General features: G+C 39.5%; 1 protein-coding gene across 3 annotated transcripts; it reads left to right on the top strand.

Moving 5' to 3' along the window:
- The first annotated feature begins 32,268 nt into the window (after window positions 1-32,268).
- On the top strand, window positions 32,269-111,705 carry Egfl6 (EGF like domain multiple 6). 3 transcript variants are annotated; one of them, XM_074064391.1, is made up of 12 exons: window positions 32,269-32,538; window positions 66,775-66,887; window positions 73,447-73,539; window positions 77,263-77,382; window positions 80,029-80,148; window positions 82,722-82,856; window positions 84,611-84,733; window positions 92,246-92,572; window positions 93,971-94,048; window positions 100,256-100,357; window positions 102,279-102,544; window positions 111,172-111,705. In XM_074064391.1, exons 1-12 carry the CDS (start codon window positions 32,465-32,467, stop codon window positions 111,280-111,282), a joined length of 1,662 nt encoding a protein of 553 aa, XP_073920492.1. In that variant the 5' UTR covers window positions 32,269-32,464; the 3' UTR covers window positions 111,283-111,705. The 3 variants fall into 3 exon arrangements, with proteins under 3 accessions (XP_073920492.1, XP_073920491.1, XP_073920493.1); XM_074064390.1 differs by having other exon boundaries at window positions 100,253-100,357; XM_074064392.1 differs by lacking the exon at window positions 102,279-102,544 and having other exon boundaries at window positions 100,253-100,357; window positions 111,172-111,285.
- Window positions 111,706-112,477: the final 772 nt, after the last annotated feature.

The following is a 112,477-nucleotide window of genomic DNA, read 5'->3' as shown; positions in this document are numbered from 1 at the left end:
ATCCCCACTTTCTCCCACAGGGATTCCTTCCAGTACAATCCTTACACCTTTAACACCATCTTGGAGAACACTTCATGGAAGACCAAGATTAACCCACAGTCCCAGAACTGATTGTGGACCTTGGGCTCTTCTTGTCACATGTACCACATTATTTTACATCCCTGGTCTTACTGGGATGAAAAGTTTCTTATATCTGGATGCTTTGTCCCAATTACAAATAAATCTTAGTCTTTTCTCTGTGGTTTCTGTTCACAGAGTGCACAGACTTTGTCTCTTGTGTTTTTAGGATTTAAAGTTTACTGTCCCTAATTGTTACATAGCATAGATTTAAGAAATTCCAGAAAGTTCTATCTCTCCCTCTTTGTTACAATCTGGAAAATGCGGACTACCATTCCCTGTTAACTCAGATATGTCTTTCGATTCTCTCAAGGCTGCATAATTAGGAGACACTCTGGGCTTTGTCTTTCTAAGATGCACTGAAGTTGCTAAAGGGTGTTATAGTGGCAGGATTTGGAGTGAAGTAAAGCAACAGCAACATACAGATCAAAAACAACTCAAAAAAGGTTCTTCTTGTCATAGATGTCACTAACTCAATAATCCAAATGCCTCCAATTCAAACATACCCACTATCTGTTTCACTACTTAACTTATTTATAGTCACAAATAAGGTCATATCTCACCTCAGTTCATTGCAGATTATTTTGTTGGGGTGCAATTTTGTTACATCAAATATTTGAATAATATCAGTGAAAAATGGTTTGAGGGCAAGATTCATGTTTACTTTTGAAAATGAATCATTTGTACATAGGAAACTGGTAATGATAAAGTCTCAAAGAAGGGATGTTGAGTGCCTAAGGACATTGGCAAAAGGAAGCTTGGCTTTGAAACTTTTTAACATGATATTAAGGATATATTGTTTTAAGTTTTTAAACAACAAAAAATATGTTAGCACATGACAAGCAACCAAACAATGGAAATGTCATTTTCCTTGGATAATTTAAACATCTAGCTTTACCTAGTTGACTTAATGCCATACTTGGCCTTCTGCAATCAAAGCTGGTGGTGGCTCTAACTCAGCATAGAGCTCTTGCTAAGTGTACTTGAGGTCCTGGTTTCAAACCCCAGCACTACAAAAAACCAAAACAGCTAGGGGGTGAAGATCTTGATGCCTTCATTTGTTGGTTTCTAGGAAGGGGAGTTGAATTAACAATTTTTGTCTCCAATGGTTGTCAGTTTTCATTTAAAGATAGCAAAGTCTTTAAAAAGTCTCTCTCTCCTTTCTCTCTTTCTCTCTCTCTCTCTCTCTCTCTCTCTCTCTCTCTCTCACACACACACACACACACACAAATATATATACGTATATATATATATATGTATATCAAAGAGAAAATAACTCTGTAACATTATAGTGTTCTTTCCACTTAAAAAGTAAAATATCCCTGAATGCCTTTAAAATCTGATGACTTTCTAAAGGGACAAAAAGAGGTAGGATATTTCTAAGGCAACATATGGAAAGTATTTTAGACCAAGGGGTGAAAGAGTACTGAATTACATCCAGGAGATCACCCTGGTTGTAATTATAAACACATAAGAAATGAAGGACTAAATTACCAATGTATAAATGCAGCAATATGAAGTCTTCATTCTTGGCCAGAAATGAGCAAAGATATTTTTTCATTCTAAGGCCAGTGATTTATAATTATAATACTTCCAGATGAAACTAGCTTTCTCATCACATTTATTCATGAAAATGATAAATGGTCCATTTCCTGATGAATGAAAAGACTTCCTGCCACTCAATGGAAAATAAAGCACAAGAGGAAAAATGTCACTCAGCAAAATATACATGTTAGACTTTTCTTTTTCTTTCTGAACTAACTACCAAAAATGGCATGAAAAGTATCTCATTTCTAGGCTCCTGAGTGAAGGGTCATAGGAACAGACAGCAAAGGTAAGAGTCACCGAGCCACAATATTTAACTTTCTACATCTGACAGAGCAAGCCCCGTGGGGAGAGAATGAAGATGGTCTGGAATAATAATTCTAGATCTTGGATCTAGCACATAGGAGGTAGTGCCTATGAGGATGCCAGTCTATAGTGATATGATGTGAACTGCTGCTATCTGAACCTAGGGATTAGCAGAAAGCATAAATCAGCTGCTCTTTTAGACTTACAAACTGAATTTCCAATTGGTCCTGGTAAAATTACAAGCCTACAGTGTCTCATCTTTTATTTCCCAAAGTATTCACAATTCTGTTCCTCAGACAATTCTCCATTCTCTTTAACAAGTTTTCATTCTCCCTCACAATTCCAAGATCCTCTGACAATTCTCTATTTTCCTAAATAGTTCTATATTGTCTCCCACAGTTCTCTCTTTTCCACAACAACCTGTCTCTCCCACAATTCTATGTCGCTCTGACAACTCACCATTCTCTTCCACAATTCACCATTTCCCATAATTTCAACTGGCTACAATTCTCCACTCTTCATTCTCCCTCACAGCTATCTATGTTTTTTAAAATCCTTCATTCTTTTTTACCCTCCATTCTTTCAATTATCTGTTCTCTCCTACAATTTTCCATTCTCTTCTACAATTCTCTGTCTCCCCAATTCTCATTCTTTCCCACAATTTCCTAGCTGTTACAAAATCTTCCATTATTTCCCATTGTCCCTGTTCTTTTCCACAATTCCCTGTTTCCCACAATTCTCCATTCTTTTTCACAATTCTATGACATTACCACAATTCCATGTAGCTCCCATAACCCTTCATTCTCTGCCACAATACCCATTCTTTCCCATAATTCTCTATGCTCTACCCACAATTCCTTACCCTTTCCAAGATTCTCTATTTCATCTACAATACTTTGCGTTCTCAGTATTCCCCCATTCTCCCATACAGTTCTCCATTATTTCATAATTGTATATTTTCTCTCAAAATTCTACAATGTTTCACACACCTACCATTCCTTTCCACAATTCTGTTTCCTATAATTCATATTTCCCAAAATTACCTAAATTTCCACAATTCCATGTTGAATCCTCTATGTTCTCCACAACTTTCATTCTTTCCCAAAATTCTCTATTATTTCCCACAATCCCACGTGACCCACTGGAGGGAGCTTTCTCTCACTCCGTTCTTCCTGACCTAACCAGGGGTGACTGGAGATGCAGAAAGGACAAATGATACAATACAGACATGCAGAAAGTTGGGGTTAGGTGTGTTGGGCGCTTGGATGGAGATGAACAACAGCCTCATTGCTTCTTTTCTCTAATAACTCTTCTTTTACTTTGTTTCTTTTTTCTTATTCTTTAAAACCTTACTTCTAAAGTCTTCTTTCCTATTCTTTAAAGTCTCTTTCCATATACTCACACTGTCCCATGTTTTCTTTATTCTCTCTTAAACTCTTTGCCCTCAGACTTGCAGACAAACAACAGCAGCCATGTCTAAAAACTGCATTAGCATAACTCTTAAAGTCTTGGTCCTTAGAATTGCACTGTCCCATGTTCTCTTTAGCTTTTCTTTAGCTTAGCTTTTCTAAAGCCTAGGTATAAAATTCTTGGTACAGAAAGCTGCTCTGGTGGAGACACAGCAGCATCAGTAGCAGCCAATCAAAAATCCCCATCAAAAATCCTCCCATCAAAAAACCCCAAGACCTCCTTCAGCAAGTCTTTTATATCCAGTAGTAAACAAGGAAGTAGAGCAACAGTTCTTGGGGATGGGTATGACATTGTAACAAGAGAAACCTGCGTTCCTACATGTCTGAACATAAACAACTTAGGTAAAGCAGCTGTGCTACATTTTACACCCTTCTGTGGCTGGGGCTGTGCCGAACTCAGCCTGCCGATTATTGGGCACAGCTGTGCTTATGTCAAGTTCTCATAGGCTACTCATAATCCACTCCCCACAGCCCACATAATTCTTCATTCCTCTCTCCCACAATTCCTTGCTTTCCCTACAATTTCTTATTTCTCTCACAATCTTTTGTATGTATTTTAAATCTCCCATGCTGTTCTACTCTTTGACAATTCTACATTTTCTCTCAAATTTTTAATTCTTTCTCACAGCTCTCAATAATAATTTTTCATTTATTTCATAGTTCTCCATTGTCTCTCACAATTCTCATCTTTCTCATGATTTACCAAAGTATTCCATTCCCTCCCACAATTCTGTGATATTCTCACAATTCCACATTGCTCCCATAATCTTTCACTTTCTCTTTTAATTACATCCCTTTCCCATAATTCTCATTGTCTCCCACAATACTTGGTTGTCTCCCACATTTCTCTATTATAGCATTTCATGCAAAATTTTGTAATTATGCCTTTAAACATTTTCCTTTCACTTGCATATGACTTTTCTAAAGTTAGAAAATATATCTTAACTTTATATCTTCTATTAGTGTTACAGTACCATCTGCCCAGGGGTGTTAGTTCACATGCCATTAACAGTGTATGAGGAGATAAGGAGCCTATGCCAAAGCAACGCATTGCTTCCTTCATCAAGAAATCTTACTATGAAAAAGAATGTCATCCTAGTTAAACACTGAACATAGTGACATAGCAGATTTACATTCTAGCACAAGCTTCTTATCTCAGTTTGGAGCAGCAACTAGCAGTTCCTGGACTAGCACTTGAGTATCACTGCCCAATTATTATAGTCTATTTCTGTATAAAGGAACAGTCAGAGGAGCAATTAGTAGTCAGGAATTGAAGGGATAAGTGAATCAACAAATCTTGAATAACATCATTCATTTAACACTATTTGTGGAGCCAGGTACCATAGTAAGTGCTGGAAATGGGCAGAGCCCCAGCTCTTGTGGAATTTACCTACTAGTAAACAGAACAACCAAGCTGACCAGGTGAGCTTCGTGGTACCACGGTACTCCCACAGACAAGCCTGGGCCAGAGCAGCATACTCCCCTGGACAGACTGACCTCCACCCGGGGAAAAAAGAGAAACTGAGTAATAAGCAATAAGAACAATAAAGACACATAGGAAAGAGGGTGGGGTACCCTGAGCACTGAAGATTTGGGGAAAGGAATCCTTCCCGGAACTGTAAATAAACAAGCCGGACAGGCCGGAGAGCCTCTGGCGGGAGCGGGGGCTCATGCCCAGCAACCAGGAGTGGGAAAGCTTGTGAGAGTGGCAGAGGGAGGAAAACTCCACAGGAGAGGAAGGAAGAGCCACTTCCCATGTGAGCTGTAAACAAACATGGCGGCTGGCAAGAGCAGCAGCACCACCCAGTAATCAGGAGCGGGAAAGCTTGTGAGAGTGGCAGAGGGAGGAAAACTCCACAGGAGAGGGGGGAAGACCCACCTCCCACATGAACTGTAAATAAACACGCAGGCCTGACAACGTGGGTGCAGTGTCACCTTTCCCAGTGCTTGGAAAGGGGAAAGCCTGTAGCAGAGGCTCCTGCACAGGAGAACTCTGAACAAACAAAGCCTGCAGGGCCAGGTGAGTGCTAAGCTCACCCCTGAGACCTGCATAAATAATGCCTCCAGAAACAGCAGGCTGACAGCAGCAGGCAGGCAAGCCACAGCTGCAGATACCATTCTCAGAACTGTCTCCAGACTCTTTTTTTTCTTTTTCTCCCTACCCTTGATGAGAGAACAACGAATTACACCTGCATGCTGAAAAACTTACTGAAACTGTATTGCATTTGAACTTGGGAGACTTGGTGGGGTTTTTGTGTGTGTGTGTGTGTGTGTGTAGTTTTGTTCTACGTTATGTGTCCCCTTTGATGAGACAACTACAGAACAACATCTGATCTCCAGAAATGGAGACTGAGATGGACACCCAAATTATTAAGACTGAAACTTCATTGCATTTGAACTTGGAAGTTTTTTTGGTTTTTTGGTTTTTTTTTTAATTTTCTATTTTTCACCTTATTTTAATTCATTTTTACATACAAATATTTCTTTCATTTACTTATTTTTTATTTTTATTCTTTTCTTTTTTTTTATTTTTGATTTTCAATCCTCTATCTGTCTCTCTAATGTCTGTTCAGCTTACTGTCAATTAGGACACTAACACTCCCTGTTTATACCTTTGAAGCTTTCTTGTCTTATACCTTGTTCTGCTTTCTCCTTCTTGTCTGTGTATTTGTTTTCCCACTTTCTTCAACTTCTTGCTTTCCATCTCAGCTCACCCTTCCATTCTAAATACTACCATTGTTATTATTACAAGCTAGAAAATACTTAATTGCACACAGTACAGGGACAGTAACAACACCAAAGACAATGACGGGAAGACAGAAAAAACAGGGAAACCAGTTTCCCCACAGCAAAAAATTAGTACAGGAACCAGAGGGGATTGAAGAAAACAGATACTCAGATCCAGACTCCAACAAAATGAAGATAAACTATGCCAAAGGACCCAATGAAGCCCACAAGAATAATTTAAAAGAAGACATACTACAGGTACTCAATGAGAATTTTATAGAGATAATACTGGATAGATACAACCAAAATGTACAGGAGACACTCAAGAAATTCCAAGACAATAAAAATAGAGAATTTGAAAAAGCAAAAGAAGAAATAAAGGAAACCATAGAAGCACTGTATAAACACCAATGTGAAACAGAGAACATGATGAATAAACGGATAAATGAACTCAGGACAAAAATAGATAACATTAAAGAGGAAACCACCCAAGATATGGAAAACCTCAAAAAAAGAGTGAAACAGAACTGCAAAACAAAACGGAAGGCCAATCCAGCAGAATAGAACAAACAGAAGACAGAATCTCAGAACTTGAAGATGAAATGGTAATTAAAGGAAAAACTGAAGAACTATTAATTAAACAACTCAAGACCTGTGAAAAGAAAATGCAAGAACTCACCAACTCCATCAAAAGACCAAACCTGAGAACCATGGGCATCGAAGAAGGAGAAGAGGTGCAAGCGAAGGGAATGCGTAATATATTCAACAAAATAATAACGGAAAATTTCCCAAATCTAGAGAAAGATATTCCCATACAGATGCAAGAGGCCTCCAGGACACCAAACAGACCAGATCAAAATAGAACTACCCCATGACATATCATCATTAAAACAACAAGTTCAGAAACTAAGGAAAGAATGTTGAAGGCTGTAAGAGAGAAAAAACAAGTAACATACAAAGGTAAACCTATCAAAATCACAGCAGACTTCTCAACAGAAACATTAAAAGCAAGAAGAACATGGGGTGACATCTTCCAGACACTGAATGAAAATAACTTCAACCCCAGGATACTCTACCCAGCAAAACTATCATTCAAAATAGATGGAGCAATAAAAGTCTTCCATGATAAGCAGAAACTAAAACAATATGTGACCACAAATCCACCATTACAAAAGATTCTGCAAGGGATTCTGCACACAGAAAGTGAAACCCAACTTAACCATGAAAAAACAGGCAGCACCAAACCACAGGAAAAGAAAAAGCAAGACAGTAGAGAGTAACATCAACTTAGGTACACACAATCAAACCTTCAAATAACTGAGACAACTAAATGACAGGAATCACCACAAACCTATCAGTACTAACACTTAATGTTAACAGACTTAATTCACCCATGAAAAGACACCGTTTGACAAAATGGATTAAAAAGGAAGTCTCAACAATTTGTTGCTTACAGGAGACCCATCTCACTGACAGAAATAAGCATAGGCTTAAGATGAAAGGCTGGAAGATTTACCAAGCCAATGGCCCCGAAAACAGGCAGGAGGAGCAATACTTATCTCTGACAAAGTAGACTTCAAACCTACATTGATCAAACAAGATAAAGAAGGACATTCCATACTAATAAAAGGGGAAATAGACCAAAAGGAAATAATAATTATCAACCTGTATGCACCCAATGTCAACACACCCAATTTCATCAAACATACCCTGAAAGACCTAAAAGCATAAATAAACGCCAACCCAGTGGTTGTGGGAGACTTTAACACCCCATTATCATCAATAGATAGGTCATCCAAACAAAAAATCAATAAAGAAATCTTAGATCTAAAATATACCATAGATCAAATGGACCTAGTAGATGTCTACAGAACATTTCATCCAACCTCTACACAATATACATTCTTCTCAGCACCCATGGAACCTTCTCCAAAATAGATCATATCCTAGGGCACAAAGCAAGTCTCAGCAAATATAGGAAAATAGAAATTATACCGTGCATACTATCTGATCACAATGCAGTAAAACTAGAACTCAGCAATAAAAGTAAAGACAAAAAACATGCAAACAGCTGGATACTAAATAACTCATTACTTAATGAAGAATGGATCATCGATGAAATAAAAGAGGAAATTAAAAAGTTCCTGGAAGTCAATGAAAATGAAAACACAACCTACCAGAACCTATGGGACACAGTTAAGGCAGTCTTGAGAGGAAAGTTTATAGCCATGAGTGCATATATTAAAAAGACTGAAAGATCCCAGATCAATGACCTAATGATACATCTCAAACTCCTAGAAAAGCAAGAACAAGCAAATCCCAAAACAAATAGAAGGAGAGAAATAATAAAAATGAGAGCTGAAATCAACGAAATAGAAACCAAAAAAACCATACAAAGAACTAATGAAACAAAAAGTTGGTTCTTTGAAAAAATAAACAAGATCGATAGACCCCTGGTAAACCTGACTAAAATGAGGAGAGAATAAAACCCAAATTAGTAGAATCAGGAATGCAAAAGGGGAGAGAACAACAAACACCATGGAAGTCCAGGAAATCATCAGAGACTACTTTGACAACCTATATTCAAATAAATTTGAAAATCTTGAAGAAATGGACAGATTTCTAGATACATATGATCATCCAAAACTGAACCAAGAGGAAATTAATCACCTGAATAGACCTATAACACAAAATGAAATTGAAGCAGCAATCAAGAGTCTCCCCAAAAATAAAAGTCCAGGACCTAATGGATTCTCTGCTGAATTCTATCAGACCTTTAAAGATGAACTGATACCAATTCTCTTTAAACTGTTCCATAAAATAGAAAGGGAAGGAAAACTGCTGAACACATTTTATGAAGCCAGTATTACACTTATCCCAAAACCAGGCAAAGACACCTCCAAAAAGGAGAACTATAGGCCAATCTCCTTAATGAACATTGATGCAAAAATCCTCAACAAAATAATGGCAAACCGAATTCAACAACACATCAAAAAGATCATTCACTACGACCAAGTCGGCTTCATCCCAGGAATGCAGGGGTGGTTCAACATATGAAAATCAATAAACATAATAAACCACATTAACAGAAGCAAAGACAAAAACCACTTGATCATCTCAATAGATGCAGAAAAAGCCTTTGATAAGATCCAACACCACTTCATGATAAAAGCTCTAAGAAAACTAGGAATAGAAGGAAAGTTCCTCAACATTATAAAAGCTATATATGACAAACCTATAGCCAGCATTATACTTAACAGACAAAAACTGAAACCATTCCCTCTAAAATCAGGAACCAGACAAGGATGCCCACTATCTCCACTCCTATTCAACACAGTACTGGAATTCCTAGCCAGAGCAATTAGGCAAGAAGAAGGAATAAAAGGAATACAAATAGGTAAAGAAACTGTCAAAATATCCCTATTCACAGATGACATGATCCTATACCTTAACGACCCAAAAAACTCTACTCAGAAGCTTCTAGACATCACCAATAGCTATAGCAAGGTAGCAGGATATAAAATCAACATAGAAAAATCATTAGCATTTCTATACACTAACAATGAGCAAACCGAAAAAGAATGTATGAAAACAATTCCATTTACAATAGCCTCAAAAAAAATCAAATACCCAGGTGTAAATCTAACAAAAGATGTGAAAGACCTCTACAAGGAAAACTGTACACTTCTGAAGAAAGAGATTGAGGAAGACTATAGAAAGTGGAGAGATCTCCCATGCTCATGGATTGGTAGAATCAACATAGTAAAAATGTCTATACTCCCAAAAGTAATCTACATGTTTAATGAAATTCCCATCAAAATTCCAATGACATTCATTAAAGAGATTGAAAAATCTACCATTACATTTATATGGAAACACAAGAGGCCACGAATAGCCAAGGCAATACTCAGTCAAAAGAACAATGCTGGACGTATCACAATACCTGACTTCAAACTATATTACAAAGCAATAACAATAAAAACAGCATGGTACTGGCACAAAAACAGACATGAAGACCAGTGGAACAGAATAGAGGACCCAGATATGAAGCCACACAACTATAACCAACTTGTCTTTGACAAAGGAGCTAAAAATATACGATGGAGAAATAGCAGCCTCTTCAGCAAAAACTGCTGGGAAAACTGGTTAGCAGTCTACAAAAAACAGAAACTGGATCCATGTATATCACCCTATACCAATATTAACTCAAAATGGATCAGGGATCTTAATATCAGACCACAAACTCTAAAGTTGATACAGGAAAGAGTAGGAAATACTCTGGAGTTAGTAGGTATAGGTAAGAACTTTTTCAACGAAACCCCAGCAGCACAGCAACTAAGAAATAGCATAGATAAATGGGACTTCATAAAACTAAAAAGCTTCTGTTCATCAAAAGAAATGGTCTCTAAACTGAAGAGAACACCCACAGAGTGGGAGAAAATATTTGCCAACTATACATCAGACAAAGGACTGATGACCAGAATATATAGGGAACTTAAAAAACTAAATTCTCCGAAAACTAATGAACCAATAAAGAAATGGGCAAGTGCACTGAACAGAACTTTCTCAAAAGAAGAAATTCAAATGGCCAAAAAACACATGAAAAAATGCTCACCATCTCTAGCAATAAAGGAAATGCAAATTAAAACCACACTAAGATTCCACCTCACCCCTGTTAGAATAGCCATCATTAGAAACATCACCAACAATAGGTGTTGGCGAGGACGTGGGGAAAAAGGAACCCTCTTACACTGTTGGTGGGAATGTAAACTAATACAACCACTCTGGAAAACAATTTGGAGGCTACTTAAAAAGGTAAACATTGATCTACCATTTGATCCAGCAATACCACTCTTGGGGATAAACCCAAAAGACTGTGACTCAGGTTACTCCAGAGGCACCTGCACACCATGTTTATTGCGGCATTATTCACAATAGACAAGTTATGGAAACAGCCAAGATGCCTCACCACCGATGAATGGATTAAGAAAATGTGGTATCTACACACAATGGAATTTTATGCAGCCATGAAGAAGAACGAAATGTTATCATTTGCTGGTAAATGGATGGAATTGGAGAACATCATTCTGAGTGAGGTTAGCCTGGCCCAAAAGACCAAAAATCGTATGTTCTCCCTCACGTGCGGACATTAGATCAAGGGCAAACACAACAAGGGGATTGGACTTTGAGCACATGATAAAAGCGAGAGCACACAAGGGAGGGGTGAGGATAGGTAAGACACCTAAAAAACTAGCTAGCATTTGTTGCCCTTAACGCAGAGAAACTAAAGCAGATACCTTAAAGCAACTGAGGCCAATAGGAAAAGGGGACCAGGAACTAGAGAAAAGGTGAGATCAAAAAGAATTAACCTAGAAGGTAACACCCACGCACAGGAAATCAATGTGAGTCAATGTCCTGTATAGCTATCCTTATCTCAACCAGCAAAAACCCTTGGTCCTTCCTATTATAGCTTATACTCTCTCTACAACAAAATTAGAAATAAGGGCAAAATAGTTTCTGCCGGGTATTGAGGGGATGGGGGGGAGGGGGATGGGGGGGAGTGGGTGGTGAGGGAGGGGGTGGGGGCAGGGGGGAGAAGTGACCCAAGCCTTGTATACACATATGAATAATAAATAAAATAAATAAATAAAAACCCAAAGCGATACAGTCATGCATTACTGTGTATATGCTCTGAGAAATTCATCAATAGGTGATTTTGTCATTGTGCAAGCATCATGACATGCACTTACATAAGCCTAGATTGCATAAGTCAATCACTTGTCATGTCCTCTTGGTGCAATCAAGAGACACAGTAAACACAAGATGTATAAGGCTGCTGCCAGTGTAACACAGCACACTGTTTTACAGTAAACATTTTTATATAAGTAGAAGGAGTACACTCTCAAAATACAACTAAAAAAGCATAGTATAATAAATGGATAAACCAGCATCATCACTTATTGCCATTATAAAGTATTATGTAGTACATAATTATGTTTTTATGTTTTTATATGACTGGCAGTACAGAGACTTGTTTACACCAGCATCACCAAAATCACATGAGTGATATACTATACTGTACTATGATATTACCATGGCTACAATGTTACCAGGTGGTGAGAAATTTTCAGCTCCATTGAAAACTTACAGAACCACCACTGCATGTTGTATCATTGACCAAAACACCATTGTGTGGTGCATTTCAAGTTGTGGGGAACATCATGAAGAAAATTAAAGAGGTAACATAACAGAGGTTGAGAAGTGATGCTGCCACCCATCACAGACATCAGGTGTGCATCACCTGAGAGTTCATCAGAAATACAGAATCTCAGACTCTGCCTTAGAACCACTAAAAGTTAAACTCTTAAAGTTTAAAGAGGTGACATTTTTGCTGAGAAATGAATGATGCAAATGACTTAGCCAAATAAAGATCAAGGCAGAATGATCCAGACAAGGACACAGCCATGGAAAGCATTCTGAAATCAGAATGAACAGGAAAGACTAGTGTAGCCTGCACAGAGTGAGTCGGGGGCAGGTGGTAGGAGGTGATGTCAGAACTGGATCATAACATAAACATGGGGAGGAGTTTTTACTTTCTTTGAAGTGAAATGTAAAGCCATATAAAGATTTGTAAAAGGTATTTTCTCTGACAAGAGCGAGGACATGTGTTTCTCAACTTTGTTCTTCACCACAGTCCAGTTGTGCCTGGAGACCTTCACTTGTCAATACTGTCCATGAATTCCCCTGTGTTTGCTAAGGTATGAAGGAAGGAAGGCAAGTTCCTAAGACACAGACATGGGACCCTTTAAAGCTTGGTATTCTACAAGGTCTTCCTGGATTCTCTAGACCACCACATCTATATTCAAAGAGACCATGCCTATATCAAGAGCCACTCTTTGAAATAAATGCCACTTTTTTTTCAGTTCTGGGGATGGAACCCAGGGCATCGTGTATGCTGAGCAAACAACCACTGAGCTACATTCCCAGCCGCAGAAAATGCCGCTTTTCTTCAAGGAGATTTGCTGTCAGATTATAGATTGCCAATGACTATTATTCTGTTTAATATTTTTATGTCATTATAATAACTCCAGAGGATATAGTATTGCTAATTAATGTCCCAATTGTTCTTACTTTTTAATAATAGTCCACAGTCTCCTGACATAAACTTCTAAAAAAATAAACAGTTTTCATTCACTTTGCTATTCAAAGAATGCTCTTTGATTGCACATAACTATTTTTAACATGGATCAGCCCCAACCCCTTATCTGAATCCCAGTGTCCGGTCTCTGGATGCACACAGGGCATTGCTCTTTGAATGTTTCTCTAATTTATAGTTGAACCCATTCAAAACTAAACTCTTCATGTTTTTCCTGCACATATGATGACTTTTCTAACTACTTGCTTTCTATTAGTGGAAAACTACTAAATGAATCTTATCTTTCACATTTTTCATTATTTTATCATAATATCAATTTATTATCAAATCTTATCTTTTTTCTCCTTGGACTTTTTCCCCTCAAGCCCTCCTTCCAAAACTCAAAAGCCTGAGTTTTTCCCAGTGAATTCAGACTCTCCATAACTATGTACCACAGTCCCTCAACTCTAGCTCTAGGAATGAATGGGACACTTCCATGCTGTCTTCCTAAGACCATTATCATCTCTTGGACTTCAGGGTGAAATGGTCTGGTTTCTCCAGTAATACATGCACAAAAACATCCTCAACTCTACAGCTCTAAACTCAAAATAGCATCTTTACAACACATAAAGTATGGGCTGCTGTCAAAACAAATACTGTCCTGTCTTAGTCAATGCCAAACTCCCTTTAAAAAGAAAAACTTTTAAACTCCCTAAAGTCTAGAAACATAACCTTGACACTATATTTCTCTTCAGACATATTGTTTTTCTGGCAACATAGACACCAGGGGCTTCTGTGAACTACTTTCAACTGTTTAACCAATGGATCTTGAATATCAACATTTGTAATACCAGAGGCTGACATTTGCAAAATCTGTAACTGTACTTTTTGGTGCTCCATTTCTTGTTAAAAATGCCTTTTCCACTGTACAAACAGAATAGGTGACTGGCATTTTACTAAGCTCTCTGTCTTTGGTATATAAGAAAAAACAAAGGGTTGGCGGAGTGGCTCAAGTGGTAGAGTGCCTGCCTAGCAAGCGTGAGGCCCTGAGTTCAAATCCCAGGGCCACCAAAAAAAAAGAGTACAAGAAAAAAAAGATATACTAAAAGGTATATTAAAATGACTCTGTATTTCATTGAAACGATGCTTATAACCCTATGAAGTCCTAGCACCCAAAATGTTTAACACCCACTTTGGATCAACTACTCTTTCTTGTCTTCTAGGGCTTTTCACAGATAAATGTTAAATGGTTTTAGTATTTCCCATATCCTCTTCTTTTCTGTAAAACTCAAACCATTCAGTTAAGGTTAGATTTCTAGAATATTTTTGTGTACTGTTCAAATTGGGGGAAAATATGTACATTTTGAATGGTTCATTAAGCTCTTGGAAATATCTTACTTCAGTTTAAATTTAATTTTTTAATTTACAATTCCACCAAACAGTACCCAACTTGGTCTCACAATTTAATCTTCAAGGGAAGTGTGGATCTCTACCACAAAAAAGAAATTCATCATGATTAAGGATGAAATGGGGTCTTCGGATTGCACATCAAGGCTGGCCTGCTAGGATGTAAAAATGCACAATAGAAGAAATATGAAGTGTGTGGATATAAGTGGGTAAGGTAGAGTGAAATGACACAAACATTGTATGTACATATGAATAAATGAAAAAAATATAAGTGGGTGAGGTTACTGCTCTTCTCTATATATCAAAGATCAGCAGAATATGATCCCAAGAACCAATTCTGCATACAGCTTGTTTTTGTACAGTCTGGGAGCAAAGAACGGTTTTTACAATTTTAATGGTTAAATAATAATCAAAAGAGAACAATATGAGCTGTGTGTGATGGCACATGCCTATAATGCCAGCACTTGGGAGGCAGAGGCAGGAGGATAATGAGTTCCAGGCTAGCCTGGGCTACATAGTGAGACTTTGTCTACAGCATACACAAGACCCTGGGTTTGATCTTCAGCACTGCAAAAAAAATTGCATAAAATTGAAATCTCAGAGTCCATAAATAACATTTTATTGGAACACAGACACACCTATTCATTTAAGCATCATCTGTGACAGCTTTTGCTCAGTCTGTAACAGCAGAGTTCAGTAGTTTTGACAAACCAAATGGCCCCAAAAGCCTAAAATATTACTCTCTTGCCCTTTACAGAACAAGTTTGCCAACCCTACATCATAGAATCCTTTCAATTACTTTTTCCTCTCTTTTAATTCCAGGGTCACATCCTGGTGGTTCTCCCACTCAGAAGATACCAAAAGCATGTTTACTTTAGGAGGTTAAATTGTATAGGTCTGCATCAGTAAAGGGCTTGAGCAAAAAGAGTTCTTGAGGATGATATGTAGCATAGACCAGAGTAGGAACTAGCCCTAGCTAGGGATAGAGAGATAAAGCACGGGCATTTGTCTCAGATGCTTTGGGCAGGCTATGATGGAAAATAAAGGATTTGGAGATTTGGTGAGTCTGTTAGCTGTTTAGACACAGTAAATAGCCTAGTTGAGCCCATGGGCAATCTAGAGAACCTCTCTGGGAAAATGGACATCCCCAAAGGGTCTCCTCCCTAGCATGCAAAGGCCACGTGCACAAAAAGTTGTGCAACAGGATTTTCCTTCAACATCCAAAGAACAAGCTCCCAAGCCCCTTGAATGTCAAGGAGTTCATTCTCTTTCATTCAGGGAGCACGCTTGAGGGGCTCAGCTCAGCTGTCACTTTTCCATTCTGACTTTCAGATCCCCCTGAAGCTATTGCCCTCCACACAACTCTCTGTCCCCATCATGGAAAAGTCTTTGTCTTTCTTCTTCACAACAGCAGCTGCTGGAAGTGCTTCACCACAAAGGCCCTTGGTGACTTCCAGGATGACTTCCCTCTCAATAGCCAGCACCAAGGTCTATTTGAGGGTTGACCAGCCTGAATCCACTCCATGCTCATATGAAATATTTATGCTTTCACCCCAAACAACCCTCAATCCAAGACGGATGAGTGAGGAGAACTTATCTTAGAGGCTTATGTTAGAGACTGCTATGGGGACCCGATCTTAGTTATACCCTCCAGAAGTGCAATCACCCTCAGGAGTCAGACGATAAGACTAGGGAAGACAAGACTAGACAAGATAATTGACAGGATAAAATGATAAGAATAATTGAGATGTGGAAGAAAGATTGTTCACATATTAAGTAGAAACAGGCCTGGCATGGTGGTACATGCCTATAATCCAGCACTCGGGAGGCTGAGGCAGGAGTTCCAGTAAGTTCCAGGCCAACTTGAGCTACATAGGAAGTTCTAGGTAAGCCTGGGCTACATAATAAAACACATTCTCAAAATGAAAGGAAGGAGGAAGGGAGGGGGGAAGAGAAAGAAAGAGAGAGAGAGAAAGGAATGAAGGAAGGAAGAAAGAACAAGAGAGAAAGAAAAATGGTCCTCATTACACAGACATTTATTCTGTCAAATCTCTCCAATTCTTCTTGAAACTTTTTATCATGACATTTTAACTTTCATTAATCTATTTTAGAAAAGAAATTAGATGTACAAAGATATTTGTCCTCCATAAGAAAAATAGCACTTCAAACTTACTGATAAATGACAACTGCCCTCAGCCTGAGTGTTGGGGAAATGAGAGAGGCAATGTCCATGGTAAAGACGGAGCTATGGCAAACATGTGCCCAGTCTAAAGATGCAGGCTCTATTCAGCCCCAGTCAAATGGAAAGCTTGACTGAAAGATTGGAGATCACTGAAGGAAATGAAAATAAACAAACGAACAAACAGAAAAACAGAAGGTGACTTTTGCTTTTATCACTACTGGGGTTGGAACTAAGGGCCTCACACTTGCTAGGCAGGCGCTATACCACTTAAGCCACTCCACCAGCCCAAAAGGTGACATTCTTAAATGAATGACTTACATGGGGTTGCTTCTGGGATCCAGCTTCCCTGGGCCTGTCTCCTTCCTTCACCCTAGTCAGACACAATGGTATAGGGTCAGCTCAACCCTGCCAAGGCCTATGACTATTCCCCACTGAGAAGGGGAATAGACTCCCCTGTCCCCTCAGGAGCCTCCGGGAATTCTCACTCGATCAGCTACAGGCCTCCCAGCCAACATAGCCATGTTCTCCGGAGAGGCCACTGGGCTCCTCCCAAGACAACAAGAGAAGATGTGGCGAACAGCACATTAGTTACAAGGTTCAAACGTCTTCCTACACAGAATGCAAATGATACAATAGACTTGGGACACATTGTCTTTCCTCTTAAATAAATATGGTGAAAATGTGGCCTGCCTTAAAGTAACATTCTCCTCTCTCAATCTCTCTCTCTCTGGCTCTCTCTCTAGCTCTCTCTCTCTCATTTATTATAGAAACTACGTAACTATTTCCATAGCATTTGTATTCAGTATTATAAGTCATTTAGGTTTAAAGTAACAAAGGATATAAATATTGTACCATTTTACATAAGGGGCTTGAGCATTGGAGGATTTTGGTTTCCTCAGAGGGTCCCAGAACCAATCTCATGCAGATATCAAGGGACCACTATACTTCCTATTGCCTCCTAGGAGGGGACTATGATGTCTGCTTGCCCCACTTTCAATGATATTCATATTGAGGTGCAGGCTCCAGTGTTGTCAGCCTTTCCCCTCCAAGGTAAACTCTCCATCAGTTGCTCATCAATGGTCTTAGCATCTATTGCTAATAAATGCCTGGATCCATTTTTTCATTAGGGGTTGCACAATGGCAATTGTCTAACTCATTGAGCCCTGAATTTATTAGCTGTGATTTTTCTCTAAGCAATCCCTAGTCTACCATTTGGTAATGCTGCAATACATTCTATACAGGAAATGCTTATATAGATTAAAAGAAACTTAAGATGCAGAGCAGCCAAAGGAAATATGTGGTTCTTGTTGGAAGCCAACCACAAAAGACATTTTTGAGACAACTGGGGAAAATTAAACACAGATTGATAAATGCAATGAAGAATGATTATTAATTCTGTTGGCTCTAATAATTGGATTATTTTAAAGGCTTCTTCTGCTAGAAAAGAATGCATACTGAACTATTTAGTGGAGAAAGTGTATGATACCTTAGATTTGCCTTAAAATTTTCCAGTTTAAAAAAAAAGTGGGGCAGAGAGGCTAACGGAAAAATGGCATTCCTGGTTGAACTGGGTAATGGGTTCATTTGGGTTCAGTGTACTGCTCTGTCTTTGCAAATGGTTCAAAATTTCCCAAATATAAATTAAAATAGAACAATATTCCTGCTTTGTGCTGTTGAGTTTTCAGAGACAGAGTGGTCCTCTTTCAAAGCATTCCATTAAATGTTCCTTAATAATACTTTCTATTCGCTCTGCTATGGTCCAAACACAGGCATATTGAAGACCTGGTGCCAACTAGCTATTCCAGGGTCTACACAAGTGTGAGTTTGTCCAGACTCCCTTAAAAAAAATCCCAGGCTGCTGAAACCCAGGGCATCTCTGACACAAGGGCTGCATGATTTGAATAATATATGCAGACCAATCCAAAGATACAGCTTTATAAAAGGTCTCCCTAAGACCTCTAGCCACTGGCCTTTTTCTTATCTCCCTTGATCTCATTGGATCCAATGACATGGTTGGGCACTGTTTTTTAGTTCAAGAAAAGCTCATTTTTATTAAGATTATATTAAATTTATTAATCACCTTAGGGAAAATCGACATCTTTATGGTATTGAGTCATCCACCCAAGAACACAAAACTCCTTTCCATTTGTTCAAAGCTACTTTTGTGCCTTTCAAGAGCATTTGAAAGTATTTTATGCATCTTTTCTACTTCTTATTCAGTTCATTCCTAAGCATCTTAACTCACCTTCTATGCTGTAGTAAATGAGGTTTTACCCTCGACTGTAGCCCCTGTAACTGTTACTGTTTGGGATAGGAATGCAATTGATTTCTGTATGTTAATTTCATATCTCATTACATTTCTGAACATTTATTGTTTCCATCAGTTTGATGTTTGATTGATTGGTTCACTAGTATTTGCCAGGTATTCTATCGTCTCTTCTAGAAACTAATATAGTTTAGCACCTTATTTTGCAACTCTACTGTCTCTGGCTGATCTCTCTTGCTTAATTGCATCTCCAATATCTTCACTGCAATGTGGGGAACAAATAGATGTACTGAATGTCTTTGTTTTTCCCACTCTGAGGTTGGCCACTTTCTTGCTTATGTTCTCTCCCTTTCTGCTCTTTCTAATTCAGTCTCCCTTACTGTTCCTCTTCTTCTCCTATCCTCCTAGATGTAGCTTCTCTGTGACAATCACCCCACATCCTGGATCATAATAGCTCTGTCCTTTCTTGTGAGTCATGGCATGCATTTGTAGCCACATGTTAAGCTCCCAGAGGTCCCTCCAATTTGAGTCAGCCCCCTTCTTCTGACCAGAACCTGATTCTGCCATATATTAGTAATGACACTTTGGGCCAGTCACTTAACTTCTTTGTACCTTGGTTCCCTCATCTGCAACATAGGGTTAAACAACAGTTATCTATTTCTTTAAGATTGCTATGAGAAGTGAGGATTACAGTAGCTAAATGAGGTAAAGCACTTGGGCCAGTAAGCAGCCCACAGTCCTCCACAAGTGTGAACTGCTACTGCCGTTGTGTTATCTTCATCATTGGTGCTAGACATTTCACAACTCCCTACACTGCCTGCCCCAGCACCTCCAGCATTATTTGCAACTTCATCAGGAATGGAGGGAGGAAATACCTCTCTGAAACTTTGAATGGGGTGTGAACATCTTTGGAGTCCATGCAATAATTTTCACAACTACCTTGGGAATCAAGTAGTATCATCCTCATTAACCTGAGCATCAGAGAGGGTCAGTAATTTCTCCAAGGCCACAAAAGTTGTTAAAAAAAAAAAAACACAGGGCCAGCATTTGATCCTGAGTCAGATTCTGAAGCCCATGTCCTTTCTACTATAATATGAAATTGATTGAAAACTTAACACGATTATATCAATGTCATTAGCCTTTTTTGGTAATTCAAATCTAGGGCAACAAACCATCCCAGTTTGCCCCAGACTGAGGGCTTTTCTAGGATATAGAACTTTTAGTACTAAACCAACAAGTCCTGGGTAAAATGGAATGAGTTGGTGCCTTATATAATGGAATCCAAGCCCTCCTACACATCTCCAAAGAAAGTCACCTTGGTCTCAACTACCTACAAAATTGCCTTTATTTTGTTCACAGGGCCATAAAACGGTAGTAAGAATAATTGCTAGCCATATCTCACTAGTCGTGTCTAGCTTCTTTAATGAGAAGTCAATTTACTCCTGTCATTGCCATTTAATTTTTAATAGCCCTCCTCTGTCAACATGGGTGGTCCTGGTATTTTTATTTTAAAATTAAATTTTATTTCTATTTGAATAAAACTAGGTGGGAGAGATGTTTTGTTTTGTTCAAATTTAAAAACCCTATCAGAGATAAGCGGAAATAAATTGTGGAGGGGAAAAGAGTTTGGAAACCCAGATTAAAGAAAGAAATACAGACTAGAGCAACAACAGCTGGGAATGTTTTAGGGATTAGACCAGTGTCCCACAAATAAGGAAAAATTCTATTTTAAAAGTATGTTTTGTATTGTATGTATTTTTATTATATATTTTAAACTTTTAAACCACATATCTGCTCTGTTTTTTTACTGTTAAAGGATAAATTTCAAAAATGGCAAAATCATGGCTCATAAAGATACAAGATGAACATGCTAAAGATTTTATTTAATTCATTATTCAGGGAATTAGTAAAATATTCCAACTAGTTCAAAGGAGAACTCAAAGAACAGACATGAATATAGATCAGGAATATTTAAATGAATATGCAAACTAGGGTAAAATTGGCCTCTTCCACAGTAGGAGAAGGAAGTCACTTGAAATTCAACAGGACAGGAGATATACATATAATAATTATTATATGTGTAAATGATAATTATATAGATAAATGATTTTGAGTTGCTACTAATCACCTACAACTTAAACAGTTGTAAAATAGTTCCAAAACAACAAAAGGATGGAACCGGGAAGGGTGTGATCTAAACAGTCCATTGCTTTTTATTAAAGCACAAGTTGTTCCCTACAGAATACCCACAATTCAACATTTTTGATTGAATTTTCCTATTGGCATGGCTGTGTTGAGGATCTTACCAGCTGTGAAATGAAGCTTTAGAGATTTATTATAGAAAACAGGAGGCTAACAACATGTCTTTTTAAAAAAACTTTTTTATGTTAGAAAGCATTAATAGAATTCTTGCAATAAACACTGGTTTTATATTTGTCCTTATGCAGAAAATTAGGCCTTCTAAAATGCATATTTCTTTGGTATGATTATCAGTAATACAACTAGGAGATTAACTTCTACTTGACCTCCAAATTCCAAAACCAATGCTGGTTTTGATGGTGGGTTATAGTGCAGTGTTTTGAAAACAACTTTGGACTGAGAGTCTACAGCCCTGGTTACCATTCTAATTCCACTGTTTGCATAAAAATAATCCCACCCCCCATGACATCTAATGTGTACCAACTGCCATTCTAAAGTTTGGGAAGATACTGGCTTATTTAACTTCACAATAACCCTGGAAGTTACCCGCGTCCTACCACCCAGCTGAGTGAGTAGCAGAAATTTAATCCAACATATGTAAGACAGCTAGTAAGAGACTGGACTTTATCTCAGTTCACATTTATGAAAATGAACCAGATCACTCACAAGGTCCTACCTAGCACTGAAACTTTATGTCATAAAACAAAGAAAGTCAAGACAAAGATGGAAGACACCAGATAGAATGAGATCTACTTCTCTAAAAGCTTGTTTTCCAAAACTTGTCTTATAATTCATAATTTCTCATAATTCATATCCTTTATGATTATGAATGGAAAACAGTTCTTAGTTGGCCCTGAATAAATTTGAACTGGACAGAAAGGAAAGATGCCAGAAGGGAATCACTTCTGCCTTCTTCACAGGCAGCAGAGTTTGACTCACCTCCTTCAAAGATGGTGCTGAGAATTTATTTTTGCTTATACTCAAAACAGAACATAACCTTTCTAAATGCCTTCCATGCCAAAATTATTCTCATTAATCTTCTGAGCCTGATAAAGAAATGCATCATGCAATAATTCACCCTTACCAAGAATTGGTAGCAGTTTCAGATAAATCATTTGGTTTCTGAGTCTTCGAAGGTCAGCTATATTTGATCTCATAAATACATGCTTAGGACTCTCTCATCACAGGAAGAGATCATATGAAATTCAGGGCAAAGCGGTTGGAACTGGCCTGCACTTCAATAGTATCATTGATATCCTGGTGATAATCACCAACAGGTTTGGGTCAGGTCTCTGGTTCAATTCATTAAGAATAACAGGTAATAAGACATTCTTAGCGCCCCCAAACTGGAAGCAAAATTCAACAATTCAGCACAGTTATTATAAAAGTATTTTTCCTCCTTTGATGAGTAGAATATCTCATGTCATTTTATTGCCTAAGTTCACACTTGCATTATTTTTCCACATTTCCTGGTGTTGAATGATCCCTTGATCATTCCAGATTTAGTAATATTAGACTTTGGACAGCTGTTTTGCATAAGCTCCAATGTCACATTTGCAAGACACACATGTAGTAATTAATACCCCTCCTAATTTAGTCAAAAGAGACCAAGTGAATGTTTCACTATTAAAAAAAACTTTGTAAAATGTTGCTTTGAAATATGCATTAGAAAGCAGATGTGGTTTAAATAAATGATGTATAAAGCCAGACATGGACCAGCAACTTCACTAAAATCTCCAATTGTGTTTTTCTGTGACTATAACGCCAAATTAGGAAAAATGAGTATCATATACAGCAGAATGTCCAACTTGTTTTTTAAAATTATTTTACAACTAAAGGCATAAGATACATTGCTTATATATTTGTTCATTGTCTGTCTTCCCTCAGTATAAAGAAGCTCTCTTACAGCAGGAATTTTCTCTTGTCTCTTGTTCTTTCCCCTGGCGTTCAGCAGGCAATGGGCATTGATTAAACCTTTATTGAATGAAAGAGCAAACAAAATCAACTTTTAACTATTAGCTTCAAGCATCAGCTTTCCATCAGATCTCTGTTGTATTATTAATACATCTAAGTCATCTAAAATGTTTTAGATGTTAATAGAACCCAGTAGTAAACATGAGGTATTTTATTTTCATAAGCCAAAGACTATTTAACATCAACAAAATACTATAAAGTGTTCTTTTTCTGTTTGACAAAGATAACAGCATCTAGGAAACATGTAATTATTATCCTATTGTTTCTACCATAGATTCCCAGTTACATAAATTTTGTGCCTGCCATCAAAATGGTTCAATGCATTTGACAAAAGAAGGAAGTTCTAGAATTTACATACACCATAAATCTGTCATTTGGTGAATTTATAGTGTTCTTTGTTGAACTGAGAATAAAATGTAAAAGATGTGTTTCCTTCCTTTTTTGTACCATACAAAAACACCATAGGTTTACAAGTTTAATAAAATTAAAAGTGGGGGCCTAAGCAACGTCTTGGTTACATTCAGTGTAGGATAAACGGATATGTCATACTGAAATAGTCAGTTATCCATCTAAATAAGAGAAAAATACCCCACTGCTCTTAATTTGACCATGAGGAACCTCAGAGCTAACACAGTTAGAATGTAGGAAGAATGGACTTAAAGGGGAGTTCACTTCCCAACTTGCTATAAGATGCAATTCAATGGTCAGATGGAAATTATTTCTAGTAATATATACAGGTGACTTGCTTGAGATTTCTCCAGCAGCAAGGAGGCAAGTACCAGTAGGTTCTTTGGAAAGTGATATCAGAAAATAAAAGAAGGGGAGGAAGCCAATAAAAGGTAAATTATCTTGCAAGTTTCCCGCTGGGAAACTCTGGGAGCCAAATTAGAACACTCTTCCAAGTTCTCCCCACCTGAGGTGAGGTGGCTAGAGTGTTCAGTCACCAAATTCCTGTTCTCCTTTGGTTTAGGGCTGCCATCAGAGGCTAAAATTCCCTCAGACAAGGTTGCAAGTGTTCAAGGTAAACACTTGGCAATCAGTAGAGAATTCCAGAAAAATATGGGTGAGGCACTGATAGCATCTACTGCAATAGACATAAAGTCCACAGTGTGAAACTGTGCATTTCATTTTCCTGATGAACATAATTGGGGTGTCAGGAAGAACACTGATCAGGTGACCTCGTTCTACCCCCATTTTCATATCTTACTGTCTCTAACATTTAAAGGCCAATTCCGGGCTGTAACATTTCTCACCTATAAAATGTGAGGCCTAGATCACATGATCTTGACATTTTTTCCCATTGTAAAATTCTAGGTGTGCTGTGAATGAGCCTCTTCCTTCCTTTAAATGGTCAGTGCAGGCTTGCCAGCCTATGCAAAAAGGAAGGAGTCACAGTGGAACAGTGTTTTAGTTAGGATGCCTGTGGAGGTAGGAAACAAATTCACTTAAAGTAACTCATATTCAAAGGAAGTATACTAAAAGAGTTCAAGGACACTCACATAGATGGAAGACAACAAGTAGATTCAAGCCTTAATGGAAAAGAAGAATTAAAACTAACTTGAGATAGAGAAATACTGATAGATATTGTGCTGGACATAGACTGATAGAGAGACAGATACAGTTATAGATGTATAGATGTAGTTATGGCTACAGAAATAGAAACTATACATATACAAGTATAGATACAGTGATACTATTACAGGTATATAGAAAATTAGAGATAGAATTATACATATAGTGATATAGGTATTGATAGAGGTAGAATTATAGACATGTGGATGCATATAGATATAGTGATAGAGACTCAGAAAAGAGACAGGGATACAGTAATATAGTTATAAAGAAATGTAATTATGCACACATATAGTGATGATATATAGAGCTGTAGAGATATGGATAGAGTGACAGCTATATTTATAGATATTTATACAGATATATAATTCTATGTCGATAGTTATCAATGTAGATAGATATATATGTAGATACAAATATAGATATAATTATATCACCACCCAGTCCCTGAATATTTGCTCCCTTCTTACACATTGGCCTTGCTCCTCCTGCTTCCCCATCAGTTCCCAGTCCTGACTTGAGCTTGGACATACCTTTGACTTCTCCCATCACAACTCTCCAACCCCCCCCCACACCCACACACACACACTGACAGACTGTAGTCCTTAGTGTCCAAATTCCACATTCCTGGAGGGGAACAATATGGCCAGTATATCCACCCTGGTTCCATCAACTGTAGCCTAGGATGGGTGAGTCATAGGATACAAACTACAATGGAAACCGCCACTTAAGGAGAATTGTAGGAACTAGTTATCAAAATGGAAGCACATGTCATTCATTCATTGGATATTCTTTGCTGAAATTAACTGTCAAGCCCACCATTTTGGCCAATGGTGCTAGAGTGGGTCTGGTAGAAAACAGAAAAGCACACAGGACAGAGGCAATTGCATGTATATGTGGCTTTATTGCAAGCAACCCTACAGCAGACTGCAGAAGGGAAAGAGACAGAGCCAGGCAAAACCTGCCATCCCTGCCTCTTAAAGAAGAACAGCAGTTGCCCAAAGCCAGTTACAAAGAAGCCTGGGCTCATAAACACACACAGTGTTATATAAGTATACTTTGGCATCCAGCAGGGGCCTGATGGTGAAGGTTTCATTCCCATGGCTACACTTTCAAGACTGTGCTGCTACCAAGACAGCATTCCCAGGGCTGCACCCCCCACCAAGGCTATACCTGCATGACTGAGAATATGGTCTCCATATTAACCAAACTTTAAAATTTCAAATACAGTCTTTTGGGTCCATTGTTGATTTTTCCCACCTTTCTGTCAAAAAAAAAAAGATATAAGAATCACAGAAGATATTAGAGGAAGTTTCTTAAGGATCCAGAAAACTTCACAAATACATGTAGCAAGACACAGGCAAAGTGAGGCTCAAAAAGGTGAACTGGCCTGTCAGAGTTGAAAATGGGTGACAGATCCCTGAACTAAACTACGATTGTCCTAATTTTCAGTTCTACACAAGAGTAATAGAACTTCTATGTATCAGGATAATGTGTTTGCAGCAAGTTAGTATCTGAGAGAATGCAATTTTCAAGATTTCCTCTTTTCATACTTTCTAAAAATCTTGCCATCTAGAAGTCATTCTATAAAGCAATTCAAGAAAGTAAGGCTTAAAACAGAAACAAACATTTATATGTAGAGACACAAAGCATTGAACTTCTCCCTTGTTCCCAAGGCACCCTGAAGTACTTCTGTTAACACTTATGTCCTTAATTCTAATAATATGTTTGCATTTCTGTTACCCAGGGCAAAGGATTATGTCTCGTTCATCTCTATATCCCAACCAAACATAGTGTCCAGCACCTAATTGACAAGGGACAATAAATGTTGGTTAAAGGAATGAACAAGCCTGTAACCCATATATGAGAAATTTCTGAAAATAGAGATATAGTTTTTAAAAAGAAGAAAAATTTTATTTTAGCAAATTTTGCCTTTTCTTCTTGTAAAGAAGAGAGCTCAACAATGCAGTTTCAATTTTATAGTCCACAGAATATTCTCAAGCAAACTTTTCCAAATCAAGTTGGTATAACTTTGGTGAGTGTCTTCACTTCTAAGGCTTGTCTAAACTGGGTTGCCTGAGTTTAGTTCTCACATGTCATTATATAGGATTCATGTAGGAAAAAATAAAGAGAAGTCTTGCAGCAATGTGCCAAGTTATTATTACACTCAATTGTGAGTAGAAAAATGGCAAAGGACATTTAAACACAAGCCAGGAAGGAAACATGCAGGATGGACTCCTGGCTGTAACTGCACCCCCTTCCAACTTTCCAAGACATAAAGAAATGCCCTGCCACTGAAGCCTTCAGCTGGAAATGAGAAATGTACAAAGTGAGGCCCAAAAAGGTGAACTGGCCTGTCAACTGACAAAACCAGTCGAAAGTCAAGGAAGCTAACATCCAGGCAGTTCAATTTCATTCATAGGCAAGGAAGTTTTTCTATTTAGTAATGGCCTTTAAATGGTCATACTCCCCACCCCCTTGAATACCAGATGAAAGCTATGTTGTCCCTCACCACAGCATATCCCCCTTACACATACCATCCACTATTTCTGATGGTGAATTGATCCCACTCCATCATCAGCAAGTTACAGATTCCTGCTATGAAGAATGAACTTTGGTGGCAAATTTCATCTCCAGTGAGATCTGAGTTCAAAACTCATGTTCTTTCCATCCATTGCTAGGTAATCTTAGCCAAAATATTCAGCTGCTCTAAACCTATCTTCCTCATTCTGTAAAATGGGATATACAAGTGTTTTCCACATTAAATAATTACTGTCTACAAAATATCTAGCATATAGTAATCACTCCACAAATATCAGCCTCCTTCTCTTTCTCAATTACCAAGTAGAGTGTTCTAAGAAAGAGCTAGGAAATTTTGAGGGGGAAATTTAGCAAGGTGTGATACTTCTTTTAATCTTGCCTTAGTTTCTTTTTTCTTCTCTGAAAGGTAAGAATCATATTGCTAAAGAAAACCAAACATTCTATAAGCTACGTGTTATGTTGTCCTGCCCACTTCACCAGGTCCACAAAGTGATCTCCACTTTTTTAGTGATCTCCTAGCACTTAATAGGACTCCAATAACTATTTGAACAACCAAAGAAAGATCATAGTGATGGGGGAGGGGGAGAAGAGAGGTGGAACAAAGGAAGGGAAGGAAGACAAAATGACTGGGAGTTTTCTTCTACCATAGAGACAGGATGAGGAAAACCAGTGTATACTTTAAGACATACCTTCCCACACAGAAGTTAGGAGGGTCTTTGCTGAGAGTCATACACTCCTTCATTGACTCCTCTCATTAAGAGGTGGAAAGACACAAACTGGGAAAACACACCAAACACACATGGTGCTGAGCTAAAATTAACATAGAAAATTAAGAATTAAGAGGTACCATTTTGTCTTTAATAGAAATGGTGATCAAGAAAACATGATGAAGTACGAGGGGGAGGACTATGTGGTAGAAACACAGGGTCATTAAATCATGGTGAGTGAGAGCTCAGGCAAGTTGCTTCACATGCTGGCGCTGAGTTTTCCCAGCTGCAAAATGTGGGTGTTGCTTCATCTTAGTGATTCTCACCATTGGCTGCCCATAAGAATCACCTGGGGACTTTCTGTAAGTTTCATGCCCAGTCATAGCCCAGATAGTAGAATCTCTGGAGGTAAGGCCCAGGCATCTGTAGTGTCAAAGCTTTCCAGGTGATCGCAATGTGCAGCTACTGGGGCCAACTCCTGGTCCAAGTGACCCTCACTACCCTAAGTGTAGTCCGTAGGCAAGCGGCATAAGCATCACTTGGGAACTCTTTAGTAATCAAGACTCTTGGGCCTGACCCTAGACCTACAAACAGAATTTGCATTTTAACAAGATTACAAGGTCATTTGCACTGGCCTAGACACTCTTCCACCAGCTTTCTTTTAGTGCCATTTCAACAATTTTTGGATCTCAGTTCCAGACACAGTGTGTTAAAAAGCTGTGTGTGTGTGTGTGTGTGTGTGCATTCAAAAAGCACAATAATATTCATCCTACCTGTTTCACACAGGGGGCTAAGTGGAAACTGGAAAAAAATGTAGCCCTGTACAAGGCACAGACAATTTTATGAGATTCGGATCAAAGATTATTTTTCCTTTGTAGAAGGCAGAGGAACCCCCTAAAGAACAGTTACCAGGTTCCTCTTCAAAGTCAGCGGCATCAGCGTGGTTATTAAAAACACCTGCCTCCAGGTGGCAATTTGTGTCTGACATCTCACCTGGCAACACATCATTTCCAGGTTCCTTCTCTGTTCCTCATCCTACCCGACAACCCTTTGTCCACAGCTCCCTCCGTTCCTTCCCCTCTCCCCCTCCTCACCGAGAAATAATAGGTGGGTTTGCTGAAGAGTGTTTGACCTTCCCCAAAGTTATCTGTTACAATGTTCATCACATCCTTAAGCCCATATAAGAGAATTTGACTCTGAAAACCAAAAGCAGAAACAGCCTCAAACTGCTAGAAACCAACACACATTAATGTAAGATGCTATTCTGACCATAGGATGATATGAAGGCAGGATGAGCCCCACATTTTAGGTTAATCATATTTAATTAGGACTTTTTTGAAGAATAGTTTGATAGAGGGAGTGATTTGTACCTAATGTTTAGGCAGGGGCAAAAATTCACACTTTTCAATTCGATTCAATTTTCAGATATTAGGTAGCAGCCAATGTGGTACCTTTCTCATGGTCCCTCGGGCTTCACCTTCCAGTAGAACTTTCACCAGGCAGTATCTACAGCCCCATTCTGCATAGAAGGCAGAAGTCCTAGGTAGAAGCCATCAGGCAATGACCCACTGGAAGTGGTGTATAGATACTCCAGCTCCCTAGCTTTGTGGTACGATCATTTGAAGAAGCATGTCTTGGCTGGCTCTGAGATCCCCAGCAGCACAAAGCTGTATTTGCACACAATAACTTGACACATGCCTGATACTGTCTTCTCCCCCAACTGGTTCCCTCACACTCACCCCGAAACCAGTGTTCTCTGCACTGAATAGACTATTTCCACTCAAATCCTTGCCTAAGGTTCTGCTTGTGGGGAAACCCACACCAAGAAAAAATTTACATTCTATTTTCTTTAACATATTTGCATGTATAATTCACAATACCCAAGCTATGGAAATAGCCAAGATGCCCCACTACCAATGAATGGATTTTAAAAATGGGGTATTTATACACAAAGGAATTTTATTCAGCCACAAAGAAGAATGAAATTTTCTTTTGCAGGTAAATGGATGGAGCTGGAGAACATCATCTTAAGCGAAGTTAGGCTCAGAAGGCCAAAATTTGTTTTTCTCCCTCATATGCAGATTATAGACCCAAAAACTGCAGTAATATTGTTGTTCCAAAATAAGGGGAGAATGCGCACAAGAGGGATAGGGAAAGGGAAGGAAACCAAAAACTTAAATGTGGTTGATGTGCTCACTGTAGAGGAGTGAATATAGTAATCTTAAACTGGCAGAGGCCACTATGGGAAGGAGATTGGGGAGTAGTGAAGAGGTCTGTAGCGATGAACCAATTTGAGTTGTAATACACATATGCATGGACACAACACAAGGAATCTCCCTATATAGCTGTCTTTATCTCAAAGTAGCAAAAATGCTGTGTTTTTCTTATTATCTTTTATGTTTTTTCTTCTACAAAATCAGAGAACAAGAGGGCGGAACAGGTTCTGCCCGGAGTGGGGGGGTGGCCCAAACAATGTATACACATGTAAGTAAATGTAAAAACGATAAAATAAATTTTTCTTAAAAGATATTTGCAGGCATAGGGTTCATATATTATATTCCTCCCTTTCAATTTTAATACTCCCAGTAAATAAAATAAATAATGGTATGAAGAGTTCAAAGGGGTTTGATAAGAGCCTTGAAGAGAACATCTTATTACCTTTCTCATGAAACTTATTGCACATGTGAAGCTCTAAAAAATAAAAAGGCAAACAAAAAATCCATATAACTGCAGCAAAGCCTAGTGGGAAAGAACCATGTTTTCTCGTCCTGATTGTATATTTGTTAGCTGTATGACCTTGGGCTAGACACTTATCCTCTCTGACTCTCAGTCTTTTGACACTTCCAAAATATGGGAAGTAATGGTCCCACTAAGAGTTGTGGGTATTCAATCAGATAATGTATGTAAAGTGTTTAGGACAATGACTGTCACTATTATTTACGAATAGCTCAATGGTCTAGCAGAGGATACTGAATCCATGTGGATCCCTTCAATGGTAAAACAGAAGATCCAACTAAACATTGTCTGTGCCAATAAGAATGTCTATTATGGCGTAAAGGACCTGCATCCTTCTCCTACTTCTCACGTTCCACTGGCTGGAATTAAGGCTAATGCCCATAAAACTACTCAATTTTACAATCAAGACAAACTTTCTCTTTCTCCATGTTCTTCTTCATTGTGTTGCTAGCACCAGGCCACAGGTGTGTTGGAGAGCTACTGCTGTGAAAGATACAATCACACAAAGCCTCAGTAGCTTGGCTGCTGCTCCTCAGATCATTTATGGCTCTGAGGGTTGGATGGTATCCACTAGGCTCTACCTGTAGCACTGCTTCAAGCTTGAGGTCTGCAAGTAAACCAGGTACCTCTGTTCCATCTATGCCTGATCCTCCTTGGGCCACCAAGATAATTGCTTGACTGTGAGATCTCATGGCTGTGACAGAGGCTCGAGTGTCTTAAGGCCTGGGCTTGGAACTGGCATGCTGCAACTTCTGCACTTACGCCATCAGTCAAAGCAAGTCACACCACCAAGTCCTCCAAAGGCAAGGTGTGGGGTCATAGGCTGTAGTCACCATGATGCCAAAGGGTGTGAACGTGGGGAGAAGAAGGAGGGACCAATCATTCCTTCAGAACAAAGGATATGTCGGTACCCAGATGAGTTATCTGAACTCAGAGCATCCCAGTTTCTGCCATTAGTTTCTGCCATCACTGATTACCATATCATAATATTATCTGGGGTCCTTGTAAGTAAGCTGTTGCAAATGACCGGATCGTGCCAGACTTGTTGATCTTCCAGCACTAGCATCCCATGATTATAGTTTGTGGAAGAAAACCTGGCCAAATATGAAAGCCTAAACAGAAGTGAGATGGCATGTCATTAACAACCTCCACCCTTGGTCCTGTTTTGACTTCTTGATTAATTTCTTAATCCCTGCAGCCCAGGTATCACAAAAACACCTGAACACCATAGCAATAGGTGGTGCCTCTGTCAAGCCTGACGTGAACTGAGGCTGGGAAGAGTTTCTTGGGGAAGCAGAGAGCAGGGAGGACGCGGGTCGCGCTGGAGGCGGGGTCGCAGGGAGATGTGCACTGCCGCCCCGCCCTCCCGCGCTCTCCGGGGCCCTTCGCCCGCAGAGGAGCCACGGCTTGCCTCGCCAGGGCGCCCCTAGCCACTCGGAGCCGCAAGCACACCCCGGAGCTGCGGGGAAAGTCGAGGCCCGACCGGCGGAGGAGAGAGGAGGAGTTGGCCACGCGGTGTCCCAAGTCCGGGCAGGCGCCCTCCCTAGGAGCGCAGGACCAGGAGGGAGGCTCCACGCCAACATGCCGCCGCCCTGGGGCCTCGCGCTCCCGCTGCTGCTGCCCTGGGTGGCAGGTGGATTAGGGACCGCGGCCAGGTGAGTGTTCCCCGGCCTGAACTCTGCCTTTGGAGCCCCTTCTCTTGGACCCCTGGCCCTCCAGGCACCACCGCGTGTGGTCGTGCGCCTCTGCGCGCTGAGACGCGCTTCCACCAACATGCCAGGGGCGCCCACGCGCTTTCTTCCCCGCGCCCCTGGGATCCGGCTTTGCATCCAGTTGCCTTCGCATCAGCTGCGCCCCACCTGGCTGCGTGTGCCTCGGGGTTGCAGGAGGACGGCTGTGCGCGCACACCCGAGGGTGCGTGCGGGCTTGGTGTTCTGCAGGCGGGTGTGCGAGGGTCCCTCTGTGTGCGGGCGGTGGGTTCTGCCTGTGCAGGTTGGTGTTTTCCATCGTCTCCCAAGGGCGCCACTGGCTGTCCCGCGCTAGTTTTGCTGGGGAAGGAAGGAAGAAAGTGAGAAGGGAGGAGGGTACCTTTACTGTTCTGCGGAGCCAGCAGAATGCTGGGCTCCTTTCCTCCTTGACTTCTGATGAAGGTGGATTGGTGAACTGCAAAGAAAGGACGTGGTTGTCTCACTCTTGCTGTGCCGCTTCCTTACGAGCTCATAAGCTTTGCTGAGTCCTGAAATTTTTCCAGAAAATTTTCCAGATTTTTCCAGAAATCTGCAAAGTCACTAACTAAACACACTTACACCGTGCTCCCTGCAGCCCAGGCACCCTTCTAAGCACTTTAATACTTTAGGACCTACCAAAGGAAGGTACTGCTATTATCATCCCTGTGCTGCAGAGGAAAAAAGTGAGGCCCACAGAGGTCAAGAGCCAACAAGTGATGGCATAGCCAATAAGTGATGGAGCCGGGATCAAACTCAAGCAGTGTGGCCCAGCTTTCACCAGTGTAGTGAGGCAACCTTTTGGGAAAGAGCCACTGGAAAGCACTTTCTGGTTCTCTGGCTGTGATGGCTTGGTTTCCCCGTAGGTGCCTCCTACAGTAGGGTGTCTCCACTGCAGCGCTATTGACCTTTTGGATTGGGCCAGATAATTATTTGTCGGGGTGGGGACTGTCCTGTGTACTATAGGATGCGTAGCCCCATCTCTGGCCTTTACCCACTAAGATGCCAGGAACAGCCCTGACACCCCCCAGGCAAGTTGTGACAACAGAAAAAAATTCTCTGGATATTGTCGGAAGTCCTCTGGGGGTTAAAATCCTCCCAGCTGAGTGAGGTTTCTCAGTGCTGAGTCCTGGGGAGAGGAGGATAAGAGCCTTGGTGGGTTCAGGCTTCTTAAAGGTGAGCCTGATTGACTTTGTTTGACTTACAGGAAAAAATCTTTCATCAGAGTCAGCCACAGTATTAAGGGATTTTGAAGTTCAAACAGAACAAACCTCAAACCAGGTTCTTAGAATGTATGATTGCAAGTTTCAATTTCCTTCCCATGATAAAAATGTAAGCAGAAGCAATTTGCTGCTAATCACATTTTCCTTGAACGTTGGAGGGGCTTGTCTTGCTAGAAAGCCCACTTAAGCAAGCCCAAGCCTATGTGAAGATGAAATTAATAGTTGTTCAGTGGCAGGCAAACCGACCTCTGGGAGCTCCATTTTCAAAGTGCCACCAAATTAAATTAAAAGCTGAAATGTCCCCCTCCCCCAAGCAACCAAAGAATATTAACCTGGAGAATCAGTGTTAGGATTCTGCAATTCTGCAGTTTTCAAGATGTGAAATGTGGTTTCTTTACACAGTGTCAAGTTTATGAGCTGGTGTGCTTGTTATCTGCATCACATGCTTGGAAATGTCAGGTGATCAGCTCTTCAGCAACTTCCCAGGACCCAGGTTTAATTAACTGCAGACTCCACCTTCATTAACATACAAGGCAAGGTACCCATTGCAAAAGAGTGTGCCTACTGGAGATGTCCTGATGTTTTGCTGACATTTATGGTTAAAACTATGGCCATGACATAGAGATTTCTAATATAAGCACCAAATGTTTTTCGTTCAAGTGAGGCCCAGAGAGGTCAAGTAACTTTCCCAAAGAGGCATAACCAGTAAGTGATGGAGCCAGGATTTTGTGATTTGCAAAATTATATGGCTCTTAAATGGTGCTTAATGCATAGGTGACATTAATACTCATCAGATGAATAATTTTTTTTCATTAGCCATGTGCATTTACCTTCTCTTATACATCAGAATTTGACTTACTATACTTTTTTTTTTTTTTGACAACACTGAGGTTGAACTCAGGCCTTCACGCTTGTGAGGCAGGCACTCTACCACTTGAGCAGTCCCTCCAGCCCTGCCTTACACTTTTTTTATCCCCTTTGGGTTTCAGAACTATTTAGATACTCCTAACCTGCTGTGTTCACTACAGCAAATAGAGTAGTACTGAGTACCTGAAATATGGTCAGCCCAAGTCGAGATATGCTGTAAATGTAAAATACACGTTGGATTTCAAGACTTAGTATGAAAAAAAGAACAGGAACTATCTCACTAATTATTTTACATTGGTTACATGTTGAAATAGTAATATTGTAAATATACTGCATTCTATAAAATGTTATTGAAATTAATTTCATTCATTTCTTTTTTTTTCAAATTAGCATTGTTTTTAATAATCCAAGAGTAAAATATACCAAATATCTATTAATAATTGCTCTTGGCCTTTTGGCTAAGATCAAGTGCAAATATTTATTAACTGATGAATGATTTTTTAAAATGTGGAATCAATATTTACTCTGCTTTTTTTTTAATTTTTATTTTTTATTATTCATATGTGCATACAATGCTTGGGTCATTTCTCCCCCCTGCCCCCACCCCCTCCCTTACCACCCACTCCACCCCACCCCCTCAATACCCAGCAGAAACTATTTTGCCCTTATCTCTAATTTTGTTGAAGAGAGAGAATAAGCAATAATAGGAAGGACCAAGGGTTTTTGCTAGTTGAGATAAGGATAGCTATACAGGGAGTTGACTCACACTGATTTCCTGTGCATGTGTGTTACCTTCTAGGTTAATTCTTTTTGATCTAACCTTTTCTCTAGTTCCTGGTCCCCTTCTATTGGCCTCAGTTGCTTTAAGGTATCTGCTTTAGTTTCTCTGCGTTGAGGGCAACAAATGCTAGCTAATTTTTAGGTGTCTTACCTATCCTCATATCTCCCTTGTGTGCACTCGCTTTTATCTTGTGATCAAAGTTCAATCCCCTTGTTGGGTTTGCCCTTGATCTAATGTCCACATATGAGGGAGAACATACGATTTTTGGTCTTTTGGGCCAGGCTAACCTCACTCAGAGTAATGTTCTCAATTCCATCCATTTACCAGCGAATGATAACATTTCGTTCTTCTTCATGGCTGCATAAAATTCCATTGTATATAGATACCACATTTTCTTGATCCATTCGTCAGTAGTGGGGCATCTTGGCTGTTTCCATAACTTGGCTATTGTGAATAGTGCTGCAATAAACATGGGTGTGCAGGTGCCTCTGGAGTAACCTGTGTCACAGTCTTTTGGGTATATTCCCAAGAGTGGTATTGCTGGATCATATGGTAGATCAATGTCTAGCTTTTTTTTTTTTCCTTTTTCTTTTATTATTCATATGTGCATACAAGGCTTGGGTCATTTCTCCCCCCTGCCCCAACCCGCTCCCTTACCACCCACTCCGCCCCCCTCCCTCTCCCCCCCTCAATACCCAGCAGAACTATTTTGCCCTTATTTCTAATTTTGTTGTAGAGAGAGTATAAGCAATAACAAGAAGGGACAAGGGTTTTTGCTGGTTGAGATAAGGATAGCTATACAGGGAGTTGACTCACATTGATTTCCTGAGCGTGGGTATTACCTTCTAGGTTAATTCTTTTTGATCTCACCTTTTCTCTAGTTCCTGTTCCCCTTTTCCTATTGGCCTCAGTTGCTTTTAAGGTATCTGCTTTAGTTTCTCTGCGTTAAGGGCAACAAATGCTAGCTAGTTTTTTAGGTGTCTTACCTATCCTCACCCCTCCCTTGTGTGCTCTCGCTTTATCATGTGCTCAAAGTCCAATCCCCTTGTTGTGTTTGCCCTTGATCTAATGTCCACATATGAGGGAGAACATACGATTTTTGGTCTTTTGGGCCAGGCTAACCTCACTCAGAGTAATGTTCTCAATTCCATCCATTTACCAGCGAATGATAACATTTCATTCTTCTTCATGGCTGCATAAAATTCCATTGTGTATAGATACCACATTTTCTTAATCCATTCATCAGTGGTGGGGCATCTTGGCTGTTTCCATAACTTGGCTATTGTGAATAGTGCCGCAATAAACATGGGTGTGCAGGTGCCTCTGGAGTAACCTGTGTCACACTTTTTTGGGTATATCCCCAAGAGTGGTATTGCTAGATCAAATGGTAGATCAATGTCTAGCTTTTGAAGTAGCCTCCAAATTTTTTTCCAGAGTGGTTGTACTAGTTTACATTCCCACCAGCAGCGTAAGACCGTTCCTTTTTCCCCTCATCCTCGCCAACACCTGTTGTTCGTGGTGTTACTAATGATGGCTATTCTAACAGGGGTGAGATGGAATCTTAGTGTGGTTTTTTTTTGCATTTCCTTTATTGCTAGGGATGGTGAGCATTTTTTCATGTGTTTTTTGGCCATTTGAATTTCTTCTTTTGAGAAAGTTCTGTTTAGTTCACTTGCCCATTTCTTTATTAGTTCATTAGTTTTGGGAGAATTTAGTTTTTTAAGTTCCCTATATATTCTGGTTATCAGTCCTTTGTCTGATGTATAGCTGGCAAATATTTTCTCCCACTCTGTGGGTGTTCTCTTCAGTTTAGAGACCATTTCTTTTGATGACCAGAAGCTTTTTAGCTTTATGAGGTCCCATTTATCTATGCTATCTCTTAGTTGCTGTGCTGCTGGGGTTCCATTGAGAAAGTTCTTACCTATACCTAATAACTCCAGAGTATTTCCTACTCTTTCCTGTATCAACTTTAGAGTTTGTGGTCTGCTATTAAGATCCTTGATCCATTTTGAGTTAATGTTGGTATAGGGTGATAAACATGGATCTAGTTTCAGTTTTTTGCAGACTGCTAACCAGTTTTCCCAGCAGTTTTTGTTGAAGAGGCTGCTTTTTCTCCATCGTATATTTTTAGCTCCTTTGTCAAAGACAAGTTGGTTATAGTTGTGTGGCTTCATATCTGGGTCCTCTATTCTGTTCCACTGGTTTTCATGTCTGTTTTGTGCCAATTCCATGCTGTTTTTATTGTTATTGCTTTGTAATATAGTTTGAAGTCAGGTATCATGATACCTCCCATTCATTTCTTTTTTTTGGCAGCACTGGGGTTGGAACTCTCACTTCCTAGGCAAGTGCTCTACCACTTAATCCATACTCCCAGCCCTTCTTTGCTTTAGTTGTTTTTTTGGATAGGGTCTCATGTTTTTGCCTGGGCCAGTCTATGACCATGATCCTCCTACCTACACCTCCTCTCTAGCTGGGACTACAGAGGCATTCCACCATGTCTTGTTTGTTGGTTGAGATGGGGTCTCCCTAAATTTTTTGCCCAGGTTGGCCTTGAACCCCAGTCTTCCCAGTCTTCACCTCTTGAGTATCTGAGATTACAGGTATGCACCACCATGCCAGACCCCCTTTCATGTCTCTCACATTTAAAAGAATGTGGCTACTAGAAAATTTTACATACCATATTGGCTATTATATTTCTAGTGAACAGTGTGAGTCTAGAACATTTATTGGTCTGAGCTCTATTTCTTGCACTCCAGTCCTAACTGGGATCTTTTTGCCTTGGGCACAAAAGGTAAATATGTTATTAACTTTGCTATTGTTTTTGTTTTTGGTGGGACTGGGTTTTGAACTTGGGCTTCATGCTTACAAAACAAGCACTTTACCATTTGAGTCATCTCCAGTCCATTTTGCTCTGGTTATTTTGGAGATGGGGTTATTTTGCCCAGGCTGGCCTTGAACACTGATCCTACCAATCTCAGCCTCCCAAGTAGCTGGGATTACAGGTATGAGCCCCGAATGCCTGGCAGCTTTGCTATTCTTAAGATTAAGTTTGCGGTAACCCCTTACAACAGATTTCTGGTATACATTTTTTTCTCTATTAAATTCACCTACAATTAATGTGAGAGATGAGGGAATATCTGGGTTCATGATGAGGGACCTACTTACCACAAACCATACATCAAGTTAGCCCTGGTGGGGAAGTTCTGCCATAACAACTGACCACAAACTTCATGGCTTGCAACAACACAAGTTTATCATCTTTCAGTTTTCTAAATCAGATCTCCAAAATGAGTCTCCTGGGGCTAAAATGAAGGTGAAGCTAGAGGCTGCCAGCAAACTTTGGCTTGGTCTTCATTTGGAAGTTTCCTTTCTCTCTAACTCTTGTCTTCCTCCTTCTAAGAGGAATCCTTCTGATTCTATGGATCCCACCTGGATAATCCAGAATAATCTCCCTCTCACCATGCTTACCTTGCTCACATCTGCAAAATCTCCTTCACCACATAAAGCAGCATTCACAGAGCCCAGGGATCAGAACATGGACATCTTTAGGGTAGAGAGGACATTATTAAGCCTTCCAAAGGATACCTGAGCTATAAAAATCTGTTGTTCTAACTTTTGTGGGCTAGATTTCATCTTTACAAATTATTTTAGTTGTTTCTGAATGGTTGTCATATCATTCATTTGTTTATTCCTAAAACCAGAATTTATAGGAATATACCCAAAACTGAAGAGCTGAGTGTTCTGGGAAATTAATAGTGGAATATCTAACTACCATGTAGAAGTCACTTCTGAGCAACCTTATTTCAATAGTGTCATTAGCTTAGACAGTATTAAACTCTTAATTATGCATAATTTATGGACATAAATCATGGTAATGCAAACATTTAAATGAGAGTAAGTATATTATGTAGTCTTCATAAATCACATTAGCATTCAACTGGTATTGAGACGCTCCCATGTGGTAACCCATTTCAATCAGTTTTCTCAACAACCCTAAGAAACAGGTATCGTGTCCATTTGACAGACAAAGGGACAGAGAAGCCTGGAGAAAGTAAGCAACTTCTCATGAGTTGCATTTGATTTGGTCTTCTGTGCTCTGGGACCAATGCTGTTCCAGTATTCCAAGTTCAGTTCCTCAAAAAGTTGAATATAGAAAACCTGACATTTTTGCAAAGTGCTTGCTCACACATTATCACCAGTGGTCCACCAGCACAATCAAGGCAATTGCTCAGGACAAGTGCTCTCCCCTTCCAACACTACCACCCTCCTCTGTAAATTTGCATTGGCTCAGAAACCAACTCCAGACTCTACCTATGATTATTATCAGGTGGCTTTCAGGTTGGCCGTTGTTACCCGGCCTAAAGTCTCCTTTTGGAACCCCTTCTCTTTGACCCCTAATCCTCCAGGCACCTCTGTGGGTTGGTGGTGGGGAGAAGGGAGGGTTATCTGTGTGCTCATGTGCCTGTGTATTCTGAGATAGGATTTCAGCAGGATGCCAGGCTGGGGGCACTGATGGACACCAGGATTAGCAGAATTAGGGGATAGTTAATTTGGACAGTGACCCTAGGAAGTTCTGGTAAAGGGGGGGGGCAGGTGACAGAGAAGGAAGAGCTATAAAAATAAGTTATCACTGTGACTTAACCCTAGTAGAGAATTCTAGGGGACATTTGGACATGAGCCCCAGAGTTATTTCTCCTGAAGACAAGGGAGCTGGAGTATTTATACTATCAGTTATTCATTGAGGAGTTTACAAGAAGGGGTTCCTGCACTTTCAGCCTGCCATGTACACAGGCAGAGCCAGCTCTAGTCAAGAGAGAAAGCTCTTGAGTATCAGGAAATGAAGCAGGCCATATACCACAATGTGCCAGTTTGTCACTGACCTGGAGAGGCAGGAAACTACTTATGAGAAACTTGTGCTTCTACTGACAAGTTCAGAATATAAACCCCTCTGGGGACAGTAGATGCAGGGCTTAAAGGTGTCCTTTAGTGACGTGGGCTAAATTATGCACCCCAAAATTCATATTTTAAAGCCCTAAGTTCCAGTAACTCAGAATATAACTATTGTTTAAATGAGGTAAGTTACAGTGAGATCATTATGGTGGCCCTTATCCAATATGACTTGTGTCCTTATTAGAGAGGAGATCAGGACATAACCACACACAGGGGAATGACCACATGAGGACACAGAAAGCCATCTACAAACCAAGAAGAGAGGCCTCAAAAGAAACTAAGTCTACCTTGATCTTGGACTTCTAGCCTGCAGAACTCTGAGAAAATAGATTCCTGTTGTTTAAGTCACCCAGTCTGTGAGACTTTGCTATGGCAGTCCTAGCAAACTATAAGCTCAGAAAACACAGAACCCTCACAGAGCCAAAGGACAGAAGTTTACCTATCTTGATTTTCAATTGCATACTGAGCCTCACTGTTCAGTTGACATTGGGGTTTTAAGCAGGAAATGCCAAAAAAGGAGGGATATGACTTGTAGCAGCTAGTAGGCATAATAGCTTTGCTTTTGAATCTTTCAAAATTGTCTGTGATAGAAAACCCACCTGACCTGTGCTTACACAAGATAGACGTATGTTTCTCTCACACATAGGAATTGATAGCTGGGCTGGTGTTGGGCTCCATGGAGTCAGGGACCTGACTGAGTGCTGCCACCTTAGGACTCTACCAGAAGACTCTGTTCTCATGGCTTAAAATGGCTTGTCAAGCTCCAGCAAATATATCCTCATTCCAGCCAATAGGAAATAATAGTGAAGAAGATCATCCTTCTACTCTTTATGGCTACATCCTAGAAGTTGCACATGGTACATCTGCTTACATTCCATTGGCCCAAACTTAGTTCCATGCCATACCTCACAGAAGTGAAGGCTGAGAAGTGTCATATTTATTTTGGGTGGCCATTGTAAGACAGAAAGGGAGAATAGGTATTGGAGTACCATTCACAATATTCAGTGTAAATTACAGATCAAATCTCCACTTTTGCTGATGAATAAACTGAATAGAAAAGAAGAGGTGATTAAGTGATTTGCCCATGTAAAAAGAATGGATATGTATATATTATACATGCTTATTTATATGTACATATGTAAAATATATAAAACTATATGTTTATATATGTATATTAACATACAAAACATCCCACAGAATACAGATGAGAGAAAAATTAACTCTGCCTAAGAGAGTCAGGGAAAACTGAAGGCAGGGCATAACATTTATAGATAGCCTTATGGATGAATTCAAATCCACCAGATATAAAACAGGAATGTAAGCAAGTATTCCAGTGCTTAATTGGTGGTAGGTTTTGCATAGGAATAAATGAAGCAATGAATGGATATATCCGTGCAAAAAGAATGCAGAAGGAAGGCATTAGCCCAACATACAGAGTGGAATGGCCAGCACGAGCCCTGTGGCCTCCAAAAGGGAAGGAGGCAGATTGGAGCCAAGCCACAAGGATCCTGGTATGTTGAGCCAAGGAGCTTGGATTTCATTCTCGGAGCAATAGAGAACAAAGCAGGCCATTCCAGGCTTTGCGTTCTTTAAAGCTAACACAGTTGTGACTAATTCATCCACAAAATTATACCACAATTGCACAGAATTATCAGTAAGGTAATGAGCCATAATTTAGTTTAATCAGCAGCATTTTCTTTCCTAATGTACATAACAGTCTCCTCATAATCCATGGCATCTTGAATTTGATGAATACAAGTACAAAATTTAAACTGAGAATACCAAAGCAGCAAATATTTTTACAAAGCACATTGTTCTTCAGTGTTCCATTTGCTTAGGTGCTGGGCACCACATATCTCAGTTATCTATTACTGCACTACAGAATACTTCAAAACTTAGTAGTTTAAAACAACATTTATTGTCTCACACAATTTCTGTAGATCAGGAAATCAGGCAGCTTTGCTGGATGGGGGCTGGGGATGTTTTTATAGACTTTATTTTCTTTAGAACATTTTTAGGTTCACAGCAAAAGGATTTGGAGTATCTCATAGGGTTGCAGTCAAGCTGTTGGCCAATGCTACAGTCATACAAAAGCTTGCTGGCTGGAGGATCTGCTTCCAAGATGGTGTACTCTCATGGCTGTTAGCAGATGGCCTAAGCTCCTCTCCACATGGATTCTCCATAGGACTACTTGAGTATCCTCACAACATGGCAGCTGACTTCTCCCATCTCTAATGCAAGAGAGAGAACAAGGAGAAAAGCCACACTGCCTTCTGTGACCTGATTCTAGAAATTAGCCTCCATCACTCCCACAGTATGGTGTTTGTTAGAAGCTGATCACTAAGTAGGAGCCCAATGTAAGGAGAGAGAAATTAAGTTTAACCTTTTCAAAGGAAAAATATCAAAGCATCTGTGAACTTATTTTAAAACCACCACCCCACATAGTCTGGTTTGTCTTCTCCCACACTGGTTGTTCCTCAGCCTTCTTTACCATCCTCTTTTCTTCTATAAGATGTAAAGTGCTGGATTTACAGAGATCTGGCTCTGACCTCATTTCCTTTCTTAGTTCAAGTCCTAGTGTTTTTTCATTCTATCTAAAGGACTTCAAAATGTGAATCCCCAAGCCTAGCATCTTTCTGCTGCATTCTTGACCTATCCATTGCAATGTCTTGCTGAGTTTAGGACATCCAAGACTGACTCTTGATTATCCCTCCAGAACTTGCTTCTTCCCAAGCCAAAACCTGGGCACCATTCTTGACAGGTAGAAATCTTCCTCCCACTTGTATTCAATCTGGCGCTGTCCTGTTAACCGTGTCTCAAGTAACCTGCTACCACCCAGCCACGCCATCATCATCTGCCACCTGAACCACCACACTCGTTTTCCTTTATTTCTTCTTTTGCATCTTTGAGTCAATGCTCCAAAGTCTTAACACTTATATCATACCATGTCACTCCTCTTCTTAAAATCTTTCAGTGACTTTCACCAGGTTAAGAATAAAATCCATTCTACTTAACATAAAAGGCCCTGACTTAATCTAGCCTTCACCTACTTCTCTAACTTCACCTTACATCTTTCTCCCCGTGTTCACTATAAAAGAGTGAGATGGAGAATAAGTGTAGCTATCTTGATAACATCTGCTTTATTGAATTCCCACTCCCCTATCAATATTCCCTTTACCTCATGAGTAAACCACTTCATTCAAATCCTTGTGCCGCTTTTTTTCCTCCCACTTGTATTCAATTCAGTTGCTTCTTCTGAAGCAATGGAAAGTTACAAGTCTTGCCTCAGGTTTACTATTATCACTACTAGTCATGGCATAGAAAATTTGAAGCCATGTTAATACACACAGGGATAGGAGAGTCTGGTAGCCTGGGCCAGGTTTTCCTGGGATCTTGCTCTTAAACCCCTATACATCTGGGAGGTTAAGAAGTCTTCAGGTATCTCTGGACCTATCAGGCTTGGACTCTGTCTCTGAAAGATAGGTGGAAACCCAAAGTTAATTTTAACTGGTTATACAGTAAACATGCCATACTGAGAGCCATGATAAAAATAAAACCAAAAAAATGAATAACAGCAACAACAACAACAAAACCTCATGGCTGGACCTTGTTATCCCCACTTAGGAAAGCTTGTATTTGTATTGCAACATTTAAATGTATTTAAACATCGGCAAAAGAGGTTTAACTTCTCAATTTGTCTTGGAAAGTATCATGAAGTTTCCTGGAACCTGACCATAAGCAAGCATACTAAGAATTCTGGCACAGTATATTTTTGCAGAAAATAAGGAATCCAATGCAGAAATACTACTTACACAATCCATGGAATATTTTTAAATTAACTTCAGCTGTGGAGACAATGATTTTCTGATTAATTTGATCAATGTAGACAATAAGCTATGTAATGGATTAAAGGAACTCTCAGCAATTCAACACTTAGCTCAGACTCCCACAGCTCAGGGCCTCCTCTCCACAGAGACTTGCTCACCTACTTTGACACTTCCTTGCCTCAAGACTGCGTGACCAGGCCAGATGTCAGTGGCTCATGCCTGTAATCCCAGCTACTTGGGAGGCTGAGATCAGGGAATCAGGGTTCAGGGTCAGTCTGGACAAATCGTTCATGAGACCTCATCTCCAAAAATAACCAAAACAAAATGGACTGGAGGTGTGGCTTCCAGCAATAGAACATCTGCTTTGCAAGTGTGAAGCCCTGAGTTCAAATCCCAGACCCACCCACCCCTAAAAAAAGATTGGATTGCCTGGGTATTATATGTGTTTTTGGGAGAGGGAGAGGGAGAGGAGGAGAGAGAGAGAGAGAGAGAGAGAGAGAGAGAGAAGGGGGAGAGGAGGGGAGGAAAGAAAACTGGCATCCAGGTCTCTCAAAGTGGCAGAGGATGTTTGTACGATTGGTTCAACCCAAGACTAGACTTTTTCTTTCTAGGTTAATAAATTTCTTTTTATCAGTCCCTTGAATTTTATCAGGTTTCATGAGGTTGGGTCAATCCAGCCAAATGCATTAAAAAGCTCATCTTTTAAATTCCAATGATTGATATTATGCCTTAACTGTTCATCTTTGATATTACAGAATATACTGGTCCAATTGTATACATTTTTCAATGCATGCCTCACAAATATAGAAGTAAGTGCAATTCCTACAGATAGCTTTGTAAGTTTTTTGTGCAAGTGTATTCACACATAAAGAACACACAATGTACACTTAACTTTAAGAAAAGAAATGATTTTGTAATATTACTGTGTAAGTCAAGGTAGGCTACTGCATCAAACCATCTTAAAATCTCAGTGACTGGCCACGGTAAGAGTTTCTTTCTTTCCCCGCCTCATGTTGCAAGGCACATTTGGGAGAGACTATTGTATGCCTTCATAGGGGCCAGCCTCCATCTCTCGTGGGGCACCATGTTTCTTCAAGTATAAACACTCCTGTCTATTTGATGGGCTAATGAGATCCTGAACCCTATCCACTCCCAGTTCACTGGCCCTGACCAGTCACATGGCTCCACGTAATAACAGGTAAGCAGCTAGAAAATGTAGTGTAGTTTTGTGTCCAGGAGACTTAGACATGGATTGGGTGAGCACTTAACCTTCTGTTTCATAATTAGGAAATAGCAACATATGAAGTCACAGATATTTGGTCATTTTTACCATAGAAAAATAGCAATTTTATTATCCATAGTACTCAAAACCAGGTATTAAATTAGAAGAATCATTGAATTGGTGATAGAAAAGCTAGCAAGTAGCCATGGAATGAGAGCAAAGAACAGTGGAAGGATATGATGCTGGGAAATAATCTGCCTTATTTACTAACATTAACTTGGAATGTCATTTGAGAACTATGGAGAAATAAAAGTTAAAACTCTTTTCTAAGCAATTTTTAATTTTTTGCAAGACAATACACTCTGCTATTATTATCTATACCATGCTTGCTTATTCTGGATTCCTTCCTTCCCCTGGGTCATATTGTTCCAACTTAAACAAATATTTTAATAATTAATTTTCTTTTTATCTATAATTTTAAATAACTGTATATGTGTATTTTAGAAAACTGGCAACATAGAGCACAGAACTGGATTTTTGGTATAATAAATCAATTTCCTCTTGGCATCTACAATTCAGCAAGTTAATTATTAGCAATTCTATGTACTAATGATTTTTCCCAGTTAAACTATTCTTCCATTTTCAGAATGGAATGACCAGATGTAGAATTTGATGATTAAACCAGTAAAATCCCAGTTGTGGCTGGCCCTTTGAAACTAACTCTCAAAACTGGATGAACACATGGACCTCACAGCCATTAATTACAAGGCACGTTGCTCATTTATGGCCTTATGTTCTTCTGATGGTTTTTCCTAGAGTGCTGATTCAAACTGCCTGGTTTCTTTTAGGAAATATGCACAGAACATGCCCCTGAATCCACAGAGCAGCCAAAGGTGGAACTGGAGTATTTTGATTTGTATAGTTCTCTGAATACCAGAACCCATCCTGAGTTGCATTGGTTATTAAGCAACTATTGTTTACATTTTTAAAACAAATGAGAGTAAGACTAGATCTGATGACCAAATTCTGATATCTTCCAACAGAGCTATAATACTAAACTGCATTTGTAACTAGGGAAGGAATTCCTTGTAGTGGATAAGGAATCTTATTCACAAGTTTTTGATGGCTGAAGTGTTTGTCAATAACATTTTGGAGAGTTTTATAAGTGACACTTAGTACAAAATCAAAAACGACTTGGGGGAAATAAATATACTTCATATTTTGTAGGTTCATCTTCTCACCTGAAGGCAGGCATGTGAAAGCAATAAAAGTTGAGAAAACTGGGGATTTCTCTGGAGAGCTGTGGCAGTGTGCAACCCGTATATAAATTTCATCTTCTGGTAACATTCTCCTGATAGTTAACCCCAGGCAGTATTCTTTGAGATCCAAACTAATTGACTGACCCGTATATATGAAATAGGCTTGGTAACCTGTAGCAGAGACCATGGGATGGTTTCTAATTAGACTTTTAAATAATATCACATTACAGTAAATTTCAATTGGTTTTTGCATGACTTCACATCTAACAGTTCCAGAACTCTTGTTGGCGCTTATTGAACTCTCCCTACTTCTTTTTTATTATTATTATTATTATTGTGCTGGGTGGGTGTACATTGTGGCATTTACAAAGGTTCTTACAATGTATCAAATATATCATACTTGAATTTTCCCCTCTACTTCTCTTCCCTATTCCCCTTCCCTCATTCCTAGAACAATTTCAAAAGGTATCATTTTAGCATTTACATACATGTGTACACATTGTTTGCACCATATTCATCCTCCTACCCCTTTCCCTGCCACATCTCCCCTCCCACTGGTGACAACTGCCCCACCCCCCAGCAGAATCTGTTCTGCCCTCCTATTTTCCAATTTTGTAGAAGAAAAAACATAAAAGATAAAACAAGAAACATGCCGTTTTGCGAGTTTGAGATAAAGGTATCTACACAGGGAGTTTCCTTGTGTTGTTCCCATGCATATATATATCACAGCTCCAATTGATTCACGTCTACCAGTCCTCTTCACTCCTCCCTAGTCCACTTCCCATGGTGGCCCCGTCAGTTTAAAATTTCTATATTCATTCCTCTACAGTGAGCACATCACCTCATTCAAGGTTTTGGTTTCCCTCCATTGCCCTATCCCTCCCTTGCACAGCCTCCCCTTAGTGTGACCCATGTCCCATAATATTACTGCATTTGTTTTAGGTCTACAATCAGCATATGAGGGAGAACATATGACTTTTGGCCTTCTGAGTCTGGCTAAATTCAGTTAAGTTGAGGTTCTCCAGATCCATCCACTTACCTGCCAATGATAAAATTTCATTCTTCTTTGTGGCTGAATAAAATTCCATTGTGTGTAAATACCACATTTTCTTAACCCATTCGTCAGTAGTGGGGCATCTAGACTGTTTCCATAGCTTGGCTGTTGTGAATAGTGCTGCAATAAACATGGGTGTGCAGGTGCCTCTGGAATAACCTGACTCACATTCCTTTGGGTATATCCCTAGGAGTGCTTTTGCTGGATAATATGGCAGATCTATTTTTAGTTTTTTAAGAGACCTTCATACTGTTTTCCATGGTGATTGTACTAGCTTATATTCTCACCACCAGTGTATGAGGGTTCCTTTTTCCCCACATCCTCGCCAACATTTGTTGTTTGTTCATCAACATTTGTTCCTGATGATAGCCTTAACAGCAGTGAGGTGGAATCTTAGTGTGTTTTTTTTATTATTAGTATTCATTTTTTCACACATGCATACATTGTTTGGGTCGTTTCTCCCCCCTGCCCTCCTCCCCCACCCTCTCACCCCTAACCCCCTCAGTTCCAGGCAGGTCCTGTTCTGCCTTTATGACTAATTTTGTTGAAGAAAAGAGACAAGCATAATAAGGAAGACAAAGTGTTTTTGCTAGTTGAGTTGAGGACAGCTATACAGAAATATTCCTAGCATTGCTTTCATGTACACGTGTTATGACCCATGTTGATTCATCTCTAACTGATCTTTACCCTGGTTATTGATCCCCTTCTCATGATAACCTCTGTTGCTTTAAGGTTGTATTAGCTCCTCTGGAGTGGGAACATCAAACGCTTTCATGTTTTGGGTTTTCTACCTATTTCTATATCACCCGTATGTGCCCTTCTCTTGTCATGTGATCCCAGTCCAACCACATTGCTGCATTTGCCCTAGATCTAAAGTCTGCATATGAGGGAGAACATACGATTTTTGGTCTTCTGGGCCTGGCTGACCTCGCTCAGAATGATGTTCTCCAGTTCCATCCATTTACCTGCAAATGATAACATTTTGTTCTTCTTCATGGCTGCATAAAATTCCATTGTGTATAAATACCACATTTTCTTGATCCATTCGTCAGTAGTGGGGCATCTTGGCTGTTTCCATAACTTGGTTATTGTGAATAGTGCTGCAATAAACATGGGTGAGCAGGTGCCTCTGGAGTAACCTGGGTTGCATTCCTTTGGGTATATCCCCAGGAGTGGGATTGCTGGATCATATGGCAGATCTATGTTTAGATTTTTAAGAAGTCTCCAAATTTTTTTTCAGAGTTGTTGCACCAGCTTGCATTCCCACCAGCAGTGTACGAGGGTTCCTTTTTCCCACATCCTCGCCAACACATGTTGTTGGTGATGTTTTTGATGATGGCTATTCTAAAGGGTGAGATGGAATCTTACTGTGGTTTTGATTTGCATTTCCTTTATGGCTAGAAATGGTGAGCATTTTTTCATGTGATTTTTTGCCACTTGAGAAAGTTCTTCTTTTGAGAAAGTTCTGTTTAGTTCAGTTGCCCATTTCATTATTGGTTCATTGATTTTAGGAGATTTTAGTTTCTTAAGTTCCCTGTATATTCTGGTTATCAGTCCCTTGTCTGATATATAGCTGGAGAATATTTTCTCCCACTCTGTGGGTGTTCTCTTCAGTTTAGAGACCATTCCTTTTGTTGTGCAGACACTTTTTAATTTTATGAACTCCCATTTGTCCATCCTTTCTCTTAGTTGCTGGGCTGCTGGGGTTCTGTCGAGGAAGTCTTTGCCTATACCTATTTGTTCCAGAGTGTTTCCTGCTCCTTCCTGTAGTAACTTCAGAGTTTCAGGTCTGATATTTAGGTCCTTGATCCATTTTAGTTGATACTAGTGCAGGGTGATAGACATGGATCTAGTTTCAGTTTTTGCAGACGGGTAACCACTTTTCCCAGCAACATTTGTTGAAGATGCTATCTTTTCTCCATCATATGTTTTTGGCACCTTTGTCAAAAATGAGGTGGGTATAGTTGTATAGATTCTAATCTGGATCTTCTATTCTGTTCCCCTGGTCTTCATGTCTGTTTTTGTGCCAGTACCATGCTGTTTTTATTGCTATTGCTTTGTAATATAGTTTGAAGTTGGGTATTGTGATACCTCCAGCATTGCTTTTTTTGCTGAGTATTGCCTTGGCTATTCGCGGTCTCTTGTGTTTCCAAATGAACTTTAGAGTAGATTTTTTAATCTCTGTGATGTAAATCATTGGAATTTCGATGGGACTTACATTAAACATGTAGATTGCTTTCGGTGGTATAGCCATTTTTGCTATGTTAATTCTACCGATCCATGAGCACAGGAGATCTTTCCATCTTCTGTAATCTTCTTTGATCTCTTTCTTCAGGAGTTTGTAGTTCTCCTTGTAGAGGTCATTCACTTCCTTTGTTAAATTTACTCCTAGGTATTTGATTTTTTTTAGGCAATTTTGAATGGAATTGTTTCTATATATTCCTTCTCAGTTTGTTTGTTGTTGGTATATAGAAAAGCTAATGATTTTTGTAGGTTGATTTTGTATCCTGCCCCTTACTGTAGCTGTTTATGGTGTCTAAGAGTTTTTGGGTAGAGTTTTTTGGGTCTTTAAGGTATAGGATCATATCGTCTGCAAATAAGGGTATTTTGACAGTTTCTTTACCTATTTGTATTCCTTTTATTTCTTCTTCTTGCCTAATTGCTCTGGCTAGAAATTCCAGGACTATGTTGAATAGAAGTGGGGACAGTGAACATCCTTGTCTTATTCCTGATTTTAGAGGGAATGGTTTCAGTTTTTCACCGTTAAGTATGATGTTGTCTGTAGGTTTGTCATAAATAGCCTTTACAATGTTGAGGTACATTCCTTCTATTCCTAGTTTTCTTGCAGTTTTTATCATGAAGTGGTATTGGATGTTGTTGAAGGCTTTTTCTGCATCTATTGAGATGATCAAGTGGTTTTTGTCTTTGCTTCTGTTAATGTGGTGTATTACATTTATAGATTTGCGTATGTTGAACCACCCCTGCATCTCTGGGATAAAGCCAACTTGGTCATGGTGAATGATCTTTCTGAGGTATTGTTGGATTTGGTTTGTCATTATTTTATTGAGGATTTTTGCATCAATATTCATTAAGGAAATTGGCCTATAATTCTCCTTTTTGGAGGTGTCTTTGTCTGGTTTTGGGATGAGAGTAATATTGGCTTCATAAAATGAGTTAGGCAGTGTTCCGTCCCTTTCTATTTCATGGAACAGTTTAAGGAGAGTTGGTATCAGTTCTTCTTTAAATGTCTGATAGAATTCAGCAGTGAATCCTTCATGTCCTGGACTTTTCTTTTTTAGGAGGCTCTTGATTGCTGCTTCAATTTCTTTTTGTGTTATAGATCTATTCAGGTGATTAATATCGTCTTGGTTCAGTTTTGGGTGGTTGTAAGTTTCTAGAAATCTGTCCATTTCTTCAAGATTTTCAAATTTATTAGAGTATAGTCTCTCAAAATAGTCTCTAATGATTTCCTGTGGTGTTTGTTGTTTTCTCCCCTTTTGCATTTCTGATTTTACTGATTTGGGTTTTTCTCTCCTCATTTTAGTGAGGTTTGCCAGGGGTCTGTCAATGTTATTTATTTTTTCAAAGAACCAGCTTTTTGTTTCATTGATTCTTTTTCTGGGTTTTTTTTGTTTGTTTGTTTTGTTTCTGTTTCATGGATTTCAGCCCTGATTTTAATTATTTCTTTCTTTCTGCCTGTTTTGGGATTTGCTTGTTCTTGTTTTTCTAGAAGTTTGAGCTGTAGTATTAGGTCATTGATTTGAGATCTTTCTGTCCTTTTAATATATGCACTCATGGCTATAAACTTTCCTCTTAGGAGTGCCTTTGCTGTGTCCCATGGGTTCTGGTAGGTCATGTTTTCATTTTCATTAACTTCCAGGAACCTTTTAATTTCCTCTTTTATTTCATCGATGACCCACCCAGTTGTCATTGAGCAATGTGTTGTTCAGTTTCCAATTGTTTGCATGTTTTTGACTGCTGTTTCTATTGTTGATTTCTAGTTTTAATGCATTGTGATCAGATAGAATGCATGGGATTATTTCTATTTTCTTATATTTGCTGAGGCTTGCTTTGTGCCCTAAGATATGATCAGTTTTGGTGACGGTTCCATGGGCTGCTGAGCAAAAAGAGTATTGTGCAGAAATTGGATGAAATATTCTGCAGACATCAGTTAAGTCCATTTGATCTATGGTGGTGTGATTTAGTTCTAAGGTTTCTTTATTGATTTTTTGTTTGGATGACCTATCTATTGGTGATGGGGAGTATTAAGGTCTCCCACTATCACTGTGTTGGAGTTTATATATGTTTTTAGGTCCTTCAGAGTATGACTGATGAAATTGGGTGCATTGACCAGGGTGCATATAGGTCGATAATTGTTATTTCCTTTTGGTGTATTTCTCCTTTTATTAGTATGGAGTGTCCTTCTTTATCTCATTTGATCAAAGTAGGTTTGAAGTCTACTTTGTCTGAGATAAGTATTGCTTCCCCTGCCTGTTTTCGGGGACCATTGGCTTGGTAAATCTTCTTCCAGCCTTTCACTCTCAGTCAGTGCATATTTTTGTCGATGAGGTGGGTCTCCTGTAGGAAGCAGATTGTTGGGTCTTCCTTTTTAGTCCAGTTTGCCAATTGGTGTCTTTTGATGGGGGAATTTAGTCCATTAACATTCAGTGTTAGTATTGATAAGTACATGGTGATCCCTGTCATGTAGTTGTCTTTGTTGATTAAGAGTTTGATTATTTAGCTGAATCAATGTTACTCTTTACTTTTTTGCCTTTCCTTCTCCTGTGGTTTGGTATTGCCTGTCTTTTCATGGTTTTGTTTGCTTTCATTATCTGTGTGCAGAATTCCTTGGAGAATCTTTTGTAGTGGTGGCTTGGTGGTCATATATTGTTTTAATTTCTGCTTATCATGGAAGACTTTTATTGCTCCATCTATTTTGAATGATAGTTTTGCTGGGTAAAGTATCTTAGGATTGAAGTTATTTTCATTCAGTGCTTGGAAGATCTCACTCCATGCTCTTCATGCTTTTAATGTTTCTGTTGAGAAGTCTGCTGTGATTTTGATGGGTTTACCTTTGTGTGTTATTAGTTTTTTCTCTCTTACAGCCTTCAATATTCTTTCTCTGTCTCTGTACTTGTTATTTTAATGTTAATATGTTGTGGGGTTGTTCTATTTTGGTCAGGTCTGTTCGGTGTTCTGGAGGCTTCCTGTACCTGAATGGGCATGGTTTTCTCTAGATTTGGGAAATTTTCTGTTATTATTTTGTTTAATATATTATGCATTCCTTTTGCTTGTACTTCTTCTCCTTCTTCAATGCCCATGATTCTCAAGTTTGGTCTTTTGATGGAGTCAGTGAGTTCTTGCATTTTCTTTTCACAGGTCTTAGTTGTTTAACTAATAGTTCTTCAGTTTTTCCTTTAATTGCCATTTCATCTTCAAGTTCTGAGATTCTGTGTTCTGTTTTTTCTATTCTGCCGGAATGGCCTTCCATTTTGTTTTGTATTTCTGTTTCATTCTTTTTTCTGAGGTTTTCCATATCGTGGGTTACTTCCTCTTTAATATTGTAAATTTTTGCCATTAATTCATTTATCTCTCTATATGGTGATCTTTGTTTCAGTTTGGTGTTTATTTAGGGCTCCTATGACTTCATTTATTTGTTTCTGTGTTTTCTCATATTCTTTAGTTTTGTTATCTTGGAATTTCTTGAGTGCCTCCTGTATGTTTTGGTTGACCATGTCTAGTAGCATCTCTTTGAAATTCTCATTAATTACGTGTAGAATTTCTTATTTCAGGGTGTTCTTGTGGTCTTCATTGGGTTCCTTGGTATAGTTTAATCTTTGTTTTGTTGGATTCTTGATCTGGGTATCCATTTCTTCATTTCACTCTAAATCCTGTACTACTTTATTTTTGGGGGGAGAATGGTTTCCATCCCTTTTTCTTCTTCCCATATTTCCACTAGATACAGTTTCTGTCCCTGAATTATGTGTAATTTAGTATTAGCTCGGTTATAATATTAATACTAACAAAATCATGAGAGGAGGATAAAAAAGAGAAAGAGAAGGAAAGATAAAAGGAAAAGAGAAGAGAGGAAAAAAGAAAAAAACATGAGAGAGATGGTGGGTGATCAAACAGCAAACCAGGCAGCCAAACCCTCAGCCAGGTGTGTCTCCAGCTTTTCATCAGGGTCTCTAGTTCAGGAGCTCATGAGGTCTGTGCTCTGTCTCTGTCGCCATCTTGGATCTTCCTTAGTGCAGTTTTGACTTGCATTTCCTTTATGGTCAGGGTTGGTGAGCATTTTTTCATTTGTTTTTTAGCCATTTGGATTTCTTCCTTTGAAAAAATTCTGTTCAACTCAGTTGCTCATTTTTTATTGAGATATTGATTTGGGGGGAATTTAGTTTATTGAGCTCCCTGTATATTCTGGTTATCAGTACCTATAGCTAGCAAAGATTTTCTCCCATTCTGTGGGTGGTCTTTTCAATGTAGAGGCCATTTCTTTTGTTGTGCAGAAGATTTTTAATTTCATGTAGTCCCATTTGTCCATTCTTTCTCTTAGTTGCTGGGCTGCTGGAGTTGTACTGAGGAAGTGCTTTCCTCTGCCTACTGCTTCCAGTGTATTCCCTGCTTTTTCCTGTACTAGCGTGAAGGTTTCAGGTGTAAAATTAAGTTCCTTAATTCACTTTGAGTTGATAGTTGTTCAGGTCACAAACATGGATCTAGGCAGCTATCCAGTTTTCCCAGCAACATTTATTGAAGAAGCTATCTTTTCTCCATCTTATGTTTTTGGCACCTTTGTCAAAAATTAAGTGGACATAGCTGTGTGGATTCATATCCGGGTCCTCTATTCTGTTCCCCTGGTCTTCATTTCTGTTTTTGTGCCAGTACCATGCTGTTTTTATTGCTATGGCTCTGTGGTATAATTTGAAGTTGGGTATTGTGATACCTCCAGCATTGCTCCTTTTGCTCAATATTGCCTTGACTATCCATGGTCTTTTGTGTTTCCAAATGAACTTTAAGGTAGATTTTTCAATCTCTGTGATGAATATCATTGGGATTTTGATGGGAATTGCATTGAACATGTAGATTGCTTTAGTTAGTATAGCCATTTTTACTACATTGATTCTGCCAATCCAGGAGCATGGGAGATCTTTCCATTTTCTATAATCTTCTTCAATTTCTTTCTCCTATGGTTTGTAGTTTTCCTGGTAGAGGTCATTTACATCTTCTGTTAAGGTTGTTCCTAGGTATTTGATTTTTTTGAAGCTATTGTAAATGTAATTTTTTCCTATATTCTTTCTCAATCTGTTCACTGTTGGTGTATAGAAAGGCTACTGATTTTTGTAAGTTGATTTTGTATCCTGCTAATTTGGTGAAGCTGTTTATGGTGACTAGGAGTTTTTTTGATCTTTTAGGTAAAAGATCATGTCATCTGCAAATAGGGATAGTTTGACTACTTCTTTACCTATTTGTATTCCTTTTATTTCTTCCTCCTGCCTTCCAAGATTATGTTGAATAGGAGTGAAGAAAGTAGGCACCCTTGCCTTGTTCCTGACTTTAGGGGAAATGGTTTCAGTTTTTTCCCATTAAGTATGATGTTGGCTATAGGTTTGTCATAAATAGCCTTTATTATGTTGACGTACATTCTTTCTATTCTTAGTTTCCTCAGAGCTTTTATCATGAAATGGTGTTGAATCTTATTGAAGGCTTTTTCTGCATCTATTGAGATGATCAGGTTGTTTTTGTCTTTGTTTCTGTTAATATGCTGTATTATATTTAATGATTTGGATATGTTGAACCATCCCTACATCCCTGGGATGAAGCCAACTTGGTCATGGTTAATTGTCTTTCTGATATGTTGTTGGATTTGGTTTGCATTAATTTATTGAGGATTTTTACATCAATATTCATTAAGGAGATTGGCCTGTAGTTCTCTGTTTTTGGATGTGTCCTGTTCCAGTTTTCGGATGAGCGTAATTTTGGCTTCATAGAATGAGTTAGGCAGTGTTCCTTCTCTCTTTTGTGGATAAGTTGGTATTAGTTCTTCTTAAAAGGTCTGGCTGAATTCAGTGGAGAATCCATCAGGTCCTGGACTTTTCTTTTTGGGGACACTCTTTATTGCTACTTCAATTTCATTGTGTGTTAGAGATCTGTTTAGGTGGTTAATATCCTCTTGGTTCAGTTTTAGATTGTCATATGTATCTACTTTTTGTCCATTTCTTCTAGATTTTCCAATTTTTTTAAATATAGGTTCTCAAAGTAGTCCCTAATGAATCCCTGGATTTCCTTGGTATCTGTTGTTATCTCCCCTTTTTCATTTCTAATTTTATTTGGGTCTTTTCCCTCCTCATTTTAGTCAGATTTGCCAGGGCTTTGCTAATCTTGTTTATTTTTTTCAAAGAACCTGCTTTTTGTATCATTGATTCTTTGTATCATTTTTTGGTCTTTATTCTCTATTCCATTAATTTCGGCCCTTATTTTTATTATTTCTCACCTTCTACTTGTTCTGGGTTTAGTTTGTTCTACATGTTTTTCTAGGAGTTTGAGATGTAGCATTAGGTTGTTTATTTGATATCTTTCTGTGTTTTTATATAAGCACTCATGGCTATAAACTTTCCTCTTTGGACTGCCTTTGCTGTATCCCATAGGTTCTGATAGGTGGTGTTTTCATTTCATTAAATTCTAGGAACTTTTTGATTTCCTCACTTACTTCTTTTATGACTCACTGATTGTTGAGCAATGTGTTGTTCAGCCACCAATTGTTTGAGTATTTTCTGCTGCTGCTTTGTTGTTGAGTTCTAGTTTTATTGCATTATGATCAAATAGTATGAAGGGGGTTATTTCGGTTGTCATATTTGTTGAGACTTGCTTTGTGCCCTAAGATATGATCTATTTTGGAGAAAGTTCCATGGGCTCCTGAGAAGAATGTATATTGTGCTGTTGCAGGATGGAATACTCGCTAGACATCTATCAGTTCCATTAGATCTATGGTGTCATTTAGTTCTAGGATTTCTTTGTTGATTTTTTTGTCTGGATGACCTATCTATTGGTGATAAAGGAGTATTAAAGTCTCCTGCTACCACTGTATTAGGGTCTTTATGTGGTTTTAAGTCCTTTATGTTTAATGAAGTTTGGTGCACTAACATTTGGTGCATCTAAGTTGATAATTGTTATTTTCTCTTGATGTATTGCTCCTTTTATTAGTATGAAGTGACTTTCTTCATCTCTTTTGAGTAACTTAGTTTGAAGTCCACATTATCTGGTATAAGTATTGCTACTGCTGCCTGTTTTGGGGGACCATTAGCTTGGTAAATCATCTTCTAGCCTTTTACCCTAAGCCATTGTTTGTTTCTGTCAATAAGGTGGGTCTCTTGTAAAGAACAGATTGTGGGATCTTCCTTTTTAATCCAGTTTGCCAAGTTATGACTTTTAACCATTAACATTCAGTGTTAGTATTGAGAGGTATGTGGTGATTCCTGCCATTTAGTTGTTTTTGCTGTTTAAGGATCTGAGTGTGTGAAGCTGATTCAATGCTACTCTCTGAGTATTTGTGTTTTTCTCATGAGGTTTAGTACTTCCTTTCATGGTTGTTTGTTTTTGTCTTATGTGTGTAAGATTCCTTTCAGAATCTTCTGTAGTGGTGGCTTGTTGGTCATATTTTTTTTAGTTTCTGTTTATTGTGGAAGACTTATTCCTCCATCAATTTTGAATGACAGTTTTGCTGTGTAGAGTATTCTCGGTCTGAAATTATTTTTTTCAGTGTTCAAAATACCTCATTTCATGCCCTTCTTGCTTTTAAAGTTTCTGTTGAGAAATATGCTGTTATTTTGATGGGTTTACCTTTATTTGTTATTTGTTTGTCCTTTCTCACAGCCATCAATATTCTTTCTCTTTTCTCTGTGCTAATTGTTTTAACAATAATATGCCATGGAGAGGTTCTATTTTAGCCAAGCCTGTTTGGTGTCCTGGAGGCTTTCTGTACCTGAATGCACAACTCTTTCTCAAGATTTGGGAAATTTTCTGCTATTATTTTGTTAAATATATTATGTAGCCCTTTGGCTTGTACCTCTTCTTCTTTAATGCCCATGATTCTCAGGTTTGGTGTTTTGATGGAGTTGCTGAGTTCTTGCATATTCCTTTCACAGCTTTTAAGTCTTTTGTCTAAGAGTTCTTCTGTTTTTTCTTTAATATTTATTTTGTCTTCAAGTCCTGAGAGTCTGTCTTTCACTTGTTCTAGTCTGCTGGAGTGGCTTTTCCCTGACTTTTTTATTCAATTTAAGGAACTTTTTATTTCCAGGGATTCTTTTTCCTGAAGTATTCCATATCTTTGTTAAATTCCTCTTCCATATCTTGTGTTGTCTTTATTTCATATTTCACTTTTATAGTCTCCTTTGTTTCACTTTGGAAGATTGTTGAAGTCCTCTCTGAGTTCATTTAGTTGTTTCTGTGTCTTCTCAAGTTTTTTATTTGTAGTGTCTTGATATTTCCTGAGTGCATCTTGTATTTTCTGGTTAACCATATCTTGTAGCTTCTTCATGAGTTTCTCAGTGCTCTTGTCCATAATTTCTTCTTTGTGAGATATTTTGTGGGCATCACTGAGCTTATTGATGATATTTATTATTGTTCTGATGGGGTCAGGAACTGGGTTTTCATTTTCTTCATTTCCCACTAAATCCTCTGGAATGGTTTGTCTTTTGGGGGTAGAATTTCCTGGCCTCCTTCTTCTCCCCATGCTTCTATGATGTGCTGTGCTCCTATGTAGTTGACTAATTGGGGATTTCAATCACCTATTTTCTTTCCCTTGACTCAATTACTGTGCTATGACTGGCTTAGTTGTTAGCTAGGTTGATGTGCTATTTCTGTTCCCTTACTAGGCAGTATAAATTATCAGTAACAAATGCACTGATTCAATGCTGGACCAGTTATTTACAAACTATGTAGTGAGCCCCTTGATGATATTATCTATAAATCATGGAGATTGGGAAGATAACGGTTGTTTGGGTAGAGGTGGATACTTAGGTATTGAAAGAACTGGTGCTGGATGAAGGGGCAGGAAGGGGGAATGGGCTGAGGGGAGAGGTGTGTGAGGTGTGGGAGTTCTAGGGTACTAAGTCCCTAGTGCATGTTGAGGCATAGTTCAGTCGTTGTGGAGTAGGGTGCTATTGTCACAGTTGCTGAGGAATAGGAAGAATGGGGTAATGTGTAAAGTTGGTATAATAGACCATTCAGTGGGTGGTACATTTTGAGAGGTCAAGGTAATGGGGAAGAGGGAGGGGGAGAAGAGGAAGGTGATATGGGGAAAGGAAGAGGGAGAAGATGGAAAGAGATGAGAAAGAAAAAATTGGGGTAGAGAAAGGAAAGTTGGGGAATAGAGGGCTGAACGAGTTACTATTAGGATAGAATGGAGAAAGGAGTTAGGTAACAGTGAGATCGGAAAAAATGAGGAAAATAAAAGTTAAAATTAAAAATTAAAAAATATACAAAAATAAAAGCAAAATAAAACAAAAATTATGTATATATATATATATGTAAAAAATCAGTTCAATGAATGTTCTGGACTCTTTCCTCTGATTTCAGGTTGAGGTGGTGATGCTTTTATTTTTTGTAGGGGCTTTAGCCAAGACTATCCCTTTTTTACGTTGGTATGTGGGTTGCATGGCAATGAGTGTTGCTCTTCTGTATCATACAGCTCTGGGGGGGGCTCAGCTCTGGGTGTTTCAGCATGGGCTTCCTTAGTGGAGTGGGGCCTCTGGAGTAGGCAGGTTCTCAAAAGTGATCCAGTGAGGGGTTGATAAATGAGCAGTTGCCAGCCCCTTCCACTCATGGGGCAAGCCTGTGAGTTAGAAGAGAGCTTTTCTCTTGATGAGACTGTTAGTTTCAGCTTGCTCCCAGTTTCTCCAAGGCAGTGGAGGACCTGGCTTTCCCCACAGTGGCTGCTGAGCTGCCCCACTCCCACACGGGCTTTTTTAGCTCTGCGTTCTGCCCCCATTCCCCCAGTCAGAGGGGAAATATTCCTTCTGTATATTTGGCCACCAGTTTCGCCCAGGGTGGGGTGCAGTTGACTCCCCAGCTGTGCTAGAATATGAGGTTCCTTCCCAAACAGTGTGTTGCACTCACCTGGCGGGTTAGCAGATTCACTTGGTTGGAAACAGATCAGCTACAGGGCAGGGCAGGCAGGTGGCAGACAGAGGTTTTAAAAGTGTCTGCTTGTGTTTGGCGGGTCCTGATCTCCCCAGATGCTTGCAGCAGCTCTCTTTGTGAGGTTCTCTACGTTGCATTATTGTTGGCAAGGTTGCAGACACACTAAGGCAGAGAGAGATCTGTGCAGGTGGGCGGCAGTCGGAGGTTCTGGAACCACACATATTATGGTGGGTCCAGGTACTCCCAGATGCTTGCAGGTCCCTGCCATTTTCTTTGTTGTGTTTTAGCTTTGCTGACCCAGGCAGGAGGGAATTGAGAAAGAGAGAGAGAGAGAGAGAGAGAGAGAGAGAGAGAGAGAGAGAGAAGAAAAAAAGTGGTGGATCAGCTGGGGCTATCTGACCCTGCTCCCAGCTGTTTCCAGCTGGCTAACAGACAGGCAGGCGGCAGCAGCTGCCTGACCCTGTGCCAGCCGTTATGCACTTTACAAAGTTACTTTAAGGGTCTGGTCAATGAATATTATGTGCCCCCTATGTGTTGGCGGTATCTTGGTTGGCAGAAAAAAGCAGTATTACCCGATCCTTGGTGTCACAAAAATCCGGAGTAATTGTTTGAAATCGTGCAGGTCAAGATCCCAGGGTCTGTCAGCTATCCACCATCTTCCTCCCCCTATTTCTATGGAGGCTGTTGCATGCATTGCAAAATCCTTGATATTTCTCACTCCTTGAAATCCTTCTATGACTCTCTGGAGACTTAGGATGGACAAAATGTTTCCCATGGCCACTGGCATTTTCTTTCTTATCTCTGCTTATCTACCTGCCCCTTCTCCATAACAACATTCCTTCCACCTTCCTCTTCCCTTCCTCTGTTCTAAACACACATCTCTGTCTATGCTCCAATTTTCTGGCCACCAACCTCCATGTCGTTAGTAACTGCAGTTTTGGCATAGGCTGTTTTCTCTGCCTGGAATATCTTTCCTACCATACATGTTTCTCACACTTCACCTGGGTTACTTCTGCCAGTGACAGAGTTCATTTTCCTCCAGAAAACCTCACCTACCCATCCCAACCTAATAATTCCTATATCATCCCCTAGTCCCTGAGAACTCGCCCCTTTGGCATAGTTCATATGTTGGAATATATAATTATTTGTTTACTTTCCCATCATTGCCCATAGACTCTAGCTCTTTTTTCTCATATACTGCCAATAGTCTCAATGCCTAGTACAGTGCCTGACATGCGAAGTTACCTAATATATTTTGAGTAGACAACTGGATGGATGAATAATTTGACTTATAACACCAGTGGATAGTATCAACTCAAGATGGATTAAGGACTTAAATATCAGACCTGAAACTCTGAAGTTACTACAGGAAGGAGCAGGAAACACTCTGGAAAAAATAGGTATAGGCAAAGACTTCCTCAACAGAACCCCAGCAGCCCAGCAACTAAGAGAAAGAATGGACAAATGGGACTACATGAAATTTAAAAGCTTCTGCATAACAAAAGAAATGGTCTTTAAACTGAAAAGACCATCCACAGAGTGGGAGAAAATATTTGCCAGCTATACATCAGACAAGAGACTGATAACCAGAATATATAGGGAACTTAAGAAATTAAACTCTCCTAAAATCAATGAACCAATTAAGAAATGAGCAACTGAACTAAACAGAACTTTTTCGAAAGAAGAAATTCAAATGGCCAAAAAACACATGTAAAAATGCTCACCATCTCTGGCCATAAAGGAAATGCAAATCAAAACCACACTAAGATTCCACCTCACCCCTGTTAGAATAGCCATCATCCAAAACACCACCAACAAGTGTTGGTGAGGATGTGGAAAAAAAGGAACCCTAATCCACTGCTGGTGGGAATACAAGCTGGTGCAACCACTCTGGAAAAAAATTTGGAGACTTCTTAAAAATCTAAACATAGACCTGCCATATGATCCAGCAATCCCACTCCTGGGGATATACCCAAAGGAATGCAACCCAGGTTACTCCAGAGGCACCTGCACACCCATGTTTATTGCAGCGCTATTCACAATAGCCAAGTTATGGAAACAACCAAGATGCCCCACTACTGATGAATGGATCAAGAAAATGTGGTACTTGTACATAGTGGAATTTCACTCAGCCATGAAGAAAAATGAAATCTTATCATTTGCAGGTAAATGGATGGAACTGGAGAACATCATTCTGAGTGAGGTCAGCAAGGCCCAGAAAACCAAAAATCGTATGTTCCTGCTCATATGCAGACTTTAGATCTAGGGCAAATGCAGCAATGCTGTTGGACTTGAATCACATGACAAGGGGAGAGCACATACGAGAGATATGGGAACAGGTAGAAAACCCATAACATGAAAGTGTTTGATGTCCCCACTCCAGAGGAACTAATACAGAAACCTTAAAATGACAAGTTATCATGAGCAGGGGATCAGGAACCAAGGTAAAGATCAGTAAGAGTTAAATCAACACGGGTTGTAACACATGGATACATGAAAGCAATAGTAGGAATCTCTCTGTATAGCTATCCTTAACTCAACTAGCAAAAATGCTTTGTCTTTCTTATTATGCATATGTCCTTTCTTCAACAAAATCAGTGAGGGCAGAACAGGACCTGCCTGAAACTGAAGAGGGGACGGGGGGAAGGGTGGGAGAGGGGGGCAGGGTGGAGAAATGACCCAAACAATGTATGCACATGTGAATAAATAAACAAAAAAATAAATTCAAAACTAGTGAGAAGGGAAAAAAAATAATAATAACAGTAGAATACTTAGTGTTTCTTGACCTTAGTTTCTTCATGTGTAAAGCGATAGGTTGGAACTAGATGATATCTAAGGTCACTTTCTGTAAGGTAAAATTCTATAATAATCTCCCCTTACAATGAAAACTAGTTTCTATAAACATAAAAAGATAAATCACATGAGAACTGTGGCAGTCACGATAATGTATTCATAGACTTCCAACTTCAGGAAGCATAATTGACCAAGGGCCCCAGTGACTCCATTCCTGGAAATTCATCATAACTATTAAGTAAGGCTACAACTCCCACAGGCCATTCCCACCAAAAATAGAGCTTGACAGTGATACTAAAGCAGACCCTTTTGTGGGAAATATGGCTGTACTCTGAATATTCTTAATGCTACTACTAGTACTAATAAAAACAATCAGTTCGGGAGAATTTACTGTGTTAATCACTGCTCAAAGCCCTTTGCATATATTAAATTTCATTATTGCAAATACACTTAAGGTAAATACTTTTGTTATTCATATTTCAAAAATGAAATGGGGTTATAGAAAGGTGAAGTAATTTGCTGAAGGTCACAGAGTATATATATCCAGAATTCAAACCTAGGAAGGAAACCATAGTCCAATCCACCATGTTACACAGCTTTTCAACACCTAGAGTTGATTCTACTCCTTTCTAGAAGCACTCTCCTCATTTGGCTTTTTTGGCACTGCACTGTTCCCCTGAGTATTGTGTGTGTCTCTTTCTGAATTTCCCCCTTTCTTGGCCCAGCTCTTATATTCTGGTTTCCTTGGGTCTCTCCCCTAAGTTTCCTTCTCTTGCTACACTACATGTCCTCCTGCAGCTTCAGTAACCATCTACTGTAGATGATTCCCAAATCAAGTTCTGCTTCCTAAACTTCTGACCCAAACAGATATCCAATTTTCTACTAACATCTCTTCTACCTAATGCTTGTGGGCATGATGAGTGCTCAAAATCACCATATGCCAAAAACAACTCATCATTCATTCCAGAAACATGGCACTGCCATCTACCCGGTAGTGCACCACTCCCACACTCTGCACCCAACTGAATAGAATATAAGCTCCATGAAGACAGAGGAACAGAATGAGTGCAGTCCAAAAGGCAAGAGATGCCATGCTTGTGTTTGAAGAACCTGTAGCCCATTGGAGAAAGGGAGGGAGGGAGGGATTGAACACAGGTCAGGGTGCCAGCATGGTCAGGCCCCTCTCCTATGTTATGGACTTCTCAAATTAGCTAGCACTCTTGCCTCTTCTTATAAGAGAACTAATACCATCCATGAAAGCTCCACCCTCATAAGCTAATTACCTCCCAAAGGCCCTACCTCCAAATACCATCACTTTGTGATTAAAAATGTCAATATATGGAACTTTGGGGCACAAATATTCAGTCAATTGTACCATATGTTCCAGCAATACTAGTCCTAGTTATATACCCAAGAGAAATGAAATAAATTTTCACAGAAAAACTTGTGTATACCAATGCTCACAGAAACATTATCCATAATGGGAAAAGGTGAAAACAGCCCAAGTCCATCAACTGATGGATGGATAAACAATACATGGTATATCCATACAATGATGTATTATTCAGCAATAAAAAGGAACAAAGTACTGTTATGTACTACAACATTAGAGTTTAAAAAGACAGACACAAAAGCTACATATTGTATGACTCTGTTCATATGAAATGTCCAGAACAGGCAAATCCAAGACAAAAAGTAGATTTGTGGTTGCTAGTAGATGGAGGGAGGGGAAAATTCAGTTAAACATTTCTTTTGGGGATGATGGAAATATTTTGGAATTTAATAGTAGAGATGGATGCATAACACAGTGGTAATCCTAAAAACCACTTTAAATGGTCAATTTTATGGTAATGTGAATTATTAATTAATTCTTAATTTTAAGAATGCTAGTATAAAGTAAAATTCATAAGGACATCACTGTCTGGACTAGCATTTATTTACTCAGCACACTTTCTGTCCAGTAGTCGGTGGCTGTGTCTTTGGGCACTGTTATTGTTATTCATTGTTATTGAACATAGGTCCAAATCATGTTACCCCTTGTAGAATTGTTAGTAATATGTAGATTAGATTATGGTGGGTGGCTGCATTACTTCTCAGTCAAAGCTCTTTCTCAGGCCTCTGGGCATAGCTCAGTGATAGAATGCTTGCATGTGAAAGGCCTTGTATTCAATCCCCAGCACTGAAAAAAAGAAAAACCCTCATTCTCAGAGGATTTTAACAATATTCACCATGCTGTCCTATACTGTAGTGTGTCTGTTCACAACTCTAAACAGAAGAGAGCAAGCACCACCTCCTCACCATCTACTCTATGTGCCTACGTCAGTGCTTGGAACACAGCATATGCTCGATGGTGCTTAATGGAAGGCAGTTTTGCCTTCCAAGGGATCTTTTGCAATACCTGGAGACATTTTTGATTGTCACAACTGAAGGGATGTGTGCTACTGGCATTTATAGAGTCCAAGGATGATGCTAAATGTCCTATAGTGCACAGGACAGCCCTGAACAACAAAGAATTACTCGTCAAAATACCAGTCATGTAGAGGTTGAGAAACCCTTTTCTAAGTGGTTGAGTGAATGGCTTATGAATTCCTATTTTAAATGAAAAACTAGTTCTTTTCCAGAAGAAACAAATAATAAAATCATCCTTGCATTTTGTGCTCTCAGTTAATGAGATGTCCCAAACCATATCTTTATAGCTTTACACTGAGAAACAGTTTGTAGGAGAAGCAGACCCTGAGGGAAATCTACAAGGTTATTTAACTATCTGACCTTGACTAAGATATTATTAACTAGCATAAAATCCAGTCTTGTAGCAGAAAGCACCTGGTAAAATGTACATTCCTTGTCTATTAAAGAGCCAGGAAATATTTTATAGTGCATTTAATATGCATGAGGAATATAAACTACAGACTTCCACAAAATATGCAACACAAGTCTTTTCTTCCAGTCTGATAGCAAGCCTGGTTAACACAGTAAGTAGGTTAACAGGCAAGGAGTTTCCTCTCTGGCAAATACTTAAGGTATTTGCTTAGGGACAAGGGGCTCTCTCTTCAGATCTCTAGATCAAGGGATCAGAAACCTACAACCTGCTGACCAAGGCTGGGTGACCCCATTTTTACTTAATCCATGAGCTAATACCAGTTTTTGCATTTCTAAATAATTGACAACGAACCAAAAGAATACTGTGTCACGACACATGGAAAGCATATTAAATTTGAATTTCAGCATCCATAAATAAAGTTTTATTGGAATAGTCATTCCCCATCTGTTTACTATTTATTGCCAATGCCCACTTTCGCATGTAGACAGGGACCTTATGACCCACGAAGCCTGAAATGTTTACCATCTGACACTTAAGAGAAAATGTTTGCAGACTCTTGCTTGATAGTTAAAGAGTTTAGCAAATTGTGTTTCCAGGAGACCATGTGGAATGAAAGTGAACCCTGGGCTGGAATCCCCAGTATCCAGCTGTACTGCGGACAGGCCTCTACTCCATGGTTCTGGAGTTTTCTCCCCTGTAACATGAGAGCTTAGCAGAAAAATCTCCAGCTCTTAGCCATCCTTAGTGTGTGGTGATTTCAGTCTGTTCAAAAGTTCCCAGGTGGCCAATGAGGTAAAAGTGCAGAGCTCTTGTCTGGGCCAAAACCACATGACCAGTGAGTTACATTAGCATACTCAGCACTGAAACAGAGCCAGAACTGGAAGGCGGTTGTGCCAGTACAGAGCAGATTTAAGAAGTGGCACTCTATCAGGTTGAAAAGAATACATTTTTGGTCACTTTTATGTACCCTGGCTTTATAGGTTTTATAAACCAATTCTTTGAACCCTGAGGAAGAAGGAAATGGACAAAACTATTGAGGAAGGCTGGCAAGGCATAGGAGTAGAGGCTACCAATTCCAAAATTCAGGTTTTCAAAATGGAATCTAGCACTTACCTCAGGTCTGTTGGAATTAACCAGGTATTTGACATCTCTCCAGTTACTTTAGTAGCATGGAAGAGTCTCTATTGCCTTTTCTGTTTTCTCAGTGCTAACATGTGGTTCTTTATCCACAGTCCAAGGAATCATGGGTTATTGGCACTGGCACACCAACCTGGGATCTGTCAGTATGGAACAAAACTGGCCTGCTGCTATGGCTGGAAAAGGAACAGCAAGGGAGTCTGTGAAGGTAATTTTTATAAAAATTCAGACCACTCTGAACTTGGGTCTGGATCCTTAGGTTTTATCTGTGACACCATAAGCTGCCAGTGGATTTCCCAGGTAGAGACATGAATAACTATCAATATTCAAGTAAAATCATTACCAGCGAGATCTCGTCCCACCCAGAATTTGACTGACACCATCATACTAGACATGATTTATTTTAGATGACTATGTGCCAATTATTTCTGTTACTGGGTTGTTTGGCTTTTTTAATTTGGAGAAACTGAGATTAGCAAAAACCAGGCCAATTAACTCTTTTAATGATAGTTTTCCAACTTGATTTCTAATGAAATACACATTTTTTTATGTTATTGGTTTGGATTTTTTTTTATATTTTTTATTGTTTTATTATTCATATGTGCATACAAGGCTTGGGTCATTTCTCCCCCCTGCCCCCACCCCCTCCCTTACCACCCACTCCACCCCCTCCCTCTTCCCCCCACCCCCTCAATACCCAGCAGAAACTATTTTGCCCTTATCTCTAATTTTGTTGAAGAGAGAGTATAAGCAATAATAGGAAGGAACAAGGGTTCCTGGTTGAGATAAGGATAGCTATACAGGGAGTTGACTCACATTAATTTCCTGTGCATGTGTGTTACCTTCTAGGTTAATTCTTTTTGATCTCACCTTTTCTCTAGTTCCTGGTCCCCTTTTCCTATTGGCCTCAGTTGCTTTTAAGGTATCTGCTTTAGTTTCTCTGCGTTAAGGGCAACAAATGCTAGCTAATTTTTTAGGTGTCTTATCTATTCTCACCCCTCCCTTGTGTGCTCTCGCTTTTATCATGTACTCAAAGACTAATCCCCTTGTTGTGTTTGCCCTTGATCCAATGTCCACATATGAGAGAGAACATATGATTTTTGGTCTTTTGGGCCAGGCTAACCTCACTCAGAATGATGTTCTCCAATTACATCCATTTACCAGCCAATGATAACATTTCATTCTTCTTCATGGCTGCATAAAATTCCATTGTGTATAGATACCACATTTTCTTAATCCATTCATCAGTGGTGGGGCATCTTGGCTGTTTCCATAACTTGGCTATTGTGAATAGTGCCGCAATAAACATGGGTGTGCAGGTGCCTCTGGAGTAACCTGTGTCACAGTCTTTTGGGTATATCCCCAAGAGTGGTATTGCTGGATCAAATGGTAGATCAATGTTTAGAGTTTTAAGTAGCCTCCAAATTTTTTTCCAGAGTGGTTGTACTAGTTTACATTCCCACCAACAGTGTAAGAGGGTTCCTTTTTCCCTGCATCCTCGCCAACACCTGTTGTTTGTGGTGTTGCTAATGATGGCTATTCTAACAGGGGTGAGGTGGAATCTTAGTGTGGTTTTAATTTGCATGAAATACACATTTTAAATATTAACCACCTAACCAATAGGCTTTGGCCACAAAAGAGTAAGCTTTTTAACTTAGAGATTTGCAATTCAATTATTTAAGCTCATAAGGCCAGTTTCTAAATGATGCATATATTCTTTTGTATAGATTGCAAACTAAGGAACCCTAATTTTCCTTGGATATTTTCTCTAAGATGATGTGTTAGAAGCTCTGAGAAAGGCCTCTGATAATTTCAAGAGGATTGAGATGAGCAGACATGAATATAGAGTTTTGCCTTCTTTTTTTTTCAATATGACTTTCCAAAAGGACCAACACCTATGGTGTAGAGAAATCAAATCTACATTCCTCCAAGCTAACTGTCTGAACAGGCACGTGTTCTTTCAGGGTAGGAGTCTGTTCTCTCTATCCCTGTGTCCCCAGTGGGTAGCAAATGCCTGAACCTCAGTCCGTTATCTGTTCAGTAAGATGATATAAAACCGTTAAAGTAACTTTTAGGTATTTTAGAAATAACAGTGCTACCTTCTTCTTGCCCCAACTTCCTTCTCTCCCACTGGCCCAAAAATATCTGGATTGACATATAGATAAGCAAGGGCAGACCTTGATAATACCGGAATCTATGAACCAATGGAAGACCTGGATACCTGCTTCCACATGCTCCGTATTATACAAATCTTAGCCATCATAGTTCCCTTGTGGCGAGATGGCAAGAGCATGAGAGGCTAGAAAAAATGAAAATCATCATTGCCTACTTGCCCACTCTTAGAGCACCTCCCCACTGTGACATGTGTTGCTTAAAAGGGCGGATCCTCACCCTGATTGGACCAATACTGTCATGGTCAAGGGCATCGTGAACTGGACAGATGTGGGTGACTTTGGACAAGGTAGGTAAGCTCATGGAGGCTCCATTTCCTCCTCTGCAACCTGGAGAACATGGTACCTTTCAGAGCACCTACAGCGAAGCATTCAAGAGTGTGCTCATTGCTAGCACAAAACAAAAATACCTCATAAATTACCATCAGCTCAGAAAAAGACTAATGAATCTCACCACAGACTTCTGTCCATTAAAGCACCAGGTGATAGGAGCATTAAATGTGGCTTTATTCTCTTTCTAGTCACAACATCACATACTTATTTGAAGTCAGTCATGTAGAAAGGGGTGAAAGTCACAAGAGACACGTGATTTGGAATCTCTTACAGTCTCACGAACCTCAGCACCTACTGCCAATAAAACTTCTAAGACCCACATGCTGCTTGTGAATAAATGAGGGCAAGCTTTGGCTTCTGCAAGGGCTACTCGTTAACTGGATCAGAGCAGTTTGGCCACATATCCACAGCCAATCACATTCTCAATACTTTTGTGGACCACAGGCATGAAAGAATTTGAAGCAAAATGTTAAAAGATCAAGCACAGAGGGTTTAAGCAAAATGTTCAATGTGCACATTTTGCAAGCTGGAGGGTGTCAAATTGCAAGATTTTTCTTTCTAAAATCTGTATCATATTTTATCCAATTTGCATAGTCTTTCATGATGGTAAAGTCGTTTGTTCCTTGAAGCACCAAATAGCAAGGGTAGTTAGTCCCTGATTGCTAGATTTCTGATTTCTAAGCCAGCCAGCATGAGGGCTGTGCAGTAAGTAAACACACATCAACCTGCCTGAACAAGCAGAGCCAGACCCTAGGCTGAGAGGGCCTGGTCCACACAGGCCTTTTCCTCCATTCGTCTGTCCCTCCTTTGTTTCTCTCAAGGCCCTGCCTCTGTGCGTGCTGGAGCTTTCCAACTGTTGGTATCTACCTGGTCTAAATATGCTCCCAAGGTAGTTTGATCAAACTCCATATCATAAGTCTTTAAATGATGTTACTTTAGTGAGATGGAATAAATTGCTGTCCACCAAGAAATCTCTAATGAAAAGTTGCAGATGGAAGAGGCATTTGGGGGAAAAGCATAAGAGAGTTTGACTTTGTGGAGAGCTCACTTCAGTCTCTGGCCAGTTTAGACACAAACTGAATTTTTCTTTGCTGTGGATTAGCTGTTCAAGTCACATATCCAAAGTTACTATAAATTGAAAACATCTTGCTGAAGTTTTGACCTTAGAGCAAGGGTATTATTCACCATTTCTCCTATGTGCTATTTGGCATTTATCCTGGGCTTTCCTGTCTGGATCATGTTGGAAATCAGTTTCCAGGGAGCAATCAGAGGTCTTTGGGGCTTAAAAACATCTGAACTTAAAGCTGCATCACCAAGTACATATCCATAACAAAATAGAAACTGGAAATTAAATTCTAACTCTTTTGTCTCTAAAAGTGGAAAAATTCCACTTCAAAAGCATTTTCCGTGCCTTCTCAGTTATGATTTCTCCAGGGACATAAAATATTCCCTCATTAAAAGTTCTACATCTACTACTTTATTCATTATTTTAAAATATTTGCATGGGGATAGAGGTAATGTCTATAATCCCAGCACTTAAGACGGGGAGGCAGGAGGATCCTGAGTTCAAGGCTAGCCTGGGGTACATAGTGAAACTCTGTCTCAAAAAACCAAGGGTTAGAGGTGTAGCTGAGTGGTAGAGCACTTACCTAGCATGTGTAAGACCCTGGGTTCGATCTCTAGCACCACAAAACAATTTGTATAGGTAGCATGTTCATAACACTGTATGAAACACTGCAAGAGAAACAATGATGAATGTTTAAGTCCTTGTCCTGAAGACACTTAGAACCAATTAGTAGATAGAAATTAAGAATAGAAGTCAAATAATGCCTAATTTTTTAAAGAAAACAAAAAACTGATCAATTACACAAGGAAAGGCCCACAAAAGTTCTGTGGGATTCTCAAAGTTAAGTAGAAGTTCACATGTGGCTGGAGAAATCCGTGAAGGCCTGTGGAAGACGGGGCCATACAAGGTGGTTCTTGAAGGATGGGAAGGACATCAACCATTAGGGCTTGGGGAAAAGATACCCCAGGGAGGGATAGCAATAGACAGAAAAAGGAAGAAAGCAAAGGATGAGTCTAAAGAATGATAGGCAATCTAGTTTGGCTACTTTATTATGTCTAGGAAACAGTGTAAACTAAGACTGGAAAAGAAGGTGAAGACCAGATCATGGTGGTTTTGACTTGCTTATGGTACCTGTCCAGGATTCAGGAGGCAGCAAAGATTGCATGATGACCCTGTGCAGCATGTAGCGTGATAAGAGCTTTGATAAAGAGTACTTTAATGTTGTGTGTAACGTCAGGATTTCTAGGAGTAGAGACCAAGCAGAAGACTGTCATACAAATATTCCATTACAGAGTGTTCTTAGGGAAAATCTATGAGGCAGTAAGAGAGAGCAAGGGGAAAAACTAGGCAGAAACATAGTTTCAGAAGTCTCACTTCCTTCTCATCCCACAGGGAATTCTGGGGTGATAATTGCACCAGAGTTTGGCCTGCCAAGAAAAGGAACTAGACTGTTAGACTCCTGCATCAGTGAAGCATGGATCACAGGCCATGGTGAAAGCAAGGAGAGAGAAAGGTTCAGTGTAATTCCCCAGGTATCTTTTGCAAGGTGGTTTCTATTAGCTAGATAGATAATAGCATATCAAACAATGGATATTTGTTCTGTGAATGAATTGGTGGCAGAAACAGGGCTAGGGTGTTATAACTGACTGGCTTGAGGACAAGAAAAAATAGAGACAACTGAGATGAGATACTGAGTCGAAGTAACTGGGAGAAGAATGGTGACATTAATGAAAAAACAGGGTCTGGTGAGCCAGATGCCAGTGGTTCATGCCTGTAATCCTAGCTACTTAGAAGGTTGAGATTGGGAGTATCAAGGTTCGAGGCCAGCCCAGGCAAATAGTTTGGGATACCTCCATCTCCAAAATAACCAGAGCAGAATGGACTGGAGGTGTGGCTCAAGTGATAGAGTGCCTGCCTAGGAAACATGAAGCCCTGAGTTCAAACCTTAGTCCCACCAAAAAAACAAGGTCTGGGATTAAAGATTCTGTAACAACAAGCTTGCTTGGAGGTGGACCCACTTCGAGCTGGGGAATTGATGGGCAGAGATGTCAGCAGAATTCCTAGACAGTTGCTTGGTGACTCGTTACTACTGTGGCTATTTCCTGATCTCCTACTAGATCTACGCATTGCTGAGAGCCCTCAATCCACTATGTGCCTCCTTGCTCTCGTTCACTATTTTTTCTCCTCCACCTTTCTTCTTTTAGGGTCTTCTCATTTTCCTATTTACTAGTTTTTCTCTTCATCCACTCCCTGTGAGCCAGATTCAAATTAGTCATCACCTTTAACAACTTTTTCTTGCCCCAAACTCAATTACAACATCCTACTCTATTATTTCTCCTACCACTTTTTTCCCTGAAACAAAGATCTCCCGAGTATGTACTTTGTGTCAGGTGTGGAGATAGAGAAGCAAATAATAGAAAAACAAATCCTGCTGTTGTCATGCCTCCATCATCATTCATCGCTATCTTCATCATCATGCTTTGAGTTCCAATCCTTAGGGCTGGAGGTGGGACCTCCCTGCTTCCACCCTGTGAGTTATTCAGGCTGACTGATAACGCATAGTATTTAAAAGATTTTGATCATTCAAAGGAAAAGTAATAAATTTTTTTAATTTCATAAGAAAACCATTAGAGAAAATATGCAGGGGATGGGAAGAAGCAAGAGACAGAGAGGGAAAGGAACTTGGCACTTGCTTCAGACTTATTGTGGGGTCTCTTCTCAAACTTTTTTTAGTACTGGAGTTTGAACTCAGAGTCTTGTACTTGCTAGGCAGGCCCTCTGCTATTTGAGCCATACACCAAGCCCTTTTTGTTTTAGGTTATTTTTCAGATAGGGTCACAAGTTTTAGTTTTTCCCCGGGGGCAGGCCTCTGAGAGGAATCCACCACTTGGCCAAACAATTTATTAAATGTTGCAACATTGCTGACTGGTCTGGGAGACTGTTTCTCGAGTATCACTGGAGGTATAACAGTACTAAGCAAATAAGCACAATAAATTAGCACTCCTTGGTGGGTATAAAGGCTGATCACAAAGAAAAGTCTGCCCAGCGTCTGAAAGGTGAAAACAGACTAACGAGAAAGATCATCCTATGTATATCCACAGTGAATTCCCTGTCAAGCAAAAGGCTTCACGTGTGCATATTTCACCATGTCAACTACCTCTGTTCTTTTACCATCGGGATTTCTTTTCCTTTCACAGCTATGTGTGAACCTGGATGCAAGTTTGGTGAGTGTGTGGGACCAAACAAATGTAGATGCTTTCCAGGATACACCGGGAAAACTTGCAGCCAAGGTCAGTACACCAGCCTAGGCTCGTAAGACAAATTTGATCACTGAAAGATGGCCTGTAGGATTTCTTAGGTTATTGTAGTTGAGTCTTCAAATGTATCTGGTTTCAGGATGAAATCTTTTCAATCAATCTTTTCTCCTTGATAAGTATAAAAAATTTGAAGTTTTGTCAATAAAAGGCCTTTTTTAAAATAATTTTTTTGCTGTGCTGGGGATGGAACCCAGAGCCTTGAGCTTGCTAGGCATGCCACCAAGCTAGATCCCCAGTCTATTGGTTTTTTTTAAGACAAACTAAGTAATGTATTTTTTTCATTTAAAAAAATCCAACAACAGAAAAAGATATAAATTAAAAAGTAAGAGTCTCACTGGGTGATGGTGGCTCATACCTGTAATCCTAGCTACTTGAGAGGCTGAGATCCAGAAGATCTCAGTTCGAGGCCAGCCCAGGCAAATAGTTTGTGAGACCCCCCCCACCTCCAAAATAATCAGAGCAAAATGGAAATGTGGCTCAAGTGTAGAGCACATGCTTTTCAATCTCCAGTCTCACCAAATTCTTATTATAACCATAGTTAATGATTTCTTCTGTATCCTCAAGAGTCCTTTTCTATGACCATAGAAACATCAGTATTTCTCATAAGTATCTTTACCTGTCAGCACAGGCAGGGCTACATCATACTTGCTAAGGCCATGTCCCAGTTTTGGTTTTTTTGTTGTTGTTGTTTTTGGGTTTTTTTTTTTTTTTAGTTTCTAGTGTGAAGACTATCATCACTTATGAAGCAAATACTTTATTTAACCAGTATCACTTATGCTGTCTCCAATCTCTTGCCATTACAAACTCAAAAATCATCTACTTATATCCTAGCGCTCTTGAGTGAGTATTTTGTGGGATGAATACCTAAAAATGTAATTGGTGGATTAAATAGTATGCATATTTTATGTTAACTGATACATTTCCAAAGGCGATTTGTGACCTTTGTCCTAGGCTGTTTATCTGAAGACATTGAATAGTTTATTTATAATATCTACAATAGTAGTTCTCAACCTGGATGATTTCATCTTTCAGGGAGAGTTGCCAGATAAAATACAGATGGCCATTTACATTTAAATTTCAGATAAACAACAACTAATTGAATAATACATGTTTGTTCCAAATATTGTTTGGGGCATACCTATACTTTAAAGTATTTAGTCATTTATCTGGAATTCAAATTCAACTGGGACTGTATTTTTATTTACCAAATCTAGGAGCCTTACCCCAGGGTACATCTGGCAGTGTCTAAAGACATTTGGAGGTGGTGCTGGTATCTAATGAGTACAAAGCAGGGATTCTACTGAACATCCTACAATGCACAGAAAAGCCTCTACATCAAAGAATAATCTGGACTCAACTGTCAACAGAGGTTGAGAAGCCCTGGCATGAACAAACTTAGAATAATTTAGAAAGTGTTCCCAGTCCTATAATAAAGTTGAGTAAAGAGCAGCAAATCAAGTTTAGCTTATTCTTAAGCTGCCAGAGTTCTGGAAGGGAGAGTGAAATTTCAGTGAAGGGCAGTACCCACTCCACTCTACCATTCCCAGTCCTTGCTGCCAAGCCCAGACGTTAGCAACGTACACTGAAGCAGCCTTTCTTTGAGCTGCCAACCCTGCAACCTCTGAGAAAAATCTCTGAATCTCCTCTGTCCTATCCAGCATGGAGATCAGGAGCCCCAGCGGTGCTTCTTAGAACTCCATCCAACTGCTTGAGAGAGGTGCATCATAAGTGATAAGTCAGCTGTATCCCTTACGGAGGTTTCACACCAGAAAACTTGCTTTTCCATATGTTTTGGATTCTATACCAAGATACTTTGTCAAGAGATTTGAAATAGAAATCATGTTTTTCATGCCAGTTTTCAAGTCCCAGGAAAATATAACATTGAGGGAATGGTCCAGTTAGCTCAAATTTTAGGATTGTCTGTCTTCTCCCCACAGCCTCCCTGCCCCATGGCAGCCTGAGTCAAAGTCCACATATATCCATTCATGGCAACAGGCCTCAGCTCTCAACTGATGTCTTTCCTCAAAATGCTCTGTCCACAGATGAGTGAGTCATCTCTAAGTGAGGGCCAAGTGATGGGATAGTCCTCGGTTTCCCAGTATGTCCAATCAGCATTTTTTCAATTTCCCCCTTTAAAAACAGTTAAGGTATGTGAGGAAGATGGTAGGGTAGAGGAGACAGGCAATGGAGAAGGGAGTTTCAAATGTCCAGCTGAGGTATTAGAAAATCTCCATATAAGGATCTTTTTCAGAAGCAACAGCAGCCACTTCTTTATTTTCAAGGGCACACATTACCTGTTCCTGTGAAATTTGGTGGTTTTCTCCTTTCTGTATCTTCCTTGGGGGAGTTAAGATATGAAGTCCCTCACATATGAGCACATTCCCAAAGACCACATCCTTTACTCATAATCCTTTTTAAAGATTTATTTTCCTCCTGTGTCATTTTTTATTTTAAGGAAAATATTACCTGGTCTTAATGTTTAAACTGTTTTTTCAGAAAACATTGAAAAGCACAGAAAAGAAAGATACCTTTATTATTACCACCTTAATGACATCCATGACTAGCGTTGAGAGCATATCCTCCCAGGCTTTTTTTTTTTCCATGTATATTTTTGTTTTGTTTTACTTTTTCTTAAACAAATTTTGGGTTGATCTATATGCATAGCTTTATAAACTTGTCTTATCATTTAACAACATCTTGTAAAAGTCTTTACCTGGCATTAAATGTCCTCCAATCTAATCCCAAGTGGCTGCCTGCCAAGGGTTCCCTCTAGAAGGGTGTGAGCCAGGAGCCAGCCCAGAGCCCACCAAAATCACAACAATGCTCTTGCTATCTGTCATAGGCTGCTTAGGAAGGCATTAAAGGCAGAAATATCTAAGTTGTATATTTCTAACTTTTATTCAAATATTATACCCATAGAATTGTGCATATGTCAAAAATGTACAACTTAATAAATTATCACAAACACTGGTGTAACTGGTATCCAGATCAAAACCCAGAAATTTAGCAGCCCCACCCCCACCTCAGAAGAGTGCCTTATCCAGTCACTTTCACCCCCAATTAAAAAACCGTATGTTGACCTCTTCTATCACAGATTAGTTGCTCCTGTTTTTAACTTTATATAAATGGAATCATGCTGTATGTATGTATTGTGTATCCAGCTGCTTCTACTCAATATCAGGTTTGTAAGTTCATCCATCGTTGCCTATAGTTGTAGTTTATTCAATTTCATTGCTGTATATTGTTCTACTACTTGAATATACAAGTTTTTTATCCCTCTGTTAGGATGTAATTGAATTAATTCCAGTTTGAGGCTGTTAAGACTAGTGCTATAATGATCATGATCACTTTAGTATGATTTTTTTGGTGAGCATAATCCAAAGTTTCTGTTGGGTATATAACCTGAGACTGGAATCACCAGGTCATGGGTATGTCTCTGTCTAACTTCAGGAAATTCTGCCAGTTTTCTAAAGTGCTTATCCCAATTTATATGCCCTCCAACATTGAATGATCATTCCATTTGTTCCACATCCTCACCAATCCTTCCAAATGGAATTTTATAACTCACGAGGAGGTTAGTGGTAGGATCCAGGGAAGTCAATTCACTTGTCCTTCCCAAGATTGGCACCTGGTACTGCCCATCTGGATGTTCCCCAATTCAGTTAACCTTTCTCCATTTTCTACCTGCCCCTGCAGATGTGAATGAGTGCGGAGTGAAACCACGGCCATGCCAACACAGATGTGTGAATACACATGGCAGCTACAAGTGCTTTTGTCTCAGCAATCACATGCTCATGCCAGACGCCACGTGTGTGAGTAAGTTTCAGCAGCCAGGCAACTCTCAGTCAATGTTTGAGACTTGCCTTTTGCCATATCATGTGTGGGAAAGGCTGGCTGCAGTTGTTTAAAAAAAAATCTATAACATCACCCCAGACTAAAACATCTTTGAGCAGTTACCTTTTTAAAAATTATGATAAAATAAACCATAAAATTGATCATCTTGACCACTTTAAAGTATACAATTCAGTGGCATTCAGTACCTTCACAATATTGTATAAGCATCACCACTATCAACTTCCAAAACATCTTCATCACCCCAAAAGGAAACCTCCATTAGCAGTCACTCCCCACTCCGCCTCCTCACTGCTCTTGGCAGCCACTAATCTGCTTTCTGTCTCTATGGATTTGCCTCTTCTAGACACTTAATTTATAAATAAAAAAAACTAACTGGAGAAAATAAATTATCTATCTCCATATGTACAGGGATGGGTTGGGTTCCATCATGAAAGTAAGCATGGTGAACAAAATGAGTATATTGTTTTTAGGGAGGTAATAAATTTTCACGCCATCTCTGGCCATCAATCCTGCCCACTAGCTACCTTTCTCACGCCCCTTGCCCTGCTCCCAAAGATTAGTGAGTCTCACTGGAAATATATTTCGACTCACATTCCTGAAAAGAAAAGCCCTCTGTGATAAAGAAAACCTCTGTCCTGTGGGAGGGTGAGAGTCTATATCCATTCGTTTGTTGAGAGGGGAGGCTTTTCAGGTTTAATGTTACAGCTGAAAGGCAAACCCATGCTCCCTGCCTGCCTTCCCACCTCCACTCCTCTCTCCCTGTGTCTCTTCCCTCTGCCCTAAAGTCCCCAACAAACCCAAGCCCTGTGATTCAGCCAGCTTCCTAGGTTGCAGTCACATAGACTCACCAGCCCACCATGGGATTTCCCAAGGTTATACAATCTTGCTTAGTGTAATGACTCACCAACCCCTGGCTCCTCCTTGTCCTGTCACTCTGGCAAAAATGCCCCTAGACCTCCATTCACTCAGAGTATCCATTAATAAGCAAGCCTAAGAGATAAAGCAGGCATCTAAAGTGTTTTTGAAAATATCCTTATTATTATAAATTAAACAGAAACCCACATGAAACAAATGCATAGCTTAATGAATTCTTGTAAGGCAAGAACCCTTGTAACTACCACCAGAACCTCCTCTCCTGAGCCCTCCCCACAGGGGACCACTATCTAGGCTTTTAGAGTGATCACTTAAAATTTTTAGAAAGACATATACTAATGAATATTTCTGGAACATTCCATGAAAACTTCAGTCAGTGCCCCCCCCAAAAAAGGTATTTTTTTTTTCAAAATGGAAAGATAGAATTGTCTCAGATTTTTAGGCTTAAGTTTAAAAGAAGATAACTAAAAAGAAAAGAAGACATGAGTAATATAACCATCAATAGATGTTTGTTACATTGTTTTGTTCCCCATATCTGTGTTCTCATTCTGTTTCTATATATGTAGGGATTACCTGCCACTCCCTGTTTATACCTTAAAGTGTAGCCCTAGCCTTCTCTCCTGGGTGCTGATTTTATTCCACCTGGCTTCTTGCAGTCTCTTGTTCCTCTGGGTGACTGGCATGTGATGGAGGGAATATATTCACCTCCTCGTGTGGACTGGAACCATAAGATCTCTTTAGCTTCATGCATTTATGATCCACATGTACTGGATCCCTGCTAAGGAAGTACATTTTTGTGAGGCAAGTTATGTTTAGCAAAAAGTGACAGAAAAATCCAACTAAAATATGTCATTTACTGAAGAAAAAAAAAAAAAACCTAGAGGCAAGCAGTTCCAGAGTAGCTCAGTAAGGACTCAGTCCTCACAGACCTCAGAGTACTGATTTTATTTTCATGCTTATGGCCTTGTAGTGACAGCATGGCTAGCTCAGCTCTAGATGTCATACATGTATTGAAGGTGGATAACAATAAGGAGATGGAGGTGACACAAGCAAACCAAGAACTCTTTCATGCTTCTCCTTCCTTTTACCATTCAGCAACATCTTCTGCAGAAACCCCACCCTCTGATTGGACTTATCTTTATACTTTATTGGCCATACTGAGTCACGTGGGTACCCCTTACTGCAAGGGAAACTGGGGGAAAAAATATGTATTTGGCTTCCCAGCCTCGACGGTGAAAATGGCAAGAAAAAAAGAGGTGCAGAACGCCTCTCAAGCAGCTGATCAGCTGTATCTGCCACATTTTCTAATACAAGTACCTGAAAGACCAAGTCTTATGATGGAAGTGACTCCCACTGAAGCAATATATATGTGAAAAGATCTGTAGAGTGGGTTCTCTCACCCATTTGCTCAGATTGATAATCTACATCAGTGGTTGCTTTTTACCTTTTAGAGATCAGCCAAGTGACATAAAGGAGTGACTGAGCACATAGAAGGGGAGAGAGAGATGCAGTCTGTGGGCTGCATGCCCAAGGTCAATGTATTTACCAACAAAAAATACCATGAGTAGGATTTGGCCCAGGGCCACCAAGACACTGACCATGTCCAGATTCCTTTTGGCTTTCTGTTTGGGACTCAGACTAGAAACCATGGGTGACATTTAACATCCCAGAATTCAGAGATAGTTTCGTAGTATTTCAGTGAGTATAGGCTAATAATCCTCTGTACTTTTGCAGACTCTAGGACGTGTGCCAGGACAAACTGCCAGTATGGCTGCGAAGACACAGAAGAAGGGCCACGGTGTCTGTGTCCATCTTCAGGACTCCGCCTGGCCCCAAATGGAAGAGTCTGTCTAGGTAGAACAGCATGAATCACCTCCATTTCACCTCTTCCCTTGACTTCCCTTTTACTGAAGTCCTTTTTCCACTCATCACCATCAACTTCTTGAGCAGACGTTGCAAACTCTTAAAATGCAGATTTATGTCCATTTCTGAGATGATATCTTTAGCCTTTTGTGTGCCAGACATACTTTGGGCTATTAGGAAAAATACAGGAATATATTTCTCTTGTAGTCCTGACTGCCTTATGCTATAGTGGAAAAAAGAATAGAGGTAATTTTATTTTTAGCATGTTTACCTTGCATATTTTACTTTAATTATTATCCAATAGATACTCCACTACTCGTTCAATGGGTAAGATCCTAATGGCCATTGGGCTTTATTCCAAGTTCTAAATTATATTTTCCTGGAGAAAATCCATTTGCTTATTTTTCTTCACTAGGACATTAGCAAAAATAGTATATACCATCTACGTTTTTTAATTAGCATGTAATCAATTTCATATTGTCTTAAAACTTGCCCTAATTATATAAACTAAATATTCCATAATTATTTCTGACTAGAAAAAATGAGCAGATTAAATCAATCATATTAATTGAGCCTTCACTTATAACTGAATTTAATCAAACCTATGGCTTACAACTTTGGTCCCTCACTCTCCCTTATTTTATATTGTATCTTAAGTTGTAGGGTGAGCAAGTAGTTGATTTTTGGAGGTGATCCCAGGAAATACTGGAGTAGGGAGGTGATCCAAGGAAAGGAAGGAAGGTATAAGCAAGCACTGGGTAAATTCAATGGGCAGGTTAAATGGGCTATGGGTACCCTGGAAGACCAGGGAAAACCACCTCAAGAGTTTTCCCTCTGGGACAAGGAAGCTGGGTGTTTTTCCATCAACTCCTGCCCTTCACTGATGGAAGTCTGCTTCAAGGGTGACTCCCCAGTCCTCCCAGCTTAACCCACGTGGGGATCAAAGCAGAATGTCATGAATCCAGCAAGCATTCACTTTGAGGGCTAAGGGGCTATGGGTAGGGCACCCACTGAGCACCCTCAGTGACTGAAACATTTAATCCATTTTTGTGTTTTGGTTCCTTTGTGAATTTGAATTATGTTCAACCATCATATTGTTATATACAATATATTGTATGTGATATATACAATGTATTATATATTGTATATGCATACAATATCATAGCAATTTTATTGCACTAAATATGCATAATATTTAGATCAAGTGAGCACATAGTCTTAATAAGGGATATCAAATGAAACTAGAATGTTGAAAGAGTTCTTCATATTCTTTGGTTTAAATAAGCAAATACAAGTATGATTCAATAACCCTTACTTCTTCAATATAATAGAAATATTTTTCAGTCAATATGCTGGATGTTTATTTATCCTAAATATATATAATTTAATAATGACTGCATTTAGTAAGATCAGCCAAATAGATTCTAATTCAGTTAAGCAACTTTAAAATATATATACATGTAAATTAAAATGTTGTCTTCTCTTTGAGAGGAATCAAAGATTTAATTATGTTTACAAAGTTTAGTACTCTTTAGTAATAGGATTTACATGACAAGGCTAAATCTTGACCAAAGTGAATCCAAGTTTTTACTTACTTCTTTGATTTGTTGTATGCCATTTTAATTGGAAAAGAAAGATGATGCACATGAAAATGATCACTGAACAATAATTTTGGTCAATTTAACACTTATTTGTTATTTTAAGAATGCAAGGGAAACAATAAGCTAGCACCAACTTGCATGTTTAACCACAGGTCACTGCCTGGTCTGGAGCTGCCTGATTCACAAATCCATGTCTGCTCAAATAAACTCTGAATTTTTAATGTGAAAAAAAAAAAACCAAAAGGACAACAAAACATCTACTTGATTTGATGTCTGAAAGTTAAAGCAAAGCCTGAGTCTTAGTGGATTGGTGAAGATAGCTATCAGTCCCTCTGTGATAACGCTCTCATGGTAGAAAAGGGACACGCCTATTGTTAGATAAATGGCTTCATTGTACAATTACACTTGACCTACAATTTATGCAGAAGTGCATTCCTATACAACCACATTTCTATGATTTGAGTTATTATTACAGGAGCCTTGAAGGGGGTTGTTATTTAATTCTTTTGTAAAATGCAAACCTTAAATGTCTGTACATTTGGTTTGCTTAAAGTATAGTTGAGTCTATCTTCAAAAATTGTGTATGTTATACAATATAATTAGTAGCTGAGGAAAATATTTATTCATTAAGCACACATGTAATGCATAGGTACCAAGTGCCAGACACACACGATGCCCCAGAAGAGCTGCGTAAGTTTAACAGCAAGGTAACTCCTCCAAGAAAAGATATACGTGGTGAAATAAATTCATGAAGGGAAGAATTTTATGTGTACCCAGTGGGAATCTAGAATACTTCCAGGAAGATATGATATTGCCACTAGATAACTGATTTTCTAAGCAAGGGAACTGCACATGTATATGCTTACTGCATGGTGGGGATGTGAGGGATGCATGCAAGTGTGCATGTGTGCATTGGAAGTACTTTTCTTGCAGTCACTAACACCGTCTGCTTCCACACCCTAGACATTGATGAATGTGCCTCCGGCAAAGCAGTCTGCCCATACAACCGAAGATGTATGAACACATTTGGAAGCTACTATTGCAAATGCCACATTGGTTTCGAACTGAAATATATCAGTGGCCGATATGATTGTGTAGGTAAGATTCAGTGGTACCTTTTCCTTTTTTCTCTCTCCACCTCCACTAAGCCTGTAGGCTTTCTCTATAGATATTTTGATGTCAATTCAGTCTGTTAATTGAACCACCTACTATACTTACCAACTTAACAACACAAAAAGATTAAATTGTCTAAGCTTCTGGCATTTAGGGATCTCCAATAACATATTAGTGATAAAGCCAGGTCAATAAAGACTTAAAGTAAGGAATATAGCTCTATTATGAAGGCAAATATCTTGAGATGGTTCCTGAGGGATTATTTTTATTTGGTAGGTTTTGTTTATACTTTTGGCTCTGTCTCCAATTGTTCACAGTGGTTCTTCACTGTTCACTGGGAACAGTGAAATGCTATTTATATTTGATAAAAGAAAGACTTAACAAGACCTCAGTGGTCCATTCATAACAGTTTCCATCAGGATGGCTTTAGAAAAATGTATGAAGGACTTAAAGGAGCATGCTCTTTCCTCTCTTCTCTTTTAACCCTTTCATAGTTCAGGCTCTAAATAAAATGTTCCATTTCCATAGTCACCAAAATCACTCTCTGCTGAGATCCTGGTACCATTCAACTCTTGGCCTAATCTTCATAATTTCAAATATTTGATGTCTTTGTGAAGAGGTCCCAAGTCTCAAAGAGCATGTGAGGTACCTGAAGAACCTCTGGATGCATTCCCATTCCCCTTGGCATACTGTCCCATAGTTAAGGGAAATTTGGGCTCTCTCTAGAGTTCTATTCATATAGTGTGTGCATGACATGGAAAGCTAACAGTTGGGAAAAATTGGATTTCTTTCAATCCTCCACTCAGGGCTTCTCAGGACATGTCTTGTGTAGTCATGTTGGGGCAACATTCCTTTGTTGGATTTTGAACCATCTTGGGAAACCTCCACAGCTTTTCCCTCAAATGTCCTCAGATACAAAGGTCATCCTAAACAGGCTCATGAAATCCATGGTTGTCATGAGCTTGGTTCCCCACATTCTGCAGACCATCCAGCTGTGTAATCCAGTGACTGTGTCACAGATTGCCAGCCCTACAGCGAAGTTCCACAGGACAAGTTCTGAATCCACATGGAAAGCTTCACAAGGAAACAAATCTTTAACATTTGAAAAGTGATGAGCTCCTTGTGTGGCTGACTTAAAAACAATAAACTATTTTTGTGCTTGTCTACAAATGCATAGAATGTGAGGTGGAAAACAGAGTAAATGCACCTCTTACTTGAATGGAATTTAGCCAGTTTTCCTGCTGTAAATCCAGCAGACGAGCTCAGACCAGCCTGACCCTTTCTCCTGGCAAGCTGTGAACAAAATGCCTATGGCTGTGAGTTCAAATGATGTCAGTGATTCCTGGCCCATCTTGTCTTTTGTTTGTTAGGAGCTTCAAGCCCTTCCAAATATAGAATTCATTTTCTCATATTGTTATTTAGTTCTAAATATATGCATGAGGATGTTAAAGAAACTGAGAATCTTATAGATTTCAACAGCGTTCATGTCCTAAGCAGGACATGAAATTGCTATAAGGAGATGAGCTTCCAACACACTCCCTTCATACCAACCAGGCATCAGGCAAAGCCAGGACTCTCAGCCAGTGGGCCTGGAATTTTGAACCCTTTTCAGTTCTCAGGAAACACTTGGTTTGTTGGGGTATTGAGTGGTTGTTCTTGGAGTTGTTCACATGTAAGATACAATCTTTCAGCAAGCTCTATTACTACAAAGTTGTTCAATAGAATGTTCACATTTTTAGATATAAATGAATGTGCTGTGAATACCCATACATGCAGCCTCCATGCCAATTGCCTTAACACCCAAGGATCCTTCAAGTGCAAATGCAAGCAGGGATATAAAGGCAATGGACTTCAGTGTTCTGGTAAGTAGCATTTGGTCATGGCCTTTTTGCTATTCCCAATAAAAGCATTCTCTCCAAATCATCATCATCATCATCTCCTCCTCCTCCTCCTCTTCCTCCTCCTTCTCCTCCTTCTCTCTCTCTGTCTCTCTGTCTCTCTCTCTCTCTCCCTCCCTCCCTCCCTTCCTCCCTCTCTTTCTCTCTGTGTATGCCATGAGTAAATTTAACTCTTCCTCAGCCTTGTTCTTTGCTACTTGGATCACATTTCCAATACTCACTGAAGTTGTAGGCAGAAAACTGAAAGAATAACAAAGGAAGTGCTTCATATTTTTCTGTTTACAACATACTTTGATCAGGACATTTTCCAAAATGCATGACTGAAACAAAGTAGGATGCTGCAGATGTCACTTCCTCTGTCATCTTCAACCCTGGATTTCCTTTTTTAAATGTATAGCAAAGAGTCCCATTGCTCTTGCCAGTTAATTCTTTAACACTAATGAATTTAAACTGTAAAATTATAAGCCCAGACATATAACTACAACAATAAGAAAGGTTTATTTCTCATGTAGAACACATGAAAAGTAGAATATGTCTGAAGAGATTTTTCAGATTTCTTGATATAATCACTTTGGGAGGAACCTAGGCTAACAGAGACCCTACCATCTTATGGCACCAGGGTATGTCACAGCAGGAAAAGAAGCATGGCCAGTCATGCACCAGCTCTTATTAGTTGAACTTAGAAGTGTCTGACTTCAAGGGGCAAAATACTAATAGTAATCCTGCTGTGTGTCCTAAAAGAGAAGAAAACTAGAAGTCATGGTGAATACTATATATCTGCCATAGTAAGTCAGCTGAGAAAAAAGTGCAGGCCCTCCCCTGGAAAGTAGTGTCCTACAGTGTTTAAAGTCAGCCAGATTTATCTCTCTGGTTATGCCCCTTGTAGCACTGGCTCATTGTGTGACTAGACTTGTGTACTGCCCTGTCTCAGCTACATCCTATACCCCTTAGTAGAGTCCTCACATATTCCAATAAATATGGCTACAAGTTGTACCCTGACCTGCTTCATATCCCATGCCTCCATCCAGCCAATGCTCCTGATGACGCAAATAGCTATAACAGAGCATCTAAGCAGTCGTGCAAAAATAAACTGTATGTACCCTGACAGACATTTAGCGACGCAGTCATAAAAGGTTCACAGTACCCCAGTGGGCTATGGTTGAGTGCCACTAGACATGAGTGAGTGTAAAACAATGTAACCAAAGAAATGAGTCTGGAAATCAGATTCTATGAAGAACTGCCAAAAGAACAGAGTAGCATTTAGTCTGGGAAAAATAGAGTGGAAAAGCATAGATTGTGCTGGAAGTATTTTTTAAAATGTGAAGTGAAAGTGACTCCCCAAAACAGACTAAAACCAATGAGTGGAAGTTTTATTCTCTCATAAAAATGACTGCTAGGTGTCTAAGGGTGGAACAGGGAACCCCCATGGAGTAGGGACATTCCACTGCCACAGGCCCTCAGGTTTGGGGATCTGGGAGGGATTCCAAATATGCTGGGATGAAGTTGGGATTAAATGACCACTCAGTTGCTAGCAACTTGAAGCTGTGGTTTCTATCCCTCTGGGTAGAAGCACCCAGTGATGTCCTTCTGAAACGATTCAGAGAGAGACCAAGACAGAGACTGCAAGAGATACAGATATTGGTCTCCTGTTCAGGGTTGTACATGGGTGGACTGGGAGGCGGGATGCCACAACCTCGAGAGGCCTCTGGAATAAATCAACTTTCCATACTGGATGAGGTACGCAAGGGCCTATATCCGACACTCATTCATGCCACCAAACTTGAACATGTACCTTGTAGGTTAAGAATGACTAAATTTAAATCTTATCTTTGCCCCTCATTGACTGTAATGTGTACCAAGTTTCTTAAACTCTATGAGCTCAGTTTTTCCTATCCAAAATGGTAGTCTTGTGATGGGTGCTTGTAATGAGTCAGGCCGCAGTCCTGTGCAGGAGGGTATAAAGTTCCATGCATATTCCTAGCCCCAGTACAGTGGATTCTGTGCATTGTGGCCTCAGAAGGCTGCTCAGCCCCTCTAGGTGCAACCCAGAGACAGAAAAAGTTAACACCCCTAGGGAATACCCTCAACGGGTGGGGACAAGAGTTCTCTTCATAGGATGGAACAATCTGAGGGGTAGTCTCTATTGGCTTCCAGATGTCCCCGGTGGGATTGAACCCCAGTTACCTACAGTGATTACTATCAAGACACCATCTTTTGGCTTTTCTCCTTCCTGTCTCTCCCCCCTCCCCTCTTCTACCTCTGGGATTCACCTCCCAAATAAACCACCTGCACCCAAATCCTTATTTCAGGCTCTGCCTGGGAGAACCCACACTAAGACAGATACCTCTCTCAGAAGTCCAGCATGAGCTTTAAATGAGGTAATGTAAGTAGAGAACTTAGTTCAACTGATCACATGGCAGATGCTCAATAAAGTTAGCTGTGGTTACTATTGTTATGAGTATCATTTCAATCAGTGTTGAAGGCTAGCCCCTCTACCCTGCAAATCTGTAAAGGTAAATGCAAAATTACTGTGAATTCGAAGTAGAAGCCTCAGGAAAACACCTGTTTCTCTAAGCAGGCAACTCACCCCCACATGCCAGCTCCCCTATTCCCAGGCCTGGGAATTGAAAAGATTTACTAGCACTTTCCTGGAGTCATCTTCTTTGCTTATCATTCACTCCCCCTTGAAAACACAATGTGTTCTTAGTGTGCAAATGAAGACAACATCCTGAAGCATGCAATTGGGTGATTGATTTTTGCAACCCATGTTTTCTATATTGTATCCCTAATGCTTTGAAACATGTCTTACATCAAAGGAATTTCTGTTTTCCTTTGACAATCCAACCAAAGTCTAATTTTCTTGATCCCTTAATGCCCCAAACTCATCACTGTGTTCTGTTTGACATTTGAAAGTATGAATTGTTTATTTATCCACTTTGCAGCTAAATTATTTCTTTAGTATTTCACTAGAATGTTTATTTAAAGGAGAAAATTCTCTTTGGATCATTCACTATATAACTTGCTTTAATTCTCTGTAAAATAAACAGCCAAGTTTCTCTTGAAATTGATCTTAACATTCATTACTTAAAGAAAGATGGTCAAAAATTCACCCTTATGTGCATAAAAAAGTTATAAAAACAAAAATGAGAGAATTATGTCCAATTAGCACTCACCATTATAATATGTTACATTGAAAGATCCATTCATATGCACATGAATTGCTATTATATAATATAGAACATTGGTGTAGCAACTTTTTTTGGCAGTGCTGGGGATTGAACCCAGGGCCTTGTATATACTACACTTGTGCTGTGCCATTGAGCTACTTCCCCAGGCCTTGATGTAGTGATTTTTATCATGAGTCCCTTGTTTTTGAAATGTTCAGACTCTACACTGAAGTGAAGAAGAAAAGTTACTAGATTGTCCTTACACGCCATCTGTACCCAAATAAAGGAGCACCCTGAATGTAAACACATGTGTATTTTACTATTCTGAGTATTAATATGCTGCTAGATATTTTTATCTTGATTTGACAGAAGCTATATCTCATTCTAAGACTTCAAAACTCAAAAGAATACCCAAATGGGGGAGAAAAGGCAACTCTACCATTGAGCCACCAGGAGCACTGGGCTCCCTAGCTTACTACCTGTGAACAGAGAACAAATTATTTAACCTTTCAGTGCCTCAGTTTCCACATATGCAAAATATGGATCATATTATCTAGCCATTAATATTGGGGGGTTGCAGTACTGGGGTTTGAACCCAGGGCCTCATGCCCTTAATATTGTTCTGATAATTAAATGAAATAATCCATACAGAATAAATAAATTCCCATCAAAATGGCTTAACTCTAGCCCAGAATCCATTAAATGCTTGGTAAGCATGTGCTAGTAGTAGGAGTTATAGTGGCAACAGCTTATTCCCAAAATCCAACAGTCTTTCCCATTGAAAAACAGCTTTTTTTTTCATTCTATTTTGCTTTTACTTTATGTAACTACTTTTTATCTTTTTTTTTAATTATGTGCATATATTGTTTGGGTCATTTCTCCACCCTGCCCCCCTCCCCTAACCTTCCTCCCCTCTCCTCCTCAGTTTCAGGCAGGTCTCGTTCAAACAGCTTCTTTACTTACTAAAAACAGACTTATGGAACCAGACACCAGTGGCTCACACCTGTCATCCCCAGCTATGTGGGAGGCTGAGATCAGGAGGATTGGGGTTGGAAACAAGTTTGCAAGATGCCATCTCAACAGAAAAAAACTGGGAGTGGTGGGGCGTGCCTGTCACCCCAACGATGGCATGAAGTTTAAAATAGGAGGATTGTGGTTGAGGCCAGCCTGGGCAAAAAGCAAGCCCCATCTCTAAAATAACCAGAGCAGAAATGGCTAGAGGTGTCATTCAAGCAGTAGAGTGTCTACCTCTCAAGCACAAAGCCCCGAGTTCAAACCCCATTACTGTCAAAAAAAATCCTTATGGCTTACTTCAATTTACATAGAGCTTATTCAAGAAGATGGATTTAGGTACAACCAAGCCGTTTCAATTTTTTTCTTCAATTACAGCATAAACATTTGCAATTTGGAGGCAGGGCTTGGGAAATTTATTTTTAATTCAATAAAAGCTTTTAAACATTCTGATGAGTTTTTAATAGCAAACCCATGCTGATTATGTGGCAAACACTATCTCAGCAATTGACATGTATGCACGCATTCAAGCCTCAAATTCCCAATTTTTTAAATGGGGACACTGAGGCAAAGAGAAGTTAGGTATTGGCTTGAGGACACATGGCTAGAAGACGGGAGCAAGAGTCACACCCAGGAAAGTGGGCTCAAGGACTGTGCCTAAGCACAGGAGAGGCATGTTCGTGGTGGACAGCTAATCCTCTGTGGTGAAGACTGCCCCTGGTTCCCTCCCCAGCCAACTCTCCTGACTCAGCTTTTGCTTCTTCCTGTTTTCTGGCTCTCATGGTGCAATACATCTGCATTCGTGATTAAACCTGTCCTCCCAGGCCTGTGTCCAAAGCTCAGATTGGTGGAGCATTTCTCTAATCAGATGATAGGAGGTTGTCTGATAAACTAGGTACAGGTAAATAAATGTCAAAGTGCTATTCCTCCTGGGTAAGATACTCTAATCTAATAGTGATTTCCTATTAATAGTCTTATCCCAGAGGTATGGAGTTAAGATTTTCAGATAGAAGTGTTTGAAAAAGCAGATAATTAGAGAAATCTCTAATCCCTCCCAAGAGACATTGTCAACTTCATCTACAAATGGCTGACCCATGAATCTGAAGACTTTGGAATTCCCTGTTTTTATGTCTACATTCCCCAAATATGCCAAAGAATTTACGACTGCAACTTCCTCCGTTTTTTATATTATCAAAAAGATGGTGCAATAATCAAAACGATTTTAAGAGAAAATAATCATTGGTTATCTCAAATTCAAAACAACCATTTCTAGATAATAAAAAATCTAGCTATGTATGTGCATATACATATGCATATGCAATTTCATCTTTGCTCAGCTTTCTCTATACATACTAAGAGAATGAAACTGTTGACACTACAAAGGTTATGATCTTTTCATTTTCTTTTTCTTTTCAATAGGAAAATTTGAAGCTTCAAAGCAAAAACTGAAAGCAGATGTTTAAGTTTGCTTGGAGTGGGTTACAATCCTCTCATTATTTAATAAATGTCCTTAGTTTTATGTTACTGATTGCATAAAGGAAGTTTACGGGAATGGGCGTTTCCTTTAATTTTTCATGCTGGATACTGGGAAAAGATTCAGAGACCCACGGACAGAATTACACAGTGGGGCCTCCATGGGAAGGTCTATTTATGATGAGCACATTATAATCAAAACTTAACATACACCTCTGGCAAAGGAGCTTAAACAGGTCATGTGAAGTTCAGGAAAATTAGTAATGATGCATTACTTGTACTAGTTGGTTTCGTACCTATTAAGTACAGGCTGTCACAATGATAAATAACTAGAATATCTCACTGAAAAGAGACATGTTGCACTTCTGTCCTACCAGCCTTAGATTTACGTCAAAGTAAAAACACTGTATTAATTAAGAGCACATATATTTTCAAAGCTGTTTTCTTCACCCTTATGACTACCAAAACAAGTGTGAATTTCTCCTTGTTTATTTTTCTACTATGGAACAGATTAAATTAGCCAAATGATGGAGAAGGAATAAAGCAGGAGAAAAGATTAAAACATTGTCAAGAAAAATATTCTAATAAAATCCCAGTCCGACTTCTTTTCATAGTATTTTTTTAGGCATCAAAATTGGTGCTTACTTCCTTTTATGTCCTTCTAAATGATATTCAAGTAGTAGAGGTAAATGAATCGGCTCAGGTTTATTAGACTCTTTCTTGCCTAGTGTTAGATTAGCTCATCTCCAGATGCTTTATGAGACAATGTATATGATTTTAAAGACCAATGTTTTTAATTTTTCAAGAAATCAGTTACTTTTTTGCATCAGTTAGATATTCTTAATCATTGTGAGTATATCCCTGGAAAAGGGCCATATATATTTGAATCATAAATCTCAAATCGAGAGAAAAATAATCCTAACACTTAAGGCAAGAATAAACCTAGCATGGAAATAGGACCAGAAAAAGTGTCATTTGTGTTTTTTACCTTCAAATCCCAGCTCCGCCCCTAATTAGCTAAGTGGCCTTGGGCAAGTCACTTAGCATGGCCCAGTTGCCCCATCTACAATATTGAGCTGGAGGCCTTTGTCTACCCCTTGAGTTCACTAACATCACCCCCCCCCCAGGTCATTGATCTACTTCAGGATAGGAGGAATCAATCTAAAAGTGTGTTTTTTAAAGCAACTTAATTTCATGGCAAGAAATAGGAAATGGATATAAAACAGTAAATATAGAAGCCTCTCTTTAAAATTCCAATAAATAAAATCATTTAGCTTTAGATAGTGGTTGTCTGAGTTGAAAAAATTTAAAGAGGAGCAGGAAGGGGGAAGGAAAATTAAGTATGTGTACATTGTGTACATGGGTATATCACCATCTTTGTAGGTCTCACAAATGGACCATTATTGTCTGTTTATATGATTCAACCTAATGCTATAATTGTAATCTGTGAACATCAAATTTGGACAAATTTCTAGGGCTACTTGCACAATATCAGCATTGGAGAATACCAGCATAAAAGCAGTAATATCAGTGGGCCTGGAAAAATCCACTTTACTTTAGGGTCTTAGCCCAACTAGGTAGTAGCAGGTATTTGACTAAAGTAGTTTCTGAACCAAAATAAGGTGTGTCCTCTAACAAAAGGTACTTAATTGCCATAACATTGGAACTGCTTAAAACACATACAAATATGGTTTAAAAAAAACTGTGGCTGGATTCTAGAAGGGTTCACCTACTGCACTTTAATACTTCCAAATGCTCCATTGTTCAAAAACTGATCTAAGTATCAGCCAGTTTGGAACATCTCACCTATTACTGTTTGTTTTAGTTATTTCTGAAAATTCTGTAAAGGAAGTCCTCAGAGCATCTGGGACCATCAAAGACCGAATCAAGAAGTTGCTTGCTCACAAAAACAGCATGAAAAAGAAGGTGAAAATTAAAAATGTCACCCCAAGACCCACTGGCACTCATACTCCTAAGGTTAACTCTCAGCCCTTTAGCGATGGAGAAAGTGTTTCCATGGGTGGTAACTCTAATAGAGAAGAAAAAGGGAGGGAAGAGAAAATGAAAGAGGGGCTTGCAGAAGAGAAAAGAGAAGAGAAAGCCCTAAAGAATGACGTGGAGCAGGAGCGAAGCCTTCGAGGAGATGTGTTTTGTAAGTATCACTTTGGTTATATATACATTTTGTGAAAAATCGTGAGTTCCTTCTGAAAAATGAAAGAAGATTGGACAGTTTCACACCTTAAGGAAACGGGTTGGGCCTTAAGTCCCAAGAAGCAGGGTCCTGTGTAAGGTCTAGAGAACACCTGTAGATACCAAACCAAGGAATGAGGAATGAGGAGGAGCCAAAGTCCTGTTCTCTTACCTTGGAGCTTCCCGTTTAGCACAGACCCTCCCTAGCCACTCCCAGCCCAGGAAGTCTACTGGTCCTACAAGCGCAGTTGTCTAGCTGATGAGCTCTCTATACAGTGCATCCCCAAATCAGAGAGACCCTTACCACGTGGGCCTACCAAGCTCTACCTTTTTAGTTTACTTTTGATTTGGTTTTGGTGGTACTGGGAGTCGAACTCAGAGCCTTGCACTTGCTGGGCAGCTCTACCACTTGAGCCACACCTCCAGCCCCTTTTGCTTTTTTACTTATTTTTAATAGGGTCTCATATTTATGCCTGGGCCAACCTGGACCATGATCCTCTTCTTTATGGTTCCCGTGAAGGTGGGATGACAGGTGCACACCACCACACCCGGATATTGGTTGAGATAGGGTCTTACTAACTTTTTACCCAGGCTGACCTTGTACCATGATCCTCCCAATCTCTGCCTCTCAAACTGGCTCCTTTTTACTTCTTGAAGCACTTTTCACAGGCCCACTCTATGAAAACAGAATGTCATGGTTATGTAATTATGATTTTAAAGCCCGAAACAGAAAACCATAGAGAGAAAATGCAATAGTGGTGTTTGTTTTCTTCATGAACTAGATACTGCCATGTCACCTCTTTGTACTGGCTGCTGTGCAGAACATCTCCTCCCCATCATAGGTCTCTTTCCCTCCAAGACAGTTTCCATATTAACCCAGCCTGGATCCCCACACTGAGACTCTCTCATTTCCTTCTTGCTGTGCATTTGTTTTTTGCTTTGTATTTTGCCTTGTCTGTTCTTGGCTCTATGATTGGCAATCATATATACAAATGCCAGTTGGAATTAACCAAAGGATAACTAGACACAGGCCCACCTATCCAGGAAATAGCGTACCGGTGACATTATCTCCCATACTTGTGAAAATCTCAAGAAGATATATTTCCAAAACCTGGCGAGAAAGGATGTGTCAGGAATGTAGATGCTTATCTCACCTAAGAGAACTTCTGGTAAATGCTATTCTAGGGTAAGGAAACTGGAACCAATGTGAACGTTTGGGAAATGGTAGAGAGACACTGCTCTAATATGTTCTGTCATTAGAATACATAATAAAACCTTCTTTGTTTAGTCATTGGGTTAATTCCTTCTGAGCATGTGGGGGTTTGGGTTTTTTCTTAACTGATCAAGTGTTCTTTATCAGCCCCTAAGGTGAATGAAGCAGATTTGGATCTGGTTCTGGTCCAAAGAAAAGCATTAAATTCTAAACTGGAACACAAAGGTAAGTAATGCTTTCTCCCAGGTATTACGTTCTCTCGTATTTTACCATGTCATTTTCATTTCCCCACAGGAAGAGGTAATGGTTTTTGAATCACACATATACCTGCAAGGGGAAAAAAATCATTACATCATAATATTCAGTACCAGTATCAAAATAATAGATTCTTGTGTGATTAACACCAATAGTTACAATTTAGTAAGGCTATTTTCTTCTCTTTGCCACTCCTACGTGACACCAAGAGTAAAGAGTTGAGGCAGACTATGTTGGAAATGGTAGAAAAGTACTCATTTGCCTGAGGTCCTGAAATTGCCATGTTCTAAAATGTGACCCAAAGTTCCTGAATCAGTTATGATTGCCACAGTAATGCTATGTAACAAACCATCACAAACCCTCAATGGCCTATAGTAATAAATATTTATTTTTGTTTATGAGTCTGTGAATCATCTGGGCAGTCTGCTGATCTAAACTGGGCTGTGTGGGCTCACCCATGTGCCTATAGTCAGTTGTGGACCTGCTTTGTGACTTTGCTGATTTGGGCTGTGCTCCATTGCATGCCTGGGGCCTCAGTTGGGACAGCAGGATTCGCTCAGCTCTGCTACATATAGTCTTTCATCCTTCCACAGGCTAGCCCAATGTTGTTCCCATGAGGCAGTAGCAGAATTCCAAGAAAGAGAGCAAGGCACACAGGCCTTTTGAGGTCTAGACCCAGAACTGGTACAACACTTCTGCCATTTTCTTACTAATTGAGACAAGTCACAAGGGCAGCCCAGACCTAAAGGTTAGAGAGGGAACTACAAAATCATACAAGTTGAGTATCCCTTGTCTAAAATTTTCCTGTACACAGAAGTGTTTCCAGTTTGGGGTTTGATCCAATTTTTTTAATATTTGCATATACATAATGAGATATCATACAGATAGGACCCAAATGAATTTTGTATTTCATATATACCTTATACACATAGCCTGGAGGTAATTTTATACAATATTTTTAACAATTTTGTGCATGAAACAATTTCCTGGCATAGAATTTTCCACTTATGGAATCATGTCAGTTCTCAAAAAATTTCAGATTTTTGGAGTTCAGATTAGGAATGCTCAACCTATATTACAAAGAGTGTGGATACAGAGAAGGATAAAAATTGGGACCATTGTTGTGATCAATCTACAAAGCCTCAGATTCTGGTAGTTATTGTTACCTATGACAAGTTATATTAATAGAGGTCTCTGAACAGACCCCAGGAAAGAGCCTATTTATACATTTATTGTTTTCACTCAGTGTGTCAATGTTCATTTCTTTCTTTTCAAGCTTTCTTTTACTTAGCACTCCATATGTCCTAAGTCTATGCTAATTCTGTCTTTATTCTGTGAGTACATTCTCCAGTTTCTCTTTGGTCTATAGGAGAGCCTCTACTATGAAGAAAGTGCCTTTCTAGTTCAATCTAGTTCAAATTCGATCCGAGATGCTTCTACTGAAAACTCTTCAAAGGCTAGCAACCCATGATGCAGCTCCTACCAGCATCTCATTTCCCTCCATGTTTCTTCAAAGGGTTCTATTCATTCATTTCTCTATATTAAACATCTCATTACCCATTTTCTTGGTTAGGAAGAACGTGTTTCCTAGCACAGGGGATGAACTCTGTTCTCCCTGTGTTCACAGTTTCTTCCCCAGCTCTGCTTCACATTTGCTCAGCATCACTATGGAATTGTTTGAGCTCTCTTTGGATCTCCAGATTGACCAGTTTTCTATTTTACATTTTCTTCCATGATCCTACTGAGACACAGAAAGTTGAAAGTTTTTCTCACGAGCATATGACCATATGTGACTTCAACAGTCCTTAAGTAAGGTGCCCTGGAGAACTCAGCCCCAGTCAGAAGACTCAGGTGTGCACTTCAACTGTGCTACTTGCTGTTTGCCTTAAGCAAGTCACTTAGACTTGCTTGCTTCTTGCTTTTACACATGAAAGTGATTCAAGAGCAACACTACTTACTCTCTTAGGTGCTGGTTTCCCCAGAAACAGACCTCAAGAAAACAATTTGTGTGCATGTGGCTTATGGGGGGGCAGTGATCCCAGGAAAACAGTGAATAGGGCACAGGAATGTGAGACAAGAGAGAGAAGGAGGCAATAAAGGGTGCCTTATCAGGAAATTTCCATGGTGGGGAACTGGAGCTCAATCCCATTGTTACCCAATGTAGAACGTAAGGCTCAGAATTACCCTACAAGAGGGATAAGGGAGCTGGGTATATATACACGGACTCCCATCTGACACCGACAAGAGGCTGTTCAACAGGCTAATTTCCTGGCATGCCATGAAAGCAGGGAAGACACCACTGTGGTAAGTGAACCTCCATCCCACACTGCCTTTCTGAAGAGCTCCTGGATTCCAGCCTGACTTCAGTCCACATCCAATTCCAGCGCTTACTGGTCCTACCCAAAGGCAAGGGAATGGAAATATCTATCCACTAATTCCTGTCCATCACTGGTTGGCAGCCCTCCCTGGGGAAAGAACTGGCAAGCATTCTTGTGTACCTGGTTTGGGCCAAGCATGCTCTAGCCACAGAACAGCTTCATATGAGAGTTGTGGACATTTGCAGTAGAAAGCCATATGCCTGCAAGGGAACATAAATACTGACAGATGTTGGTGTGGCAGCAACAGCATCTGCTTCATGGCTGGTGTGGATTAAATCAGAAATATGTTTGAAAGCATTTTGCAAACCATAAAGCACTATACTAGTGAAGTAGTGTGCTCATGAGACTAAAGCCTTGAGTTTTAACTCTTTTGGGAATAAGTTGCTATATACTAGTCCAGTACCCCAGTCTATGTGCTCTGCATGCTGAGGACGGGGGACAGAGTTTGGAACAAATGAGCCACCATATAAACCAACTGAAAAATTGATGTTCCACTATTTGTGGGATGGTAACATCAGCTTCTTAAAGTAGTAATGGCACTCCTTAAAGAATGCTGAAGACCTGAATCAAGTATTAATTGGCTTTTTTTTTTCATTTTAAAATAAAATATCCTGATAACCTGGGGGAAATAGGTTAAAAAGAAATGAAAATGAGAAAAAGGAAAGTGTGTGTGCTAACTTAGGCTATATGTGGAATGGACAACCCTGAATTTCAGTCAGGACTTAGGCCCAATTCTAGCATTAAGTGTCTGTGGAAATGGATAAATCACTTATGAGCCTCAGTTTTACTGAGGCTCTCACGATAGACTATTTTGACAATCAAATCAAATGATACAATGTTTGTGAAAATACTTGGCAAATTGAAATGAGGCAAGAAAAAACTATGTATTCCCTTTACTTTCCATTGCTTTCTTTATTCCTCAGTATAAACAGCTAAAGCCCCAAAATCAGAGCCAGGGGTTAGCCAGAGGTTTTTGTTTTGTTTTGTTTTGTTTTATTTTAAAATTTTTATTATTTTTTTATTCACATGTGCATACATTATTTGGGTCATTTCTCCCCCCTTCCCCCCCTCCCCCACCCTCTCTCCCTTCCCCCCTCTGTTCCAGGTAGGTCCTGTTCTGCCTTTATCACTAGTTTTGTTGAAGAAAAGAGACAAGCTTAATAAGAAAGACAAAGCGTTTTTGCTAGTTGAGTTGAGGATAGCTATACAGAAATATTCCTAGCATTGCTTTCGTGTACACATGTTATGACCTATGTTGATTCATCTCTAACTGATCTTTACCTTGGTTACTGATCCCCTTCTCATGATAACTTCTGTTGCTTTAAGGTTTCTGTATTAGTTCCTCTGGAGTGGGGACATCAAACACTTTCATGTTTTGGGTTTTGTACCTATTTCTATATCACCCATATATGCTCTCCCCTTGTCATATGATCCAAGTCCAACCACACTGCTGCATTTGCCCTAGATCTAAAGACTGCATATGAGGGAGAACATATGATTTTTGGTCTTCTGAGCCTGGCTAACCTCACTCAGAATGATGTTCTCTAGTTCCATCCATTTACTTGCAAATGATAAGATTTCACTCTTCTTCAGGGCTGAGTAAAATTCCATTGTGTACAAGTACCACATTTTCTTAATCCATTCGTCAGTAGTGGAGCATCTTGGTTGTTTCCATAACTTGGCTATTGTGAATAGTACTGCAATAAACATGGGTGTGCAGGTGCCTCTGGAGTAACCTGTGTTGCATTCCTTTGGGTATATCCCCAGGAGTGGGATTGCTGGATCATATGGCAGGTCTATGTTTAGATTTTTAAGGAGTCTCCAAATTTTTTTTCAGAGTGGTTGTACCAGCTTGCATTCCCACCAACAGTGGATTAGGGTTCCTTTTTCCCCGAATCCTCACCAATACATGTTGTTGGTGGTGTTTTTGATGATGGCTATTCTAACAGGGGTGAGGTGGAATCTTAGTGTGGTTTTGATTTGCATTTCCTTTATTAGCCAGAGGTTTTAAATCAGAAGTATCTCAGTCTTCCTCCTCTTTCACATTGGTATTTTTTGTTATCTATATCAGAAGCAAACTTTTCTCTGGAAATGGCCAGGTAGAAAATATTTTAGGCTTTGTGAGCAATACAGCCTTGGTAGCAATTACTCAACTCTGTCCTTATAGCTCAAAGGCAGCCACAGATAATATATCTATGAATGTGCAAGGTGGGCTTCCATAAAACTACAAAAATAGGCAGTAGGCCAGGATGTTAGATCATAACCTCAGATCTACATCAAAGTAACAAAAAGCACTGTTTGAAAACCTGAACTAGTTGACTCCACTGTTTTATTTCTCTGATACTCTAAACGAGGCAGTCATTCTACCATGAAGAACCCAGGAACAATGTAGAAACTGGCAGTGTGTCAACTTGCTTGATCCAACATACTGGTAGCAAGTTTCTCACTGGAATGTCAGAATCACGAAGTAAAGAAAGGAAAGTTTTGTCACTTTATGTCTCACTTGTACCCATGGAATTTTAGTTGATGGAGGTGATTGAGAGAGGACATGAATAGGCCAATACCATTGAAAGAAGGGTTTATTAGTCACATTTCCCCCAGAGAAGAGAGCAAGAGGGAACAACAGGGAAACCATCAGGCAAAGGTCAGGAGGCAGGAGCAGAAGTGAGGGGGAAAGCCTAGATCACAGCCTTTACTGGGATTTCTTTGGGAAGAAAGGCAAGACAGGCCAGGGGAAAACACTTAAGATTGGCTAATTGCAGAAGACATTGGAGCACAGGGCTGCCCCTAACTGTCTGGTACCTGGCCCTGGGATGATTTATGGCAGGGAAAATACTGGCTTTCTGTCACTGTAACAAAATACCTGAGATAATCAACTTATAAGAATGAAAGATTAATTTTGACTCATGGTTTCAGAGGTTTCGGCCCATGATTGTTTAGTCCCATCGCTTTAGGCCTGTGACAAGGTCAAATGTCATGGCAGGGATCTTGTGGTGAAGCAAAACTGCTTACCTTATGGTAGCCAGGAAGCAGAAAGAGAGAGAGGAAGGGGTTGGGATCCCAGTACTCCCTTCAAGGGCATGTACCCAGTGACCACACTTCCTTCCACTAAGCTCCACTTCCTACAGTTGTACCACCTCCCAGTAGTGCCCCAGGCTGGCAACCAAGCCTTTAGCACATAGCCTTTGGGAGACATGTCAGATCCAAACCATAACAGTGGATGAGAGTTAGATAAAGGGGATGGTTAGCTTGTGTATGAAACATGCTCCCAAGTTATTTACTATCTTGGGAATTAGCTGGCCCTGGAAGGGGAAGTTTCTGCCCAGGTCTATAAGCCCCCCTGAGATGTTAGAACATAAAATATAGCAAATAAAAAAACAGGGTTAATTCTCTTATGTAGTAAAAAGAATGTTGATAAGTCATGTACTACATGAAACTTATTATGTCACAAATCATCTAGAAAGTTCTGGCAAGGTCTTCATTTGTTTAGTTGTTTACAGGAGAATTTATTTTCTGGACTTAATTTTATGAACAATTGGATATAATTCTTGTTTTGCTTTGCTCATAAGAGTCTTGTCCATTACTTGTTTTGTTAAATAGGTTTTTTTTTTCTTTTAAGGTCACAGCAACTGAATTTGTTGATAATGGCTTCAGAGAGTTTGAAACTATTCTTAGAGGCATTTCAGTTCCCATAATCTGTATTCTGTGCAACTGAAAACATGGCACTGCCTTCCAAAGCTCCAAATGTTAGCTCTCTTTCTAATGTTCTTAATGATTGTGAAATGTTCTTTTTTAGCAGATATAAATATCTCAGTTGATTGCAGCTTTGATCATGGGGTCTGTGACTGGAAACAGGATAGAGAAGATGATTTTGACTGGAATCCTGCTGACCGAGATAATGGTATTTACATTTGACTATTTCATGTTCTGCAATATGGCAAAGATAAAGAAGGCTCAGCACTAATGTAATGGAGGGTTATTATTCCTGCTACTCACTGGGTCAGGGTTGTTGGTCATCTTAGGAAATCTTAGACCTCCTGAGGTTTCCCCATCTGGATGACTAACTTGATCCAGCATATATGCTCCTCTTTAATCTCTTTCCTACCCACCTGACCCACAAAGTGTGCTCCAGAAGATATCCTTTATATTTACCATCCTCTTCTGAGAGATTCACATAAAGTTTAGGAGTATTGTTGTCAATTTACCAGACACTGTACTCTGTAGTTTTTATTTTGCGTTTTAGGAGGAATTAACTTTTTTTTTTTTTGCAGTATTGGGGCTTGAACTCAGGGCCTACATCTTTAGCCACTCCACCAGCCCTTTTTTGTGATGGGTTTTTTTGAGATAAGGCCTCAAAAACTATTTACCCAGGCTGGCTTTGAACCACAATCCTCCTGATCTCTGCATCCCAAATAGCTAGGATTACAGGCATGAGCCACCAGTGCCTGGCTAGGAAGAGTTAAATCTTGATAGAGAAAATGACCTGTAGTTAAACCTGAAGTTTTAATAGAGTCACCTTTCAAAGCATCGAAGCCATGATGAGTATCAAGTCAACAATCTGAACCCCTGGACTGAGCTTTCCCTTCTGTTGCCTGAAGATTTCTTTCTGGTCACCTGACTTTGGATTTTTCTCAAAGTCAGCTCTGATCTGTGGGTTTCCTGTGCTTTCTACTGCCTACTTTAGCTATTGATGAGCCCTAGTTTTCCCCTTGGATAGAGCATTTGGTTTGCAGATCCCATTTGGAGCACATATTAAATCCCTGTCTCCTGAAGACTGACTATGTAACTACAGATAATTGTTACACCTCTGGGAAGCCAGTTCCTTACAAGTAAGATTATTTCTTTGGGGGGACATACAGACTCAGCCTTCGGCTGAAAGATCCTTCTTCTAGAGTCTTCCTGAAAACTAATTCCTCCTTGAGATCTTTCCTTTCAAGCCCTCACATGCAATCAGAAAACTTGGATATCCCATAACAAGAATTCCTTTTAGAACTTGGGATTAGGGTAGAGGGGATACATCCCACACAGCAGTTGTGTGAGTGAGAGTATCACTAAAGATTCAGGGCAAGCAGAGGGCAAGTTTAACCACAGACAATGCATTTTTTGGAGAAGCTATCTTGATAACTAATTTGAGTTTCTCCTTTCTCCCATCATGGCATCTCTAAACTTATGTCTACCAGAGCTATATCAAACTGGGAGCTCATGTGTTATTCCAAGATCTTGACAGCTACTACCACAGGTTAAAAGATACTTAGAAGGTCTGTAGGCATAGAAAGAGATGTATTCCTGTCATCCTAAATCAGAGCTCAAATGATATGTTTACACTTGGTGGTTGAGCTTGATGAAGCCATTAGGACATTCAGGTGTGTTATGGATTAAACACACCGCTCTATGGACCCATCATACATATGAATGGAGCTGGTCATCGTACATATCATTGATTCAGTGGGTAAGTGAATTCCAAGATTCAAAGAATCAGGGTGGAAATGAAATTCTGGAATACAAGTTCTGTGTTAGGTGCAAATTACCTACGGTGCTAAACAACTGTTTAATTAGATTCTAACCCTGCATCTCTGATAATCCCAACCTTTGTGAATGAATGTGGACAAATTCCTCAGTTTTCTTCTCTGCATAGCAAAAGATTTCAATTGTGTAATCCCTAAAATTCACTTTAGCATGAAAGTTTTGTTCCTGTGTTCAAAATAGAAAGGACTTCAGCTTTCCCTATGGGAAACTATTGTTCATTTTTATAGCTGTGTTGTAGATTGTAGCCAAATCCTTTATAATGACATCATTCAGTGTGCATTATTGTTCTCTTAAAGCTGTTGGCTATTACATGGCAGTTCCAGCCTTGGCAGGACACAAGCAGAATACTGGCCGATTGAAACTTCTCCTCCCAGACCTGCAGCCCCAAAGCAACTTCTGTTTGCTCTTTGATTACCGGCTGGCCGGAGACAAAGTAGGGAAACTTCGAGTGTTTGTGAAAAACAGTAACAATGCCCTGGCATGGGAAGAGACCAAGAATGAGGATGAAAAGTGGAGGACGGGAAAAATTCAGTTGTATCCAGGGACTGATATTACCAAAAGTGTAAGTGGAACAATTAGGAAACTGGGTTTTGATTTTTCAATGATTCAACAAACAAAACGAAACATTTTCTGAAGTCCCTAGGTGCTGTGGATACAAAGACAAATAGACTTCTCCCCCATACTTACAGAGCTTACATTCTGGAGCAAAATGGGCAAGGTGACTGATTAATCAGCACAACTAGCCAGGCACGTGCATATCACATTCTGTGGGAATAATCTATTTGTGTGCCAGGCTCCCCTTCACCAGCGTCCTCCCAAATCAGGCTCTACATTCCTTTATATGTAAAAAGACAAAAAAAAAAAAAAAACCCTTTCCTTCTCATTCATTCTATGTGTAGAACTTGGCACAATAAATGGCATCCAGATGATGATTTTTTTTTGGCAGTACTGGGTTTTGAACTCAGGACCTCACGCTTACTAGGCAGCACTCAAACCACTCCACCAGCAGAAGATAATTTTTAAAATTTCTTTTTGGTGGGACTGGGGTTTGAATTCAGAGCTTCCTGCTTGCAAAGCCCGTGCTGTACGGCTTGAGGCACACCTCCTGTCCATTTTCTCTGGTCATTTTGGAGATAGGATCTTGCTAACTATTTGCCTGGGCCAGCCTCAAACTGCAATCCTCCCAGTCTCAGCCTCCCAAGTAGCTAGGATTACTGGTTTGAGCCACTGGCACCCAGCTTTTTAAATGTTATTTTAAGTGACCTGAGAGAGTGGCTATTGTCAGAGATTCCCAAGACCATCCTCAGGTTCAATGAGTCCTTAGAAGGACTCATGGAACTCATAAAAGCTGTTATATTTACAATTATAGTTTATATTCATTAAAAGGAGCAGAAAGAAAAAGCACATAGTGCAGAATCCAGGAGGGACTAGGCTTGTAGTTTCCCTTTCCTTGTGGAGTCAGAGGAGCATCTCTTAATTCTCTCAGCAACCATGTGTAACAACAGTCACAAAGTTTCTAGTTTCCTCTACCGGGGAAACTTCCCAAGCCCTGGTATAGAGATTTTGTTATGCTGCACCCACATGCCCACCAGCACAGCTGGCCTTAGTTATCAAGTCTCTAGCATCTCCAGAGGTCAAGTTGAAACCATGTAACCCAAGACCCTACCATAAGTCACATTGTTAGTATAAACTATCTGGATTGGCCCAAGGTCTCATAAATAATGACACTCTTAATCAGGTAGGATATTCCAAGGGCTAAGAGATTAGCTCCCAGGATCCAGTCAAGGACCAAACTTTCTTTAGAATGTGCAGGTTTTGTACAACTCAAACCTTCTGAGTTAATTCTTCACTGCAGAAGTAGATTTAATAAGAGAAAAGGAAGTTTCAAGAGGATGTCAGTGAATGGGATGAAACACTGAGAAGGAACATTTGTTTGAAATGTTCAAACAAATTTTTGAACATTTCTCCAAAAATGATGGAGAACACCAAGCATAGTGGTACGGGCCTGTAATCCTAGCACTGGGAAGTCTGAAGTAGGAGGTTTGTGAGTTCAAAGCCAGCCTGGACTATATAGTGAGACCCTGCCTCAAAAAAAAAAAAAAAGATGAAGAGTTTATTGAGTTTGATCATCAAGAGGTGGCAGATGGCCTTCATAGGAGTTGTTTCTTTAAAAGAAAGGGCCAGAAGCCACACAATAGAAGAATAAGGAGGGAAAGGAACAGAGCCTGGAGTAGTCACTGTGGACCTGGTGAAAAGTTTGGTCAAGGTGAAAAGGAAAAAGAGGTGAAAGCTCAAAGAAGGCACATGAAGAGATGATCAAAGGAAGAATAATTAGCAGATACATGAATAATTAGTAGCTACATGAATTGGCATTCTATTTATACTTTGCTTATAAAAGATGATTATTAATGTAAGTAAAATCCTATTTCTTGGCAATAACATCCAACCATAAAGCTTAGTCCCTAGTGTCAGACATTAAATTTAACATTGTTTCATTTACTTGTCATACTTTAATGAAGATGTTCTATCTTATTTTAAATGCCTCATAAGGCATGTCTATAAATGAAAGTGTATGTTGAGCTCAGGTTAATGAACTTCCTAAGTGCCCTTCCCCTCTGTGATGAGAGCAGCGCTTGGTCGGAACTGACACACACAGTAATGGAGACTTATTCTCATTGCAGCATACTTGATTAAGTGCATATTTACATTTTGGGGTATGTAACAGTTTGGGGACTGTGGCACCGATCCATGGTATATGTAGATGACATCCTGTGTTGGAGAGTTGGAATATGCCTCTGCATAACTTACAGAGTTATGTCCATGTTGACTGAATTCACGAATTCATGTGCTGGAGAATATTTGTTATGTAACATGGTAGGATAGAGGGAAGTATGTCATCAAAACAAAACAAAAGTGTGATTTTTTTTTTACGTATAGAACATGCTCTTTTTTATTTTAAAAATTATGCAAAGATTATGGGAAAAATATATGCCAACCAGTTAACCACAGTTATCTTTGGGTGCTAGGATTACAGGTGAATTTCATTCTTTCTTTTTTGTTCAACTGTAGTTTCTTCTGTAGTTTGTCTGTGTACAAGGACTGCTTGGGTAATAAAGTAGAAGTGAAAGTTCCAAGATATAAAATTCCTGAAATGTAAGTTCCAAATTTTTGTGTCAGGAAAATCTTCATCTCTCCATTAAGCATAGAAATAATTATTCAAAATTGAGAAGGGGAAATTGGTGTAAATGCAACTAACACAGAATATCAATGTTAACATTTATGGGCTTCAGTGAACTCTGCGTAGTTATTCAGATTGTGTCCACCCCCAACACATACTGTCATTCTCAGTCATCTGGAGGATAAGCTTTTCATCAAGATACTCCGTCCTGGTCCCAGCACCTTCTTGGTTATAGAGTTTCATCTCAGATACTTCTTGATCCATTAGGATTTGCAAGCAGATAAGCTTACAACATTACACTAAGGTTTACTCAAGGCCTCTGAATTCCCGTGGGTTCACACAGATTTGTTTAGGAATGCATCTCTTCTGCTGATCCTACTAATGTGACCCACTTTGGGACTTGAGGATAGCTAAGACACCCAAAAAACTAGATAGCATTTGTTGCCCTCAACGCAGAAAAACTAATGCAGATGCTTTAAAGCGACTGGGACCAATAGGAGAAGGGGACCAGGAACTAGAGAAAAGGTTAGTTCGAGAAGAATTAACTTAGAAGGTAACACACATGTACAGGAAAGCAATGCAAGTCAACTCCCTGTGTAGCTATCCTTATCTCAACTAGCAAAAACCCTTGGTCCTTCCTGTTACTGCTTATATTCTCTCTTCTACAAAATTAGAGATAAGGGCAAAATAGTTTCTGCCTGGTAGCGAGGGTTTGGGGGGGTAAGAGAAGGGGTGAGGGGGTAAGGGAGGGGGCAGGGGGAAGGGGGGAGAAATGACCCAAACATTGTGTGCACATATGAATAAAATAAAATTTAAAAAAAATAGAACTCAAAGTGCTGAATGCAAATAGTGACTCTTTCCCCTAATAATTGAGTATCAAAGTGACTCCAATTAAAGGCATCCACAGCATAAGGGAACTATGTTAAGACACACGAGGATTGTTTTCAGAGGGGAGGAGGTACATCACTAGCTTCTCTCTCTACTGTACAAGCTTCTGTAAGATGGTGATGTACATTCATAAAAGTGTGATTTTTAATGCACACTTTTAAAACACATTCCCCCAGAGCTGGGTGCCAGTGACTTATGCCTATAATCCCAGCTACTTGGGGAGGATTGCACTTTGAGGCCAGCCTGAGCAAATAGTTTGCAAGACCCCATCTCCAAAATAACCAGAGCAAAATGGACTAGATGTGTAGCTCGAGCAGTAGAGCACCTGCTTTGCAAGCACAAGGCCCTAAATTCAAACTCGAGTTCCACTAGAAAAAAATAAATTCCCCCAGAGAGCCTAACCAGTCATCACACTAAAACACAGCAGTGCTAGGTTAAGAGTGATGCTCAGACCCAGGCACCTATATTCTGAATTCATGGGAAACCTTGATGGGGGATATTGTGTGGCGGGAAGGAAAATAATCCAAGTTAAAGTATATATTCCAATTTAGTATTGTCATATTGGCTGTGATATTTGTAGCAAATGCTGACTTTTACAATGTAAACTTGAATGTACAAGATAAGTCACATTGCTTCCTCTAAGTCAAATTATATCTGAATTCAAATTCTCATCCCATGGTGGGTAGGGGAGTTTCAATACCAGTTATTTGCTTATGTAGGATTGGGGGAGTGACCCTCCCTGTGGTGGGCTGTGCTTCTGAAAAACTAAAAGGGACACATACATTGAAAGCCATTTATCTCTTCAACTTCCATGCCAGGCTGGGACACAGAAAAGTTTGTTTTGATTGGTTTGTTTTTTTTTTTTTGGCAGTTCTGGGGTTTGAACTCAGGGCCTCACACTTGCTAAACAGGCACTCTACCACTTGAGCCACTCCACCAACCCTGGACACAGAAACCTTTAATAAAGGTGGAGTCTTGTTGCTGAGAGTCTAGCCTCAATAAGAACCTCAGAGAAGCATTGCCCATTGAAGGCTCTGCCAGATCGAGCCAGTGACGTGACTTCCTAGTTCTGATGAATCTCATTTCTCCCCCTCACTGCTTCTCCTAGTATAGCCTCCTCAAGGAGATTAAGCTTGCAAGGAACAACCATCAGGAAGGGATTGTCTTCCAGAAAAGTGTGCTTTTGATTGCTACATTCTAAATCTCCTTGATAAAGAAAAACACTAAAAGCCTATCTAGGACTGGAGGTGTGGCTCAAGCAATAGAGTACTTGTTCAGCAAGCTCAAAGTCCTGAGTTCAAATTCCAGTAGCACCAAAAAGAGTCTGTCTAAATTGGGCATGGTAACACACACCTAGAATTCCAGCCCACAGGTGGCTAAGGCAGGAAGATGGAGAGTTCAGAGCCAGCCTGGGCTGCATAGCAAGACCTTCTCTCAAATAAAACAACAAGAACAAAAAAGAAAACTGCCTAAGTTTTTTGGACCAGAGTAGGCAAAAATGTTTCGAAAAGGGCTGGAGGAGTTATCACAAAAGTAAGTAAATAAATAAATAAATAAGAAATGAGGACTGAGGCATGACTCAGTCATGCTTTCCTAGCCCTGAAATTAAAAAAAAAAAAAAAAGTTACACTAAGGTAAGTTTTGGGGTGGTGGAGTGGCTCAGGTAGTAAAATACCTACCTAACAAGCACAGGTCCTGAGTTCAAACGCCAACACTGCCAAAAAAATAAATAAATAAATAAAATGCTGTGAAAAACAAGCACAGCCAGGCATCAGTGGCTCACCTCTGTAATCCTAGCTATTTGGGAGGCTGATATTGGGAGGATCTCACTTCAAGGCCAGTACCATTAAATAGTTTGCAATACCCCATATTAAAAATAATAATATTATTAATTAATAATAACCAGAGCAAAAGTGATTAGAGAAATGGCTCAAGAGGTAGAGTGCCTGCTTTGCAAGTACAAAGCCCTGAGTTCAAACCCCAGTCCCACCCAAAAAAAGCACAAATTAGTATGTCAAATGATTATCCTGACATTAACTTTAGTTATCCATGGGTTATCAATCAGGGATTTCAGTGGTAGAAAAGACACCATATCCCAAGATTCAAACAGACACATACCCTCATTGTGCTGCCCATTGCAACTGCTGTGCGGGATCTACTAGTTGGCAGCTTCTACTTTTAAAAAACTACCCAAAGGGAATATCCTTCTGAAAGCAGTTCCCTCCTGAGAAGAGCATAGAGGAAGAAAAACCTTCTACACCCAGTTTTGCTATCACTGGCTTCTTAGTAATAGCTTGCTCCCACCAGTTCTCAAGAAAATGTACTCCGCTTTGAAAAAAAAGAGAGCTCCTGGGCAGTGACAGTCACAGGCTCTTGGCACTGTGACATTTTCCCCCTGAGATTTTCTTTCTTCTCTTCTAATTGTCTAGGAAAGCTGGATACAATGGTGACTGTGGGGAGCAGATTAAAGCCTATGAGAACTGGACACAAGCTAGGCGAGATGCAGTTAATTGCTTTTACCTGTAGGCCGAGACAGGCACAGCCCCCGGCCACGAAACAGGGAAAGGCAGAACAGTCTCCTAAATTGCGTTCAGAAAAGCAGGAATGCAGGTTTCTCCTGTTGCAATGTTATGCACTTCCCCGTGGCTCCACCTGTTTGCTGCTATAAAAGACCCCTGAAGGAGGAAGAGGGGCTTTTGCTTTGGGGGCTTTACTTTGGGCTTTTGGACCTTTTGCTTGGCTTTTGGCTTTTTGCTTTGGGGGGCTTTTAGCCTTTGAATATTGGGAAGAAGCTTTTACTTTGCTTTGGGCCTTTTGGTGTGGGAAGGTTTTGGAAGGAAAAATTGCTGAAGGGAAGAGAATTGTTGAAGGGAAAATGCTAAAGAGGGGTTGATAGAAAGTCTGCACCGAGAACTTTAACATGGGCTTCAGAAAGCAAAGCTGAGAAAGAACTTCATACATAGGCCTTAGGAAAGCTAAAGCTAAAGGAAAGCTAAAGAGAACACAGGACAGTGCACAGAGCAAGTCTAAGGACCCAGACTTTAAGAGTTATGCACATGCAGGTTGTAGGCCCAGCTGTTTGCAAGTTTGAGCACTGAAGCTTTGAGAGAGCTAAAGAGAAATGAGAGTGCAAGCCTGGGGGCAAAAGACTTTAAGAGCAAGTAAGCTAAAGATAAGCTAAGAGCAAACTTGAGACAGAGCGAGCCTAAGGAAAGAGGTTTTAAGCAAGGTTTTAAAGAACTGCAAGGAGCAAGGCCTTAAAGAATCAAGATAGAGAAAAGAAGCAATGAGGGTTGTGCGTCTCCAGCTGAGCGAACAACACACCTGACCCCAACTTCCTGCCTGTATGTCTATCCTGTGTCTTTTCTAAAATCTCCAGTCGCCTCCAGTAAAGCCCACTTAGGTCCAGTAATAACCAAGGAGCAAGAGAGAAAACCTCCCTCCAGCAAGGGAGGGAGCATGAAAAACAGCGCCCCCTTCAGTGACAATAATTGCTTTCTCTCTGTGACCTTGAAAACTTTTGTGATTATTTCTAAAGCAAAAAAAGAGATGGCAATTAGTTACATAATGAAATTGTTAAAGGATCTTTCTTTTAAAAAGTTTAGAAAAGACAAAGGAAATTTCTTCGTTGATATACCTAAAGATTCGTAATCATACCACAATAAGCATAGTATGAATACTTTCATACTTTATATTTTACTTTCCAAATAAATACATTTTAATCTATTTATGACTACAGTAGGCATAGACTACTGTCACATTGCATTTTGACAGAAAATATGTGTATATGATTTTAAAGAACAACATGTTCCAAGTTAAATATCTACAACTTTTGTTTAAAGGTCACTTAGTCATCTTTGAATGAGAATTATCTTGCTGTCCTCTAAATTTTCTAAAACGCTCAGGCCTGTTCCCCTCTTTCTGGGAGACATATGGGAAGTGGGAGAAGCATACTTCTTATATTGAATGATATTGAATCGGTGCTCCGTAAGTGGTAACTATTGTTATTTTCATATTTACTTAATTTTTAAAGTATTTTGGTGGGTTTTTCTGGCTATAAAATTAACAAAAAAAATTTTCTAAAAAGCACTACAACATTGAAGAAACATAAACATCCACTCAACAAATATTTGTTTTAATCATAGTTATTTGAAAATATGTTTAAATGAATGGGTAAACATAGGATAATCACTGTGTATCTTTAATTTTGTTAAATGAACAAATTGACATTCCCTGTCATTTTGTTTCCTGTTTGAACATAATTCTTTTTAGCATTCATCCTCTGTTCTCTGTTCATTGGAAACTTCTAAACGTTTCCTTCTATTTAGAAGCTTCTTTCTATTTTGATTATTAATTTCTCATGTAAAAATGATTATACTGTCATAGTTTAAAACATTTTTCAACACATGGAAAAATGATATTCCAGGCAATTTCCAAATATATAAACCAAAATTTTAAGAAAAATAATTATGCTACTACAGACAAACAAAATCTGAATGCATCAAAATAATTCCCTTTCAACTATATAATCTTGCATTAGATATTCATGGGAATATTAAATTTATTTTGCCCTGGTTTTTATTTGTAAAAACGTATTTTTTTATCTATTTTTATTTCTTTAAGTGAGAATTCCAAATTTTTCTTTTTCTTTTTTTTTTGAGGCAAGGTCTGGCCTTGAGCTTTCTATCCTCCTGCCTCTACCTCCCAAGTGTTGGGATTAGAGATGTGCATTACCATGCCTGAATAAATCTTTTGTGTGTGTGTATGGTGCAGAGGAAGGAGTATCCAGGGCCTTGTGCATTCTGGGCAAGTGCTCTACCTCTGAGGTACATCCCCAGTCCCCTAAAATTTCCTTTTAAACCTTACCCTTCTCAGGTAAGAGACTGATTCTGGGACTTTCAGAATCCTTTACATTTTTCTACCAGTTTTCTCTGAACAAAACTCTCAGTGTGAACACTGGAAAATGGAAACCATAGTGTAGTTATGACCTTACTGTGTCGTCAAAGTCAAAGCCAATTTCTACGCAATAGGGACATGTTTAGTCCTTGTTAATAGCTGTTAGTTTGTTTGTATCATTGCTTTGAATATTTTAAAGTAATTTTTTATTTCCTCTCCATTATTAGATCATTTTTGAAGCAGAACGCGGCAAGGGCAAAACTGGTGAAATCGCAGTGGATGGCGTCTTGCTCGTTTCAGGCTTATGTCCAGATGGCCTTTTATCTGTGGAAGGTTGAATGTTACTGTCATCTTTTATATCTTTACATTTGGCTTTTTGTACCAGTTCTCTGGTTTTTCTTTCATATTATATCATAGGACCCCCCCCACACACTTTAGAAATACAAGCTAAAAAGTTGTAATTTACCAACAGAAATATTATTGTAAGATCCATTTCTTATATCAGATGTGCCAGTGCTTGCTTTAAGCATTGTACCACTGTGTCTTCTCATTTATTCCTGAATTTTTTCACATTGTATTCTGAAATGTGGGCGTGCCAGCTCATCTCCCCCATTCAGTACATCTGATTTTTCTATGTGAGCTCATTAACTTCTCTACCAACATTTCTAGAATAACAACAAAAAGTATAGAGAAATGTTTAAGTGTTTGACTTTTGTGGTGCTTCTTGGAAACTATGACATTAAAGAGACCTTGCATAAGTGGTTCAGCCTGATCTTTCACAGCTAAGCCTGCATATTTATAGTCTTTGTAATAATAATAACCATATATCCGTATGGTATATTGATGAATCTGTTTACTTGTGTGTATGATTATAAGCTTTTCTGGAAAATGTACCTTTTCTTCTTTTCTCTGTGGAAATATTTTATAGTCTTAAAATTCTTAAAATTCCCATTGTGGGAAAAGATGACTACTTCATTAAGTCTCAAAACTGCAATGCAAATTAGCATATGTTGTTGAACTCAAGGCCTCAGAGAACTGCTTGAATCTAAATTATTATTATTATTATTAGGTAACAGGTTTTAAAAAATACTGATGCTTTCTTTTCTATTTCCCTTTTCTCCCAAATTCAAGAGTAGCTTTGTGTGGCAATGAATTCCGAGTATATTCCCTGAGGACAGTCACTATACAGTTCCCAGTTCAGGATGGTTTGACTTACGACTTTTCAGTTTTATGATGGTGTGGAAGCAATACACATTCCATAGGAGCTGTGCTTTGAATTTTGAGTTTTGGTCTTTTCTCAGGCTGTCTTGTGGTATGATCCTCTCATAAGGCTGGGGAACAGCACTGACTGCAGCTCCCAGTCAGCCCTGTGATCACGAGCAGAAACAACCATACTCTACAGTGTACTGCATTGCTGGTGGTTTTTGGATATTATGTTTTGCATTTATGCATCCCACCATGTCTACAAAACACCCACTGTGTCTGTACATGAGTTATTGAACACTTTATTATAAAATAGAATTTGTGTTAGAT

The sequence above is a fragment of the Castor canadensis genome, chromosome X (assembly GCF_047511655.1).
Source record: "Castor canadensis chromosome X, mCasCan1.hap1v2, whole genome shotgun sequence".
In the NCBI taxonomy this organism is placed as follows: Eukaryota; Metazoa; Chordata; class Mammalia; order Rodentia; family Castoridae; genus Castor; species Castor canadensis.
Note: the sequence above shows the minus strand (reverse complement) of the source record. Positions and strands in the feature narration are given on the sequence as shown.

What these genes read in the sequence shown, in the direction of transcription:
- Egfl6 (XM_074064390.1), top strand. Translation starts at nt 32,465, where the DNA reads ATGCCGCCGCCCTGGGGCCTCGCGCTCCCGCTGCTGCTGCCCTGGGTG. An exon ending in CAATGGACTTCAGTGTTCTG is followed by an intron (nt 84,734 to 92,245) that starts GTAAGTAGCATT and finishes TGTTTGTTTTAG; the next exon opens with TTATTTCTGAAAATTCTGTA. An exon ending in GGACTGATATTACCAAAAGT is followed by an intron (nt 102,545 to 111,171) that starts GTAAGTGGAACA and finishes CTCCATTATTAG; the next exon opens with ATCATTTTTGAAGCAGAACG.